The sequence below is a fragment of the Rousettus aegyptiacus genome, unplaced genomic scaffold (genome assembly GCF_014176215.1).
Source record: "Rousettus aegyptiacus isolate mRouAeg1 unplaced genomic scaffold, mRouAeg1.p scaffold_m13_p_14, whole genome shotgun sequence".
In the NCBI taxonomy this organism is placed as follows: Eukaryota; Metazoa; Chordata; class Mammalia; order Chiroptera; family Pteropodidae; genus Rousettus; species Rousettus aegyptiacus.
In genome coordinates this window covers 41,451,152-41,573,047 of record NW_023416289.1, presented here as the reverse complement: position 1 = coordinate 41,573,047, position 121,896 = coordinate 41,451,152, and the positions used below count along the sequence as shown (strand labels likewise).

The 121,896-nt window shown below is 53.9% G+C and overlaps 4 protein-coding genes and 2 pseudogenes across 22 annotated transcripts in view; 4 read left to right on the top strand and 2 right to left on the bottom strand.

Annotated features, from left to right (window-relative positions):
* Positions 1-6,593: 6,593 nt before the first annotated feature.
* On the top strand, positions 6,594-39,614 carry POU2F2 (POU class 2 homeobox 2). 8 transcript variants are annotated; one of them, XM_036232367.1, is made up of 15 exons: positions 6,594-6,824; positions 14,740-14,805; positions 14,910-14,944; positions 15,066-15,122; positions 18,176-18,358; positions 28,624-28,729; positions 28,816-28,907; positions 30,706-30,867; positions 31,032-31,173; positions 31,262-31,410; positions 31,496-31,672; positions 32,862-32,928; positions 34,058-34,259; positions 34,390-34,463; positions 34,721-39,614. In XM_036232367.1, exons 1-15 carry the CDS (start codon positions 6,797-6,799, stop codon positions 35,047-35,049), a joined length of 1,869 nt encoding a protein of 622 aa, XP_036088260.1. In that variant the 5' UTR covers positions 6,594-6,796; the 3' UTR covers positions 35,050-39,614. The 8 variants fall into 8 exon arrangements, with proteins under 8 accessions (XP_036088260.1, XP_015985419.2, XP_036088261.1 ...); XM_016129933.2 differs by having other exon boundaries at positions 6,598-6,824; positions 18,242-18,358; XM_036232368.1 differs by having other exon boundaries at positions 6,600-6,824; positions 30,754-30,867.
* On the top strand, positions 13,864-13,981 carry LOC118611625 (annotated as a pseudogene).
* Positions 39,615-43,233: 3,619 nt separating the features above from the next.
* On the bottom strand, positions 43,234-53,987 carry ZNF574 (zinc finger protein 574). Of its 4 annotated transcripts, none has more exons than XM_036232364.1 (2): positions 53,511-53,987; positions 43,234-46,222 (listed from the first exon to the last, which is right to left on the bottom strand). In XM_036232364.1, exons 1-2 carry the CDS (start codon positions 53,617-53,619, stop codon positions 43,494-43,496), a joined length of 2,838 nt encoding a protein of 945 aa, XP_036088257.1. In that variant the 5' UTR covers positions 53,620-53,987; the 3' UTR covers positions 43,234-43,493. The 4 variants fall into 4 exon arrangements, with proteins under 4 accessions (XP_036088257.1, XP_015985416.2, XP_036088258.1 ...); XM_016129930.2 differs by lacking the exon at positions 53,511-53,987 and adding an exon at positions 48,533-48,675; XM_036232365.1 differs by lacking the exon at positions 53,511-53,987 and adding an exon at positions 48,396-48,413.
* On the top strand, positions 52,264-104,212 carry GRIK5 (glutamate ionotropic receptor kainate type subunit 5). 9 transcript variants are annotated; one of them, XM_036232356.1, is made up of 20 exons: positions 52,264-53,212; positions 56,612-56,740; positions 57,071-57,235; positions 59,375-59,472; positions 59,566-59,731; positions 61,831-62,009; positions 63,429-63,482; positions 63,585-63,746; positions 65,356-65,508; positions 65,889-65,993; positions 66,131-66,238; positions 74,254-74,457; positions 87,160-87,273; positions 87,473-87,582; positions 88,079-88,252; positions 96,189-96,354; positions 97,550-97,775; positions 99,429-99,557; positions 99,649-99,770; positions 103,205-104,212. In XM_036232356.1, exons 2-20 carry the CDS (start codon positions 56,662-56,664, stop codon positions 103,631-103,633), a joined length of 2,943 nt encoding a protein of 980 aa, XP_036088249.1. In that variant the 5' UTR covers positions 52,264-53,212; positions 56,612-56,661; the 3' UTR covers positions 103,634-104,212. The 9 variants fall into 9 exon arrangements, with proteins under 9 accessions (XP_036088249.1, XP_015985413.1, XP_036088255.1 ...); XM_016129927.2 differs by having other exon boundaries at positions 87,157-87,273; XM_036232362.1 differs by lacking the exon at positions 103,205-104,212 and adding an exon at positions 101,188-101,661 and having other exon boundaries at positions 87,157-87,273.
* LOC118611770 lies at positions 70,423-70,541 on the bottom strand (annotated as a pseudogene).
* A 4,098-nt stretch (positions 104,213-108,310) lies between the features above and the next one.
* Positions 108,311-121,896, top strand: part of ATP1A3 (ATPase Na+/K+ transporting subunit alpha 3) — an 18,178-nt gene continuing 4,592 nt past the window's right edge. Inside the window, exons 1-16 of the mRNA XM_016129959.2 lie at positions 108,311-108,432; positions 112,457-112,546; positions 112,647-112,706; positions 112,827-113,030; positions 114,041-114,154; positions 114,255-114,389; positions 114,876-114,993; positions 115,132-115,400; positions 116,524-116,722; positions 116,800-116,909; positions 116,994-117,128; positions 119,128-119,320; positions 119,624-119,799; positions 119,885-120,021; positions 120,315-120,465; positions 120,581-120,749. Coding sequence (XP_015985445.1) covers positions 108,427-108,432; positions 112,457-112,546; positions 112,647-112,706; positions 112,827-113,030; positions 114,041-114,154; positions 114,255-114,389; positions 114,876-114,993; positions 115,132-115,400; positions 116,524-116,722; positions 116,800-116,909; positions 116,994-117,128; positions 119,128-119,320; positions 119,624-119,799; positions 119,885-120,021; positions 120,315-120,465; positions 120,581-120,749 — 2,266 coding nt within the window. The 5' untranslated portion in view covers positions 108,311-108,426. The remainder of the gene's footprint in view (positions 108,433-112,456; positions 112,547-112,646; positions 112,707-112,826; positions 113,031-114,040; positions 114,155-114,254; positions 114,390-114,875; positions 114,994-115,131; positions 115,401-116,523; positions 116,723-116,799; positions 116,910-116,993; positions 117,129-119,127; positions 119,321-119,623; positions 119,800-119,884; positions 120,022-120,314; positions 120,466-120,580; positions 120,750-121,896) is intronic.

Below are 121,896 nucleotides of genomic sequence, written 5' to 3'. Positions count from 1 at the left end.
CGAGGCTCTAGAGGTGAGTGGAATTTGGGCAGCAGACAGAGGAAGTGCGAAGAACAGGCACATAGGGGAACCAACTTGTTGAACAGAGAAAGAAGATGAGCTCTGAGGACAACATGGCAAATGAGGTTGGCAGCGGCTCGTATCTATTCGAGCTTGGAGAGCCAGCCTTGGACTTCACTCTATGGGCCATGGGAGCCTGGAGGGATTCATTCAGTCAACAAATAGGGTTCGAGCCCCTGCTATGTGTCATTTTAGGTGCTTGAAGATACCACAGTGAACAAGATAAAAAAGGACACCTGCTTTCAGAGCACTTACACTTCAGAAGGGGAAACTGGACAGTAAAACACGTCAACGGTGACTGAGTTCCAGAGGGTGGTATGAAGAAAACAAACTGGGTGATGGAGTGGAGGTGACTAAGGGAGGGCATCTCCGAGGAGGTGGCCTTCAAGCTGAGTCTAGAAGGATCAGAGGAATGTGAAGAGATGGGCAACAGCGTTCTAGAGGAGAGATCAGCCAAGGTCGAAGGCCCCAAGGTGGGGCCCAACTTGGCTTCCTCCAGTGTGGCTGGCATGAGGTGCTCTCGTGGGGAGAGGTTAGGTCCTGCAAGGCCCTGGAGGCCATGGTGAGGGGGTTGGGCTTGTCTTGGAGGCAGCAGGGAGTTACTGGACCAAGGTAGAGGCCAGTGAGTTTCAGCCTTTGGACAGCTCCCTGTGCTCCAGTCAGAGCAGTGGCCTTGAGCCTGCTGCAGTCAGTGCTGGGTGAGCGGGAAGTCTGGGCTGGAGCAGTGTGCGGCTTAGGGACAGGTGAGGGCTCCTGGGCTGAGGGCGGAGCCTCCTAGGGGAGAGCCCAGGGATACCAAGGACCCTCTTCTCCAAGGACCTACAGTCTGAGAGACACATATGAGCCAAGATGAGGAGTGGGGAGCTCAGCACAGCACTTAGCCTGCGCCTAATAGGCTTTGGCATCAGAGAGACTCTGGGTCCACCCTAGTGTAGCTCTGTGACCATGGGCCTCAGTTTCTTCATCTTTAAAATGGGGATACTACAAGCTCTCAATAAAAGGTGAGGAATCAGGGGAACCATGAGTATAATCAGCCAGGCCCTCCTTAGACTAAGCCCGCAACACATTCTCTCTCTTTCTGTATTTGTCCTATAGCTAGTTGATCCATCCATTCATCTTACTTGTCCTTGTTTCTTTCAAGTCAGAATGTTAGAGCTGGAATAAATCTTAGAGTGCTCCTCCAGCACCACCTCCCACATATAGTTGGGGAAACTAAGGCCCAGAGAGCTCAGGGAGTCGGCCTTAGATTATCAGATGGCCAGCTTCAAAATGGGGACCTAGCTGGTCTTCTGACCTTCATGTTCTTTGAGCCATATCATAGTGCTTCTCGATTTCTTCTTACTTGAGGCAAACTCCTGGAAATTCTGATGGGTTTGAGAAATTCGTGGTGGTAGGGATCCAATAAGGAGTGTGTGTGTCAATGTGCATTTATGAAGCACCTGCTGGCTTCCTGGTCCATAGATTTTGCTGCTTCCATATGCCTCTTCCTGATCTTCCCGCTGGCACCAACCCAATCACCTTTTCCCAGCCTGTCCCCCTTCCCACTGTCCATTGGTGACAGCCTCCATGTCCACCCAACACCCCCTGCCCTGCCACCTCCTTGCAGACCCACTAGAGTCCAGAAGACACTCACTGTAATTTGTAGCCTCATCTGCGTCCTCATGGTTCCTTCCGCCCCTGATGTTTGGGCCATTGTTCCAGCCTTCTGTCTGGTCATCCTACCTGCAGATTCCCCCCACCAGCCTGTCTTCACGCTAGTTTGCCATTGATGTCCCTTACACAGATTTCCCCGCTCAAAAGCCTTCCACCTCCAACATCAGATCCCACCTCAAGGCATGTGGCACCCTGCTGGGTTCCTTCTTATCCGAGCTTGACCCCTCCTGCCCTGATCTTTCTACAGCAGGAAAAGCATTTCTGCGTTCCTGGGCCTCATTTTTAACTCTCTCCCCCACACCCCACCTTCAGCCAATCACCAATCCTGTTGTATTTATTCTCGAAATTGCTTCTGGAGACACCTGCTCCTTCCCACCCCCACTCCCAACACCCTGGTCCCAGCCATCACTATCCCTCATGTGGACATCACCAATTTTTTTCACAGCTGACCTCCTTGACACTCTGGCCCCTTCAGACCAGACTCCCACAGGAGCCAGAGTTGTCCATGAAAATGTTTACAGAACCATGTCACTCCCTGGCTGAAAATCCTCCTAGTGGCATCCCACCGTACGTGCAGTCAAGTCCAAAATGCTTACCCTGACCCGAGAGGCCCCGTGGTCTGGCCCGCCTTCCTCTCCACCTGCCTCCCACATCCTCCTTGCTCACTCTGCTCCAGCCTAACGTGCCTCTTGTTTGTTGTTTTTGTTTTGTTTTGTTTTGTTTTGTTTTTTACTGGAATTGCCATGTTGCTTGCTGCCTCAGGGCCATCATCTGCTCTGTTCCTGTGGTCTGCATGCTCTTCCTCACATTCTTTGCCTGTGAACCATTGAATTTCTGAGGAAATGCTACCCTTCATCTTACATCAGGTGTCCTATTCTTGAAAGTACTTTTCCCAACTTGGAATTACATGATTTGATGGCTTTTAAAGAGTATTTCTCCCCCAAACACTGTAAGCCTTTTGGGAGGGAGAAAGAACATCTTTGTTTTGCTTTTTTAAAAAAATCCAGCTTTACTGAAGTATAACTGTTTTGGCTTTTAACCGCTGTATTCTCTGAGCTTAGCAATGGCCCGTTTATCGGATACTTACTGACTCAGTGATGGAATATCAGGGTATTTCATCAACTCCAATTTTCCCCTCAGACCATGAGCTTGGGGGCAGATTCAAGCTCATCTTGAGTCCTCAGCCCCCAGCCCAAGGCTTGGCTCTAAGGGACATGTAGGAAATATTTGAACTGAATGGGGAACTGATGGATTTCTTTAATAGAAAGCGTCCAATGCATTTCTGAATATCAAGAATGGACTCTAAGGGCTGTGGGGGTTGGGCTGCGAGCTGTGAGGAGATTCTGTTGTCCCCGAGTGGGCAGGGAGTGGCTTTCTGCTGTCCACTCGAGGACGGGAAGCTTTTCAAAGCTCTTAAGGAGGTCCATGGAGGAGCAGAGAAAGAGCAAGCTATGAAGACTGGTCTGAGTTTGAATCCTGACTCTACCACTCATGTATGCTGTGTTTCACGGGGCAAGTGCCTTCGGCTCTCTTAGCTCCAATTCATCGGTAAAAAGGGCATGATAACAGACTGTACCTCCTGAGATTATCATGAAGATTAGAAATAATGTATTGGCTCAATTAGTGCAGAATAGACAGTGCTGTTGCTGCTGCTGCTTCTGCTAACAATGAAGAAGGAGAAATATTTTAAATTGGATGCTGAGTTCTCCTAAGTAGAACATGGGGTAGATACAGCTTAACCTTGACTTGGGGCTACTGAAGAAGGAATTCTGATGGCAGGGCCAAGGGTGAAGCAGGTGCATAAACGGGAAAAGAAGCTCAACCCCAAGAGCTGGCAAGGTGGGGAGGAGGTGGGCAAGCAGAGCCCAGGCTGGGCCAGGCTGGGTTTGATTCGAGAGTATTGGAGGCCCGTTGGAGGGTTGCATGGTTCTGCCGCAGGACCACCCGGACGTCCATTTGTTTGTGTCTGTCTACCCTCCTCATCCTGTTTGCCCATGTGTTTGGGTCCCTAAGCCAGCTTTCCCTGAACCCCTAGAGGCTGCCCTGGCCTGGAGGCTGATGTGCTGAAACGCGGAAGGAGGTCAGTGTCAATGAACCTTAGGTCGAAGTTCATCTTCTGGCCCAGCTGTCGACTCACAGTGTAGCCTGCAACCCATTTTCCCTACCTCTTGCCAAGCTGGAGGCCTGAGGGGCCTCTGAGATCCTATACGCTACAGCCCTACCCATGAGGCAGCATTCATGATGGGGTAAAGACCCATTGGGTCCCCACACAGCAGGGGGTTCAGTAGAGGTATCGCCAGACACAGCAGGATCCAGAAAGAGGCTGGGGAACCAAGGAGCAGAGAGGGTCCCCAGGGGCGGCCAAGAGGAAGAGGCCATGGCTGGGGGCCCTGAGGGGTGAAGAATCCTGCTCTGCTGTCCCGGTGGGCTGGCTGCTCCCCCCACCACTCTCCGCCAGGCCCCCAGGGGACCTCGCTCTAATAATGTATTTGATCGACTCGCCGGCCGCGTACAAGCGATTATTGTCTTGTCGGGAGTCAAACGTATCGATCCGGTGAGAAATATGAGCGGAGCAATGGGGCCCGCGTGTCAGTTACCAGCCCCGCTGGCCCTGGGGAGCCCCCTGCGTCTCCTTTAATTACCGCTCAGCCCTGAGCCCAGCCTGGCCTCCCCTCGCTGCCTCCCGCTCAGGCTTTCTGCACCCCCAGGGCCCCCGCTGCTCCCCAGCTCCCGCATCCTACCTGTCTTGCTCAACATGGCTCGAGGCCTCTTCTCCAGCTGAGAGGCCACCATCTCCCCTGCCCGGGCCTCCCCATTCCTGGCTGCCAGGCCCTACCCACTCAGCGTGTCCCCTAACTCTGCCCCTCTGTCTTCTGTCGACAGGGGGACATCTCAGGCCCACTCTCCTTAAAGAATCCCTGACTCTGGCTAAGGGACTCTGTTCTGGTCTGCCTGAGGCCATAATATTGGAGCCAATGTGGGAGGCAAGAAGGGTAGGGTGACCTCATCCCATGGTGGGCATGGAAGACTTTCTCCTGCTTTCCCACATAGCTGTAGGCCAGGGAGGGCAGTGTGGAAGTGGGTGGTGCTTCAAGCTCACCGTGAGGGGCTGACACCCAGGAATGTCCAAAAGCACGCTCCACACATGGGTGACATTGACTATGTCTGGGCTGCAGCGTGGGGCTGGCTTGTGACCCTCATCCCCAAATCCCCCAAAACATAAATCCTAAAATCATAAAACACCGTACTGCGTAAATGCAGCTTTAAGACAAGGCTACGGCACCCCACTGCCACCAGACTGCTATCTGGAAGACTCATATATAGAAATGCAGCATCAGGGAGAGACAGAGATATGGACCAGGAAACAGGAGGGCTGAGTTGGAGCCCCGTTATTACTGTGTGGTCTCTGGAATTCCTCGGTGAAATGGCCTTTACAACGTGGGACGCTGTGAGTGTAGGTAGCTGGGAACTGTTCCCTCTGTGCAGATGTGCAGATGTCAGGACTACTAGTCATTCCAAAGGAGCGGGCCTGCCTGCCTGGGCCTGTCCGCGCAGATGGAAAGGCTGCCTGTGTGTCATTATACCCTGTGTGAGTGTGCATGGGTGTGAGTGTGGGCACACATGGCCAGGAGGCCTGCCTGGGCACACATGTGCCTATGTGCTCTTGGGCCTGTGCGTCCACTTGAGGGAACAGAGAGGGTGTCTAAACACAGAGTGAGGGCAGGCGGTCGGAGAGGGTAGGTGTTGGGGCCTGTGCACGCAAAAGAGGGTTGCTGTGTGTCTGCGTGTGCACACATGTGTGCGAAGTGCTGCGGACCATGCGTAGAAATACTTGAATGTATATATATGTGTGTGGGGGGGAGGTGAGTACAGGCGTTGGTATGCGCGCGTGTAGTTTGGTGCGGGGTGGGGGACGTTCTCCCAGTGTGGGGAGCAGCGAGTCCTGTCGGGCCCAGGGCGGGCAAAGTGGGCTGTTTGGAGGCGCTCAGAAGCCCTGCAGCCTCGGACCGGGCACCAGGAGGAGGTAGAGGGCAGCGTCTGGGCCGCGCCTTTGTCTGCGCGGCCGAGCGCCGGGCGTCCTGCGCCTTTGTGTGACCCTCGCAGGTGTGCGCGCGGGGGCGGGGGAGGCGGGGAGGACCGGGAAGGGAGCGGAGGGAGGGGCTCCTTCCTCCGCAGCCAGCCCCGCCCTCCGGCCCATTGGCTGGGCGCTGCCGCCCTCTGGCGGGTGCGGAGTAAAGCGCTGGACCGGGAGCGCCGCGACGCGGAGGTCCTTTCGATTGCTAGGGGACTCGGTGCTCCCCTCCGCCAGAGCTGCCTCTCGGGTGCCCATATTTGCTCTCTGGTAGACTTGTTGCCACTCCAGGGCAAGACCCCGACCTGCTGGCCACACTGCCACTGTCCGCGGGCGCCGCTTCCTCTCAGTGGTGGCCCAGGACGCCTCACCTGAGGACAGGTGCACAGCAGGGTGTCCCCCTCCCCACGGCCCTGCCGGAAATCCACCGCCAACGCCGCCTTCTGCTGTCCTTCTTGGCTCTAGGCTCTTGGAAAGACCACCTCAGTCTTTTCGTCTTCGGTCCTCAGTCTTTTCGTCTGTTCAATGGGGAAAATAGTAATCACCTCAAGAGATGACGCTTAAGTGCGCGGTGCAAGGCCTCGCATTGGGAAAGCCCCCCACACACACCCCAAGAGAAAACGAACTTCTAGCCAGTGTTTTAGTGTTGTTGTTATGGGTCTACCTTCTCTCCCAGGCTCACACGCCCTGTTTCAGATATGTTTGCCCCGGTGCGGGCGACAGGGGGTGTGGAGCAACGTCGCAGGCAGTCGCCTCCGGGAGGCACCACTGTGGGAGTCAGCTCTTCTTGCCTGCTTGTCCTCTGCCCAACACCCCCACTTTTCCAACACACACACGCATGATCTGGGGTCCTGCCTGCTGGGGTGGGCCTTCTGGCAAGGGTATTTTCCTTTCCGAAGGGGGCGGACCCTGTGGTTTCCTCCCAGGGTGACTTCCGGCAGAGAGGGCTTGGCCCCCATAGAGGGCGCGGAGGTGACACAGTTGTTCCCCTAGCCCTGCGGGGCAGGCAGCATGGTTCACTCCAGCATGGGGGCTCCAGGTAAGGGACCCGCGCCACTGCCGGGGAACACGGGGAGCCCCTTGGGGTTCATCCGCTGTGCCCATTGCTCGCCTGCCCTGCCCTTCCTCCTGAGCTGTCTCCTCTGCCCTTTCACTCTGTACCTTAGCAGTTCCCCCCTTCCCACCCTGGGTCCCCACCCCAAGCTTCTCTTTCCCCTCCCATTCCGCATTAGACACCTGGGGTCTTCCAACGTCTCCTTCCCATCTCTGCCATCAGGTTCTGAAGGCTCTGTGGTGGGGACGTGACCCGGGCTTGGAGCAGGCTCATATAGAGGACCAGGGGAGGGCAACATGAGTGCTCCTTGGGTGAGGGCTACAGACAGGTTGGAAGGCTGAGTTGCTGGACATTTAAGTGCGTGTGTCTGTGTATGCATATGTGAGCGGTAGTCCTGAATCTTCTGAGTGTGACTGTCACATGTCTGTGTAAGAGGGAGAGTGGGGGGCTGTTGTATGTGACATTGTGGGGGTAGCCTTGGCAATGATCTCTTGGCTTACTTCCTCCCTTCATTCGCTTCAGTTGTCACCTCCTCGGGGAGGCCTTCCCTGACTTCCCCATCTAGACCGGCAACTATTCCCACCATTCTTGGTCTTCTCACCCTGCTTTGTCTTTTATTCATGACACTTATCACGGCCTGAATTTTATTATATGTTTTTGTGCTTATTAACTGCCCCCTCCTCCCCCCAAAAATGTCAGTTGACTGAGTGACCATTGTGTACCAGGCACCATACAGAGTGATTTGAGTTTGTTGGCTCTTTTGGTGTAATGTGTCTATTTCTGAACAACAGAGATGATACTTATCTCTCAGCAGTGCTGATGGGAGAGTTAAATGAGGTAATATGTGTAAATGCTTAACACGGTGCCTGGAACACAGCAAATGTCAATACTTTACAATTGTTTTATTTGTAGCCACATAGGTCTGACTGTCACATTTGTAGGTGTCTGTGGGGATGAGTCTTGGTTTGGTGCATGCCATCCTGTGTGCATCAGAGTATGCACATCCCTGTGATCCCTCATCAACACGTATTTATTCGGCAGTTCTGCATTGGGTATTGGAAATACAACTGAAAAGGCAGTTTTAGTTCCGTACCCCTGGAGTCCCTGGTCCAGTGGGGAGACAGATGTGTTATCAGACAGTGGGAAGCATAGGCAGAGGGCTCAGGGCTAGGGTACAGAGTCATTGGGACTGTGGGAGCCCAGAAGACTTGTCCACTTCAGCCTGGGGGGTGCCAGGGAGGGCTTCCTGGAGGAGGGGATGTTTGGGCTGAGATGTGAAGAATGAGTGGGTGTGAGCAAGGCAAAATGTTGAGGAGAGGGTTGAGATGGAAGGAAGATACCTTGCAGGTTGGCATGTGATTGTTTACTGAGGTGACTGTATGTGCGACCGTATGTGTGTGTGTGTGCACGTAGTGTGAACACAGAGATCTAGAGTGTCTGCACACACATGCTGTCTGCTCCACCCCTGACTTGTCCCTTTCTGGGATTGAATGAGGGTCTCGTACATGCCAGGCGCTGGGTTAGACCCTTTACTTGGGATTTCTCACAGAACTGCCTGCTTGGGAAGCCTGCTCTGGACAGGAATTAATAGGCTGCGCGGCCTCAGGCAGGTCACTCTTGCTGCCTGGTCTTGGGCTCCAAATCTGTGAACTGGATTCAGGGGTCCACCCTGGTCATACCCCAGGACGAGGTGGCTCTGGGTGTGTTAGTGTGTGTGCTTCTGTGCATGTGTCCATCTGAGTGACCTACATGTATGTGTGGATGCACATCTGTGTCTCTCTGCATATCTGTCTGTGAGTGACTCTAGATATGTGTGAGCACGTCTGTGTCTGTCTGCCTTTGGACGTGTGAGTATGTAAATGTGTTTCTGTCTGAGTGACTCTGGGGTGTGAGTGTGTACATGTCTGTGTGTGCGTCTGAGTGACCTGAGTGTGTATTTGCACATATATATCTATCTGTATGTGCACCTGTGAGGGACTGTGAATGTGTGGCTGTGTGTGTGTCTGAGTGATTCTGGATGATGAGTGTGTGAATTATGTGTGTATCAGAGTGACTCTGGATGTGTGAGTGTGTGTCTGGGTGTGAATATGTGAATGTGTGTAAGCACAGGTATGCACACTCATGTCTGGGCCTGTGTCTTCATCTGCACACATTCTTGCCTGGGATCTGTACACACCCGACCTTGTGTGTGTTTGTAGATCCCCGTGTCATCCATGTTTTGGACCCTCCTTGCTGTGACTGTGGTGTGTGTGCTGTGTGGCGGCTCTTGCCTGTCGCCAGCGTAGCTACAGGCCCACATCTCTTGTTGTGTCTGCTGGTATCGCCATCCCTCCCTCCTGACAGCTCAGAAGTGTTCACTCCCTTGAGGCCGCCCAGGGACAGCTGTGGGGTTGTGGGGGTGTGAGGTGCGGCTCCCGGGGAGGCCGGGACTAGGCCAGCTGGGCCCATAGCGGTTCCCGGCAGCGAAGACCCTGCCCACAGGGGCTCCCAGGCCAAGCCTTGATTGAAGCGGGCTGTGGAGGCAGGGGACCCAGGGGACAGGCCAAGCGGGGCCAGGAGGGGTGAGGGGCAGCCCTTGGGCCCTCTATATTTAGCCCCATTTTCGGTAAGTGCTAACGAGAAGCTGACCCAAGTCTGCTAAAACCGGCTGGGGGAACTGCAGAGGAGAAGTGAAAGTCGGCGAGGGAGGGGTGATGAGAGGAAGGCAGCCAGAGTCCCTGGCCTGGGGCGAGAGTGTGAGGCCAGGGGTGTGGGCAGCCCGGGTGGGTTCCATTCAGTGGGTTCCATTTGAAGATGGTGGGAATCAAGGGGCCCGTAGGGTTCTGCATCGCTTTCCCCCGCCCATTCCGCTAATAGGTTACACGCTGCCTGTGATGGGCAAAGGGCGGGGATGGCCATAGATGACCAACCAATCTTTCTGCGAGAGGGGCTTCTGAAGTTTCCAAGGGGTAGGGGCACATTAGACTCACCTGGGGGGCTTTTAAAAACCTGATACCCCGGTCAAACCCTGTCCCAGTGAAATCAGAGTTTCTGGGTGGGAATGGCATCGATATTTCTGTAGGCAGGAGAGAGAGGCGTGAGGCAGCCCTGCCTGGGCCCCAGTGGAGACAGCCTGCAGGATGGGTGGCTCAGTGGCTTCTTGATGGGGTGCCCAGTGCCCTCGAGTCTCCATTAAGGAAGGCATCTTTTGGCTTTGGGTTCACAGTGGAGATGGGGTCCTGTATTTATCCTTGGTGGGTATGATTTGATGAGACCCTTTTCTCAAGGCACTCTGATGGAGAAGAGCAAGGGAGGCCTGGGCAAAGGGCAGCACTAGCCATTTTGCCATCTGCCCAGTCAAGGGCTGAAGGGGTGCGCAGCTGCGTGTGTGTGTGTATGTGTATGTGTGTGTGTGGGGGGGGTTAGATTGAATAAGGGAAACAGAATGGTGGAAGTAGCCCCCAAACCACTTTGGCCTCTCTAGCCACTATCCCTGCAGAAGGGATATTACCTTAAAGGTGTAGCTTGGAGTTGCTTGGGGATTGGGCCTGAGGGTTGAGGTGTCAGGTTGCAGCAGGGAGAAGGGCTTGTTTGAGATAGATTTGGGTCCTGATCCCTCAGAGATTGTTTCATGCATTTATTAATTCCAAAGACATGGTCCCAGGCTGTTCAGTGAAGACTCCAGCCTAGGTCCTAAGGAGCCCATAGTCTAGGGTTGAGGGTCACTGCCCCAGGTGGTCAGGGTGTGTTAGGGAGCCCAGATGTGAGAGACTCTCATCACCTGGGGCATCAGGGAGGACCTCCCAGAGGAGGTGATGTGATAGCTTGGGCCTGAGAGAGGAGTGAGCATGTGCTGGGAGAGAAGGTGAGGTCACCTAAGGCCTATGAAGAGTAGGGACAAAGGCCTGGAGGAGGGACATCAGGGCTTGGGGCCACCCTTGTTTATTTAACCCACATGTCCTATGCCGGGCAGTGCTGGGACCCCAAGACAAGTCACATCTACCCTTGAGGGGGTCTTAGTCTGTTGAAAACATACTGGGGCCCAGATAACCATGGCCTCTAGGACAGTGACAAGAGTTGATGCTAGGTCAGGGTAGAGGGAGCGGGAGAGAGACATATGGAGGCATCAGGGGTGGTGACTTCATAGAGGATGGAGCCTGTGTTGGGGGTCCTAAAGGAGGAGGAGGAGGTCGCCAGGTGGACAGAGAGGAGAACAGCATTCCAGGCAGAGGGACCAGCCCATGATGAGGTCTCAGGAAACATTTGTTAAAAGCAGAGAAAAAGCAAGACAGAGGCAGGAACAAGTAAGAGAGAGAACTGCAGAGAGGGACAGCCAGAAACATTTATAACCTATTCTTCTGAGCCGGGTGATGCCAGGGACCCAGCGATGAGTCAAACCCAACCCTGCTCCTTGGTCTGGCGGGAAAGGACTGGGACACAGACCACAGTCACAGTCCTGTAGGCTCGGGGCTGGGACAGCGGGAGGGTACAACTGTGGGAGGTTCTATTAGTCTGCTAGGGCTGCTGTAACAAATAGCACGGACTGGGTGCCTTAAACAACAGAGATTAATTTTCTCGCAATTCTAGAAGCTAGAAGTTCAAGGTCAACGTGTCATCAAGGCTGGTTTCTTTTGACTTGGGGTGGTGCCGTCTTCTCCCTGTGTCTTCACTCTGTGTGTCTGTGTCCCAATCTCTCTTATAAGGACACCAGTCATGTTGAATTAAAGCCCACCCTGATGGTCTTGTCTTAGCTGAATTACCTCTTTCAAGACCCTGCCTTCAAATACAGTCACATTCTGAAGTACTGGGGATTAGGGCTTCAACATACAAATGTTGGGGGACACAATGCAGTCCACGACAGAGGCCAAAGATGAGCACGGAGTCTCGGGTGGAGTTGAGGTCAGAGGCTGCCCTCATCTGTGGGCAGGGGAGGCAGCCACCAGCGAGGCGGGGGATAGAGAACCTGCAAGAGCTGGACTCCCTGTCAAGCGGAACCTCCGAGCAGGAGATGCCTGGTGTGGTTGAAGGGCATGATGCATGAGTGGTTAGAGATGGCAGCAGAGGGTGGCGGGGCCACACCCCAAAAGCCAGTCCGAGGAGCCTGGGCTTTTCTTGGGGAAATGGGGAGCCAGGGAAGGGCTCAGGGCCAGGGAGCGCTGGGCGTGGGAAGGATCTCCCTGGTGCACCGTGGACACTAGCTGGAGGGAGGGGGCAGGGGTCTCAGGGCTGCATTAGGGTCAGCAGGTGCGTGGAGCAGGGCCAAGGCCAGTGCAATTTAGACCCAGGATCAGCCAGGATTCCCGCCTCTGATGCCCAGTGTCAGGAACAAGGCCTCATCGCTGCTCTCTTTGCGACCTCCCATGTTTCTCAGGATCCATGGCCCCTCTGTGCCCCACCCCCCCTGTGCCCAGAAACAGGGCCCGAGCTCCTTCTGTACCATCCTGAGCACCTGCTTCCCACCGCACCCTCACCAGCTACACCTTAGCAGGGCTACATGCTGCCTTAGTCTTTTTTTTAATTTAATTTTATTTTTTTAGCTTTTAATTTTTTTTTTTGCGAAAACATTAACGTACATATAATAAAGTGCTCAAATTTTAAGTGTACAGCATGATGAATTTTCGCACATGTACAAACCCACATGACTAGCAAACAGATCAAGATACAGAACATCTACAACCCCTACAGCTTTCCTCACAGCCTTTCCTGTCAGCACCCCTCAAAAGTACCCACTCGTCAGACCTCGATCACCTGGCATTATCTTGCCTGTTTCTGAGACTTGCATGACTGGAGTCCTCCTGTCTGTCTGCTTTGCTGTGTGATATCTTGCCCTCGGTGCCACACCTGTGAAATTCAGTGGTGTGTGATGCAGTTCGTCCATTTGCCCTGCTGTGGAGTGTTTCGTTGCATGGACATACCACATTTTGTCTCTCTGTTCCCCGTTGATGGGCCCTTGAGTTATTTCCAGTGCCAGGCACAGTGCTAAGTATGGCTCTGAAAGTTTGCAGTTGGTGCTAATATTACCCCCACTTCACAGAGGAGCCACTACGAAAGGCCTGCTGGCCACATCGGGGCCTGTGGGCATTGGCGGGCAGGGTACCGGAGTGGATGTGCTGGGCATTGCTCAGCTTCCCTGACTTGTGCTCGTATCAGTTTACACTCCCACCAGCAGTGTGTGACCTGGCTTCCTAATCGGGAATTTTAAACCCAGACAGTGTTTCATATCAGGTAATCCTCAACTGCAAAATTCCTGGCCTTTTTTTTAGTTGCTGAGGACATCCCAGCTCCCTTTAGCCTGCTTTCTTGAAATATTTTGGGTGCAGAGTCCACTAGAGTTGGACAGCTCCTTTGACAGGGTGCGGTCATGGTTTAGGTGGGGATTTGGAGGGATTTGGGGGTCATGAGTAAGGTCTGAGGCCAAGTTGGGAGTGGAGCCCAAATGAAGGACTTGGACTGTTTGGATGGGAGTTGGTATCTGTGGTGAAGGAACAGAGAACAGATTGGGCAGGAGCCCAGATTTGTGGGAGGGTCTAGAACCAGGAAAGGCTGGGCTCGGGTCGGCATCTGGGTGAAGTTGGGCTGGGGTGGCTGTTGGAGGTGAGGCGGGTGGAGTTCATGACTGAGGTTCATTAGCCTGTAGCATTCTTGATTGGAAGTGGGAACCCCGGAGTTGCAGAGACCAGGATCCAATCAGGGCACCTCTGCTGCCTCACTGTGCGCTTGGGGAGGCGACACCCCCGCACAGCCTCAGTTTCCTCCTCTGTGAAGTGGGGGTAATTTTGGCACCACCTACAAACGTTTAGAGCCATACTTAGCACTGTGCCTGGCACTGGCAAGCACGAACCTTTCCACTGTCAGCGACAGAGCGCTGAGAGGACAGGGCACTGGTGTCCATTGCTTTGTGTCCCCCAGTGCCAGCTTGCAGCTTGCCACATCCCCTTGGCCACATCTTTTCACTTCTGGGGTCTACGGAATTATAGAAAGAGATTGCGTTTCAGGGACTGGGTATCTCAGTGGGACTCGGGCCTGCAGTTAGAATTCAAGGCTGGTCTACGGCCATGCCGCCATGAACAAGCCCGATCCCTCTGATCTCGGAAGTTAAGCAGGGTCGGGCCTGGTCGGTACTTGGATGGGAGACCACCTAGGAAGACCAGGTGCTGTAAGCTTAAAAACCTAAAAAATAAGGGATTGTAAGCTGACAAGGTCCTTGCAATCTGTGAGGTCACCCAAGGGTTGCCTCACTTAAAAAAAAAAAAAATCAAGGCTGAAGTCTCAGGTACGGTCTAGGATTAGCATTGAGGACAAGGTCAGGGGCAGAGCCAGATGGCGTTGGAGCTGAGTTGCTGAGATCAGAGCGAGGCCAGTGGGAGTGAGTGAGGTGTGGACAGGAAAGTGGTGGGCCGGGGAAGGGGGCCGGCGGGAGGCTGAATCACACCTAGAGATATGAAAACTCGCTCCTTTGGGGATGCTACACTCCCATCACACCCCTCAGGCCCCACTCAGAGTGGAAAACATGCCTCAGCCGAAACCCGCTGAGGCAGGTCGGGACCCTGGGCGGCACGCCTGGGGCCCGAGGCTGATTCTCTCCTTTGGAACATCACCGACATCCTCCCAGGCCACTGGGCAGCCAAGACCTTCTCAGGACCATGTCTGCCTCGCACCCACCCCAGGGCCTCCTGGGGAATGACCCTCCCTGTGCACCTCTGCTGTCTTACTGTGCTCTTAGGGGGTGAATGGGTTCAGGGAGGATGCCTAAGACCCTTCTCTTATCCCCTCAGAGAAGGGCAGAGTTCCAGAACAGGGGGCATGTCTCCCGGAAAGAGACACTTGCAAGGTGGCAGGGGGTGAGGGACATTTGGGGAGAGGTTGGGTGGTACTGGAGGAGCCCTCCCTTACTCCACTTCCATCCCTTCTCTGTCCCCAGAAATAAGAATGTCTAAGCCCCTGGAGGCCGAGAAGCAAGGTCTGGATTCCCCGTCAGAGCACACAGGTGTGTGGGAAGAGAGCAGGGAGGCAGAGGGTGGGCAGGGGGCAGGTGTGGTGGGGAGCTGCGAGGGTGGCTGGTGACAACTCGCCTTTTCCCTCTCATTACAGACACCGAAAGAAATGGGCCAGACACTAACCACCAGGTCAGGAGGGAGTGGATGAGCGGGAGAGGTGGGAGGGAGAGAATGGAGCAGAACGGAGGGACGGTGTTGGAGGCTGCTTCGTCTCACTGTTCCCATCCTCGCCCCAACTTTCTCTTTACAGAACCCCCAGAATAAGACCTCCCCGTTCTCCGTGTCCCCAACTGGCCCCAGCACCAAGGTAAGTACCTGTCAGAACAGCCAGGGCAGGGGAGTGGGGAAATCCTGTGATGGAAGGCAGCTGCGTTTGGGACAGGGTTAAGCAGCCCTGCCTAGAGGCTGCTTGAGCCCAGGGTCTGAGGGGGCACTGAGCCCTGGTACCTTGGTGACAAGGCTCCTCCCGCCCCTTCTCACCCTAGGCTCCCGCCCCAGGCCTGTGACTCACCCAGGCTTCTTCCCCTTCCCTGGGGGGTGGGGGTGGCCAGGGAAATCCCCCCCAGAGCCCCAGGGCATGAACAACAGGAAGCCAAGGGCCCCACCCCCATCCCGACTTCCCTGACCCACCCCACCCCCAGGGAAGGGGCCTGCCCCACCCCACCCCTGCCCCCCAACACACAGGCTCAGGGGTGGAGGATTAGGGGGTACTGGGGTCAGGGGGAGGCAGACCCAATGAGGATGGCTGCAGGGCTGGGAGATGATGTAGGAGAGGACAGTGGGGAGGCCGAAAGTGACCAGACAGCATATCCCAAATCCAGACGGGGCCCTGCTGCCGGCCGCCTCGGGGCTTCCTGGGGTATCTGGAGCGCAGGACTCCAGCCCCCAGCTTGGTGGGGGCAGCTGGCAGGTCCAGAGGCCTGAAGGCAGCACAGGGGGCAGGGGCGGAGGGAGCACTGGCAGGACTCCTGACCCTGACTAGAGGTGGCAGAGGGCTGGGAGCTGTTCTTTGACCATGGGAAAATCGCTTTTCCCCTCTGGGCTTCTCAGTTTCCTCTTCTCTAACGTGGGGGGAGTGGGGCATTCAGATTAGATGATCTCTGAGGTCCCTTCCACAGCTGGTGCGCCCTGATGCCGCTTGACGGGCAGGTGTCTTGTCCTGAGTGTGTGGTCAGGGACCAGGAGAGAAGGTCTCCGGCTCCAACCTCCTTCCTCTGATCTGAGGTTCGGCTCTGGCCTCAGCCCTCGGAGCATCCATCTCCCCCACCCCCTCCCTGCTCAACTGAATCTTTGCAGCCTCTCCCGCCACCCCCCCACCCCCCGCAGCAGCCCTGCTTCTCCGGGTGGGGAGTGGGGAACCGGGGGGTTCCAGGGAACGAAGGGTTCTTGCTCCCCTTCCCTGGCCTGGGCCCTGGTTCCCAGGGAAAGCCCGGGGCAGAAAGGGCGGCTGCCTCTGACTCCCAGTCTCCATCCATGCCAGTCCTTTCTTCTGCTCTCAGACCTCACTTTTCCATTCCCTCTGTCACTTCTCTGTCAATCTTTCCATAACTGCAAGCATTCACGTGCTCCCATCACACTTTCAGACAAATCAACACACCACCGTGTACAATTATTTACATCTTAACTTTGTTAACTGGCTCAATTTTTAAAAAACATTTTATTATAAGAAATGTGAAGCAGATACAAAAGTACAAAAAAGAGTATAAGAAAAATAACCCCCCAGGTACCCATCAATCAGCTTTGACAATTACCAACTCAGGAACTGGCTAGCTCTCTCGACAGCTGAAATAAATGTTTTTTTAAATGGAAATTTCACGAATGGAAAACCAGAATCACTTGCCATGGAAATAAATACAATGATTATTAAAATGTACCCAGAGACTGTTGGCTGCTGAAGGGTCTAAACTGGAGGCCTGTTCTTCCTCCGTCAAAGAGGGAGATTAGCCAGGTCAGGAGGTGTTAGAGACATGTCAGCACCTAACTGAGACTTTCTTCAGAGAACCAGGAAGAATGAGAGCTCTGAAGGAGGAATAGTGTTCTCACCACGGCTCTCAGTGTTGTTGTTTTTTAACTTTTAATTAAAATACGATCCTCAGTGGATTTTCGCAAACCGAATAGCCATGTCATCAGCACCAGATCAAGAAGCAGAACACGACCAGAATTCCCAGAAAGCCCTTGTTTCCCCGCCAGGGACGGCCACTGCCCCGGCTTCTAATAGTCGCTGTTGTTTCATGCTGTACCCCACACCCCTTAAACTTTCTGACATTTGTACCCCGTACTCGGGGGCATGCCACTCGCCCTCTATTTTGTGGCCCTTCCCTGTCTGTCCGTCTCAGTCCGTACTACAAACGCCACACCCCTGCCCAGCTACTGTGTCACCTTGTACAAGTCGCTGTCCCTCTCTGGATCTCCTTTTGCAAAATGGCGCAGGGACATTGGGCGGAAGGATGATCCCAGGCGTCCCCTCCCAGCCTTAGAGTGTGTGATTCGTCAAGCAATGCTCCTGCCACTCGCATGTGTCCTTTACCAACAGACCCCACAGGCGAGGCGAGCCAAGCCCACCGTTGTCTGGCTTCTTATCCAGGAGAGGGAGGAGGGCAGGGTTGCTCTGTGCGGATCTGCCCTGTGTGTCTGTGTGAGATGCATCCACATCTTACAGAGACGGGGAGGGGTTCAGCGGGCTCAGGGGGTGCAGGCTGATAGCTGGCAGCACCTGGGCCACATCAGGCTTGCAGATGTATTTTGCTCGTCCTGCCAGCAGTTTTGCTTCAGATTTTGAAATGAGTGGCAGGAGCAGTGTAGGAACTGCGCAGACCTGTCCCTCAGGTGGGTGGGCGGATACGCTCCCTCAAGCCCACTCGTCCACCTCTGCCCTGTCACCCATTTGTGCTGTCTGCCTGCTTCCATCTGCATTTGAACTCATGACCCATGTTCTAAAGCAGTGGGTTTAAAAAAACAAAACAAAACAAAGAAAAAAACGTTCTAAGATCCTTTCTTCCAATAAAATCTTACTCCGTTTGGACAAATAAAAGACGTGCCTCTGGCTGAAGCGGGTGAAGGCTATTACACCTGGCCCCCTGTTTGAGGCCCCAGGGCGCCATGCAGCATTTCCCGTTTTACAGATGGAGAAACTGACTCCCAAGAGGGGGAAGTGTCCCCCAAAGGCGGCCTTCTCCTGTCGGGAGTTTGGGTGCAGGGCATATGGTGGCCCATCTGACTGATGAGGAAGCTGAGACCCATGGGGTGGCCTGAGGCCTGAGGCCGGTCACTGCAGGGTCTGGCCTCTGTATCCCCATCTACTCCCCCTGTGCCAGCCCAAGGCTGCTGTTGCCACACTCATGCCCTCTCTTTGGTTCGCAGGTGGGCATTCTCTCTGGCCTCCACTTAACATTCTGGGGTCCCGGACCCTGCCTCTCTCCCCCTCAGATCAAGGCTGAAGACCCCAGTGGCGACTCAGCCCCAGCAGCACCCCCGCCCCCCCAGCCGGCTCAGCCACATCTGCCCCAGGCCCAGCTCATGCTGACGGGCAGCCAGCTCGCCGGGGTAAGTACTTGGGTTGGACAGGGACGCGGGCGCAGTCCAGCTGCTTCCACCCAACACAGGACGGGTGGCCCGAGTGTCTGTCCAGGGCCACGGCCACTCTCTCTTGCCTGCCTCCAACCCTCCACTACCTCCTGGAAGACTTGCTCCCAATCTATATGGCTCAGGCACTAACCCCTCTCTGCCTTCTCCGCTCCTCTCCACGCCCCCTGCATCCCCGCTGCCCCCGCCCACCCCCGCCCGCCCCGCAGCTCACAGCGCTGATGCCGGCTCAGCAGCAGCTCCTTCTGCAGCAAGCGCAGGCCCAGCTCCTGGCCGCCGCCGCCGCCGCCGCCACCGCCGCCTCCTCCTCCTCCTCCACCTCCTCTTCTTCCTCCTCTGCCTCCTCCTCCACCTCGCAGCCCCCATCCTCCTCTGGGGGAGGTGACCTGCCACCGCCACAGCCTGCCAGCCAGCCCCCTGGGACCCCACAGCTCACCCTGTCCCAGCCCATCCAGCTTACAGCACAGGTAAGGGCAGCTCGGAGCACAGACATCCTGCCAAGGGCCCACAGGAGTGAGCAGGGGCTGACTGGTCTGTGCTGACCGTTCCCACCACCTGCCGTGTGCCAGGTGGTTCCCAGTGACCCTAGGAAGCCTTAGGAGATGCTGTCTCCATCTCACAGAGGACCGAAGCAAGGCTCAGAGGGAAGACATCTTCTATAGGACGGAGTGCCTGGCTAAGCGCTTTCTATGCATCTGGCTAAGGGTTCACAGCCACCTGGGAGGTTGGCACATTATCCTCAGTTTACAGCTGAGGAAACCAGGAGTCACCCCGTGAATGGTATTTGCATGGGTGCAAACCGAAAGGTGGAGAATCAGAGTTAGTGCCCCACATCATGTCCCCTGGCTCAGCCAGCGAGTCGCTCTTCTAGAAGCGGGGATTGCGATCTCTGACTTGGAAACACTGCATTCTCTCTGCCCATTCTGGAGACTTCTGGTCTACATCAAATCCTGAATTAGTGGCTGTATGAGTTTCCTAGGGCCGCCATGACACAATCTCACAAACTAGGTGGCTTAAAACAACAGACATTTATTGTCTCAGACCAGAAATCCAAAATCGATGCACCGGCAGGGCTGTACTCTCTCCCAAGGCCCTAGGGGAGAATCCCTCTGCCTCTTCTAGCTTCTAGGGGTGCCAGAAATCCTCTATGTTTTGTAGAAGAATGGCTCCAGTCTCTGCCTCCATCATCACATGACCATCCCCTCTCTCTGCGTGTCTCTTCCCGTGTCCAGATTTCCCCTTCTTATAGGGACATTAGTCTTTGCATTAGGGCCCACCCTGATGACCTCATTTTAACTTGATTACATCTGCAAAAACCCTATTTCTAAATAAGGTCATATTTACAGGCATCAGGGGTTATGACTTCCAACATACCTTTCGGCAGGACACAGTTCAATCTATGACAGTGACCAATGGGTTGTCTGTAAGGGTAGTCAGTGGGAGCAGGGCGGGAGCTGGGCAGGCTTTCCTTTCCAATGGGCCTGCTCTCTCCAGCCCACCCTGTCCACACCCGCTCACATCACCCATTTGTGCCCTCCGCCTGGTTTCTGTAAATATTTGAGTCAGTGGCCTGCGTTCCAAAGCGGTGAAGGTCCTGAGAAGTCCTACAGCAAGGAGCAATGTTCGTTTTCCCTTAGCTGCACGTTTCCCACAAGGACTGCTCAGCAAATCGCTTTCTCTCTCTCCACTGCTTCCACAGAACGAACCCCTGGGCCAATGCTGCGACACCAGGGAGCTGTCCAGCGCCCGCAGGACTCTTCTTCCCTTGACAGAGTTCTGCTTCCGATGGGCCTTTCCATTACTGACCAGAGCTCCCGTTTGGGACTGTCCTTCACACTGAGCTAGTATCTGTCTCCTTAGAGCTTCCTGCGTCTGGGTCTGGTTCTGCAGAAACCCACAGAGCCATCTGTGCCTGCGGCTCTGTGATGACTTCTCGCAATGTTGGGCTCACCATGGCAACCACAGCTAGAGTCTGTTGGGTGCTGCCTTGGGACCAGGCACTGTGACTGCCTTAAACCCACAAATCATAGCCAAGGTTCTGAGGGACTTGCTACCTTCAGGTCACATTGTGAACACAAGTGGCAGAGCCAACGTGGGTGTCCAGGGCTCTGACTACACAACTGGGGCTGCTGCCTTTAGCAGAGGGACGTGTGTCCCACCCTCCCATCCCAGCTACTAAAGACTCCAGCGGCGGGTGTTCCTCATAGCACACACAGCTCTTCATGGAGCAGTGCCAAGACTCGGGGCCTCTTAATAGGTCCTGAATCTCAGTGTTTCTGCTCGTGTCCTTTCTACCTGGAAGTCAGCGCCCTCCCTTTCCCTGGACAGCTCCTCTTCACCCTTCTAGCCCCAGCTTGGGAGCCCACACCTGCGTGGAGTCTTCAATGACATCCCTCCCTCCAGCTGATTTGATTTCCCGCCTCCTCTCTCCTCTGGCAGCCCGCAGCCCGTGCCTTGCCTTCTGCCATGGCCCTGATCACCCAGGGCTGTGTCCGAATGTGCCTGAGGATATATCTGCTGGGGAAGGCAGGGCAGCCTAGCTGTCATCCCCTATGAGCAGCAGGTGCTCCTTGTGTTCATACACCCCTAGAACCACAACCCCCAGGCTCCCCAGGGACCCTGGTGGCAGCAGGCTCACCCTCTGTCACCTGCCATCTTGCCAGGCTGATTCTCAAAGTCTCCTGAAACCCTCACTGCCAAGCCTTTTCCTCTTGCTCCTCCCACCCCAGCTTCCTTCCGCTCTCATTTTCCCCATCTGTCCTCTGCAAGTGTTGAAGCTGGGCCAAGTTTGTATTCTGGGAGTTCTGTCCCCTGTGACCTCTTTCCCTGACAGACAAATGTATATCCCAAGCTGCCCATGTGCTGGGCACCATGCAGTGTGCAGGCTGCATCGGGGACCACACGCCTTCTGGGTTTGACCCCTCTCCCCAGCCTGTGTCTTGTGCCCACCCATCCCGCTCTCTGTGCCTGCTCAGCTCTGTCCTGCAGTCACTTCACAGGCATCTCCCAGCCTCCTGTGTGTCAGGCCCTAGAGTGACTCAGACCCATCCTTGCCCCTGAGAGCTCCCAGTCTTATAGGGAAAAAGTCACCAACGAACCACTAGGAAACATTTTGCTTGCAAAACACTAAGAAAATCAAAAGTGCCTATAACCTTATCACTTTAAAATTATAGACAGTATAAAGGGAAAGTCCCCCTTCTGTCCCTGTCATGCCAGCTTCCAAAGTTATGTCAGTGAAACAGAAGTCTTCCCTGCATTGTCCTAGTTACTGCAGATAAAGGGACGATTATCATACAGTTTTATAATTTGTGCATCCAGCACTCAGCGCAATTCTTCCCACCAAGGGGACTGCACGGCTGTTTACTGAATCAATGAGGGATGTATTGCGGCACCTTTTCAATCAAGGGTAGGGAAGACATCTCTCCGGGAGGGTCATTCAGAAAGTCTGGGGTAGGGGTGGGCATTGATTTAAATTTTATACATCATTTTGTATTTAGAGAGTGAAAAGAGTCCCTATTTTCATAGTATGACCACAGCAAATAGGGCTTGACAAAATTTCTTGGCTGGTAGGACCTAGCACATAAAGGTTTCTCAGAGGAACCTACTGAATGTGGGGGGAAAAGAAAAGGTGACCTATGTCCGAGGGGGTCAGGGAAGGCTTCGGGGAGGAGGCGGTATCAGAATCAAGGTGGGATAAATATGAGTTTCCCAGGTGGACAAGCTGGAGACAGGGATTCAGACAGTGGGCATGGGGAATTGGAGATGAGAGAGCAGGGTGGGCTCAGGGAGCTGGGGGGTGGGAGCCAGTGTTGGAAGGCAGTGAAAGATGAGCTAGGAGAGGATGTCAGCCGGGCCACAGCTCCTCTTCAGGAGGCTAAAAAGAAAAGAGAATCTTCGGCTCAGATTGCTGAAAAGGCCCAGGCCAGAACATCAGGCACAGCCCCAGGGATCTGTCTCCCCTCTTATTCTGGGGTCGGCAAAAACGATGCCAGAACTTCTAGATGTGCAGCCACCCTGCCCAGGGAGATAAAACACACCCACTGGCCATGTTTGAGTTGGATGCCTAAGAAGGTGGAGTTAGCCCCACCTGGACCATGAGACCTGAGAGTGGGCGAGGGCAAGTCCCCTACAGGAAGAGATGGGTCCTATTGCTTGAAGAAGGGGCAGTGGGTGCCAGGCCAGCAAACCACCCACCTGGAGGTGTGTTGTCAGTAAATCCACAGACCCAGGAGTCCAGGAGCCAGGCCAAGGCATGCTGGTCACCCCACAGTGCCTGGGTTGGCATCTGCTGTAGCTCGTCTCTCCTAGAGTTTTAGCACAAGGTAGCATGGGTATCACACGCAGTGCGCATGTAGGTTGCCTTTCTCCCTGTTGAATAGTTCTCTGTTCTGTGATATTCTGTCCCAATCTCAAGGACTTCCTGGGCTCCATGTGGCAGGGTTAACCTCTGGGGGACAAGGGTACATAGAAGAGCCCAAACTAGAGACAGGCCACCTCATCCACGCTGCCCCCCCCCCCACCTTTAGAGCTTCCCCTAATGGAATGACTGGAAAACCCATAGTCATTTTTTCATTCAGCTAGCACTTACTGAGCACCGTGCATATGCCAGGCACCCACTCACGGGCCCGAGGGGACAGCTGCGGACAAGGCAGTGGTGGCTGCCCTTGAGGACCCTATGTTCTCATGGGAAAGCAAACAGTAAACAGTAATCGAACCAGCAAAACAGGACAGTTTTAGAATAAGTGTAATGAAGAAAATGAAACTGGGTGGTGCTGTCGAGGGAGGAAGCCGCCTTTAATAGGGTGGCCAGGAAAAGTTTCGCTGAGAAGGTGGCCTTTGAGAACTGACGTCTGAGTGAGTCAGTCATGAAGAAGCCAGGGGGAGAGCAGAGGAGAAGGTAACAGCAAGTGCCAAGGCCTTGAGGTAGCAACCAGCTTGACTTGTTCAGGGTCTAGAGGAAGGTGGTGTGGCTGGGGCAGGGCGAGTGAGTGGGAAACAAGACGAGGTGAGGGGCGGTGGGCAGGACCACGTTTCGCGGGGCCCTGTGGGCCCAGTCAAGGAGTTTGGAATGTGTAAGTGTGATGGGATGCTCTTGAGGGCTTTAAACAGGCGGGTGGCATGACCCGAATGACCCCCGACAAAGCTCCCTCTAGCTGCTATGGGGACAACAGACTGTGGGGGATGGGAGTAGATGCGAGGAGTCCGGTGGGAAATCCTCGCAGGCGTCTGGGGGCAGATGGGGGTGACGATGGGGGTCTGCGATGCTATTTTGTATGGATTGGATAGGTATAGGGTGATGCCTAGGACTGTTTTTAGCATCTGGGGGATGGCGAGGTGGTTTCCTGGGATAGAGAAGACAGAGAAGAACGGGGTGTGTTGAAGGGCTGGGCCAGGGGACCAGGAGTCTCGCTTTGGACAATGGCGGGAAGAGTCTATTAATCATCCAGGGGAAAACATCAGATAGACGGATACGTGAGGCTGGAGCTCAGCAGAATCAGGGCAGGAGCTGGAAGTGGTGAATTGTCAAGAGGAGGCTAGAATCGATAGTCAGATGGAGCTCCCGCCCTCAAGAGCTCATGGTTAAGTGGGGTGATGTGAAGGGGGGTGACGTGAGGGTGCAGTGACAAATGCTCGTGTAGGGGGAGTATGTTGTGTTTTCCAAAATGCTTTGTGGATAATATTACTCAGGCCTCTCCACCCACTGGAGAGTTAGACGTTATTGCCCCCATTCTGTAGATGAGAAAACCGAGGCCCTGAGAAAGAAATGACTCAGTAATAATGGCTACTATTTAAGGAGGACCACTTAAGTGGACAGGGCTCAGGCTAAACATTCTGTCCACCTTGTCTCATTTAATTCCTTTAACAGTCCCTTGAGGTCAGAATGATTGAGGTGTCACCTGAGGAAATTGAGGTGTTCAGAGAGTCAGGTCCTGTGGTGCCAATGTCTGAGGAACGGAGTCAGGTTTCTGCCGTCTCCAGAGCCCGGGTCCTTCCAGGACACCATCACTCTATACGGTTAAGGAGGCCAAGGCCCAGACAGAGTTGACTTTTCCCCAAGTCACACAGCAAGAAGCAGGCAGAAAAGCTGAGAGCAAGCCCCCGAGGGTCTCAGCTGGAAGGGACCCCTGCACCCCATCTTGTCTACACTCCCACCCAGCATAGGAACTCCCTCTGCACCATTCTGGGTAGGTGGGGGTGCAGTTTCACCTGGTGACCCCCCGGATAGGTACTCAGTACCTTCCCAGGCAGACCATTCTACCGCTGGGCAGACTGACATGAGCCTGTCTTCGTTTTGAACACAATCAATCACAATAGAATTTACGTGGTCTCAGGTCCCATCCCTTTCTGTCCTCCCTTAACTTAACTCTAGGCTGTCCATGTCTTAGAACAGGTGTCCAGAACTGGTCATAATTTGCCAGATCAGGGTTGGCCAGTGGGTGTCAATGCATATGACTGACACCATCTCCATCACAGTGGGTGCCAGAGCCAGTGTGGAGACCAGTGATTGGGGAGTGGGAGGTGCACCCCGTGTCTGGGTGAGGCACTGCACCTGGGCTGCACACAGTGGCCTCTCGGGGTCTAGGCGTCCTCTAGCTGCTTCTCACAGCTTTCATCCCTACCAGGAGGAACCAAGCCAGATGGGAGAGCAGACAGTTATACTCCAGGTCACCTGGATGTCATGTAAACCATGTGTCTCAGGCTTTCTGCCCCAATCTGTGGCCAAGATCCCAACTGCAGCAAAGCGCAGTGGGCCCTGAAACACCACCAGCAATTTATCTCATTCATTCATTGAAAATTCATTGATCGCCAGTTAGATGCCTGTACCGGGGCGTGGGAGTGGGAGGTGAGCGCAACGCAGCAGTGAGCTGGATGGGTCTGTTCCTTCTCGGCTTCTACTGTGTGTGCTAGCCCTCTGTGCTAGTCTTTCTCATGGGTTAGGGATCGGACAGGTGACGCACTAAATATCCTGGCAGGGGTCCTTCTCCCTTCTGGCATCTCTTCGCTTTCACTAACTTCTCTACCATCTGACTCGGTGGTAATGCGCCCCCAAGTGGCTTTAGATTGCACGCTGCCTCTAGATTGTGGAGAAATGGGGCCTCCTACTGGCTAACCCCGGTCCCGAGCCAGCTTGTTGTTCACCCAGAATCTTCTTTCTCATTCTTCAATTTCTTTAGTCAGCAAACATTTAGTACACACCCCCATGCCCAGGCACCTTTCTACGTAGGGGATACAGTGAGGAATAAGGCATACGAGTCTGTGCCCTCATGGAGCTGGCACCCACTCTTGTTGGAAGACAGATGGGAAGCCAATAATTGCTATAAAGGAAGGAAAAGAACATAATGGAACAGTAGCACATCATCCCTAGCATTCTGCCTCTTGAGCTTTCCATTCAACAGGCCATCTTGGAGGTTGTTCCGTATCGGGACATGAAGAGCATCCTTGTTTTTCATGACTGCATAATATCCCATCATGAAGATCTGCCCGAATGCGCTCTCCTGCTTTCTCCTGCCTTCTCCTGCCACACACTCAGCTTGTTTTCACTCTTCCGCTAAAACACTGCTTGCTGCTGGGAGTATCCTTCTAGGGAAGTTATGTCATGCAAGTGCAGGTACATCCCTAAGATAAATTTCTAGGAGCGGAATGGCTGAGTCAGAAGGTGTGTGCATTTGTAATTTTGATAGACGTCACCAAATTAGCCTGTCACCGGCAATGTGCAAGGGTGTTTCCCCACACACTCTAACATGGTGTGTTATCTTTGTCGATCTGATAGGTAAAAATATTATCTCAGTGCGGTTATAGCTGTGTTCTTCCTATTGTGAGTGAATCTGAACATTTTTTCATTCAGAGCTGTTTGTATTTCCTTTGCTGGACGGTTGCCAGACCTATCTGTTGGCCAGTTTACTCTTGGGTGATTAGTTTTTTTCCTTATTGATTTTGAATTGCTCTTCATATATTAGAGAACTGAGCTCTTTGTGTCAAGTTGCTTATATTCCTCCCAGTGGTACATTTCCTGGGACATTAAATCGGTTTCTGAAATAATAATAGCATTGACAGGGATTGAGAGGCATGTGTCATCTCTTGCACCAATTCCCCAGAAGAAAGCAAATATTATAACTGTAATTAACATAACTTGCAACTCTACATAAAAGTTGGTAAGTAAATTATGATGCATCAGTCTTAGTTCATTCGGTAAATATATATGGAACACCTGTTGGGGGCCAGATGCTGTTCTAGGTGCTGAGATTACAGCGGTGACCAAACAGTCGAGATCACATTCTCGCGGAGCTGACGTACCATGAGGGAGACACACCACCCAAGAGTAAACAGAGAGAACTACCTTTTGGTAGTGATAAGTCTTACGAAGGAGGTGAAATAGAGGTGGCAGAGGGAGATATCGTGGCAGGTTGGTTTGGATTAGGTAGGTGGTCAAGGAGGGCATCTCTGAAAAGATGACTTTGTGCTAGGACCTGAGTGACAAGGAGGGCTCAGGCAGGAGAGTAAGAATTAGAACTGCCTGGCAGAGTGAACGACACGTGTAAAGGCCCCAAGGTGGGAGTCGTGGTCATGGAAGACTAACAAAGGCCTCAGTACAAGGGACCTTAGAAGCCAGGTGAGGAGTTAAATTGTATTGGTTTGGGCTACAAGAGGCCATGGTGTGGGGAGGGGGTGGGCAGGGGAGAAAGAATGAGAGAGAGAGAGAGAGAGAGAGAGAGAGAGAGAGAGAGAGTTTTGCTTTTTCTTTTGGGAATGTTCAGAGCTAGAAATAAAGAGAACCATATAAGGAACTATATGTATCTTCACCCAGCTCAATAGATAGCAACATTTTGCCAATCTTCTTTCTTCTATACTCCTACTTTTTTGGTGGAGGGGCTGGATTTTTTTCTTTCCCTGCCTCATTTCCCCTTTTAAAAAATCTTTTCATTGAAGCATGACAAATACCAAAAAGTGCACAAATCCTAAGTATGTGATACTCATAAACCGAGCACGCCCATTTAACTGGCCTCCAGATCTAGCCCCCCTGGAATCCCTTCTAGTCTCTACCTCCCAACTTCTAACCTGCAAATGGAACATAAAAGGTAGCAAACAGGATGTTCTCTATCGTGGCCAACTTCGTTCACTTATCATTACGTTAAGGAAGTTTATACTGCTCTGCGTCATTGTAGATTGTAGAGCATTCCATGAATGACAATTTATTATTTATTTATTTACCCATTATTTATTTACCCATTCACTTGTTTATAGGTGCTCGGGCTCTCTTCAGGTTTTAGCTATTGTAAATGGTTCTGCCGTGAACACTCTAGCCCATGGCAGCTTACCCAAGTGTGGGATCGGCTTTAGTAAACAGTGCCTTTATTCATTTGCTAGAGCTGCCGTAACGAAGAACCACAGACTGGGTGTCTTAAATGACAGAAATTTATTATCTTATAGTTCTGAAGGCTACGAGTCCAAAATCAAGGCATCGGCAGGGCTGGTCCTCCTGAGGGCTGAGTGAGAGGGAAGGATCTGTTCCAGATCTCTCTTTGGCTTGTGACGGCCTGCTCCTCCTGTGTCTCTTTATTTCGTCTTCCCTCTGTGCGTGTCTGTGTCCAAATTTCCTCTGTTTATACGAATACCAGTCATGGTGGATTAGCCTCTCCCGACCCCACCCCATGACCTCATTTTAACTTGATCATCTGCAAAGATCCTATCTTAAATTAAGGTCACAATGTGGGGCCCCGGGGTGGGGATTCCAACATATCCTTTCTCGGGGGAACACAGTTCAACCCATTACATTGCCAAGAGTTTTCCAAAGTGCTTGCACAGTCAGTCCCCTTGCTCACTCGCTGTGGACCGGAACACCTCAGAGCTCATTCGGGACATGATAGCGTTTGCCTTGGGAGTGTTTTACAAAGAGGGAAGACTTGGTCGGATTTACATTTTTAAACAATTCTATTTGTTCCATGGGAATGTAAGACAAGGCAAATACTTCATCAAGAAAGAAGAGGTAAATAAAGAGTGAGCCCTCTTGGACGGCTCAGGTAGGACGGTCCGGAAGCCTGGGATTGCGAGAAGCCTCCGGGTGCCCTTAGCTCAGGGATCAGGCGCCCTTAGCTCAAGGATGCTGTTCAGAAATAGGTGCTCTGTCCCTCACTACTCACTGCCAGGCCACCTGTGGAGCAACCCCCAGGGCTTACATGAGGCAGAGGGACTCAGGCTGTCTTTCTGTCCATCCTCCTCCCTGGCAGGACATACAGCAGCTCCTCCAGCTCCAGCAGCTGGTGCTTGTGCCGGGTCACCACCTCCAGCCACCTGCTCAGTTCCTGCTGCCACAGGCCCAGCAGAGTCAGCCAGGTAAGGCCTCACCCTGATGGCCTCCCGGCTGCCACCACAGAACTCCCCCTCCCCCTCACCCCTTGTGTTCCCCATTGTCTCCCCAGGCCTGCTACCGACGCCAAATCTATTCCAGCTACCTCAGCAAACCCAGGGAGCTCTTCTGACCTCCCAGCCCCGGGCCGGGCTGCCCACACAGGTGAGTGTCCACTGAGTGTGCCATGCTGGGTCCACAGCAGGGCCTGCGGAAGGCTGGCTGGAGGAGGGCGGAGTTGGGGTTGGGGCATCTCCTTTTCATTTGGCCCACCCCACAGCCGCAGGGGGCAGCTCTGCCCTGTCACTAGTTTGCTGTGGAACCTCAGGCAGGCCACTCTGTCTGGATGGGCTCCTTCCTCTATAGAACCAGGGGACTCAGCCGGACCAGAGGTTCTTAACCCTTTCAGGCATGTGGATGCCTCTGAGAATGTGAAGATTTGGGTCTGACCCCACTACCCCACAATGCACCTGTGCACAAGCAGAGGATATTTTGGGGGGTTGAAAGTTGTTAGGTTTGAGTGCCTCAGATCTCCTCCAGGACTCCAAATGGAAGGCTCTCCAAGAAGGGGTCTGCTGGGTCCTGATTCACGCCCCCTTCCCAGGCCAGGCACTGCAAGTGGGGTGGGGGTGGGGGGACAGATGTGTTTTATTCAGCCCAAAACATATTTGAAAAATTAAATCTGTTGACAATAAATTTCCCAGAAAACACCAAATTCCAAGTTTCTCTTGACAAACCAGAAGCTCTGGCCAAGCCGGATCTGCATCCACGTGGCTTGGTGGCAGTGGGCAGCTGGCTGCTGGCTGGAGCAGGGGTCCCTCTGGCAAGGCGTGAGCTCTCCAGGGCGCCTCAGCCTGGCCCCCATGGCCCCTCTTGGTTTGCTGCCTGGGTTCTAGACTTTCAGAATAATCTTTCACGATCCTCTACAGATTTCAAAGATCCCTCCTACCCATGTTTTTTAACAGACCTTTCAAAAAGTATATGAACTATTTAGAAAACCTCAGAAGTTCAGAGACTAATGGAGGGCTTAGCTGCCATTCTAAAATCCAAAAATGCCCAGAAACTCAAGTCGTTCTTTTACTGTGGGCACCAGAAGTCACCTGGCTGCCAAAGCTGCCTTAGTCTGATAGGAGGCAGTGTGTGACTTTTCTTTATCCCCCTTGTGTGATTTGGACTTTGCTGAGAGCTTTTAATATGTTTGTTCATTTACGGAGTAATGTCTTGACCCTGGTGGTGGTGGGGAGTGTCAAATAATCCATGATATATACCCCCTGTAGGCTTTCCAAAATCTACAAAATTTCTGCATTCCAAAAGCTTCTGACCCCATAGTTTTGGATGATGAATCAGGGGCCTGTGTGGTTAGCATCCCTTCATCCTCCACCTATTTCAGGTCTTTTATTTTTAGGGAAATGAAGCATTCCAGAGAGAGAGAGAGAGAGAGCTGTTTCTTCTTTGTAAATCCCCCCAGTCGCCCTTCTTATCTATTATTTTTAAATACTTTTACTTTATTTGCAACCTACCATTTTTAACCAAGTTCTCTGACAACGCCACTGGGTGGGCAGAGCGGGTGTGATTGTTCCTATCCTGCAGAGGGGTAAACTGAGGCCCAGGGAGGTTGAGAGGCTTGCCCACCCAGCAAGGCTCTGGAGAGGAGCTTTCAGCCGCGGCCCCCGCCCACGGCGCCTACCCACCCCTCCCGCCCCCTCCCCGCTCTAGGGAAAGAGGCCTTGGTGCAGGAGGCCGGGGCTCTTTTTGGGAGTGCGTATGCTGGAGGGGAATGTGCAGAATCCCAGCAGTGAGAGGCCCCATGTGGGGCGGCAGAGTAACCTTGATGGAGACTGACTGGGGCCTCCTGAGGGCAGGCGGAGTCTGCAGGAAGGGAGGGAGGGCGGCCTGCTCAGTCATTGCTGAGCCCTATCCTGGTCCTCCGTCCTGCGTCCCGCCCACCTGCCCGCCCCACCAGGCCGTGACCCGCCCCACGCTGCCCGACCCGCACCTCTCGCACCCGCAGCCCCCCAAATGCTTGGAGCCACCATCCCACCCCGAGGAGCCCAGCGACCTGGAAGAGCTGGAGCAGTTCGCTCGCACCTTCAAGCAACGCCGTATCAAGCTGGGCTTCACGCAGGTCTGGGGCCGGCAGCGGAAAGGGTGGAGGGTGGAGGGGTGTGGAGGGGACGTAGGGGTGTGGGAAGACCGAGCGCTGGGGAGGACAGAGCCGGCTAGTAGGCGGGGCGAGCCAGAACCCGAAGGCCCCACCCTGACTGCCACTCTCCCCGCCCGCTGGCCCAGGGTGATGTGGGCCTGGCCATGGGCAAGCTCTACGGCAACGACTTCAGCCAGACCACCATCTCCCGCTTCGAGGCCCTCAATCTGAGCTTCAAGAATATGTGCAAACTCAAGCCCCTCCTGGAGAAGTGGCTCAACGACGCAGGTGGGGCTGGGCTGGGGCTCCCGGGCGGGCCGCGGGCGGCGGGCAATGGGAGGCGCCCTCTCATGCCCCCGTCTCCTCCTGGGCACAGAGACTATGTCTGTGGACTCCAGCCTGCCCAGCCCCAACCAGCTGAGCAGCCCCAACCTGGGTTTCGACGGGCTCCCCGGCCGGAGACGCAAGAAGAGGACCAGCATCGAGACAAACGTCCGCTTCGCCTTAGAGAAGAGTTTTCTAGCGGTGAGCCCTCCTTTCGCCGCCCCACCCCCGGGCTCCGAGGACGGACGGGGAAAGGGGGCCGGGCTAACCAGCCTTGTGCCCGCAGAACCAGAAGCCTACCTCAGAGGAGATCCTGCTGATCGCAGAGCAGCTGCACATGGAGAAGGAAGTGATCCGCGTCTGGTTCTGCAACCGGCGCCAGAAGGAGAAACGCATCAACCCCTGCAGCGCCGCCCCCATGCTGCCCAGCCCCGGGAAGCCCGCCAGCTACAGCCCCCATCTGGTACCAGAGCCCTTCCGGGGGTGGGGGCAGAGTTCCGTCATCTCTCTCGCCCCTCAACAGGCACCTTGTGTGGGGCACGATCTACCTGTTTGTCCACAGTGCCTAGAATAGAGGCAGAGTCACCCTTGGAGACAGGTTGTCACATAGGTGGAGTATTGTCACACAGGGACACATAGTTAAGAGGGAACCATGGCCTTATGTCAGGGATACAAGCACCCACAGACATACACCGACATAGCCAAACAGAGTTGTCACAGGACACAGTCATACAGGGATGGATACCAGGTAGGAATATAAGCCCCCTCCACACACAGGTTCACAGCCACAGACACAGGCGGGAACATCATGACACCCTTGGGTGTACACTCAGGACCACGGCCACACAGACCCGCTCAGGCTCAGACAACACCAGGGCATCCCTTTGTTCTGTCTAGTGTGGAAAGGGCTGTGACACTATAGAGTGGAGCCAGGGGCCCAGAGGAGCCTCCCCACCCCACCCCACCCCTGCCAAGATGTGGGGGAAGGAGGCACCGTCTGAGCTGAGTCATAAAGGACAAAAATTAGCCAGCTACATGAAGACAGGCAAAGGGACCGGGGTGCACCAGGCCTAGAAGCAGAGCATGTCAAGCCCTATTTGAGTAACTCCATACAGGTTAGTGCAGCTGGAGCCAGAATGTATATGAATGAGTGTGGGGGTGGAATGGGGTGGGCTGAAGACAGATACTCAAGTTACATGCTGAGGAATTTGAACTTGAACTTGGGCAGTGAGGAGCTAAGGGGGAATTTTGAGCCAGGGAGAGACAGGGTCACATTAGAGTGAGGCTTGCTGGGGCTGATGGAGGGATAAAACTGGAGGCAGGGAAGCCAAAGAGGAGCTGGTGGATGTTCCCAGAGAATAAAACCATTCGACAGCCCAACACTCTCACAGACACACAACTTTTCCTCATTCTCTCCCCCACACACTTTGGACCTGCAACTAGATAGTGTCAGAGAGGGGAGCCCCTCGACTGGGAAGTACACCCTCCTGCTGGTGGCTGAGGATCACCTAGGGCGCATGTGAAGTAGGAAGTAGTGGAAAGCACCTGGCACAATATAAAAGTCTTGTACCCAGAACCCCCCTCACCTGTCCTAAGGGTCATATTCACAGGGAGCAGCACGGGGGCCTAACCATGCCTTTTCTCCTCTCCAGGTCACACCCCAAGGGGGTGCCGGGACCTTGCCGCTGTCCCAAGCCTCCAGCAGTCTGAGCACAACAGGTCAGGGAGAGCAGAAGATGGCGGGGGGTCGGGGTGGAGAACACAGTGCAGGCCTCAACCCGAACGTCTCAAGTGGCTCAAGTTACCCGTGGGCCTTAAGGCTGAGCCTTGGGGTGCAGGACGGGGGTGGGGGGAGAGGCACAGGGGAAAGGGCCGCCTCACCCTTCCTGGCCAGAGCCACTCGCTTTCATCTTTTCCACCGTTTCCCATGAGAAGAGTGTGGAGGTGCCAAAAGGCGATGATGGATTTAGGTTGTGTTCCTGGTATTTGTAAACTGCAAACTCCAGAAGTAATTACTTTTTTCTAGTCCTCAGTTTTTACAAGATTATTGAGAACATAATACATTCAGAGGCGATATACATGCATATGTACATACAAGTGTGACACACACATTCTTTGTACAAAGCCCTCTTTCCCCCCTTCCTGGGACAGAGCGTGTTTAACACCATACGTAAGAATAATGTAAAACACCATATTGCCCCTCTCCAGGTTAAGAAGTAAGTGGAGGTTTATAAAGCAGTAATGGTGTGCCTGGCACTGTTCTAAACACTTTATAAAGAATATTGACTCATTTAATCCTCATGCCTATTTCATGAGGCAGGTTCTGTTATGATCCCCATTTTCCAGATGAGGAAACTGAAGGCCAGAGAGGTGAAAGCGCTTCTCCAAGGGCGCAGCTGGGACGTGACAGAGCCAGGAATTGCTGCTCTGGCTGTCAGGCCTGAGTCCGCTCTGAGACCTCTCACCCTGCCAGTTCCTGAGCCCACCGCTGTGCATGCGCAGCCGCACTCTCCCGCCTGGCCCCTAGAGGGAGCCATAGGGCTTTGTCCCCAGTTCTTGTCCTGTAAAAGAAGTAGGGTATGTGTGTGGGGGTGAAGTCCAGGACAGAGTGCATGGGGTGCTAGCACACACTGGGCACAGGGCACAGGCTCAGTGGGTGACAGCTGCTCTAACTGCAATGGCAGTGATGGCTGTCAGTGTGACAGAGACACAGAGAAATGGCGCTGGGAAGAGAGCAGGAGGCCTGGGTCGGCTCAGACTGGGTAGGAAGAAGGCAGGAGCCAACCTCAGATTCCTGGGAGGGGGACGTGCAGAAGCTGAAATCTCCCTCTCTGTGTCTCTCTGGCAGTTACTACCTTATCCTCAGCTGTGGGGACGCTCCATCCCAGCCGGACAGTCGGAGGGGGTGGGGGCGGGGGCGGGGCTGCGCCCCCCCTCAATTCCATCCCCTCTGTCACTCCCCCACCCCCGGCTACCACCAACAGCACAAATCCCAGCCCTCAAGGCAGCCACTCGGCTATCGGCTTGTCGGGCCTGAACCCTAGCGCGGGGTAAGTGGGCAGCTGCAGGAGGGGAGGCTGTGGGAGAAGCCAGTAGCTGCTGCTTCCAGGGTGAGGAGCTGAGCCCTAGGTCCACCAGCGGGTCTCCGCCCTGCTAATGCCTCTGCTTTGCCTCTTGCAGAAGCACAATGGTGGGGTTGAGCTCCGGGCTGAGTCCAGCCCTCATGAGCAACAACCCTTTGGCCACTATCCAAGGTGCGTGCTGCCTCATGTCACTGCCATCGTCACTAGCCCTGTCCCCCAGGGGCCATGAGCCCCCACCCACCCATTGCTGCTCCAGCCATGCCATCCTGCCCCTGCTCACTGCATTGCTTGCCTCTTCTTACCCATCTCACTTTTGGGGAAGGTGTGAGGGCTGCTGATGGGGGTCAGTGGGGCGAATGGGGAGACAGAGCACTGTGTGCAGGACGCTGGAAGGCACCTGCAGCCCAGCCTCTCTCTCTCCCTGCCAGCCCTGGCCTCTGGTGGAACTCTGCCCCTTACCAGCCTTGACAGCAGTGGGAACCTGGTGCTGGGGGCAGCTGGCGCCGCCCCAGGGAGCCCCGGCCTGGTGACCTCGCCACTCTTCTTGAACCATGCTGGGCTGCCCCTGCTCAGTGCCCCACCTGGCGTGGGCCTGGTCTCAGCAGCCGCTGCAGCCGTGGCAGCCTCCATCTCCAGCAAGTCTCCTGGCCTCTCCTCGTCCTCCTCCTCCTCGTCCTCCTCCTCCACTTCCAGCGAGGCCGCAGCACAGACCCCTGGAGGCCCAGGGGGGCCGGAGGCGGGGTCCAAGCCCGAGTGAGGGCCCGCCACACCTCCCCTCCTACCCCTCTGTCCCCACCTCGGTCCCTCGCCTGGAAGAGGGCGAGGAGGCCAGCAGTGGGGGTGCAGAGGGTCCTCGGAGAAGGAGTGACAAGGGAGAAAGACCAAAAAAACTAACCAACCAAAAAAAAAAAAAAAAAAGAAAGGAAACCAACAAAAAAGAAAACCAAAAATAATCACAACAGAAACCAGCTGCCCCAAAGAAACCAGAGGTGAAAAACAAACAAAAAACCAAAAACAGACAAAAAATCCCCCGCAAAACCAAAAACCAGTTGCAAACCAGACCTCAGTGTGCTCACCCTCACGGCTAAGACACCAAATAAGAACTCCCTGCCAGGGGCTGAGAAGCCTCACAGAGCGGACCTCACCGAGCCCCTGGCTGTGGGGCTAACCCCCAACCTTGCCTCCCCCAACGGAGGCCAGAGAAAGAAAAAGAGAATGTGCCAGCCTCCTAACCCCAGCCCCCAGCCCTGGGCCAGCGAAGATGAGGCACAGCCTGGGGCAGAGGGGTGGGCTTAGAACCACCCACCAAATGTTCTTTTCCAGAAGGTGAAAGAGAAAGGGCCTGAACAACCTTACACCAAATATTCAGTAGCTTCATCCAAAGGATGTACAGAATTTTTAGTGTTGAGCTCAACGGAATGTGTCCCTACCATGTGTCCCCCTCTCCCCTGGCCTCCAGCTCACCCCCCAGGGCGGGGGTCTCGCTTTAACCTCCTCCCTCTCCCAGCCAGGGGAGAGTGCAGGGGAAGACCTAGAATGACTTTTCAACCCTGTACCTCCTTTTTTCCTTTAAAGGGTGGGCTAGGCCATTTTGCCAAGTTCTATCTCTCATACATCCCTCTCGGCCCATCATCCTCTGCTCTGGGATCTTCCCCTCCCCAGCCCATGGGAAGGCGGAAGTTCCAGGTAAGAGGGGATGAGGTGAGGGCTTTCAAGTTCTTTTTTTTCCACCCTTGTCTGTCAGTTTCCCAGAAAAAAAATTTCATATTCCAGTGCCTATCCGTGGGAATCCTTCACGTTCTTTGACATTGACCAGAAACCAAAAAGAGAACTCACCTCGCTCCCCCCACCCCCATACCCCTCTGATACTGGCAGATGCCTCTTCCTCTCCCCCACACACATGCATACACGCACGCACCCCAGAGTGGTGGGGTTCCTCGAGATGGCGTCCCCATCAGGGTCCATGTGGCGGGGACAGTGCCATGACCTGTGGTCCCCATCTGAGCAGGCACTGTGGTGGCCACTGCTCCCATGAGACCTCCCTCAAGTCTTGGCTGGACCCTGCGTTAGCTCAGCCCTGGACAAATCTCAAGGACGAACAGAGGAGAGAAGGCGCTGGGAGCCACTTTGCCCTCCTGCTACTGTGGAGGCCAACAAAGTTTTGAACCAAAAACAAAAACAAAAAACCAAACAAACAATAAATTAAAACTAGAAAAAAAGAATTTATATATATATATATATATTAAAGGGAAAGAAGATGAGGACTCTTCGAGAATAAGGAGGAGCCGCGAGGTGGAACCAAGCCCGGCCCCAGTGGTCCAGGCCCTTGGTCCCCGAGGCGGATGGAAGGACTGATGCTTCTTTCTCTTCACAAATACCTCATGGACGTCGTCTTCGGGAAAGCCGGAGGGGGGCGGCTGGGGCAGGGCCTGTCCCTCAGCCAGGGCCGATGGAAGCCGGTGGGCAGGGCTGAGAGAGGGTGTCAGGGACTGGGGCGAAGAGCCCTACATTCCCTGCCCTCCCAATCAACTGAAAAAGCTTTAAAAAAAAAAACAAAAAAACAGGAAAGAAGGTAAAAAGAATGGACGAAGGAAAACTAACAAACTTTCGGGTGGTTTGATTCCTCCTTTGATTTCCTTTTCTGTTCTCTTCCGTCTGTCTGCTCTCCTCTCTGTCTCCTTTCTTTGCTCACCTCTGTCTCTCCCTCTTCCTTCATTCTTCTCTTACCTCTATCTCATTTTTCTGTCTCTCCTCAAACCAAAGTGTTGCTGTGAAGGACGTGAGCCATGGAAGTCAGAGTGGCCCCCGCCCCTCGCTGGGCAGAGCAGAGGGAGGGGAGAGCCCTGGAGGGCAGTGCTGCTGGACACTCCCAGGAGAGGCAGACAAAGCCTCGGACGCCATCCTGGGCCTCAGCGTTCTTTTTCTTTTGTCTCCCTTCTTCCACCCGGGAAATGAAACTTTTGGGCTGGGCCACAGAAGCAGCAGAGACTCAGCTGTTGCGGAGATCTGGGGTGCCTTGTCTGGGCTGCCCCTCCCACCCTGACACCCACAATGGGTCCTGGGGTGCCATCAACCAGTCTTCACCGGAATGTAAGCATCTCCGCTGAACCGACTCCCTGCCCTCACCCTACCTCTGAGTTTGTCCATTTTTATTTCCTGAAGAGAAGAGACTGTCAAGAGGGCCTGGGCCCCAGCCCAAGGGTGGAGAGGGGGCTAAGGGCTCCTGAACAGACAGGAAGGACATTCGAGCAGAGCAAAGTGAAAGGAATTACAACCAAAAACCCCTCCGAGAAGACAGGCAGCATGGAAGGCATGGTGGAGATGACTCGAACAAAAACTATGATTCTAGACCAAAAAAAAAAAAAAAAAGAAAAAAAAGAAAAAAAAAGGAAAAAAAAATCCAGGACTCACCACCACCCACTTCATCCTGCTTCCTCCCCATCAAGTCCTGCCACCTGGGACCTCTCCCCCACCCCAGTGTGGGGGGCATGGGGCAGAGAGCAGAGGAGGAAGCAGGGGGCAGAGATGGGGCCTGATACTGGTGGAGGGACCCCCGTGCAGCTGGGGGGTGGTGGGGACCCTCCCCATCCAACCCCCATAACTGGGAAAAGAAAAACAAGAATAAAAGAAAATTCCTGGAGGGGGGAAAAAAATAACCAAATCCCAAGCTTTAACTACAGCTGTGAAACCAAATATTGGGAAGGGGGTGGGAGGGAGGGAGGGGCAAGTGTGCCCCAGGTCTCTCCCCTGGGCCCCCTCCCCTGAGGACTCGAGATAAGGCACCAAATACCTCATAGAACTTTAATGTTAAAAAAGGAAACCAAATATCGTTGGCTGGGGGCCAGCCAGGGCAAGGGGCTGGGGGGCAGGAGGGAGCCAGGGTTGGGAAGGTGATGGGGGAATTCATGCCCCCCACTCCCTCTTGCCCCTTCCACTCCAGTCCCCCGTCTCGACTCCAGGAAACAAAACTATCTCATCGTTTTTATTTTGTGGTCTGTATAGAGCCTGTGTCCGTGTGTCTGTGTGTGAGCGAGAGAGTTGTGGGGGTTAGGGAACGTTATGTGGGGGCTGGGGAGAGAACCCCATGCCAGGCTCTAGACAAGATTTGAGGTGGGGGGCCAGGGGCCTGGGCTAAAGAGAGGAAGATGATTGAGTTGGAGAAATGGGGAGCCCTCTGAATTTCTCTTCTCCACAACCTTGACCTTCTGTTTGAAAGAGGGACAGAGACTGGGCCTACCCTAATGGTAGGCCTTTTAATTGTGCCAAAAAAAAAAAAAAAAAAAAATGCCAGTAACTTCAGTATCTCTCTCTGTTATCTTCTGGGATGGAGGGCTCTGGGGTTTAAGTGGGGGTGGGTGGAGATGGGGAACCCAGGCCCCTGTGAGTTGGGGCTAAGGACAGGAGGAAGGGGAAGGATGGATGAAGTTTCTTACGTATCTCTTCCCTGGGGAGCGTCAAGAGGGGGTCTCTGAGCCCCTCACATTGAGAAGATGGGGTAAGGGACCAGCCACATGGGGGGTGACCTTCTGACCTGACTCGATTTCCTCACCCACCCAAATCCCAGGGTACCTCTCTCCCCTTAGCCCAGGGTAGAGGGAACTGAGTGAGAGAGAGAGAGTGAGACAGACTGAGCAAGATTGAGACACGCGGGCCCCCACTGGCCTCTGAGTGGGAAAGGCAAGTGCGAGAGATAAAGGCCTCCAAGAGAAAAAAGAAACAAACCAAAGATTTAACCATTAAAATAAAAACCCACAGACAACTCCGCTACCTTTTTATACGTTGGAAAAAAAAGTGAAAAAAATTTAAAAATAAAAATTAAAAAAAAAAATACACAAAAACTCCAAGCCGCAGTTCCTTCGTGCGGTTTGAACTTTGACCTCAGCAGTCTCCAAAGCAAGATGACGATGACAAAGGTGAAACAAAAAAAAGAAAAAATAATGTATATTTTTAAATATTTGTCCTTGAAATGTTAGCTCCTTGTTAAACACAAAAGGAGAGAAAAATCCAGAGAGAAGTGTTGCTGGGACGGAGACAACTATTTACTATGTCTGTGACCCCTCCCCTCTTCCTCCCCTTCCTCACCCCTCTCCTCCATACCTGCTGCCCCACCCCCAGCCCGTCCTTCAAGCCTAGGGGCTCAGTATTTATTTATTTATATAATTGCAGGGTGACTGGGGGCCTCTCAACAACTTGTTGAGAGGGCCTTTGGATTATAGGGTGGGGAAGGAATGAGGAGTCTGGGGGAAAGCTGGGGCCTGATCTTTGATCAGCTCCTCTCTGCTGACTTCTTCCTGGCTTCTCATCCCACTGCTGCCACCATCACCTCCCAAATTCAAGGCTGAGCTAGGGCAAGGTGACCACCAGCCAGGTAAAGATCTGATCGGCTCAGCCTTTACGGTGTTTCCCAACTACTCATTTGAATGATCAGGTTGGAATGGGGATGGGAGGAGGTGACAATTAGTGGGCAAGGGAGACCAAGAAATAACCTTCAGTAATTTTAATTCAGTAGGCCCTGGAGACCTGCCTTTCCTCCATTCCCACCAAGTTAGCCCCCTTTCAGTTCTGTCTGACCTCTGTGTTGGTAGCCCCTCCTTTCCCACCCTGTACCCCTTTCCTGTCTCTTCTCGTGGTAGCGGGTTAGCGTTTCAGTGTTCTTAACTCCAATCTGCTTGTTCATTGTACAATGTGCTTCTTTTAAGGCCCCATTTTTGTAACTTGAGTGTGTCATTCATCTGAACAACATCACAAAATAAAAAATTAAAAACTGTACAGAGAAATGCTGCCTGCTCTCCCTTGGTTTCCTCTCTGTCCTGGGAAGCGTGATGGGGAAATCATGGTATACGGTGGGTGTGTGTGTGCTGGGGAAGGGAGGGCTTTATTTCTGTTCAGTGAATGTTCATTCAAAAGTAAGGCCTGAGCATTTTTTGTTTTTGTTTTTGCCAACCAGAATTCAAATTCCTGAATTCAAACCTCAAGTCTGCCATTTATAGATATGTGACCTTTGATATGTTGAGCATTAGTATCCTCATCTGTAACACAGAGATGACGCTGGCCCTGGGGATGTAAGAATTAAATGATGACCCAAGTGCTTAGAGCAGATCTCCAGCACACTGTCTTCAATGAGAATCACAAGAAAGCCAGGAAAGCAGTGCGTACTGCCTCACTTCCATCCCCAAAGCACTAACAAGACCCTTTAAAAACCAAGTTGACTACAAAGTTGTCTGGTGGTACAAGGTACATACCCCCTCTTTTTTAGAGCGATGTTAATTCTCATTCAAATTGTTGTGTCCATACTATTTGGCAGGACCAATTTTCACAGGGCTGATGCCCAACACCTCACCACTGAAAATCAGAAATGCTGTCACAACTGGGTTTTCACTACCACCAGGTCTCCTTGTCATTACCTCATCCTCTGACAGATGCCTGGCACTCAGCTGTTGGGATTCTGTAAATTACAGAGGGGTAGAGAAAGAAAAAGGAAGGGTAGGAGGGTTTTGATCATTTAGAAAGACAAAGTATTAGCACTGCATTGCTTGGGCAAGATTAAAAGACAAGTCATTAGGGCTGGGGAAACAGGATGTTGGGATAGATGTTCAGAATATTCTAGGGAAGGTCATTTGGCCTAGCCCCTGCCTGTAGGGTGGTGCAGTCAGAATTACTCCCAAGTTCGTTGTCACTCAGGCTATCCTGTGACAAGCACAGACAGCATACCCGCAAGCATGTGGGAGCTTAACTAGGCATCATCCGTAGCCCTGTGAATGTGCCCAGCTGCTCCCTTATCCGTCATGCCACCTCATCAAGAACACGTTGGGCATTAGAGGACCACTGTCCTGTCCCCTTGACGGTTCTGCTTATGCAGCTTCCATATCCAACTATAAACTGGCAATGCAGAGCTATTTTAACAGGGGTCTGCATGTCGCCCCCATCAGTGCTGGTGTATTCCAAATGCAGATTCCTGGGTCTCACACAGACATGCCTGCTGGATCCAAACCTCTGGGGGAATTGCTTAACATACATAAAGTTCACGAACCTCCACCTGTCCAACTCGAATCCCAGCATCCAACAAAGGTTTGATTACGGCCACCGTTTTTAAGGCAGTGGCTCAACTGAGGGCCAAGGATATCTCAGCAGGCTGATGGTGAACAATGAGTCTTATTCATAAACATGTTTGTACATGGAAACTTTTCTCGGTGTGGGAGCCTAAAGTTTTCTTTAAAGGCTCCAAAAAGGAACCAATTCAATAAAGGATGGTCACACCACTGTCACAGAGCTGTTCTTTCCTGCTAAAAGCATCTTTATCTTGGGGTCAGCCAACACCCTTCAGATTTTCTCTATTCCTATCCACTTTCTTAATTCAGCCTCACTTTTACTTGGTCTTGCAAGTGTAAATCCTCCAATTGTTCTAAGCACTGACTTGACAGGACTTTGAGGATGTTATAGCTCTCCTTGAGAGGAGGCACAGTCTGACGAGTCTTTACCTGGTGATTAAGGGGGACTGGCATGCTGGGTTCACTTGGCTCGAGTCCTTTCTGCAGGGTATGAGGTTACTCAAAGATGGTGCCCAGGAGCAACACACTCTGGTCACAAACTGCTTAACAGGTAACTGAGCTTTGTTAGGAGCTGTCAGCATGCCAAATGGGTGAATGCTGCTTCCATTTAAAAATGACTAAATCAAGCATGATGTAGCAAAATCTCAATGGAGTTAGGAGACTGGTTTCTGGCCTGGCTCCACCACCTGTGTGGCCTTGGTTAGTTAAGTCTCTTCCGTCCCTGAGCCCTCACTTTTTCCCCCGAGTCACAGACTAACCTAGTCCATCTTTGAGCCCCAGTGGTAAGGGCGACAGGACTACTGAAGGGAGTCCAGAGTACTGTGGAGGCTGAACGCCATCCTCTGGCCTCCCTTTCCCCTGGTTCCAGGACAATCAGCTTCCCTTTTACCTCGCATTTGCTAGTGTTCCAAATAAAAATTCTCTCCAACCAAAAGACTGGGGTATTCCTGGGGGAGGGAGGGGCTCACTTTCTTGGGGCGTGGCTCTTAGAAACAAGACCACCATAGCAATTGAACACTGCCAAGGGTCACACGCTCACCATCTCCTCCCTCAAGTACGTTGAAGGCAGTAGAGTGTAAAGCATGTGGGTGATTAAAACACATGAAATTAAGCTTAAATTCAACCTCTGCCCTAACTGGGTTGAATGACCTTGGGCAAGTCAATTTATTGGTTTTGATTTTAGATTTCTTCCCTGCAAGATCCTCTCCTCACAGGATCAGTCTGAAGATGATTCCAGAAAATCTAAGAAAATACTTGAGACAAACTAGGCATTCAAACGTCAGTCAGCCACCCCAACTACCCCTCTCCCAATATACTTAGCTGAGCCACAGTTCAACTCTGGATGGGTATCAGAGTACCTCCCCTTATGAGGCTTCCTCCCCTGACAGCCCGAACTCAGAATCTTCTCCAATGCCACAGCTGGGTCTGGTTCCAGGAGCTACTCTCCTCTATTGCCCAAGAGGTCATGCTTTCTCAACATGCGAGCACTCTCAGGGATCCACAGTGAGAAAACTGGGTGACCCTGGGGGAAACAGCTCACATTGGGCCAGAAGTAGGGGACAGCGGTGTGAGAAGAATCTAATGGTTTTCCCAAATATTCCTGCCACCACTAGAACCGGCTTCAGGCTTTTCTACGAAGCCGTGGGGACCTCTAGTGGCCAGAGAGCCATGCTGCTTCCATCTAGCACCAGAGTGAAGTCCCTGCTCCCTGGGAGCCATGCCCTTGGATTTCAGGTCCATGTCTTCAATTAAGCAAATATTTACTGAGCTCCCACTACTTGCCAGGCTGTTCTAGACGCTGGGAATGCAGCCATTAGAAGTTAGACCACATCCCTGGGCTCATGGCTCCCAAATTCCACCCCACACAGCCAGGCCAGCCAAAAGCACATCAATCAATGTCCAACTCAGTCTTTATTGACTGTTTCATTTTGGGGCCACCAGTGCTAACAGGTGGAAGGGTCGGGGGTACCTTTATGCATATCAAGGACCCCAGAGCACTCCCTCAGAAGAGAATAAATCCAGTTACAGAACTTACATAGCAGTTGGGAGAAGTAGAGGAAGGGGCACTGTATGTACAGAGATCTCAGGGGATCTTGGAGGAGGGTCTTCAGCCGACAGGGAATGGTGCTGCTGAAGGGGGAAATGGGCATGGTCAGCCACTGATCTGGACCCCCTCAGCCTCAGCCAGAGGGTAGATCTCAATGGTCTCCACCAGGGGCAGTGCCTCCACTGCAGTCTCCATGACCGCCAGGCCGACAGCAGCTTCCGCCTCTGCCAGCTGCTGCCGCACAGCTGCCTGATGCTGCTGCTGGTGGGTCTTGCGGTGCTTCCACAGGTTGGAGAAGGAGCGGTAGCTCTTGCCACAGTCGGGGCAGGAGTAGGGCCGTTCGCCCGTGTGAATGCGGCGGTGTTCTGCCAGGCGCATGGAGATGGCAAAGGCCTTGCCACACACTTCACAGGCAAAGGGCCGCTCACCTGTGTGCAGGCGCCGGTGGTCCTTCAGGTGGGTACTCTGCCGGAAAGCCTTGCCACAGTCCGGACAGGGGTACGGCCGCTCGCCTGTGTGGATGCGCCGGTGCACCTGCAGTGATGTCTCTGTGCTGAACAGCTTCTTGCACTCGCTGCACTCCAGGCCCCGGCGTCGGGCAGGGGTGCCAGGGGTGGCAGGGGCGGCAGGGGTTGCAGGGGCAGTGCCTGCCAGGGTTGCCGGGGGGGCAACTGGTGTGCGAGGGGCACGTGGGGCCCGAGGGGCTGGGGGCTCCTTGGCCAGGACCTCTCCAGGCCCAGCAGCTGCGTGGGCCGCCTCATGCGCCTGCAGCCGAGCAGCAGAGCCCACTTTCTTGCCACAGGTACCACATTCGAAGCGCCGTGGGCCCTGGGCAGCAGCAGCGGCACAGCGGTGCTCGTGGAGCCGCAGTGAGGAGGGGAAGGCAGCCCCGCAGGATGGGCAGCGGTGGGGCTGGCGCCCAGCATGGGCCACAAGTTGGTGTACCTCTAGCAGCCGGCGCAGCAAGAAGGAGCGGGGGCACTCGCGACACTTGTAGGGATACTCGCCCGTGTGGTGGTAGCGGTGCATGAGCAGGCGGTAGGGGCGGTGAAAACGCACACCGCACTCCTGGCAGCGATAGGGGAAGTGCTGGGCGTGTACCAGGCGATGCTGCCTCAGTGTGGAGCTTTGTGTGAAAGCCTTGCCACAGTCCCCACACCGGTAGGGCCGCTCCCCGGTGTGTGTGAGCCGGTGGCGGGCCAAGTTGGCAGGCGAGTTGAAGGGCTTAGAGCAGTCTGGGCAGGGGAAGGGCCGTTCACCTGTGTGTGTGCGCAGATGGTTTCGCACGTGAGACTTCTTTTTGAACATCTTGCCACAGATGCCACACTTATGGCGCCGTTCCAGCCGATGCACAAAACGCTGGTGCCGGGTCAGCTGTAATGCCTTGCCAAATTCACGGCTGCACAGGAGGCAGCGGTAGGTGCCTGGGGCAGCGGGCTCTGCTGAGCTCTCCTCAGACACGGGGGGCTCTGGGGCCTCCGGCTCTCCAGTCTCTGCTGGATCTGGCTCAGGGAAACCGATGACAGGCTCCTCTGGTGGCACTGGTGTTGTGGGCAGAGGGACACCCCCGACCCCGTGGGTACGCCGGTGATAAAGGAACTTGGTGAGGTTGACAAAGTTCTTTCCACATGGACACGAATGCAGAGGATTCGGGGTGTGCGCTCGCCGGTGGGCCAGGAGGAGGGCCTCTGTGCTGAAGGCCAGGCCACAGTCCACGCACAGGAAGTGAGACTCACTGCTGTGGTCTCCAAGGTGCTGGTCCAGACTAGAAGGGCTGGGGAAGACACGACTGCACAGGGGGCACTTAAAGACACCCTCCCGGTGACTTCGCAGGTGCTGCTGTAGCTGATGAGGTGAGAGAAAGAGCTGATCGCAGGCTGAACAAAAGAGCTCCTGGGTGGCTGCCCCGCCGGCCTCTCCACTGTTGGTCCTCCGGGCCTTGCGCCCCCGGCGATCGCGCCCAACAGCTTCACCGTTACGCAGCTCGTAACTGTGGTCAGAGGACGGCAGGGGATCAGGCTGCGTCACAGGCACCTCGGCAGGTGACGGAGTCAGGGTCTCCTGCTGCACGGCAGGCTCCTCAGACTCCGGGGCAGGAGCGGGGAAGTGGGTGGCCTGGTGCTCCAAGAAGTCAGCTGGCAGCTGGAAGAGCTGAGAGCACTCAGAGCACTTGTAGAGGAGCAGCTCCACCTCAGTCACCACCTCAGTGGTAGTGGCAGCCGCGGAGGGGACAGCAGCCCCTTCTCCGCCCTCTTCTGCCTTGCGGTATGAGTGCTCCACAGCCACACGGGCCTGGCCCATGGGGGGCCCTAGGACAACTGGGGACCCCAAGACAACTGGAGCCGGAGGCTTAGTGGGAGTGGCCCGGAGGTGCGTCTGTCGGTGGTTCAGCCAGAGCTCCTGGCTGGCGAAGAGAGCCTTGCAATCCACACACTCATAGTGGATGGTGCTGGAGCTCAGGGGAGGCGCCTTTGGTGGAGGCTCAGCTGGCACTGCCTCCTGGGGCGCCATCATTTTCAGGTGCAGTTCCTGGTGCTCCAGTAGCTGGCTGGGGGAAAGCAGCAGCTGCCCACACTCCAGGCACTGGTACTGGCTCTCCTGCACTAGGGTCTGATAGAGGCCCGTGCCAGAAGCTGCCTCTGTGGCCACAGTGACTCCAGGGTCGGCCACACCCACCACCTCAAAGTGCTGCTGCGGCACATGGGAGTTCTGATGCATGAGCACCTCCTCCAGGGATCCATAGAGCTGGTTGCACTCGGAGCAGACAAATCGGTGCTCAATGTACAAGACGGTCTCCTCTGACTCTTCTGTCATGGCAGCGGCAAGGCCCTGGGCTGGAAAAGGGGAGAGGTGGGGACAAATCACGAGTAAGCCACTGCTTCCTCAGTCCTTGTCAGGGACAATTCTTTCCCTTTACCCCCCGCCTCCCGGCCCACCTAGATCTATATCCCCAACTTCTTGCTTATATTTTTCCACTTCCATCCCCCCTCCCTAACGACCCTTCCTCTCCCAAACACACAAGAACACTAAGCACAGAACCTCCAGGCAGTTCCTTCCCATGAACCTAACCAAGTCTCACCTCTGAATCAATCTGCATCAAACTCCACCCACCAGATCCTTGCAACCTGTCCAGTCCCTCCCCTCCGTGCCTCACACGTGGCCCAAGGCCCTGTCCATTACAGGGAACTTGGATCCTCTCCACTCAGACCTCACTCCACTGATTCCTCTCCTCACCAACCCACTACCCCATTCCTGCTCCCAGGTGCCCAGGGGAGTCCACACAGGCCCTAACCACCCACTTCTCCCAGCCTCACTCCTCCTCCAGGCTCTCGACCTCTTTTTACACCCAGACCACTCAAACTGCCTCAATGCCCTGCTACTGTCAGCACCCTCACATGGTGTAATCCCTCTCCTTTACACGCAACCCCAGCTAACTGCTGCTACTCTCACCCGCTGGTGTCCACGTACCTCACATCAGACTATCCCTTCCCCCAGTCAACTTTTCTCACATTGGCCTAACCCATCTCCACACAGACTTTTCCCACCTTAACCACTTTCCCATGATTCCCAGGTCCCTCTTTAAATTAAGGCCCTCTCCCACAATTCTAATCCCATGCCCAGAATACCTAGACCTATCCCCACAAAAACCTAACCCTTTCTTCATACCTAGACCCTTCCCACCCTGAGACACCCTAACTCGGGTCTCCAGGGTACCCAGATACGCTTCACATCAGTCACCTCTTCTTTGCACTGAGACCTCATCTACAAATCTAATTCTCTCTGGGCCTCCCAGATCCCCTCTTCACATTGATTTAAACCCCTCATCTTCAAATACAACCACGCTAACCCGTTCAGGGATTCTCAGACCCTCCCTTAGCATTTATTTTCTTCTTTGCAAAAAAGGCCCCTACCACCCTCATCCATTCCAGAGACATCCCTTCACATTAATAACCTAAAATTTTCTTCTTTCCACCCTAACCCATTCCAGGGATGCTCAGACCCCCTCTTCATATCAACTTAATTCCTCTTCTTTGCAAAAAGATCCCACAAACAAGCTAACTCAATCCAGAGGTATACAGACTACCCTTCATAATGGCCCAAACATCTTTCACACATAGACCCTCCCACTGCCCGAGTCCCCTTTAGGATACCCAGATCCTCTCTTCATATGCAGAACCCCACCCCCCTCCACACACACACATACACAAACTCTAACCCAGACAAAGCCAGAACCTCTTCCTCACATCTGGACCTTCTCACCAACTTCCCGACCCAGACCCCCAACTTCTCATCAATTTAATAGCTCATTCTCACTTCAGTGATATCCAGACACCCTTTCCCCCTCCGCAGATCTCTCTCACCACCCTAACTCCCTCCAGGAAAACCCAATTCCCACTTTTCACTTTGCCTTAATGTCCTGTACTTTTTAGTATTACCTCCACCCAACCTATTCTAGGTACACTCAGACATCCTCTTCACATAAGGTTTCTTTGCGCAGAGACCCCCTCAACTCATTCCAAGGGTATCCAACACCCATTCACTTTAACTCCTCTTCACATTAACGTAACCCCATTCTTCACACCTGGACCTCTCCCCGAGCTCTAAATCTGCCCTCTGGGGTTGTCCGTTTCCTAATCTTTTCAAATCAAGACCCATCTCTCTGGCCTAATTCTTTCCAGGAATAACTCGTTCTTCTCTTTATCAATTACCTCTTTTCTCACGCCCTAAACCCCTCCCCGGGAACCCAAGTGCCTTCTAACCGTCCACCCCATTTGGGGCCTGGGCTGTCCCACCGCCAAGTCCTGCGCTCCGATACCCCCTGGAGCCTTGGAGACCCTCCTGGGAGAAGCTCTAACGCCTTCGTTTCCACCCAGGTCCCTTCCAGCCCCCAGCCCGGGCCCCGCCCCTCCTCACTCAGCCCTTCACACGACTCTAGACCCCTTCCCCACCCGCCACCCCGGCCTGGCCCCCGCCCGGCGGTCCGCGCGCCCTGCCGGCCGTTGGTACCGCTCGGCTCTCGCCGCCGGCGTGCGCCCCCCTCCGGCCCTCAGTGCGCGGGCGGGGTGGCGAGAGCAGGCCGCAGGGGAGGGTGGGGAGCTGGGCCGGCCCTCCGCGCGCGCGCGCGCGCGCCCGCCCGCACTAACCCGCCTCGGCCGTCTCGCTCGCCCCGGGCCCGGGCCCGGGCAGCCGCTCCCCTCGCGCGGCCACCCTAACGCTGCGCCCTCTCTAGCTGCCGCCGTCGCCTCTCGCCTGCTCCGCAGCCTCGCTCTGGCCCCCAATCGTCCTCAGCAACACCCCTCCCACCTTCCTTCTCAGCGGCCGCGCGGACGGCCGAACGCGCCCAATCATCGCCCGCCTGGCCCCTGCCGTTCGACCAATCGACGCTCACGTCTCCGAGCCTTGAACCAATAATGTGGTTCCTCGGGATCCGGGTTGATAGTTCCCGCCCCCTTAAGTCCCCTAGAGGATGCTCCTCCTCTATCTCCTTGTCGACTCCGCTTGACGGCTCGGGAGGGGAGGGCGGCGCCGTTACGTCAGACGGCGGAGCGAGGCTGCGGGCGCCATCTTGGGGGCGCCGAGCGGGAGTCGCGTGGGGGTCAGGGGGGAAGTTAGGGAAATTGAGGCACACGACACAGTGAGGACGGGGGTATAGAGGCGCGGGAATCGCGGAGGAGCCAAGGGAGAGAATGAAGCATGAGTCAGCGCGAAGAGGAGAGGGGATACTGCAGCACCAAGCATAGGGACGGAGGAAAAGGGGAAATCAAGGTTCCAGACTGAGTCAGAGGAATAAAGGCAGCGTGCCGGAAGAGGAGGAAAACTGAGGGACCCTTGAGGGAGGGGAGAGGAGAGGAGAAATGTCTGAGGAAAAGCAAGGAGAGAGGGAATCTGAGGAAACGAGGAAAATCTGAAGGAGAAAGGAGGAAATGGGAAGTGGAGAAAAAGGAAAAGCAGAGACAGGCAGTTTCATTTGAAGAAACAGAGAGGACAATCAGAGTGAGAACCTGAAGGATGTGACCCTGTAGCGTCGGTTACACTCTGCTTCTTTCCAGAGCGCCTTCCAGGCTGACCACCTGCATGCAGCTCGAAAGATAGCGTCCGCATGTGTCCAAGGGCTCTGGCCATCCCTATTCACCATCCTTTTCTGACCCTCGGGACCTTGGGAGCGGGTTGCCTTAGCCAGCGCTGTTATTCGTGTTCCCAGAGCTACCCGCTAAACCCGAGGCCCCGGGAGCTGCAAGAGATTCGCTTGGCCAAACTGCCCCCATCTCTTAAATGAGTGAGTCTTGGAATATTTGGTCATCCACATTTGTGAGGCCAAAAAGTTGCTAGGAGTCCCCAAACACAATAAAACTTAGGTCTGACGCTTCAGCCATCTTTTTGCTTTCAATTCGTTTCTACCCCGGTGTGCTAACTTTCTGCTAGATTAAACTCCCTAACACCAGGCCCATGTAATTAAACTAGGCTGCCTGGATTGGGTCAGATTGGATTGGAATCAGCCCTGCCACTTTCTAGCTGTCACCTTGGGCAAGCTGATTTCCCCATATCTCAATTTCCTCATTGTGAAATAGGGATAAATGCTCCTGTGTCGTGGTTGTGAAGCACAGAGTAAAAGCTATGTACGAGTTATTTTATTAGGAACTCAAGTAAATAACAGCCAACATGTCCCAAGTGTGTTATGTGCTAAGTATTGTGCTCAGCGCTTTCCGTGCATTATTCAGTTTAATCCTCACAATAATCCTAGAAGGGAGGAACTATTGTTCTCTCTTTACAAAACAAACCACCACCACCAACAAAATGAAGCCCAGAGAAGCTGAGTAACTTGTCCATAATTAGGAAAAGACAACCAGGATTCCAACCTAGGAGTTGATGCCGAGGTCTACACTCATGGTCCCCAGGCTCTAATGCCTGGCAGGCTGGACCCAGTGGCATGTTGAATGGATAAATAAAAGTAGAGGAAAGAAATTGGTGAGAATCAGTGAGCTCTAAAGCTGGTAATCTGTTTGCCCTGGCTGTGAAATCACCTGGAGTGGGAGCCAGAAAACCTATAAGGAAGGCTGACCTTTCACAGGTTCTGTGCCTTTGGACAGGTTCTCACTCCTGCTGATGCCTCCTTTCCCCACTTGAAAATACCAAGGTGGGTGGGAGTAAGAAAAGTAAAGCAAATTCAAGGGTCCAGCTTGGCTTGTCATGCTGCTCTCTTCTTGGACCTTCTGCTCAGAACCACTCCCCATCCCCGCCCCCACCTATCTGGGTTTGCAATGTCCCTTCTTGTCAGATAATCCAGGAGTAAAGTAAGTAAGCTAAGGCTTGGATCAGTCTTTCTGAAGGTGGTGGCATGGGCTAGGACTTATGGGACAGGTATTTTATGAGGATAGGTATTTTATGCTAGAGTCTCTTCAAAAGCAAAGCCCCTGAGGCTAGAGTGAGTCTGGGCTTTTAGGCCTAGCTGAAGCTGAGGATGGATGTCGAGAGACCATAAATGCACAAGTAGGGTGAGGTGTGTGCAGAGGTCGTGGACCTTCAGGGTCAAATGTATGTCAGGGATGCCCCACATGCCAGCTGCAGAGGGCTTCACATGCCAGGCCGGTGCAAGAGTTGCCACATGCCATATGTGCATGCACGCAAGGCACGCAGTCACGTGTGCTGGGGGGCTGCACGTGAGTGTCAGTGTCTCCTCCCCATCACGAGCATTGGGGGTGGTGGTGAGTCATAGGCTCAGCTTCAGTGCCAACTGTCATGTTCCTTCCCCCCAAATTTCACCCCCCACCCAGCCGTGCACCACCCACCCCCACTCCAAGATCTGTGTCGCTGCTTCTCTCTCCCATCCCCCTACCATGCTCAGCTCCTTTCCGAGGGGGAAGAGTCTCCCACTTCAGTTGGCTCTACCCTCCAGCTCCCTGCCCTTTCCCACCCTTTGCCTTTCCTCAGGTGACTAGAAGACCTAGCACCTCTTCTCCCACTCAGTTGTCTCTGTGAGTCTCAAGGATTTCTCTATGCGTTATCAAGACTTCCCATACTCACTGCCCATCCCTTCACTTCTGTGTGAGATATTTCTATTTCTGGGGGCTTCTCCTTTGCCTCCATAGGCTGGCCACCCCTGCCTCAATGGGCCTCCCATGTCCACATCCTTGTCTTTGTGGGTTCCCTGGTGTCTGCAGGCCTCCCCCACTCCCATTTCTGTGACCTTCTCCCACTCTCCTTGGCCCTCCCTTCACCCTTGTCTCTCTATGTACATCCTTGTTCCTATTTCTGTGGGCTTCTCCAGTCCATGGCCTTCTGTCACCATGGACCAGTCCCCATGACAGAGGAACAGGGCTTTCTGTTCCCATGGGCCTCTCTCCACTTTCACGGTGGCTCTCTGGGTCCACAGCTGCCCTGTCTCCGAGGTTCTTTGCTTGTCGCTATGGTCTGCTCCCTTGTCTCAATGGCCTTTCTCTTGTCTCTGGGCTTTTCCCTGTCTTTGACCTTTTGGGGTTTGTGGACCTTGGCCCACCTCTCTGGGTCTTGATGGCTCCCTGTAGCCCTCTGCCCCTAGCAGCATGGCCTTCTCCTCAGGTCTCCCTGCCTCTCTTCTCTCTGTCTCCTGTGCCCACGGGCTGCCTGGGCAGGGCGGTGGCATGGTGTGGTAGAGGGGGTGGCCTGGGGGTGGGTCCTCCATCCAATGCAGCGCCTTCTCCTCATCAGCATTCTCCTCGCGGTGCCCCCAGCCCCGACCAATACGGGTTCCCCCTCCTCCGACTCCCCTCCCTCTTCTCTTTCTGCCTGCCTCCCTTCCTCCTGCCCGCCCGCCCTCCTCCCAGCCTCCCTCCCTCTCTCTCTTCTCTCTTCCCCCACCTCGATCCAGGACCCAGCGCGGGCGGCGGGCGGGCAGGCGGGCGGGCGGGCAGGCAGGCAGGCAGGCGGCGGCGGCCTCCGAAGGGAGAGGTGGCGGCAGCGGGCAGTGGTGGCGGCCAGCAGCAGGGAGGCAGGCCCAGCTGGGGAATAGAAGCCGGCGGCTGAACCTCGCAAGGGATCAGGAGTCGGTGGCCAGGCCCTCCCACCAAGGCCCTGCACCGGGCACCCCCAGGACACCCCACCCTCCTCTGTCTTCCTCTTCCACCTGCTTCTCTCTATCCTCTCCCTCGTTCTCTCCCTTCTCCCTGTCTCTCTACCTTGCCTGCCCCATTCTCAGCTCTCCGAGTCTCTGAGCACCCCAGTCCCTCCACTCTTCGCCCTCTCCCCACCCCCAGCATGCTTTTTCCACAGGGGCTGAGAGCTTGAGGACTCCAGGCCCTTGCCTCATCCAGGGCAGGGCCAAAGCTGGGGGGAGGGGGGAAGGGGTGGCCCCCTCCCCCCTATCAAGCCCTCCCCTCCCCCACTTCTCCTGATGGCCGGCTTCCTTGTCTCCACCCAGTCCTCGCCCCCTGTGGCTCCCCCAGGCCGGCCTGGCTAGGGGAGGGGGCGGGGGCCCTTTCCTGGGCCGGCTTCCCCCTCCCCCGGCTTTGCCTGTGCCCCCTCTCTCCTGTTTTCACCTTCTTTCCTCCCTCCTTTCCCTCCATTTGCTTCTTTCCCCTCTCCTTTCTCCCCTTCTCTCCTCCATTTTCTCCTTTCCCCTTCCTCCCCTCTCCAACCCGCCCTCGCCTCTTCCACCTGTCCTTGTCCCCGCTCCTGGGGAGCCCCTGTTGTGGATTAGTTGGGGGCCCCCCGCCGGAGGCGGGGGAGGGGGCCCTGTGGACTGCCCTCTCCCCCCCACCTCAGCCACACCACCACCCAGCGCCAGAGCGTCTCCCTGCTGTCGTTCCTCGGGCCTCGAGGGAGCCCAGCCCTACGTCCCACCAGGATCCGTGAGTGTCTGCAAGGGCTGGGGTTGGGCTGGGCCCGGCCTAGGTCCTGGAAGGCTGGACTCATTGTCCCCTGGTGAGGCCCTTACATTCCCCTGCTCCCGGGACCGGCAAATACCCTCCCCCACCAGGGGCCTGCCCTGCACCCTCCGTCCCCCCAACCTCCATTCCCCTTGGCCTTTTCTCACCCCTCTGGGTACACAGATCACCCTCACCCCCCCACTCCAAGATCCTGGGGTCCTGAGGGGCTGACTGACTCTCGCTCGTGGTCTCACTCCTTCTCGGGACTCCTGGCACATACCGCCTTGCGTTCTCCAGCCTGGGTCCTGGTGGCTGGCTCTGCTCCTGGCGGTCGGTCTCTCTCCTCTGAGCCTCTTCCTCTCTCTCTGCCTGCCACGGGCCATCCCCATCCCATCCAGTCTCTGTCTCCTGGAAACATCCTTCTGGTTTTGAATCTCTATTTCATGTGGCCCTTGGGCCTCTCTCTGACTCTGTCCAACTTCTCTTCTCCAACCCTTCCTCGGTGTGTCTGTTGATAGCTCTTTCTCTCAGAACTCCTTTGTCTCTCCTCTCTCTCTCTTTTGGAGGCTCCCATGCTAGATCTGGCCCTTTCACCACCCTCTGTCCACCCTGTGCTCTGCCTGGGCCTGTGTTCACCTGGCCTGCTCCCTCTGTAACCCTGGCAGAGAGGCATAGGCAAATCCCTCTTCTTTCTCTCACTTTTCTGCTTTCCTCTTCAGATCCACCTTGGGCCCATCTCCATCTCCTCTATCCCTTACTCCTTAGCAGCTGCCCCATGGTCCACTTTGTCACTTTGTCAGTTTGTCATTTCCTTGGTGGTCTCTCCACTCCCCTATCTTCTTCTTACTTCTGTTTCCCCCAACGTGCCCCCAGGCACCCTGAGTGGATGCACCTCTGTGTGGACTTGCTCCCCTCTTGTGGGCACTCGCCCTGTCCCTGCCTTTTCGTCTCCAGGTCACTCAGTCTTCTTTCCCTCCTTGGTTTCCCTCCCTGACTCTCACTCCCCCTCTCCTAGATTGTGAGTCTGTCTCTGTCCTTTCCCAGTCTTATGTCTTCCCGCTTGTCCCTTCCTCTTCTGTAGGTCTGCTGTGACTTACTTTTTCTGTCTCTCTGTTTCTGACTAGCTCTCCTTCTTTTCAGAGTTTTGTTGATTTCTCTCCTCCTCACACCTGTACCTGTTGTCTTTTTTTTTTTTTTTTTTTTTTTTTTTTTTTTTTGCCCTCTCCCTCACCCCATTTGCCTTCTCTGACCTGATTTGCCTTCTTGCCTTTGATATTGATATCTCCCTTGCCCTATTGTCTACCTCCCTCCCCTGGCAGGGCTCCTCACTCAGCCCCTTCTGCTCACTTGGCTGCTGTGTTTCACCCTAAGTCCCTGTACCTTTGGGGCTCAGGCCTGCCTGATTCCCTGTCCCTCCTCTCCTGTCTCTGTCCCCTCTGGTGTCTTATTTCTAGACGATGTCTGTGTGTTGTCTCTCATTTAGCCCCAGTTTCTTCCTTTTGGTCTGTCTGTCTTTCTGCTTGTGCTTTCCTGTACCCCTATCCATCTGCTGCTCTTACCTCTGGCCCTGCACTCTGTTTCTGTCTTTCTGATCTCACTCAGATCTGATGCCTGTGGTGCCTGCCCTTCTGGCCCCCTCTCTTCCTGGGTCTTTCATCCTCTAGTCTCTGCTTCCTGATTTGCCCCCAGAAACCCCTGGTGTCTGCCTCTCTCCTAGCCCCGCCCTCTCTATCCCTTCCCTGTGTTTTCTCCTTTTGGGTCTCCCAGCTTTCCTTGCTCCTCCACCCTTGACAAGCCTTCACCTTAGATCCAAATTATAGTCTGTAGCCCCCAGCCTCTCCAGCATGCCCTGTCACCCTCAGCCTGTCTTCCCCAAAACCCCCCAGGGGAGAGAGATAGGGAGACAGAGACAGACAGACTTGCTCAAGGTCACATAGGAGTCAGGGGTAGAGTGGGGATGGATGGGCTCTCCTGCTGCCCATGCCTAGGTTTTCCAGGTCATAAAGGATAGTCTGAAACGTTGCATTGTATCTCTGCCCTCTCCTAGCAGGTTTCATTCTGCCATCTTGCCAGCTCAAGCCTTCCTTCCATGGGAGTTAGATGGGGTGTGGGGAGATCCCAAAGGTCATCTCCCAGTACTCTGGGCCTCAAAGTACCCTCTCCCATGGAGACCCCATGTTCCTTCTCTCGGGGCACAACCTTTGACCAGGGGAGCCGTGCATCTGGCTTAGCTCATCCCTTCCCGGTGGTTTCCCTGCAGAAGGCTGGGGTACCTGCAGGATTCTCTTAACTTGGCTGGAGTAGGGGGAGCAATTGTGGGGAGCAAAGATGCACTGTCTCCCCCTAATCATTAGCTCCCCAAAGCAGATGGGGGCTGTAGTGTACTCCTTGCCTTAGTTTTCCCTTCTGGCTCTCTTCGGTAGCATCTCAAGTGGGTTTGTGTCGTCTCTCCATTCTCTGTCTTCTGTTCTATTCTGTGTCTCGATTTCCCTCTTTCCTGCCTGTCTTACTATCTCTCTCCATTTCTGTCCCCCTACGTTCCTGTCTCTTCTGTCTTTCTTTCTCCTAATTGTCTCTTTCCATGTAACTCTCCATCTTTGTTTCTCTCCATCTCTAGCCCCATTTCCCTGTCTTCTTTTCATCTTTCTATATTTCTGCCTATTTTTCTCTTTTTCCTTTCCTGAGTCTGTCTGTATTTCTGCCACTTGGGTTTTCTCTTTCCATCTGTCTGTCCTCCCCTTTTTCTCTTTATTCTCTTTCTTTTTAGCCCCTTGCTGCCTTGGTTCCATCCTTCTGACTCCATCTGTGTGCCTCAATGTATGTCTCTCTCTTCAAGTTTCCTAACTCCTGGATACTCTACCCTCCATACCCCGGATGTCCAGGCCTCTTCTCCTGTGGGATTATGGGAACCAGGAAAGTCAGGAAGGTGGCAAGTGAGGCCTAGGAAAGGTTGCTTAGCAACCACTGCATCCTCTCCAGCCAGTTTCTGTTGCCTAGTAACACCTGCCTGCCCAGAGACAGGGGCGGGCCTGGGTGGGGGGTTGTACTTCTTGGTTTCCTATTGGGGTGGGGATGGTCCTTGGGATTTGCTCTTACCTGAGAGCCGTTTCATGCCTCCCTTCCGTTTTCGGTCGCTATGAATATTCTTTAGCAATAGCTCTCCCACTCAGTGCCTGAGTGCAGTGAGCTCCTCCCTGGTAGTGCTGCTCGAGCCTAATGATGCTCTCACTACTGTCTTGTCAGTTTCTAACGAGGGCAGGGTCCTTCAAAGCTCACCCACAATGTCCTGGGGCCTGCAGCCACCACCCCATCCAGCAACCCTCCAAAGGGACTCTGAGGTCCCCCCACCATCAGCAATCTCCCCACGGTCGATTCCCGCAGGTGGCGAGAGGGGGCCGCGGCAGCTGCGTCCCCATGTGGAGGGGAGGAAGATGCCGGCTGAGCTGCTGCTGCTGCTGATTGTCGCCTTTGCCAGCCCCAGCTGCCAGGTGCTCTCATCACTGCGCATGGGTGAGGCCCTGCAGCCCTGCCCCTGCCTCCTCAGAGACCCTCCCGTCAGGCCTGTGGCTCCTCTTTGGGAACCCAGGCAGGCTAGTTCCTGAGGACCCAGGGACCTGGGCATCAGGTTTCAGCTATCCTCAGCAACAAGGAGCAGCAGCCCCCAGCGCCTTCTTCCCTGAACCCAGGGGTCCAGACCCCCAGCTCTCTCCAGACTCAGATCCAGGAGTTGAGGACCCCCACCTCTTCCCTATCCCCATCTCAGAGCCCAGGAGTCCAGGACCCCAGTACCTCCTTCCTCAGGACCCCAGAGTCTGGTCCCCAACCCCCGTGTCCCCTCAGCTGCAATCCTGGATGACCAGACCGTGTGTGGCCGTGGCGAGCGTCTGGCCCTGGCCCTGGCCCGGGAGCAGATCAACGGGATCATTGAGGTCCCAGCCAAGGCCCGAGTGGAAGTAGACATCTTTGAGCTGCAGCGGGACAGCCAGTACGAGACCACGGACACCAGTGAGCGGGGCCACAAGGGGTGTGGGGTGAGGCTGCGCAGGCTGGGAGCTCTCAGTGCATCCCTTGGCCCCCACCTCCTCCTCAGCTCACCTTGTCTTCTGCCTTCATCTGCCCCTTCATGTCTGCTCTGCCTTCTCCCCAGAGACAGTGCTGCTGGGCAAGGGGAGGTGGGGAAAGTATCAGGCCCAGTCCCACCTCAGGCGCTTAGGGCCTCATTTGAAAGCTGACTGGGATGCTTAGTCTCCAGAGCTGAGTGATGAGGGGCCCAGGCATTGAGGTGGGGGCCTCAAAGGCAATGTTAGCAAAGGGAATCTGGAGAAGGTTAAGCTGAAGTGATCTCTGAGGGGCAAATAGGATGTAGAAAGCGTGATGGTGCCCAAAGTATGCCACGTAGTAGGGGTGCATAAGTATTTGTTGAATACTGACAAACTGAGTGGATGTTAGTAGATGTCCCTTGAACAGACATGCTGGGGTCGTGGGCCTTTGGGAGATGTTGCCTTCAAATGTGTTTTAGACAGATTTCTTTCCTGCTGTCTTTATCAGACCCTTTATTATGTTCATATGTATTTCAGATTACTGAGAGGGAGAATGAGATATAATGTTTTCACACTTTTTGATTGGTGCAGCACAGACTACAAATTGGGAGAAGCTGGGATGGAGGGTGAGGAGGCAGATGGTGTTCTAGGCACGTGCCCATAGTTTGGAGCTGGAGTGGAGGGGAAAGTGGAGTATTTGGAGCCAAGGAGCAGGGTGTGGGGTTGCCCCCCATCCTGACTGCCTGGACTCAGGACATTTTAGGAGGGATTGTGAGAGATGTCTGGGCTGGCATGTGACTGGGCAATGAGGGGTGTGGTTGGGCAGGTTGGCAGGCCAGCTCCAGGAGGCCTGCAATGGCAGGCTGAAAGATGCTCCTTTCACCTGTAGGTAGTAGGGAATCATTGATGGGTTTAGACCAGGTAACTGGGAAAAGTGAATCTAGAGGCTAGATTTGGGTTATTGGTGAGGAGACTGGTCCATGCCTAAGCTGAGAGCCCTGGAACAGGGCAGAGGAGAAAGGGCTGAAGAGGAGACATGTGAGAAAATTTGATGACAAAAAAGGGACAGGACTTGGTGACTAATTGTGTAAAGATTGAAGGCAAAGATCATTTCTGGGTATTTGGTCTTGGCAAATGTAGGGCCCTCGCCAATGTGGAAGGAGCAAGTTTAGAAGATGAGGCATTTCGTTTGGTACTTTTAGTTGAATGCGGCAGAAACTTGACTCAGGCTATCTTAAGGAAGAAAGAAACCTAACAGCTCATGTCACACCCTAAAAGGCTTAAGGATAAATTTCAGACTTGGTTAGATTGAAGTATTCAACTCTTGTTCCAGGAATCTCTGTCTTCACCTCTGGGTCCTTCTGTTTTCTAAGTTGGCTTCATTGTCAACTCGTGGCAACATGGCCCCACCAGCTGAGAACTTAATCTCCCCAGTTTCGCAAACCTGGTCATAATTGTAACAGAAGACCTGAGAAAGGCTCTCTGTGGCCCGGTTTTAAGCCTGTCCCTCAACCAATCACTGTGGCCAGGACTGTGTGGTTCTGGGTCAGGCGACAGTCAGTTCTGGGAACCATGAGATTCCCTGAGGAAACGTTGGGATTCTGACATGAGAATGGGCACTGGGTAGGCAAAGCAACTGCTATCACGTCCCAGCCTTGAGACATGCACATGTTTAAGGGGGAAAGACAGTGGAAGAAAGAAGAGCAAGTAAATGCAACAGAAGAATGGCATTTGGGTTATAGAACACAGAGGGACTTTGCCACAGGTTCAGGAAAAAGGGAGTGTTGGAGGTCCCCTGGGTTATAATGTGGTTAGAAAGGCTGAGGAAGATGAAGGCCGAGGACCAGGCACTGGATTTGCAGCCAGAGGGAGGTTCTTGGTGTTTCTTCTTCATCCCTTCCTCTGTTTCTTGGTCTGGTTTGTCCCTCTGTTGCCATTCCTCCCTGTCTCTCTATTGTTCCCCTCCTTTTGTTCATGGTGGGGTTGGGCAGGGTCAGGGATTGGGCCTCTGGGTCCAGGTGGTGGGTGGCGGAAGAATGTCCAGGGTGGGATGGAGAAGGGGAAGAGGGTCCCTGACTCTGTGGTCCCCTCCCACCCCTCGCAGTGTGTCAGATCCTGCCCAAAGGAGTCGTGTCTGTTTTGGGTCCCTCCTCCAGCCCTGCATCTGCCTCCACTGTGAGCCATATCTGTGGGGAGAAGGAGGTGAGGCGGGAGCATGGAGTAGGGTGGGGGTCCTGGAAGGTGAGGGTGGGGAGGAGGGAGCAGGATAGAAGCAAAGGCTCCTTCTCTGTCCAGATCCCGCACATCAAGGTAGGGCCCGAGGAGACACCCCGCCTTCAGTACCTTCGCTTCGCATCTGTCAGCCTGTACCCCAGTAACGAGGACGTTAGCCTGGCAGTCTCGCGAATCCTCAAGTCCTTCAACTACCCCTCGGCCAGCCTCATCTGCGCCAAGGCTGAGTGTGAGGGAGGAGAACTGGGTGTTTTGTTTTCTGTTCCCCCAAACTCCCTTTCCCAAGTAATCTGGTCTCCCACACAGCCATCAGTGCCCCCTGGTTGGAACACCTGGGGAACCAGGGTACAGCCATTCTAGTCCGCACTGTCCCTTCTCCTTCAGGAACCCAGAGCTCTGGTTCCACAGACCCCTTCCCGTCGCTTTGCAGAGGGACCGTTTAGTCCACAGATAGTCCTAAGCACCTGGCAGGTGCGAGGCCTCCTTCAGGCCTAGGCATGGTCCCTGACTTCGTGGGGCTCCGGGGCCAGTGGAAGACACAGTAGTTGAGCTGTTGTGATGCAGAGTGACATGTGCTCTGTCAGGAGTTGGAGGGGGTGCTGTCGGAGCACACAGGTCTGAGAGGTTCAGAGCCCAATTCCCTGAGAAAGGGACGTCTTAGTTGGCCCTGATGTGTGGAGAGGAGACGAGGTAGGGAGGGGTGTGTAGGAGTGTGTTCTGAGCAGAGGGCATGGCAGGACAGGCAGCGGTCCAGGGAGCGTGGCTCCTTTGAAAGGCTCAACGATGGCCCTGGCAGCAGGGCTGTGGGAACATGAAGCAGGACGCAGGGGCAGGGCACGGTCACACAGGGCCTTGCGTTTTATCCTGAAGATAGTGGAGGTTTTCACGTGGGGTGGAGCGAGGGGGTGTGGCCTGAGGTGTATTGCAGGAAGTGCTCTGTGACTATAGTGCAGTGAGCACATGGAGAGTGACAGGAGATGTGGCAGGGAGACCAGCGAGAGGCAGGGAGAGATGGTGCTGGTAAGGGCTCAGGTGGGGTGAATTCGAGGAGAGATGGCAGGGTCACAAGTGGTGACCAGGTTCTGCCTGAGGAGGGAGAGACAGTTTAGGGGCACGTGTTGAGTTGGAGGTGTCTTTGAAATGTTCAGGTAGAGCTATTTGAGAAGCAGGTGCATCTGGCTGTGCAGCTAGGGAGGGTATGCTCAGTGTTTAACCTCCAGAAGGGATTCTCTTTTGACAGGTGTTTACTGAACACCTGTTAGGTGCCAGGTGTTATTCCTGGTATGAGGGATATAGGAATGTGCAAACCAAGTCAGGATCCCTGCCCTTGCTTGTCACACCTACATCCTGATGGGAGGAGCTAGGCAATGGACATAAATAGATCATTATTTAGTCGGAAGGAATAAGTCCTGTGGACCAGTAGATGAAGGTAACAAGGACTGAGAGTGCTGGAAGGGGGCCAATCTGAAATGAAATGGTGGGTGTAGGTGTCATCAGGAGAGTGACATTTGAGTAAAGATCTGAAGGTGGTGAGGGAGAGAGCTGTGTGGGGATCTGGGAAAAGAGTGTTCCAGACAGAGAACAGTCAGCACAAAATCCACAGGACTGTGAGAAAGCCACGAGGCCTCTGTGGCTGGAAAGAGTGACAGGAGATGAGATCAGGAGATGATGAGGCAGGTGGGAAGATGAACTGGGGCCTTGAAAGCCTCGGCCTTCACTCTGAATGAATGAGAGCCTGTTAGGGGGGTGAGAGCAGTAAAGGGACACATCTGCTTTACATGGTCTGGCTCCAGTGTCTGACTCTCTGGGGGCAAATGTGGCTGTTGTAACAGGTGAGAGATGGCAGTGGCCGGGGCAGTGATGGTAGTGTGGCATGGGACAATGGAGTATGAGGTGTCTTGCAGGCAGAGAGCCTAGATAGATCAGGCGTGGGTATGAGAGAAGGTAAGGCTGCCCTCCGGAGTTTTGGCTTGGAGATCATTCACTGACCGGAGAGACATGGTTTGGGCAAGAAGAGTAGTGTGAGGCTTTGCACCTGTGAAGTGTGAGATGCCTGTCTCACATCCCAGCAGGGGCAGAAAGGTGGCAGGAGACAGGTGTCTAGAGGTTGAGGGGAGGTCCAGGTTGGGATTTTAATTTAGGAGGACCAGGACATTGATCCCTGGCCCCAATACCCTAAGAGAGCCAGCTGCTCTCCAGAGAGCTGCCCCAACTCCCAAGCGTGCCCTCATCCTGTTCCCAGTTACCCCAACGTGGGGAGGGGGAGGGGGTGTCTGCCCCACATAGGGCACACCGAAGGGCTCCAGCCTGAGGCCAAACCCTCCCCAGGCCTGCTGCGATTAGAGGAGCTGGTGCGAGGCTTCCTCATCTCCAAGGAGACGCTGTCAGTGAGGATGCTAGACGACAGCCGGGACCCCACCCCGCTGCTCAAGGAGATCCGTGACGACAAGGTGTCCACCATCATCATTGACGCCAATGCCTCCATCTCTCACCTCATCCTCCGTAAGGTGGGTACTTCATCTCTAACTCCCTATAGGGTCAGGGGCAGAAGTGTGAGGGACAGAACACGTCACTCCATACCCATGGGTGTTGGTGGTTCCATTGGGGTATAGAGACCCACTTTCTACTTGTAGGTGATAGTCACGAAGTTTGACTCATAGCTCAGCTGCTTTCTGGTTGCACCCTTGGTTGGACCCTGGACAGTCACCTCCCCTAGCTGCTGCTGTGGTGGGTTGCTGTGAGTGGACCGTGGAGGAAACACCTGGGGCAGCGCCTGGCCCACACACAGGCAGCTGCCTGGTGTGTTTATCGAGTGCCTGTTCTGCTCTGTGCTGAGGCACTTCGTGTTGATTCTTTCATTTGGCTCACCATGGGGGCAGGTGTGATGATGGATGAAGGTTCAGAGGGGCTCGGCCTGGCTCAAGGGTACCCAGGAGGGGCAAACGCCAGGACCTCTACCATGGGCCTGCTACATGCCATCCATCAGTGACACATTTATTCATTATTCATTGCTTCTTTGCTCTTAATTTTTCTTCATAACCTAATCTGTATTATTTATTTTTCTCCAGTTAAAAAAAAATTAAAACCATATGTCACTGCTGAGGATAGCTTAGAGGAAGAAGCATGAACAGACCCTTAGGGCAGTGGAGGCAGGATGGCTTGGACAAAAGCTTTGGGGCTCAGGGCTGCGGTCCTGGCCCTCCCACGTGCGCCAAGGGACCAGTGGTCGGTCACTTTTCTCTTGAGCCTGCACATCCCTGTCATGGAATAGGCTGTAACCCACATGTCAGAAACTCCTGCCACTCAGGCAACGCAAGCTGGTGCCGTTTAATGTTCCAGTGACCACCATGGGGATGAGCTGGGGCACTTCTGGCCTCCGAGGGTCTTCTAGCTGTGTTCTCCTCGGGGACTGTGAGAAAGGGGGCCGAAACATGAATCTTGAGAGTCAAATTGGCTGCCTTTCACTGCAAAGTGCTTTTAAAGATGGTAGGGTTAGTTTGCCTGAGCTGCTACCAGGCTGAGCCCTGTGCATTAGCATCCTAACTTGGCTTTGGAGCAGCCCAAGGGTTCAGGTTAAGGTCGCCCTCTGCCACTGCCCCGTCTCTGAGGGGTTCTTTTGCCTAACAGTCTCCAGAAAGCAGTCTTCTGAGTGACCTAAAGAGGGATGCGGGCATTTGAGGGCGCCATTCTCTCCAACCAAACCTTCATGCCACCTGGGGCACCAGTCAGCATGGTGGGGTCAAGGTCTCCCTCTGCTTGCATGCTGCGTCTTCTCCCTGTCTCTCTCTGTCTCTTACTGTATTTCTCATGGGGCGTCTTCTGGCCAGGCTGGTCTCTAAATCTCTCTTCCTCTCTCGCCTTCTCCCCGCTTCTGCCTGTGGGTCTCCGCGTCTCCGGCCACCCCGTTGCCTGCCCGTTCTCCCCAGGCCTCAGAGCTGGGGATGACTTCAGCGTTTTACAAGTACATCCTCACCACCATGGTGCGTACCCCCAGCAACCCCCACCCCCACCCCCAACCCCTCCTGTGGAGTCTGCCCCAGTGAGGCCCGGCCCTAGGCCTCACCTCCTCTTCTTGGTCCCAGGACTTCCCCATCCTACACCTGGATGGGATCGTGGAGGACTCCTCCAACATCCTGGGCTTCTCCATGTTCAACACCTCACACCCCTTCTATCCCGAGTTCGTGCGCAGCCTCAACATGTCCTGGAGGGAGAACTGTGAAGCCAGCACCTACCCAGGTCCTGCGGTGAGCACGCACCCTTGGTCCCTCCACGGGCACCCTGCATGCAGGCACCTCCAGGGCCCTTCACAGCTTGGCCAGGTGGTGCCCAGGACCTCTAGTGCTCCCACTAGCCTTCTGAGTACATGCCACATGGCCCGACCCTAAGATAGGTCTGACACTGTCCTCTCCCCCACCTCCCACACTGCTCTGGCTACGCTAGCCTCCAGGTGCCTCTGCTGCCCCAGCGCACGTGCACCTCAGAGCCTTGGTGCACACGTTCGCCCTACTTCACATGCACTTCCCCAGAGAGGGCGCGACTGCCCCCTTCCACTAAGTCACAGCTGAAATGTTCCCGCAGTTGTAAGACCTTCCTTGGCCCACTATCTAAAAAACACTAAACTACTCATGATACAGCCCCCTTCCCTGCTGTATTTTCCTCTATAGCACCTGTCTTTGCTTATCTAGTCACTGTCCATGTGGCTTGCTCTGTATTTTGCTTATATCTAGTTAGAGATATATAGGTTGTAAATTTTCTGAGGGCAGAGGTTTCCGTCTGCTTGTTCACCGTGTCCCCAGCGCCTAAAACAGCCTAGCACAGAGTAGGTATCTGATAACATGTTGAATAAATGCAAACATACAAAAGACGCATATTTATGTGTGTTTGTTCACAGACATCTAGTCGTATACCAAGATACCAAGACACTTCTGTGTGCACAGTAATGTGCACAGACACCAAGCCATGCAGTCGGACATGCACACTCAGGGATATCACACATGTACAGGGATAGAGACACATTTATACCCACCCCTGCACTTACCTACACAGCACAGAGATTCAGACCTGCACACTGACCCAGCTAAGATACAGTCTCACAAACACATGCACACAGATGCCCCGCGCTGTCAGTTACAGCTCGGTGGCTGGCTTGTATTGAGACCTAACTATGTGAGAGGCACTGTTTTAATTTCTTTATATGCATTATCTCACTTGACCCCCACACTAGCCCTCGGAGGCACAGATGATGATTATCCCCACTTTATAGCAGAGGAAACTGAGGTTAAGAGAGGCGTGGGGACTTGGCCACTGCAGGAAATAGTAGAGCTCGGCCTCCGGCTGAGAGCTGTCTGCCTCCCAGGCCTGGGCTCACAACCATTGTACTCTCCTGCCTCCTAGACACCACACCTACCCTGCGTATAGATAAACAGGCACACAAACGTTCCCTCAGCCATACTCAGACAGGCATGTGGTCATTTTCCCCGGTCTGCACCAGCCACGTGGACATCCAGAGTCCCAAGCTCATCCTCAGACACCTGATTAGGGTGACGCAGCTGGCCATCCAGGCAAACCTCAGATGTGCCCTTCCCCAAACAGAGACATGTGGCTACACAGTCAGAAAGAGTTGCTCCCAGAAAGGCCTGGGCAGCACGTATACCTTTCCCTGTCACGCACATTCCACTTTCACACATTCCTCAGGAAAGACACCCAGAGACTGGTCCTCACTCTTGACTCACATGGTTTCACATTCCTAAAGAGAGAGTTGTCTAAGGGCTTGGGGTAGCACCACAAGGCTTTGGGGCTCCCGCAGCTAAGCTGCCTCTTCCTTGTCCTGCCCCACCTCTGCTCCCCACCCAGCTGTCGGCTGCCCTGATGTTTGACGCCGTGCACGTGGTGGTAAGCGCTGTCCGGGAGCTGAACCGCAGCCAGGAGATCGGCGTGAAGCCGCTGGCCTGTACATCAGCCAACATTTGGCCCCATGGGACCAGCCTCATGAACTACCTGCGCATGGTGAGCCAAGAGTGGGAGGGCCGAGGGGCAGGGCAGCCTGCCTCAGATGGGGGACTCACTGTGTCCACCCCGTGGCCCCTCTGTCCTCTCCCACCTCCGACCCCACCCACTGCCTCCTGCTTTCTCTCGGCCTCTTCCTGCATCTTCCATCTGTCCCTCCTCTCCTGGCTTCCCTCTGCCTATCTGCACTGTTACTTCCCTGTGTCTTTGTTCCATCGCCCCTCGTTTGCTGGTGTGTTGTCTTCCTCATTTAACTATGGTCCTTCCTGATCCCTCTCCCTCTCATTCCCTCCACCTCTGTCTCTTTCCCTCTGGTCCTCTCTTGCCCATCTCCCTGGGCCCCTGCCACCCCTCCCTCTGGCCACCTCCCGCCCTGCTAGGTAGAGTATGATGGGCTGACCGGGCGCGTCGAGTTCAACAGCAAAGGGCAGAGGACCAACTATACCTTGCGCATTCTAGAGAAGTCCCGGCAGGGCCACCGTGAGGTGAGTGGGCCCAGGGCTGTGCCAGAGCCCTGACAGGGTAGGGGTGGGGCAGAGGTGGGCGTAGGGGTGAGGGCAGGGCAGGGTCCAAAGTGTCCTGAGCTGAACTTGTTAGAGTATCACCCCCCTCTCCTCCTCAGATCGGGGTGTGGTACTCTAACCGGACCCTGGCCATGAACTCTACCACCCTGGACATCAACTTGTCACAGACACTGGCCAACAAGACACTGGTGGTCACGACCATCCTGGTGAGTGGCCCTTGTGGGGAGGCAGTAGGTGAAGGGACTTTGCTGCTCCTGGCCCCAGCCTGGTCCTCATGTGGAAGGCGAGTGCCTCGGCTGGCACAGCGCACTGACCAGTGGGGACATGACTAATGTACCTAACAACCCTCAATTGTGACCAAGGTGTCACCATCCTAATCCCTGCCAGAGCAAGGGAGGGCACAGACTCTGCCATCAGAGCCGGTCCAGCCCCAGGCTCTGTCAGCCTGCTGTCACTCGGCAGAGATGGGAATGCTGGGTTCACAGGAGCACACCGAGTGTTCCATGCAGCTGCACAGGCAGGGCGCCCAGCACAGTGTCCGGCCCACAGAAGGCACCCATAAATCACGATCGCTAGAGCAGTCATTTCATCACATATGCCAACTGAGTGTGTTGACATATGCCAACTTATTTAATGACCATCTCGAAAATGCGGGAACGATGGCTCAGAAAGGCGACGCGACTTACCCAGGGTCACAGGGCAAGTAGATGGTGTAGCCAGGATGGAAGCCAAGCCTGAGGCCCCAAGGCCTGAGTCTTCACCACTGTGCTCTGAATCGCCAGTGCTTTCATCCTCTCATCCTGGGGGTGCTGCTCCTGCATCTTAACAGACCAGAGTCGGGCCTTTGTGGGTCAGTGAGTATTCATTGAGCCCCGTTCTGCACAGGCACTGTGCTAGGCTCTTTCCAGGAGTCACTCTAAACCTCTCAGTTACTCCATGAGGTTTGAATTGTTTTCCTCCTTTCGAAGGCAAGGAAACAGGTCACATAGTGAGTCCTTGCTGGAATTGAATGTCAGGCTCAGAGGCCACACCCTTTCTGCTGCACCCTCTGTTCCATGCCAGGCACAGTGGCCTCTGGGAGTTCAGGGAGGGGTGAGGCACAGGACCCAGTGAGCAGGAGGCTGTCCAGAGCAGGTGGACCTGGAGGCTGGACATGCCAGACTGCCATGCTCTTTGTGGCAGCCAAGTCCTTGGCCTGCTGGCATCTCTTGTCTGTGGGGACCCCTCGGTACCTCCATGAGCGTGGCTAGCTAAGCTAGCTGTGAGAAGATGACCACAGATTGCTCAGGGTGTCAGAGGCCCCCTAAAGACTGCATCGTAGAGCCATTCCCTCAGTCCCTAGGGAACTCCTGATCTAAAAGTGGACCTCACGTCCCTCTGGAGAAGGGCCAGTGAGCCTGCTGGGGAGGGACAGATGGCCTGCAGATGGGAAACCAGACACTTCATAACAGCCTAAGGGCCCTGAGGGCCAGGCCAGGCTGGCTGCGAGAAGTCGCACTCTGTGTTTGGGAGTGCAGTCAGTCCCAGGGGCTTCCTAGGGCCAGAAGAGATGGGTTCTTGGTGGGGAGCAGGGGCAGAGGTCAGGGAGGTGATGTTAGGAGGACAGAACCTTGACCCTGGGAACTTTGCATCACTTCTCACACTTGTCTGCTCATCTCCCTAAGCCATGAACAATATTGTTGTCTTCCTGACGTTTATTCTTCTCTTGACTGATTGATTCATTTATTCCACAAATATTTCCTGAAATCACTGTGTACCAGGCCTTACACAAGTTCTGGAGGCACAGGAATGAGTCACAGGTGGTTTGTGCTTTTCTCACTCTTGAAGGGAGGAATCTCAGTTCGATAGAGGAGACAGGCTTGGACATAGTGTCACTCCTACACAGAGCAAAAAGGGGTCCCCACAGAAAGGAGGGACTGACTCAGCTTTGTAAGGCCTGAGGAAGCCTTCGCAGAGGAGGTGCCATTCGACTGGGCTTTAGAAGCTGTGTAGGAGTTGGGTGCACAGAGGAGGTGGGGCCAGGCATCCTGGGCAGCAGGAGTCACAGGAGCAGGGGCCTCAGGAAGTGTTTGTCGGATTGAATGTGGCAGCAGCGGGCTTGGTATACACAGCTGGACATCCCCGTTGATTCACCAACATTTTCCGGCTTGTGTTTCCAGGCAGGGCCTGTGTCAGGTACTTGGGGATTCAGACCTGAGTCAGCCTGGGCAGCTGGGGTGAGATGCAGTCAGGTCTTGTCTTATTCCCTGTTCTGTCCCCAGGGCTTAGACTGGTGCCTGACACCTAGCAGGCATGGAGGGGTGGTGAGTGCTGTGATAGAGGTGGGAGAGGGTCTCTGAGGGACGTAGTTAAGCTGACCCTGTACCTCGGAGCTGTTGAGTTGGGGAAGGGGCAGAGCCAGATGAGGATGTCAGAAAAGCCTGGCCTGTGAGGGAGGCTGCAGGACAGGCAGGTGCTCCAGGGGGAGGACAAGGCCTAGGCTGGGCTGGACTCTGGGCAGGGAGCGGGATGTGATGTGGGTTGTTGAGAAGCAGCACAGGTAGGGCGCGGTGGCTGAAGGACTGGGCCAAGTGAGGGAGCAGGAGGAGCTCCTTAATGTGGGGTGGGGTGCGGGGTGGCATATCCCTGAGGTAGGACTTACAGGTCTGGAGCTGAGGGAGGGCAGGCTGGTGCCAAGACAGAGAAGCACCACGGGGAAGGAGCGGTATAAGAGGAGGCCCAAGGAAATGAGGCTGTGTACCGGCCTTCCCTCAGGCCCAGGCCCGACTCCTCCGGGGGCTCTCAGGGCACTCGGTCAGCCCCCATAATTCTCCTCTTCAAGCTGTGACATCTCATCCTACTCTTCAGTGACTTGGGGTCAGACAGACCTTACTCCCATTCCTGGCTTCACCCCTTCCCACTTAGGCCATCCAGCTCTCCAGTTTTTATGCCTCCTTCTGTAAAATGGGTCTATTAATCCCGCCTTTGAGAGGGTTGCATGAGATCAAAGAGCCCCCTTCTCCCTCCTGACCTGGCATCCTTGATAAAAATAGCGATCATCATGGCCAGCATCTTGGAGCACTGTGCCAAGCTCTTTGTTTGTTCTACTCATTTAAGTCTTCATGGCAGCCCTGAAGTAGGTAACGTTATGACCCCTGAATTTTAGGTGAAGGTTAAATGACTTGCCCAAGTCATCCAACTAAAGGTAACAGAGCTGAGTTAATTTGGCAGAGCTCATGTACCTGTTCTTTGTACCTCCCTGTCTCGATTTGCCTCCATTTCTGGTTCTTTCTGAGCCCTCTGGGCTGTGTTCTAGGCCTGGCTCTGCTGTCCACACGCTGGGTGATCTGGGTGGCTCTCTCTTGTCCTCAGTTTCCTTTAAAGTGGGGGAATTAAAATGTTCATAGTGAAGTGAAGAGGTTGGGTTAGAAGTCCTGTGTGTGGATTTTGGTCCCTGGTTCACAAAAGGCTCCAGGCAAGCAGCTCGTGGAGAATGTTCTAGAACCCACCCTTCTTTAACTTTTGTTGTTTTTAGTTTTAAGAGATTTTTATGGAAGTGTAACATGCACACAGAAACTTGCACAAATTCTAAGTGTACTGCTCACTGAATTTCCAAAAACTGAATGTACCTATGGAATCGGCCCTCTGACTGGAGCCCTTTTAGTTCCCCTTCTAGTCTCTAAAACCCAAAGTAACCACCATCTCAACTTCTATCATCATAGATTAGCTTTGCCTGCCTTTGAACTTCATGTAAATGGCATCGTACTCTATGTTCTCTCTTTTTGCCTGGCTTCTTTTGCTCACATGTGTTTGTGAGATTCATCCACATTGTATAAGCAGTTTAGTCTCTTATGTTCTGTTATATGACTATACCTCAGTTTACTCACCCACCAATGTAGATGCACTCTGCAGTTGTTTATAGAGTTTGGCTATTATGAGGAGTCCTGCTATGAACATCCTACTACCTGGCTCCTGGTGAACACATACAGCATTCCTGTCGAGTGCACACCCAGGAGTGGAATTGCTGTATCTTTTCAGCTTTTAGCAGATACTGCCAAAGTGTCGTCCAAAGTGGGAGTCCCATTTTTCACTCCCACTGGCCCGTATGGATGAGAATTCCAGTGGCTCCTCATTTTTTCAAGTGGTGAATGACTATATAAAGGAACTAATCACAGAGTGGTTTTGACCTGTTTCCTTAATGATCAGGGACGTTGACCACCTTTTTGTGTTTTTTGAGTGTTTGGAAATCTTCTGGGAAGTCTCTGCTCAAGTCTTTTTTCATCTTTTTTTTTCTTTTTTTTTTTTAGGTGAGGCAACTCTTGGTTGACCTCACAGATTGCAAGGACAATCCCTTATTTGTTAAATAAATAAACAAACAAACAATCCCTCATTCATTCATTCATTCATTTTACGTCTACAGCACCTGGTCTTCCTAGGTGGTCTCCCATCCCAGTACTAACCAGGCGCAACCCTGCTTAGCTTCCGAGATTAGACAGGATTGGGCTTGTTCAGGGTAGCATAGCTGTAGGCTAAGTCTTTTTTTTATCTTTAAAAAACTGGGGTAGATGACCTTTTTACTGATTTGTGAGTTATTTACACATTCTGGACACAAGCCCTTTGTTGGAATATGCGTAGCAGATGTCTCCTCTCACTTCGTGGCTTGCCTTTTCACTTTCACTAGTATCTTTTTTTCCCCCAATGGTATCTTTTGATGAAAAGATTTTTAATTTTACTAAAGTGTACTTTACTGTTTTTTTCCCCTTTGTGGTTAATTCTTGTAGAATTTAATAATTTTTTTGCTTACCCCAAGGTGATGAAGATGGTCTCCTATTTATTTTCTAAAGACTTAATAATCTTACCTTTTATAATTAAAGCTACAATGCACTTAGAATTGACTTTTATGTGTCATGTGAGGTAGGGGGGTCAGAATATATTTTTTTCTATATGGATGTTTAGTTGAACAGCACCATTTATTAAAAGGGTCATTCTTTCCCCTTTCACCACAGTCTTACCTTTGTCATAAATGTAGTACCCACTTATGCGTGGGCCTCTGACCCTCTGTTCTATTGTCCGTGTGTCCTTCTTTGCTTTCATACCACACTGTTTTATTCTTTGCTTTCATACCACACTGTTTTACATATCATGGCTTTAAATTCAGTGTTAATATCCAGTAAGGTAAATCCCCCAGTTTTCATGTTTTTCTTTAGGATTGTTTTGGTTCTTCTTAACCCTTTGCATTTCTATATGCATTTAAATATTATACTTCAAAAAATTTTTGATATTTAATAGTAAAAATTTTAAACTGAGGGAAGGACAGAAGTTAATACAAACCTTTATTGCATAGAATTCAAAGAGGAGGTAAGGAATGAAAAATCAGATTCCTTTTCTCTCCAGTTCCTCATTTTCCCCCCAGAGGCCACATTTCTAGAAATGTCTGTGCATATACAAGCATGTCTCCATCTTTCCTTCACAAAGAGTAGCATATTGTACACATTGTTCTGTAACTTGCCTTTTTCCTCTTAATAGATCTGAGAGAACTTGTTATTTTAGTGGTTGCCTGGGATGCCTTAATGACATCAGTAATCTTTTTAACCTGTCCCAGAATAGGTTGTCAGTCTTTGTTCCCTCTACAAGCAATGCTGCCATGATTCTCTGGAACTTACATTTTTGTGTATAGGTGCACAGCCGTTTGTAGGATGACTTCTTAGGATCAGACTTAGCAACGGCTCATTGTCTGTCTGCAGAGCTTCTGCAGAAAATTCCCTTTGAAGAAGCCTGAAAACTTTGGACCGAAGGCTCCTTAAGACCCTTGGTTCTGATGGTCTAGGGCTCTAGGCTGAGCCCTACATCACCCTTTTCTGATCTTGAATTCTCTTCACAGGCCCTAGTCCCTGTTTCTGGCCCTATAAGCTCAGACCCTGGTCCTGAGGCCTTGACCCCAGATCCACAACCCAAGTGCTTCAATCTCGAATTTGGAGATCAGCTTGGCCTGGTGGACAGAACAGGGTTTTGGGGCTCACAACAGTTGGGTTTTGAATCCCAGCTCTGCCCTGTCTCCCCTTCCCACTGATTTGCTTCAGCTGTGGGGTCTGGGGCAAGACACTTGACCTCCTTGAGGTCCAGCTTCCTCCTGTGTGTGTCAAGAGGGCTGTATGAGAGGCTTCCCACTCTAATGCTTGGTGCTTGTCTAGAGAATTCTTGGTTCTGGTTTTCCAGCTTCGATATCCAACCTGGGTCCCCATCTCTGTCTGGCTCCTCTCACGTCACTCTGTCGTGTCCACTTGAGTTCAGCCTAACAGAGGACTGAAGAGCAGATAGAGCTTTGGAGTCAGACCGACAGGTCCATCTCGGCCACTTACCACTTTACATCTCAGGACCTCAGTGTCCTCGTCTCTAAAGCAGAGGTAATAATACCTACCTCCCACGCTGACAGAATAGCTGTCACACAGCAAGCCCACAGAAATGCGAGCTGCTGCTGCTATTATTAGTAGTATCTCACATTCCTACCCCCAGTTCCACAATTTTGGATTTGGAAAGGCAGCTTGGTTGAGAGAAAAAAAAACAAAAAACAAAAAACATTGATTCTCTTCCATCCCGTCACCCCTCAGCTGAGGGGCTTTGTGAGGTCCTGAAACCTAGAGCCCATAATAGGACCTGGCCTCATAGTATCTACTGCTGTGTAACAAGCCACCTCAAAACCCGGAAGCTTAAAACCCCATTCTGTGGGTCAATTGAGCAGTTCTGCTGGTCTTGCCTGAGCTTACTGTGGCTGTCGTATTCAGTCGGTGGCTAGGCCAGGCTAGAAGGTCTGCAGTGGCTATAGGTGCTGGCTGTTGGCTGGCTCACCTTGGCTCACTCATCCTTCAACAGGCTGGCCCGGGCTTCCTTCCACGGTGGTTCCAAAAGACTGTTCTGATGGCCCAGGCTCTGGAATTCACACAGCATCACTTCTACCGCATTCTGTTGGCCAAGTCTGAAGCCAGCTCAGATCCAAGGGGTCGGGGAACTGGTGGGAAGACCTGCAAAATATTGTGGCTGCATCTCCCTCAGAGCTTAGTAATGGTGTGTCGAATGACGGAGAGATGACAGGTCACTTGACTTCTGTAAGTCTCAGTTTCCACGTGTGTAAAATGAGTGTAATAACACCTTGTGTAAGGTCACTGTGAAGAATCAAAGTGAGACTTCAGAGAACATGTGCAGTACAGGGTCTGTACACAGCAGGCACTTAATATATGCTCTCAATTGTGGCTATTTTTGCCAGAACTCTCCTGGCCATTTCCCAAGTCCTTTTGTTCCTTAGTCTCAAGTACTGAATAACCAACCACTTAGACAATAACTGTTGGGATTAGTTTCCCTTTTGTTACCAGCATTTTCATATGCCTCGTCTTACCAGCACTTAGAATGTACTCTCCCCTTGTATACTTATGTGGCACAATGGGGGTCAGTGAAATTTGCTCGAAACCCTCAAAAATAAGCGTCATTGTAGCGAACCAGCTGCCGACTGGAGATTTCAAACTGGCCGGTGTTTGTTTAACTTACAGAGCACTAAAAATAATTGGTATTGGAGTTTAAATTGGTATTAGAGATTTTACAGAATCACCTGGGTTCCCAAATTCCCTCAGAACTGGGCCTTGATATACCTGGTCTTCCTAGGTGGTCTCCCATCTCAGGCCCACTTCTCTCTTGGTGGCATTGGGCCAAAGCTAAATACTGGGGCAGACCCTCTGGTCCCTTGCTGGCTCATGAAGTCATTTCAATGGGTCGCTACTGGTCGTGTGGAAAAATGTAGAGCAGAACAGAAAATATCAGGGTGTAGTGCCATAGCCGTAAGGCATAAGGATTGTTTTGTGGATCTAAGTCTAATTATGGCCCATGGGTGCACACATAAATGTGTGTGACTTGGGTTGTAAAGGAAAATGAATGCCTACTGTGTGTCAGTCAAAAATTTGGGAGCCTCTGTTCCTGTTTGAGACAACCTACATCCAGCCTGATTCACTCTTAGGTTATGTGCCTCTCCTGTAGACATTTAAGATTGGGACAGATGGGCGCCATGTTGGCCGATGGAGACGAAAACAGCTCCCTGTGATCTGCTAGGGACTCTTAGGCCCCATGTGCTTTGCCCCTAGCTTTCAGGCCTGTTCCACTCTGAGCAAATCCTGGATCTAGCCATGTCTGGGCCCCAGGATCCTGACCCAGCCCTGAGATGACCCATCTCTGACCCACCTTCTCCCCGCCTCTCCAGGAGAACCCGTACGTCATGCGCCGGCCCAACTTCCAGGCCTTGTCAGGCAACGAGCGCTTTGAGGGCTTCTGCGTGGACATGCTGCGGGAGCTGGCCCAGCTGCTGCGCTTCCGCTACCGCCTGCGGCTGGTGGAGGATGGGCTGTACGGGGCACCCGAGCCCAATGGCTCCTGGACGGGCATGGTCGGCGAGCTCATCAACCGGGTACGCCAGGCTGGGCCATGGCTGGGAAAGGGGTCACGGCCTGTGCAGGGGAGGGTGGGTGGACAGGGGGCCACTAGGGGAGCCTCAGAACCAGCCTGGCACATAATGGAAGAGGAATGAGTCACTGGGGCTCCCATGCTGATGGGGTGCCGTGTATCTGTGCCTGGTGAGCACTGTGGGGTGGACACAGGGGAAAGAGGGGCAGTGCGTCACCTCCTATAACAAATGTTTGCCACATGCTTCCCTCATGCCACCATGGCTTAGATAGTGCTCAAAGATTTGTTGAGTGAGTGAGATGTGGCGTGGGGAGCAGGCGGGGGCTGAGGCGATTGAGAAGGCTTTCTGCAGGAGGTGGGGCTTGGGCCCAGAGCACAGGACTGTGCCTCATTCGTGCGCCATGCCTAGCACCTGCCAGAGGGGCCTGGCACATGGCAGATGTTGAGGTTGTCTGCTGATCTCACAGGTTTGCTCACTCAGCAGGTGTTTGTTGAGCACCATACTGGCAGCACAGGACATAGTGGTGAGCATGATGGACCTGGACCCTGCCCCCAGGAGTTTAGCATCTCCTCAGGGTGCCGAAGAGCAAATGACCACAAGACAGCGTTTGGGCTGAGACTGGGGAATTCAGTCCTAGAGAAGATTTTTTGCCTAGCTAGGCGTCCAGGGAGGGCTTCCCGGAAGAGGTGGCACACAAGCGAATACTCAAAGGGTCTGGAGTCAGAAAGGTGAAGGGGATATGGGAGGACGGCAGTGTGTCCGGAGCTGAGGCAGTGCACTGGAAGCACCAGCGTGCCCCGAGTGGACTTGCACGAAGGTGGGGAGGGAAAGAAGTGGGGGCATGGGAGGTCGTGGGTCAGGGTCCAGCAGAGAGAATTCTTTGGAATCAGACCAACCTGAGTTTGAGTGCTCAGGTGAGTCATTTCTCTTCTCTGAACCTCAGTTCCCCTTCTTGAGATGAGGCTAATGATACCTGACAGGTGTGTAGTGAGAGTTACAGAAAATAGACAGCACCACACATGTTGCTTGTCAGAGAGGGGCTCACATGTAGTTCCCCCTTTTATTCTTGGCATGAGAAGCCACGTGGGCAGATGCCCAGAGACAAGTCAGGACTTGTCCATAGGAGACAAACTGACCCCCCGACTTCGAGCACACCCAGGGCAGGTGTGTGGAGCAGGGACCTATGGCCGCTAATGGTCTGGGCAGATTTGACATTGGACTTGGCTAAGGGCATCAGATATCCTCACCCTCTTGCCTTCTTCATCCCAGAATTCATTTCATCTAAGCCCCTGAATGTCACCGGTATAGACTAGAAAAGGCCACTTCTCTTGACAAGGACTTATCCCTAAGGTCACTGATTTTCAAAAGTTGTTTGACTGCAAAACCTTCTTTCAGTTGAAAGCACCCTCTGAACCCAGGACTGCTCTAGCAGAGGCCGGGGTGGGGGTGTCCCCAGGGTCCTGGGTACTGAGTCTCCCCCACCCAACCCCACAGACAGGCCTGAGGCACTGCCCCACAGGCTGCCAGCCTGTTTAAAGGGCCTGAAGCTGGAACTTGAGGAGACAGGAGGCAAAAAGCGAGAGAGCTGGTGGGCTTCCCTGTGACCTCCATTTCCACAGCCCAGTCCTCAGTTATGCAGTCCTAGAACTTTCGTTTATCGGGGACTCCTGAAATAAGCAGACTCCAGGGGAGTAGACCCCAAACAGAATCACTAAACTGGACTACAGTTTATTCATCAACAAAGAAATAGTGGGAATAGCCTATTGACAGTTGCCGGAACTCAGGCAAGAGTCTTAACTCCACACCCTCAGGTTCAATGCAAAGGCGCAGGGGTGAGCATAGCACAGCGGCCTGGAGCTTTTCTAATCAGTAGCAACAGTTGTGGTTCTGAGTCCTGTTTGCATCTTAGCTCAGCTGCTTACTAGCTGTGTGACCCTGGGCAAGTTACTTAACCTCCCTGTAACGTCATTTCTTCAACTGTAAAACTGGGGAAACAACAGCCTCCAGCTAGTGTGTGAATGTTATTTCTGTCAGCACAGCCAGTACATAAATACATCCATGCGTTCACCTGTTCTCCGGCTAGCATTTGTTGAGTATCTGCTGTAAACCAGGCCCTGTGATACACCTGGGGGTACAGTGGCCAGGCCTGGCCTTGCTCTTGCTGAGTGGGTTAAGAAGTTTGGCTCCCTGCAGGAGGTCTGTGGGACACTCCCAAGGGTTTTGAATTGGCTCAAGTGAGGAAAGAGAATCAGCGGGGTGGAGGGATGGGTCACAGGGGCTGCAGGATCACCTGCGGGGATGTAAGAGGATGGCAGAGATGGAGACCTAGGGGAGCCTGGAGAACTCCAGGGTGGGGGATGCAGGAGAGGGGACGCAGGCATTCCTCCTGTTTCTGGCTCCGGCAGCTGGGCGATGGCGATGACATTTAGGGAAAGAACACTGGAGGAGGAGCAGGCAGGGAGCGCAAAAGATGGGCGGGGCTTGGCCTTGCAGAGTGAGGCTCAGCTGCCTGCTGTGGGTTGGCCAAGTGCGCTGAGCTTTGCACAGACACACCCGACCAGTCTCACAGCAGTAGCAACTGCATTTGTTGACCTCATGCCACGTGCCAGAAACTTTTCAAGTGTGATTTGCTTTTCCTAACAATCCCTCTTAGCCCAGAGGGTCACTGCCCTCCTACCAATGTGAGATCTGGGCTCGGCAGTGAAGGTCTTGGTCCTTCCCTGCCACAGGGCTCCAGCCAGGTGTGTCTGACCTGAGGCCCATGCCCTTTCCAGACACCCAGCAGGCACTTGGGAAGCCTGCAGTGAGCAGGGTAATGCTTACTCATGCCATGGCGGGCCCTTGTCCAAGCTTTCTGAACTCGAGTTAACTCCTTGACTGCTCACAGCCGCCCCCCAAGGAGGGCCTGGTATTAGCCCAGTTTTCTCTAATGAATAGAGTGAGGTACCAAGGTACTCTGTCCTGGCTACACGGCTAGTGACAGGCAGAGCCAGAGCTGGCATCCCGACAGGCTGGCGCAGAGTTGATGAGTAACTTCCAGATGGAGGAATGCCCAGGGCATCGTCCCCTGAGTCACCCCAGGGCCAGGGCCCGCCAGCCAGTCTAGAATTACGGTCCATTTATTCCACCCAGTGGCCACTGCTGGAATCGGCCTCTCTGCCATCACTACCGTGGTGTGAATTTAGGCCTTGGTGCCTCTCACCAGCCTCCTCACTGGCCTCCCATTTCTCTCCATTGCAGTTTGCCCTCCAGTAGAATATTTCTACAATACAGATCTTACCTATCGCTCACCTGCTTTAGCTTTAGCCATCCAGGGGCCTCAAGATAAAGTCTGCACCCTCCAGCCTGGCCCTGAAAGTCAGAGCAAATGTCTTAGGCCAGGGTCCCAGGAAGCAGACTCTGAGGTGGAGACCAGTAGGCAGGACGTGTGTTGGGGTGCCCCTGGAAACTAGCCTTGTGAGGGAGTGAAGGAGCAGGCTTGGGCCATGGGGGCAGTTGAACTGACATGCAGTCATGACTGGCCTCAGCCATCCCACAGGCAGCTCTGGAGCTGGGATGGCCACAAGAGACACCCATCCTCCTAGGTGGGGGGACAGGCCTTTATATCCCCACCTCCACATTGGTGCAGGGGCTCTCCTCCTCAGGGAGGGCCAGGATCTTGGCTGAGGGGACTCTTCCACGTACAGAACTAAGAGTAATCAGCCACCAGTGCTCTATAGCTGGGCAATGGATGCCTGATCCCAGAGGAGGGTCTGGGTGGCCATGACAGTCATAGCTGGTTAGGAGCCAGGCAGAGCCAGCTTCAGGCTGCCTGCATTCTCACGTGATCCCCGACCAGCCACTTCATCTCTCTGAACTCGGTTTCCCCCATAAAACAGGGGCGCTATTATCTCCTTCCCAGAGTTTCGTGGGGGCTGGGCAAGGGACAGTGCAAAGTCCCGGAGCAGAGCCTGGATCACTGGGACCTTAAGAGTAAGGAGTTTGGATATCATTTATAATATGGTGGGAAGCCACTGAAAGGTTTTAAGCAGGGAATGTGCCATGACCTAATTTGTTTTCTCTTTTTCTTTTTATTGAGGTAGAATTCATATAACGTAAAATTAACCATTTTAAAGTGTAAGTTCAGTAGTGTTTGGTATATTCGTGATGTTGCACAACCATCACCTCTCTCTAGTTCCAAAACATTTTCATGACGCCCCAAAGAAAACACCATCCCATTAAGCAGTTATTTCCCATCCCCCCTTTCCTGAGCACCTGGTGACCACTAGTCTGCTCTCTGTCTCCATGGAGTTACCTATTCTAGATATTTCATATAAATGGAATCATCCAATTTGTGGTCTTTTGTGCTTCTTTCACTCAGCATAATGTGTTCGAGGTTCATCCACATCGTAGCATGGATCAGTACTTCCTTTCTTCTTAGGACTGAATCATCTTCCATAGTATGGATGTGTGACCTCGGTTTAATTTTTAAATCATTTAAAATTTATTACACTGGCTTCTCTCTTGAAAAATAACCGTAGCGGGGCAAGAGTAGAAATAGGCCAGTCCATTTAGAAGGCCGTTGGAGAGTTTGGAAGAGAGGAGAAGCTGGCTTGCTTTGGAGAAGTAGCTGTGTCAGGCACGCCAACAGACGGGATATGCATAAGAGGGAGAGAGGTCTCAGGAGCGAGTGCAGTGTTTGGCCTAAAGCTGGGAGAATGGCGAGGCTGGTTTCCACTCTGGGGAGGAAGTGGGTGGAGCAGGTTGGTGGGGTCTGGGAAATTAGAGTTATTTCTGGGTATAGGTTGTTTAAGATGCCTATTTGAAATTCAGGTGGAGAAATACGGAGTTCATTGTGCAGTTGAGCGTGAATTATTTAACTCATCCCCTATTGATGGGTATTTGGGTGGTTTCCAGGTTCTGCTAGTATAGACAGTGCCTCCATCAGCTGGGCCTGTGGATTTGTGGTTGTGTTTGTGCTGCTCCTGAGGGACGAGTTCCAAGCAGGGTCAAAGGGCGTGAATGTTTTTTAAGTTTATACTGCCAAGTGGCTGTTCAAAAAGGTTCCACCAATTTGTATTCCCACCAGAAGTGCACAAGAATGTCAAATTTTCTACACTCTTGCCAACAAAGGGCATTATCAATCTTTTTAAAAAGTCTTTGCCAATCCGAAAGGCTAAAAATAATATCTCATTGTTTTCACCCAAACAGAATGTTACATGGCTGCATATTAATCCTCACGTGGATGTACTGTAATTTAATGAAGCACTTTTTATATACTTAGTTGTTTCCAGGTATTTTTGTTTGTGCTGTTGTAAACAAACATCTTTAAGCGAACATCTTTATGTACAGAAGCTCTGCCTGCATTGCAGCTGATTGATTGATTCTCTGAATAGAATGACTGCATGAAAGAGGAAACTCTTTGTATAGCTTTGGTTGCGTATTGTTGAACTGCTTCCTAGAAAGACTGCACAGTTTCTAGATAGCCTCCTTCTCAGCACTGAGGGTTTTGATTGGCTTTTAGGTATTTAGACAACCCTTCTGTCATTTTTATAGATGGAAAATCACTCTGATTTTTCCTGCTTGGACTAGTGGACCACAGTGGGGCCTATGTGATCAGGGAATAGATAGGGTCTGAGCCCAAGTTCAACTCAGAATGGGCCCTAGGTCTGTGGACTTATCCTGTGTTTTCCCAAGTCCTGGTGGTGTAATTGGAGTAGATACACGTGGCAGCTGGCAGAGCTGACCCATGGAGTCAGGGCTGGAGCCAAGCAGAAGCCCCTAGAATGCCCCATCTTTCCCAGGGTAGTAACCTGAAAGCAATTCTGTACCCTTCGGGAGAATTGCAGAGATTAGTGCTGTCATTAATGGCTTGAAAGAAGCAGGGGTAGTGATCTCGTCCCCGTTCAACTGGGCTGTTTGGTCCATGCAGAAAGCAGATGGGCTTGGGAAATGACTGTGGATTACTGTAAATGTAATCAGATGGTAACTCCAATGGCAATTGCTGGCCCAAATGAAGTATCTTTACTGGAGCAGGTCAACACAGCCCTTGGCAGCTGGTGTGAGCTCCCGACCTGGCAAATGCTTTTTCCCCAGAAATGCGCAGGCCTTCAGTCTTGCCTCAGGCGACATCAACTCTCTCGATTCCTGCCTTCACATAGGCCACAGAGAACTTTATCTGAACAGTCCACACAGTGTCATGAGCAGGAAGTAGCATTTGGGAAGGAAGTGGCAATGAACCAGCTGCTGATATCCATCAGTCAGGCTTCAATCTGGAGTTGAAAACAGTACCAGCTACTCAGAGAGAATTTGACATGACTGTTGTTAACTAGATGGAAAGTCGTTAACCAGCTGACTAAAAGGGAACAAAGAAAATGAAGGGATCGTGAAGGTAGTGGCTTCAGGAAACAGCTACCACTCCCAGAGCAGAAAGGACAGGGGCGGAAGTTGGAAAGATTAAAACTTTCCAGGAACTCAGACGAAGGGCCCGATGGAGCTGAAACACAGACCTGGGGAGGGTGGTGCGCTGCTTGGCTGGCATTGGCAACACTTGGTGGGTTTTTCAGGTTGGGCAGCAACTTCTACCTGCGTCTGAGTCGAGTGTGCTGCTTCACCCCACTTACCAATCAGCCTGCTGGCTTTCCACCCAGAGCACACACAGGCTTTGCAGCAGGTCCTGGCCACGGGCAAGCTGACCTTCCACCTGGGCTGCTGACCCAGCAAATCCAGGGACATGCAGAGTGTTGGTGGCAAGTAAGGATGCAGCCACCAAGAGGTGACTCAGCGCAGACCTGTAGAGTTTGGGAACAAATCCTGCTCTCTTCTGCAGATAACTATTCTCCTTTTGAGAAACTACTCGTTACTGGGCCCTCCTAGTATAATAGCTGCCCATGGAGAGTGAATGAACATTTGGTCTAAGTGCTCATGTGACCTAGGTCCCGTCATTTCTGCCTCAGTCAGGGTCCTGCCAGGAGACAAGCCACACCAGATATTTGAACGAAGGGAATGACTTACTGGGAATAAAATCATTTACTAGGTAACCGAGTAAAAGTAGAAATCTAAAGCAGGGATTGGCAAACTTTTTCTGTAAAGAGCCAGATAGTAAAGATTTTTGGCTTTCAGGCTATATTTTCACAACTACTTAATTCTTCAGTTATAGGGGAAGCAGTCGTAGACAATAGTTAACTACTGGGCGCGACTGTGTTCCAATAAAAGTTTATTTATAAAATCAGGCAGGTGGATGGACCTGGCCTGAGGGTGTAGTTTGCACACTCTCCTCTCAGGTGTCCTGGAGGAAGCATGGCATGGAGTGGCATGGTGGGGGGCACTCGCCTCCTGGCGCTGGTGTCCCTGGTGTCCCGAGCTCTGTGAGGCCTGTTCTGCAAATGCTGCCCCAGGGAAGGCCTCCACCGTGGGTGTGGACAGGGGCTTGAGAGTAGACAGAAAGCAGCAGATCTCTTCTCCCTCAGCTCTTTGCAGCCTCCCTCTAGCACCCCCTCTTGGCAGAGGCTGACAGGGAGCTGATGACAAAGCAGAGGCGTGGTTTGCACAGAGCTGCTGGGGAGGGTGGGTTAGGGCTGGGGGACAATCACAAGTGCTTTGGTTGGCTTTTAGGCATTTAGACAACCATTGTCATTCAACAGGTGATTTATCATTTGAATTCTTCTCGATCTTATTCTAGGGATTAAATGACTACTCGGGTCCCTTTGGGGAGGAAAGTCTTTTCTAAGAAATAGGTGTCTGCTGGGAAATGAAGGGGTAGGAAGAGGAGGAGGGAAAGGGGTTCTAAAGGTGGAAGGAGCCTGGAAGAAACCTGCAGCGTTTAAGGATCTGTTGGGCCCATTTAAGGATCTATTGGGCCCGGCTTCAAAGTGAAACCTACAGCTGACCTCCTCCCTCTACCCCCACTTAGCCCCACCCCCAGCACTTCCAAGGATGTCTTCATTCTCCCCCTGATCCCCTCCCACTTCCACTCTTGCCCCTGTGCTCTATTCTTGTGGCAGCCACATCACCCCCCGCCCACACCCTCTGACGTGATTGATGTCCTGTTGCCTGGCTCTGGTCCCCACTCTGCTGCGCTTCCCATGCTTCCCAATCAGCCCCAGCCTCCCTGGACACCGCAAGTCACTTCCCACCTCGGAGCCTGTACTCGCTGTCCCTCTGCCTAGACCTTCTCCCCGGGTCTTCTCATGCCTGGCTCCTGTACTTCCTTCCTGTTTGTTCCTAAGGCCTCCTGGCAGTGCAGGTGGGTGGCAGTTGGGATCCTGCCCCCCCTGCTTCCTTTATCTCCGTGGTGCTTGTCACTGCCTGACACCACGTGTTTATATTCACTGCTGTGTTCCCAAAGCTGGACCGTGCGTGGCCAGTGGTGAGTGTTCCGTGAATAATTGTTGGGCAGGTGAATGAATGAATGAATGAATGAATGGATGGACAGAAAAGACAGTGGCTGCAGCATGGAGCTCTGGGGCGAGATGGCGGGTATCTTAGTCTTTTGGGGCCACTGTAATGAAACACCATGGACTGAGTAGCTTATAAACAACAAAAATTTATTTCTTGCAGTTCTGGAGGCTGGAAGTCCAACATCAAGGTGCTGGCCAATTGAGTGTCTGGTGAGGCCCTCTTCCTGCCTCACAGACAGACATGTCCTCACATGGTAGAAAGGCTTCTTTTATAAGGACACTCATCCCATTCACCAGGGCTCCACCCTCATGACCTCATCACCTCCTAATCACCATCACATTGGGATTAAGATTTCAACATATGAATGCTAGGGGGACCCAAACATCCCCTCTAAGGCAGTGGGGAATGAGGCTGGTGAGGTAGGGGCAGAAGGGCAGGGCCTCATGGGGCCAGCTGAGGAGCAGTTTGGCTGAGAGTATAAGAATGAGAGTTGTTGTGGGGTGTAAGCAAGGCATGGTGTGACTGGGTTAGAGTTTCTGGGGTCCCTCAGGCTGCTCGTGGGTGGCTGGGGAAGCAGAGACAAGCTTTCCAGTCCAGAAAGATGCTATCTGGGTAGGGGTTATCTGGGCAGTGGAGGTGGAGAGAAGCGACTAAATCCCAGAGGTGTCTGGGGGAGGAATCAGGAAGGCTTGAGGATGGATGCAGTTAGGGCTGACGGGGATGTGGAGGATGCCCCAGGGCTTCTACCTGAGATGTCCTGGAGCCTTCATTTCCTACATAGAGAATAGGGAGGAGTCAAACTAGTTCCTGATCTCAGATGCCCAGGGCGCCAGGGCTCAGCAGACAGGTGATTTCTGGGATTGGCTCTGAATCCTCAGGACAACTAGAGCCAGGTCCTTACCTTCATCATGCCTTGGTTTCTTCATGTGTAAAATGGTGTCAACACTGGCCCGTCCCCATAGGGGACTAAATGAACTACTCCAGGGGGTGGGAGGGTAGCCATGGAACTCTGGCCACAGGGGGAGTGCGAGCATCTGGACTTGTGTAAGATCAGGGAAGGAGAGGCAACATTCCTGGGCATTTCGCAGAGAAGACCCAGAAGCATCCAGCTGGCCCTGCCTTTGAAAGTTTAGTAGCAAAGGCAGAGAAGCTAACAGATGTTTTGCAAAATGAGCCAAATGCAGAGATGAAGGGGAATCCACCATGTGGGGCAGGGCATGGAAGGTGTGGCAGAGGAAGGAGGGCTCAAGGGGGCCCTAGAGGGCCGGGTGGAGTCCAGTTGTGCAGGGCCGAGTGGGGCACCTTTGGCAAAAGGAGTGACATGCTGAAAGCTGCAGAGCCCAGAAAACAGCTGGCACGAGAAGGGTAACAAGGGGCCCGGGAATGCAGTGGGGAGCCAGAGCAGCCTTGGGTGCTGTTCAGAGAGACCACACCTGGTCAGAACCCAGCCCTATTTGTTGGGAACCTACTCCTTTGGCTTTGGGGTGCACCTCTAACCAGATAGGCAAGGAGCTTGTAAGTTAGTCAGGAAGACAGTACATTAATGAGCAGATAGGCATGGGCATCTCCAGTAGTGCTGAGAAGGATGCAAACAGGGTAATGAGAAGGGGGACCTGGAGGAGGGCAAGTGGGGTCTGGAGGCCGTCAGGGGTGGACCGCAAGGGTGAGGTGTGAGCTACGCCTTGAATGGTGAGGAAGAACTTGGGGAAGAGCACATGCAAAGGCCCTAAAGTGGGACACGAGCCTGCTGTGTTGAAGAGTACAAAGAGACCCTTGTGGCTGGCGCTGAGGAGGTGAAGGGAAGGGCCGTGAGATGAGGCCAGCGGGCAGGTGGGTCTCAGATCATATAAAGCCTCTTGGTCATAAAAGGTTTTGGTCTTAGTGGCAGTGAGAAGCCACCAGTGGGTTTTAAACAGGGGCCTCTCCCTTTGGATCAGGGGTTATGAGTGGCGACGGGGAAAGGAGGGAAGCTAATGCTGTCGCCAGGGGAGAGATCCCGGTAGTCTGGGCCTCAGAGTGGAGGCAGAGAGAAGTGGACAGGTCGGAGGAATGATTCGGAAGCAGAGCTGCTGCCCTTGACCATCGGAGGAGACGGAGAATGCAGGAAAGAGAAGAACCAGGCCTGGCCAGGTGTTTGACCTGAGGCCAGGCATCAGGAATGGGTGACAGGGCTAGTGAGTGAGCTGGGAATGGAACAGAGAGGAGGCGGGAGCCCTGCAGACCTTAGGGAGGAAGTGGTCTTCTAAGCGCCTGGCCTGAGGACCCGGGGGGGCCTCTCGACCCCATCTCCGAAAGGCCACTGCCTCTTGCTTTCTGCAGTGGGGACTCGGGCCCCTGTGGAGGGCCTTGCCAGAACACACCTCTGTGGATGCCTAAAAATGAATGGATTCCTGTATTAGCTATGATTATTCCTGACAATTCACGTATTAGTCATAAAAAGATCTGTGCACAAGAAAGGGAGAAAATACTCCCTACTCTTGATACCCAGGGATTCCCAAGGCCATGCTCCGAATCCAGCCACGTTCTGGGACCCTGCCACACATCGCCGCCTCTGGAGTGTGCTCTGGGGCTGTGCCATCTTTCCCTTGCCCTGTGTTCGTTGTTTGACCTGTGCCATCTCTCTCTCCTCTTGGTTATCTTTTCGGTCTGTCCTCTCTCCCTGACATGGAATCATCTTTGAGACTTGTCTCTCCTCTCCCTAACCCTGGATTTCATTTTGGTGCCACGTGCTCACTCCTTGACCTTGGTTTTGTTTTCAGCCTGTACCGTTGCTCAGTCTTGTGGTTATCTTTTGGGCCTGTGCCCTCTCTTCCCACCTGGGTTCTGCCTGGGCCTCCATTAACTCATCTGCTCTCAGTTTCAGCCCCTTTGTGGCAAGTGTGTATCTGTTCCCAGGCCAGAGATCCAGGACCTGACTCTTACTTTGGCCCCAGAGGGCAGTCTCTGCTTGAATTTGGAGTTGGTACTGGGGCCGGGTTGAGGCCTGGGGGGTGGAATCATCATGCCTGCAAGGGACATCCTGGGAGGTGGGTCCTAACCCCCGCCCCCATTTTACAGATGAGCAAACTGAGGCCCAAAGAGGTGGAAGGCCCTGCCCGAGATCACCCAGAGAGCTCGAAGCAGAGCTGGGGCTCCCTACTCCCTCGCTTCCCCCAGCGCCTTGCCCTGCCTGCTCTACCATGTAGGTACCCATGAGTGCGTACACTGCCTCTAGGGAATGCCCGACCCCGCGTGTCTCCACTCCTCCCTACACTTGTATACAGGGCACGCATCTGTCTGCCTGCGTCTGTGTGGGCAGTGTGTCCCTGGTCAGCCTGTGTCTGGACACACACACGCATGGGGGTGGGATGGTGTAGACGTGACCGTGCACAGTGATCACGTGTGCAGTGTGTATGTCTGGGGATGTTGAGGGGACGGTATGAGAATTGCCAGGTGTTTTCCCAGCCTGTGTCCTACCCACATTCAAAGTCCAGCTAATGTCCGCTTGGGCCAGAGCGAAATAGCACTTTTGGATCAGGGATTCCAGGAGTGCCAGCCAGACCCCTTCCCAAACCCTTTCCTTTGTCTCACCCCACCCACTCCCACCCTTCACCACTTCAGATCTGGACCCAGGCACTCCTTCCTTGCTTTAGACCACGTGCAGCTTCCCCCAAGGCCATGATCTCAGTTGAGCTGGGCACTGGGCCTATGTCGAGGAGGACTTTGTGCACACACCTGGGCCACTAGTGCCAGCTGAGTAGAAGTCACGGTTCCTGCCGTTACTCACTAGTGCCTTCACCTCAGAGATTTGGTTTCTGCACCCGTAAAATGGGGCTAGTAGTGGCTCTTAGGGAGCTGTTGGGAGAAGTACTCAGGGTAACTCTATACAGTGCTGTTTGGCATGGAACCTGGCACAGAATAAGCATGTGACTGATGGACCTGTTGTCAACTAAGACAGAAGAAACCAGGGCTCCGAAGGGTCCTGAGGAGTCGGCATGCAGGCATTTCAGCTCCCATCTCAGGTTCTTTCCAGGACCCCGGGGTGGTGGTGAGGGGTGAGGGTCAGTGGTAGGTTTTATAAAGCAGCACCTTAATGATGAACTTCATGGGGTTGGGAAGGATTGGATGGGGCGGGCGGGGCAGCCTGGTAGGACTTACAGCAGAGGGGAGATGACTAGGGTCTGAGTTGGGGCACCCCTGGAGCCAGTCCTGGCTCCTGATACCTCCTGTGCGCCTCTCTTTGCGGCCTCCGAGCTTTCCCAGTTGCTCTCTCGCTGTGTTTCTCCCTAACTGCCCATCTGTCTCCCTGGCCACTCCTCTGCCCCTGCCCTGCTTCCCCTCCAGCAGAAGGCAGACCTGGCTGTGGCCGCATTCACCATCACAGCTGAGCGGGAAAAGGTCATCGACTTCTCCAAACCCTTCATGACCCTGGGGATCAGCATCCTCTATCGAGTGCACATGGTACGGTCCTGCTGGGGACATAGAGGCTGGAGGCAGGAGGCAGGGGCTGGCAGTGGGAGCTTACATCCCTGAGGGAAGCTGAGGCTGTGGGATGGGCCTGGGAAGGGCCAGTTGGGTTTATGGGCCTCTGGGGGTGGGGCAGGGTCTCGGGCTGCAGCTCAGGTCAGACTGGCTCCAGGTTCACACTTTCTCCCTACAGGGCCGCAAGCCTGGCTACTTCTCCTTCCTGGACCCCTTTTCCCCTGCTGTGTGGCTCTTCATGCTTCTTGCCTACCTGGCTGTCAGCTGCGTCCTATTCCTGGCTGCCAGGTGAGTCCACTTCCTATTTCCTAGGAAGAGGGGGCTGGGAGGAGGCCTGAGTTAGGGACCCTTGACTGATCTGCACATTCTGTCATCCGTCTGGACCATCCTCGGCCTTCACTTGGGGCCTTGGATTCCCTGGGCCATTCCTCCCCCGACCCTGATCCAGCCTCTGCATTTCGCCTTATGTCTCTGACTGCTCTGTGGTTCTCTCTCCGGGCCTCTCCCTTCCCATTCTTCTGTTTCTCTCTTCGTCTTTATTTCTCCGTGTGTCTCTTTTTTTGCCTCTTCTCTGTGTCTCTCCATCTCTGTGTGTGTCTCTCTACCTCTTGGTCTTTTTACCTCTTCTGTGTGTGTGTGTGCGTGCGCACGTGTGTGTTCATCTCTCTCTGTCTCCATTTCCTGTCTCTCCCCTATCTCTCCTGACCACGGTGACTGTTTTTTTTCTGTTTCTCTCCTTTCTCTCCTGCCTTGGCCTCATTCCCCTGCCCCTGTCTCTCTGCAGGCTGAGCCCCTACGAGTGGTATAACCCACACCCGTGCCTGCGGGCACGCCCCCACATTCTGGAGAACCAGTACACACTGGGCAACAGCCTCTGGTTCCCCGTCGGGGGATTCATGCAGCAGGGCTCGGAGATCATGCCCCGGGCACTGTCCACGCGCTGCGTCAGCGGAGTCTGGTGAGAGGCTTTCTGTCCACCTACCCGAGGCTGGGCGGGTTTCCAGTCCCCACCAGCTGTGTGGCAGGGAGTCGGGTAGGGAAAGCTGACCCCTAGCCCTGCCACTCACTGGGTGTGTGGCCTTGGATAGGTCACATCCCCTCTGCATGCCTTAGTCTCCTCATCCAAAAAATGGGGATAAAAATGCCCATGTGTCAGGTTGTAAAGGTTCAGTGAAGTTTTTATGGAAAAGTGCTTCTGCCGCTGTGAGGGATCATAATCAGACAGGACAGCACCGGAGCTATTGCTCTGGGACACTGTCACAGAAGCTTAGTCCTTGAGCTCCGACAGCCTTCACTGTCCTGAGGCCGAGGCCTAGACAGGAACACCTGCTCCCTCAAAGTCCCATGGGGACCCAGTAGCTTGGACAGAACTTGTTTTGCCCCTGTGGCAAGCTCCGAGAAGCTAGGTCAGAGAGCAGATACCAACAATTCATGATGTCTATTTGGCCTACAGTTAAATTTTTTTTTAATTAGTTGGCAACATTTAAACATTGGGTTAATTCACTCACAAATCCAGATTTCTCTTCTAGAAAATTTGGGCGATCTGGTGGCGCTAGGCTGGCATTCCCACCTGGGGTCGATGTCTGTTCCACCGGCCTCAGTCCCCTTTTTCCCCTTCAGTCACTTTCTGGCATGGCCTCCATAAGCACTTAGGTTTGCTACACTGTCTTTCAAATGGCAGCTGGGCTCGGTTCTTCTTCATGTAGCAGTCTTAGCCCCTTACACTCAGAACCACAGAGAACTGAGGAGAATGCATAAGACAGGGAATATTTTCCTGGTTTTCTGGATGAGAGGAGACAGACTGACACCCAGAGAGAGGGAGTGATTGACTAAAGAGTATGCTTTCAGCTAGAGGCAGAACCGGGCCGCACTGGGCTCCCTCGATCCGGTGCCGCTCACACCAGCTGGCCCTTGGGGCTGCTGGAGCCCGGCCCTGCTCCCAGCACCTCTCCAGGGCAATCCCAGGCATCAGATCTTCTAGAAGAGCACCTTTCCCTCACTGCCTCCTGTCAGACAGAATTCCAGCATCAGATGCATGTGGCTTGGGCCCCTCCATATGCCAGGCAGGCACTCAGTGAAGAATCAGCCCTCGAGACAGAGAAGCCAAGAATAAATAAGTAAACAGATACATAAGCTTAGGGACATCATATTTTATGGCAAGAACACGTCCCAAAGATACTGTCTAATTTGGAACTTGTTCAATTCTAGACTAACCGTAATGACCCACAGGTTTTTCTCTCTCCCAACTAAGAACTAATTATCATATGCTGTCATTTGCAATTCACGTGGTCCACTGGCTTCAAAACTTTTGAGTCTTGATGTCTTTCTTAGCCTTTTGGGATTTGTATCATTTTGAGTATTATATTTTATATTCATTTCCTATTGCTGCTGCAACAAATTACACAAGCTTAAGTGGCTTAAAACAATATAAGTTATTCTCTTTGTTTTGGAGGTCAGCAGTCCTAAATAAATTTCATCAGGTTAAAGTCAAGGTGTTGGCAGGGCTGGTTCTTCTAGAGACTCTAGGGGAGAACACATTTTCTTGCCTTTACTAGCTTTTAAGAGCTGACTGCGTTCCTTAGCTCGTGACCCCTTCCTCCATCTTCCAAGCTCACAGCACATCTTCGAATCTCTGACTCTGACCTTCTTCCACTTGGAAGGGACCCTTGTGATTTCCCGGCCAATCCAGGATAATCTCACCTTGAGTTCCATGATCACATCTGCAAATTCTCCTTTCCCTGTGAAGGAACATACAAATTCTAGGGATTAGGACGTGGACATCTTGGCGAGGGCTATCATCTGTCACCGCACACCCCAGGTGAAGGTTATTAACGTTCTCAGTGTAACAGTGTCTCAAGATGCGTGTAAATGGTGGTGTTGATGAACAACAGGGTGTAGTAAAAGAAAACAAGATGAGGTGCTAAAGGAGGACCCCTCTGAGGAGGTAACTGTAGGCTGAGTCCTTGCCAAGAGGAGGAAGAAACATTCCAGACAGGCCAGAGAGGACAGATGTCTGAGGAGGTGGCTGAGAGGGCCTGAGGATACCTGCCATGACAGATATGACTGAGTCCCCAGGTCGGGTGGGGGATCAGTGACCTCCTCTCTGCAGGCTTTCTCTTCTCTCAGTTGCGGGTGTCTTCTCCAGCTGGGCATTTTCTACCCCTTCCATCTCTGTCACCAGGAGACCACCCATCATGTCCCCTCCATCACTGGCGCCTTCGCCCCGCCTCACTCTCGCCTCACTCTCGTTTCCGCCCCTGGCCCTCCCACACATTTGCTTGTTTTACAGCTGCCTCAGCAGGTGTTCATTTATCTCCCAGAATGACCCTGGCCGGGACCAGTGCAGGGGCTGTGGGCATGGGTGCCATGACCCCACCAGACTTGGCCACCACCTAAACAGCAGCAACCAGGCCAGGACCCACCTCCTAGGCCCCTCATCTCTAGTGCCAGTCCAGCCACTGTCCCCTGCAGCCACACCCAAGGGCTTGTCATCGTTCAGGACAGCTCTGCCTTGGAAGTCAGCGTTTCTGAGTTTATGCTCTGACTGCAGCCCCGTCACTGCAGGCCCTCCCCACGTCACTCAGCGTTTCTGAGTTTATGCTCTGACTGCAGCCCCGTCACTGCAGGCCCTCCCCACGTCACTCCCGTGACGGGAGGCCTTTCACCTTCCTCTTTCCAGTTCAGAGCCCCACCGGCTTTTACATCCGTCCCCCTGTGTAGATTCCTGGGCCATGTCTTCAGCTACTGCTTTGCCATTGTCCTCAACTCCTCAGATCCCATTTTCCTTTCCTCACGCCCTCCTGGCAAGAAAGCCCCCAAAGCTCAGATCTAGCCAGCAGCAGCACCGCAGTCCCCTGGGACCCATTCGTTGATATGTCCAGCACTCCCTGTTAGCCACTCTCCTAGAGACTCCGCCTCCTAAACCCCTCACTGTGTCCTTCCAGCTTCCACTTGCCTTTCTAGATCCTGTTTCAAGTTGCCAGGGGTCCCTTTCGCCCCTGCCATGTCTTGTGGAGCCCCTCCCTCCACACCAGTGACGTTTCAGTGCTCACAGATCTAACACCCTCTTTTTACAACGAATGTTTTTAACGTCTTTTCTACCCTGATGAAATTTAAGGGAGATATATCTACCTACACACATGATTTAAAACATCAATAAAACCTCCTAATTGCAATACAAAGGAGAAAAAGGGAAATAATTTATGATAAAATAGTAGGATAGCCATACGTAAATGCTTGGGTGGAATCGTGCTAAAGACAGCCTGCAGTAGTCAGGTGTCTGCACCTACTTATAATGGATACATTTGGAATGACAAGAAGGGAGGCCATTTAATAGAATTGTGTCAACACCTGAGGCTTGACAGTCTGAAGTCGTTGGTAAATGAGTACATTTATATAAATAGAAATCATTGTGAGTACGACGATTTAATAATGCAGCTGGTCCAAGCATCTTGACTTGATGACTCAAATACCATGAGCAGAGTTTTGCTATCAGAGACATGATTTCCCAAAATGGTAAACAGTTCTGGGCAAAGCTTCAAACAAAACAACATCCGTTTCTTTCGGAATCTAAATAATAGGTGCATTTCTAGAAATTTCAGTTTGTATTATAACCATGCAAAAAACACTTCAGTTTTTATGTACCAGGGAGTTAGGCTGAAATCGTCATGTACCGGGCTTTCCCCGTTGTTCAGACTGGGCTGCATCATCGGGACCTGCCCTGCCTGCTGACACAGGGACCCCCTCAATCACTCTGGCCACCAGCATGCCCCATACACTGCCAAGCACCTTCCCTAAATGCCTTCTTGGGGGCCTCCCTGCCTGGGGACCACCTGCCCTGTGTGCTCCGGAGCCATCTCACCCACCCCGGCTTCCCTTGCTATTCATAACTGACACTTTCTGAGTCCTCACCTTAAACCTCTCCATGGGTGCCCGATGGCGTCCCTAAACTCAACTTGTCTAGAATGGAGCTCATGTCCTTACACCCAGATTGAACACCCCTTCTCTGGCTTGGTGACTGGCCCCTTCTCCCTCCACCCCCCACCAACACCACCAGGCAGCCACACTGTATTTTCAGTCTGGGTGGTGCTTGGTGTCTACCGGCCACTGAATAATTTTGTCTTGAGCCACTGACAATGACCCACGGGAGAGTTTGGAGAGAGTTAGTTGCTAGAGGGGCATTGTCAGACTCTGGGTCTCTGTGTCAGGGTTTGGTTTTCTTTGGCACAGGACCGTACTGACTGTGTATCTCTATCCTCCACTCCGCCCCCACCCCAGTGCCTAGCACAGCGTTGTGCACGTGTGCTCCCCAAAGGACAGCTGCTGTTTTCATTATTATCTGCTGGAGGAGGGGGTGGTCTGAGAGGCCCTCTCAGCATCTCCCCTGTCTTCAGTCCTTATCTGCTGGGAGCCTGGCCACTCTTACTTGACAAGTCAGGAGGATAGAGAGGGCCAGGGTGTCATAGCCAGGCCAGTGGGTGCCTCTTCTCCTGAGTCCTGAGTCACCAGGACAATGAGAGCACACACTTATAACAGCCCCGTGAGGAGGGGCCTATGATTGTACTTACAGGTGAGTCCAAGGTCACACAGCTAGGCAGTGATGGGGCCAGGGCTTGGAGATTTTCCAGAGATCGTTCTATTATTGATTTCTAGTTTAGTTCCAATGTGGTCAGAGAACATTCTCTGTAGGATTTTAATCCTTTGAAATTTGTGGAGACTTGTTTTGTGGCTCGGCGTATGGTCTGTCCTGGTACATGTGCACTTGCACAGAAGGTTCTGTGGGTGGGCGCAGTGTTCTATAAATGGCAATTAGGGCCAGTAGGTTGATAGTGTTATTTCAAGCTTTCTATATCCTTACTGATTTTCTGTCCATTTGTTCTATCAATTATTGAGAGAGGACTGTTGAAATCTCCATCAGTAATTGTGGAATAATTGTATCTATTTTTCTTTTCAGTTCTATCGGTTTTTGCTTCATGAATTTCAAAGCTCTGTAATTAAGTACATAAATGTTTGGGATTGTTATGTCCTCTCAATGAATCGATCCCTTTGTCATTATATAATGTCCCTCTTTATTCCTGGTAGCAGACCTTGTTCTGAAGTTACCTTTATTTGATATTAATATAGCTACACTTTCTTATGGGTAGTGTTTGCATAGATCTTTTCCCCATCCATTCACTTTCAATCTATCTATATCATATTTAAAGTGGGTTTCTTATAGACAGCCTTGGAGCAGGATTTGGCAAACTTTTTCTGTTTGGGCCAGATAGTAAATATTTTAGACTTTGCCGGCCATGTGGTCTCTGTTGCAGCTGCTCAGCTCTGATTGTAGTGTGAAGGCAGCCATAGACAACACACAAATGACCGAGGGTGACTGTATTCCAATAAATCTTTATTTATGGACACTGACACTGCAATTTGAATTTTAGGTGTCCTATGCCACAAAATATTACTCCCCTTTTGATTTCTTTTTAATTATTTAAAAATGCAAAAACTATTTTTCACTTGTGGGCTGTACCAGAGCAGATGGCAAACCAGATCTGGCCTGTGGGCCATAGCTTGCCAACCCCCGACTGGAACCTTTAATGCAGTGATTGATATGGTGGGGTTTAAATCTGCCAACCTGATATTTGTCTTTTACTTGTCCCATCTGTTCTTTGTTCTCCTTTCCCTCTTTTCCTCCCTTCTTTTGGACTTATTGAGAGCTTTTTGTTCTGCTTTATGCCCACTCTTAACTTGTTGACCATACTTAATTATTTTATTTTTCTCAGTAGTTGCTCTGGGTTTACAATATGCATCTTTAATGATTATAAAATACTTTCAAGTAATATTATGCCACTTCGCCGAAGGTATGAGACCCTTACAACAGTATATGTTCATCTTTCCCTCCCATCCTTTGAACTACCGTTGTCATATATATTATTTCTACTTATCTTATGAATCCCACAATACTTTAGGTTCGTGTATGTGTGTTTGCTTCAACAGCAAATGCCTTTTAAAGAAATATTTAAAATGAGGAACATGTCTTTTATATTTACTCATACGTCTACCACTTCTGGTATTCTTCATTCCTTCATGTACATCTAAATTTCCATCTAGTATTTTCCTTTTACCTAAAGAACTATTTTTAGCATTCTTGAAGTGCAGGTCTGTTAGCAATTAGCCCTCCTAGCTTTTGTCTGTATAAAAAAATTGTTAGCATGTTTTCTTCTTTGAAAGATCTTTGTTGCTGGATATAGAAGTCTAGGTTAACAGATTTTTTTTCTTTCAGGATGTTGTTTCATTGTCTTCTGGCTCGTGTACTTCCTGAGAAGTCTATTGTCACTCTTATCTTTGATTTTCTGTGTGTAATATTCTCCTCCTGCACTTTCTGGCTGCTTTTAAGATTTTATCACTCGTTTTCAGCAATTGATTATAATGTGCCTTGATGTGTTCTATGTGTGTGTATGTTTATCCTACTTGGATTTATTGAGCTTCTTGAATCTGCAAGTTTATAGTTTTCATCAATTTGAAAAAATGTTGGCCATTACTTCTTCAAATATATTTTTTCTGTTAGTCTTTCTCTCTTCTCTTTCTGGGGTCCAAGTCACATATGTAACACCAGCTGATATTATTCCTCAGGCCACTCAGTCTCTGTGCTCATTGTTAGTCATTTTTTTTATCTATCCGTGCTTCATTTTGGATAGATTCTTTTGCTTTCTTCCAATTCCCTGTGCTTTTTTTGCTGTAGCATCTAATCTGTATAATCCCTTCCAGTAAAAATTTCTTCTCAGGTGTTGTATATTTCATCTCTTCCATTTATTTCTGTATTCTATCTTCTATTTATCTTTGCATTATGTTCATGTTTTTATATCCTTGAACATTCTGAATATATTTATAATAGTTGTTTATTTTCCTTCTCTGATAATGTCATCATTTCTGTCAGTTCTGGGTTTTGATTGAGTAATTTTACTATTGATTATGGGTCAGTTTCCTGTGGTTTTGTATATCTGGTAAATTTTCATTGGATGACATTTTACATTGAATGTTATATTGTTTACATTGTTGAATGTATTACTTCAAAGAGTCTTCAACTTTTTTCTGGAAGACAGTTCAGTTACTTTTAGATTATTTCCAACCTTTCCAGGCCTGTTTTTAAGTTTGTTTAGGGCAGGTCTAGCCTGGCCTTTCTCCTAGGTTTAACTTAACTCTGTTTCTAATGCATTGTCCTTTTGGGTTCCTACCAAATGTCTCATGTATCCAGTGAGATCTCTCTCCTCTTGCCAGAGGGAGCTCAGAAGATTCCCAGCCCTGGGGATTGTTCTTTCTTTGAAAGTTATTCTTGCCTGGTCGTTGGAGTTTCACTGTGTGTGTACACAGATTGATATTCAGCCAAAGACTCAGGGGACCCCGCGAAGATTTCTGGAACTCTCTCCATGCAGCTCTCTCCCTCAGGTCCTCTTCCCACAAATACCAGCCATCTGGCCTTCCTCATCTCTCGTCTCCATCCAGTCAGCAAGGTTGCCTGACTGGGTTTTCCTTCTTTGCTGGCACTACAGCCTACAAATTAAATCCAGCCAGCATCCTGGGCAATGACAAGGCTCACTTCGTGTTGTTTGTCTTAGGGATCACACATTGTCCTATGTATTTAAATCGTTTTTTTGTACTCTGACTAGTTTTCTAGTTTTTCTTTGTGGGAAAGTATTTCCAGACTATCTTATACTCTTGTATCTGGAAGCAATGTTTAAATCTAGAGTCTGGCTTCAGAATCCATGCCCCCAGCCTCTCCACTACTCAGCAGTCACTGAAACTTCTAGATGCCAGGTCACCAAGGGGGGGCACCACCAGTGGGGCATGTGGCCACAGGGACAGGGTGGCAGGGTGGCTCCAGCCTGTAGCTCACCCCTCCCACCCCTCAGGTGGGCCTTCACCTTGATCATCATCTCCTCCTACACGGCCAACCTGGCCGCCTTCCTCACCGTGCAGCGTATGGAGGTGCCTGTAGAGTCGGCTGATGACCTGGCAGACCAGACCAACATTGAGTACGGCACCATCCACGCCGGCTCCACCATGACCTTCTTCCAGGTGGGGCCCTCAGAGCCACCCAGGCTTGGTGTTGGGATCCCTGCCATGCATAGCAGGTCAGGGTGGGGCTAGACAGGGCCTCCTGGGTCCTGATTGTCATGACAGTCAAGAAAGTGAGGGAGCAGAAGACATACACTCTTGCAAGGAGTGCTGCTGTCTGGCTGGGGAAACTGGACTTTTGCCCAGGGAATGGGGGAAAGGAGGCATGTGTGGGATCTAATGTTGAAACAGTCCCAGACAGGCCACATAGGGTCTGCTAGAGGGTCAGGTCTGGGGAAATGGGGCAGTAGAGAGGAGGGGAAGGCCCGTTGAGGTGAAGGGAACTCATCCCTCTATATTTTGGAGTGGTGAGAAGGAATCAGAAGGAAAGGAAGCCTGGAGAGGTTGTTTGGGTGAGAAAGTGCAGAGGCTCCAGATATCAGACTAGGGCTGAGATTGGACCATTAGTGGGGGAGGTGGGAACAGTTGAGGGGTGACCCATTTAGAGCTGGACATTTCCTCTGGGGCAGTTGGGAGGAGATGAGTGGTTTGGAGGACTCTGGAGCTGGACAGAGGCCACTGGCTGAAGAGGGAGCAAGCAGGCGAGGGGAAGGGGGTGAGCGCTCAGGTATCAGGTGGGTGGCAGGACCATTTCCCAGCTAGAGACCAGAGGAGCAGGGTCGGACACCTGAGAAGAGCTGAGTCTGGGCCTCAGGTCCAAGAGGGACAGGCAGGTGAAGGAGAGTGTGTGGTGGGCAGGAGGGGTAGGGTGGTCATCCCCAGAAGGACCCAGCAGGGCCTATAGGAAGTAAACCACCCTATTTGGCATGGATGCAGGGCTCTCTAAACCTGGCTGGGCCGTGGGTAGATTTGGGCATTGAGCATCTTCTTCTGGGTTCCCTGAATAAGGCCTAGGAGCACTGGGGATACAAGGCTGGTGTCAGGCTGAGCCAGGCCCAGGGATAGAAGGGAAAAAACAGATTGAAAATTAAGACTGGTCCCTCCCTCCCAAGCCTTTGGTCTTCAGGATCCTGGGCTGAGAACTGAGGGACATCTTGGATGAGGCCTTGAGCAGTCTGTCTGTCTTGTCTCTCATCTGTCTGTGACTGTTGATGTCTTCCTCTGGCCTCCTTCTTCTCGAGCTGAGGGAGACTTCCTGGAAGGCAGAGGAAAGCCAGGGGGTAGGAAGCCCCTCACCTCTTTTCTGTGTGCCCAGAATTCACGGTACCAGACGTACCAGCGGATGTGGAACTACATGCAGTCGAAGCAGCCTAGCGTGTTCGTCAAGAGCACGGAGGAGGGCATTGCCCGTGTCCTCAACTCCCGTTACGCCTTCCTGCTCGAGTCCACCATGAACGAGTATCACCGGCGTCTCAACTGCAACCTCACCCAGATCGGGGGCCTCCTCGACACCAAGGGCTATGGCATCGGCATGCCGCTGGGTATGGCAGCAGTGGGATCCTGGAGCCAGGGACCGGCTGGATGGGTTGTGGGTGTCCTGGCTGTGTGGCCTTGGGCAGGTGACATCATTTTCCTGAGCTTCTGCACCATCAACCTGCAAAAACAGGCCTAGGACCGATAAGCTCCAGCCCCACAGGGCTGTGGGGGGAGCCCAGTGAGCCTGTGCCAGTCAGTACCCGTGGCCCTGAGGCATGCCACCTCCCCACATCAGCCCCGGGCCCTCAAGGCTGAGTACCTGGTTTTATTTACTTCATATTCTCTGGACAAAACCCACAGCCTGGCTCAGAGCGGGCACTCAGAAAATAGGTGGTGGATGTTGCTGGACAGATGCCGAGGGAGGGAGGGAGGGAGGGAGGATAGAAGAATGGATGGTTCTGCCAGGGAAACTTGGACGTCCTTTTCCAGGGCTCAGTGCTAGAAACTCACCACTGATTTAGTTGCCAGATTTTGGCATTTTGGCTTTTAAACCCATCCATATGCTGATGACTACTGCAGTAGCTGTCTGTTACTGCATAACAAATTACCCCGATTCTTAGCCGTTTTGTAGCAGAGTCAGTGCTATGTCGGGGAAACAGTGTAGCCTGGTGTTTTGCCGGGGGGGGGGGGACAAGTTCTGGAGTCACACTGACCTGAATTCAAATCTCCGCTCCCTCCCTGAGTCAGCATAACCTCAGGCTGGAGTGTCACCTGCCTACTCCAGAAAATGGGGGTGGTAATACAGCCTCACAGGATGACTAAGACTTGATTAGGTTTCTGTAAACCAAGGGTTTACATTAGGTGCCCGATAAACACTGATCACCCCACTTGCCCACACCTTGAGTCCCTGGCACCTGGTAGATGCTCACGTAGTATCGCAGTGAATGAAGACATAAGTACAGGAGAGCATATGCATGCTGTGTTTGAGGCCCAAGAATGGTTTAAGGGGAGGATCTGAAGGAGGGGAAGAGAGAGGCGGTCCATGGTGGGGCACGCAGAGGAGAGGTGTGGCTGGGGAGTCACTCAACGCTCAGGTATGTCTGATGCCCAGCTTTGGGGAACTGCCACACCCCACCCTCCTGCCTTCTGCTAGGGGCATGGAACAGCAGACAGACAGTGAACACAGCTTTGTAATGTGATGTCAGGTGCTGACAACTGCTCCGAAGTAAATTAAAGGGAAGAGACTGACAGGGAATAGAGCACTTGGTGTCATTTTAAATGAAGTTAGTCAGAGAGGACCCCCTGAGGACACCCAGGGAGCAGAGACAGAGGCCCCAGGGTGGGATTGTGCCTGGAGGATTCAAGAATCAGCCAGGAGGCCGGTGCAGCTGGAGCTGAGAGCTGTGGGGGACGGGGGTCCCAGGCTACCAGGCCAGTGGCTGCAGGAGCTTGTAGGCCAGGGAAGGGCCACTGGAGAGTGTTAAGCACAGGAGAGGCAAGCTCTCTGATTCTGTTTCTGAAATAGCCCCGCTGGCTGCTGTGTGGAGAACCTGGACAGATGTGACAGGCTTAGTGGGGCTTGGCCCAGCATGGTTGCAGGGAAGGTGGCAAGCAGTTGTCAAACTCAAAGTTGGAGATGCAGCAAACAGGAGGAGGGGCTGGGCCGGCAGGGCCCTGGGGCTCCAGCGGCCAGTCCACCCATTGTGTGCCCGGTCCAGGCTCCCCGTTCCGGGACGAGATCACACTGGCCATCCTGCAGCTCCAGGAGAACAACCGGCTGGAGATCCTGAAGCGCAAGTGGTGGGAGGGGGGCCGGTGCCCCAAGGAGGAGGACCACCGAGCCAAAGGTCAGCCCCAATGCCTGCCGTGCCCCCTCAAGGACCCCTCACGGCCCCCAATGCCCACACAGCCCTCGCCTGGCTCTCCACTCACCCCCAGGTCTGGGCATGGAAAACATAGGCGGCATTTTTGTCGTGCTCATCTGTGGCCTCATCATCGCTGTCTTCGTGGCGGTCATGGAGTTCATATGGTCCACGCGGAGGTCGGCAGAGTCCGAAGAGGTGAGGAGGTTGGCGGAGGGTGTCAGGAGGGCAGCGGGACCCCGGGGGCAGACGAGCCTGAAGACTGTGGCACTGGGAGCCTTACTGGAGGAGAGGAGGTGGCGAGGAGGGTCTGGGCAGCCAGGGAGGTGAGGGGGCCTCTGAGTCCAGGGGCAGAGAAGGTTGAGAAGAGGAGAGAGCAGACAGACAGGGGAGACAACTCACGGGCATGAAGAGGACAGCAGGGTAAGATGGTGCTGGGAGACACGAGGTCCAGGGAACGGAGTGAGAAGGGGCACAGAGACAAGGATGTGGGGGTCAAAGGTGGTAAAGCAAGAAGGAGAGACAGGCGGCGAGAGTGCAGCCAAGTGAGACGGAAGAAACAAATGACTCAGCCATGGCTCCCACCTCCCATGCTTTGTCTGCCTCCCTCCCCCAGCGATTATCCTCCAGGCTGCCCTGTACCACGCCCCTTTCTAACCTTCCCCTCTGTCCACCAGTCCCCAGCCCCTCAGCCCCCTCCTCACCTTTGGCTGATGACCTGATTCTACTCCCCTGAGTAAGGCAGAAGATTCAGGAGAATGAGCAGAGCCCCACCCCCATCCCCGCTCCCAGCTAAGGCGCCTTGGCCTGGCCTGGCCTGGCCTGGCCTGGCCTGATGTCGCCTCGTGCCTTCCCCAGGACGTCCCTCAGCAGTTCTTCCCCTCCCTCCCGCGTCTTCGGTTCACTGGATCTTTACTGGATCAAGGCTGGCAGGGTACAAACGGTGCTGTTCTTTCTCCCATCTTCATAAAGCCCTCAACCCCACTTACCTCTCAGCCACCACTCCATCCCCCCTTCCCTGTGTCTCCCTGCTGTTTCCAGTTCCTCTTCTCTCTTTTACTCTGGGACACACTCCAATTCAGCTGTTGTTCCCACCTCTTCGCTGAAGCCAGTCTGTCTGGTCACCAGTCTGGTCACCAGTGACCTCCAGGTCTGAAATCCAGTGCCTGAGCCTCAGGCTTCATTACACATGAGGAAGCAACAGGCTTCAGCAGCCCATCACTCTCTCCTCCAAACCTGCCCTTCCCCCCCTTGGCCACTCCTTTGTGGGGACTCCGGATGGGCCCTGGAGCTGCTCTCTCTCCACTCCCTCGATGATCCTATCCAGCCACATGGTTCGTAAGACTATCTGGATGCTCAGGACTCCTATATTAGTTATCTATTGCCACGTGACAGATTATCCCCAAATTTAGCAGCTTGAAACTGCCAATTTATATGAGTTCATAGTTTCCGCTGGTCAGGAATCTGGGAGCAGCTTAGCTGGTTGCCTCTGGCTGCCCGGGGTCCCTGGTGAGGTCACTGTCATGATGTTGGCTGAAGCTCAGCTGGGGCTGGAACGTACATTTCCAGGATAGCTCACTATCTCATGTACCCATGGGGTTTTTAATTTACGGAGGTGACCAAGTGATGACAGAGAGGCCAATGCCGTTGAAAGAAGAATTTATTGCTTACATTTCCTGAGAGGAGGAGGCCCGCCACGCCATACAGAGCCACATAGGGAAGCACCAGGTTTGGGCAGGAGCAGAAAGAGTGTCTAGGGGGCTGGTCTCTAGATTTCTGGTACCTGCCCTGGGTGATTGAGGGCAACTTGGTGTGAGGGAGGTAGATGAAGGGAGTGGCTGAGGGTATAGACTGAGTTGTGGTCGGTTTGCATTTGAAAGGTGGGCCTTAGCCCTTTCTGTCCCTAAGAATCAGGTTCCCTCTGGGGTGGTGGGGGAGGCAATCCCTCCCTGGCCAGCAAGGTTTTTAAGATGTCAAGACCATCCTAAGATACAGAAAAAAAAAGAACATGATTAAATACTCACATGGCAGCTGGGAGGAGGCCTCAGTTCCTCGCACAGGGACCTCTCCACAGGGCTGCTTGAGTGTCCTCCTGCTGTGGCAGCTGCCTTCCTTGAGTGATCCAAGAGAGCCAGGCAGAAGCCAGCATGGCAGCTGACCCGGCATGTTCTGTTGATCACACAGTAGCCCTCATACAACCACAGAGGGGCTTACGGAAGGGAGGGACCATCAGAAGAGCAGGATCTTGGGGACTGTCTACCAGAGCTCCCAAATACATCTCACAGGGACCTCTCCCCGACCCAGGGTTTGTAAACACAGTTCCATCCTCGACATCTGCACACGGATGTCTGACAGGCACCCTGCGTGGGCGTGTCTAGCACAGAGCTCCCACCCACCCACCAGGCAACATCATTCAAGGTGCTCAAGCCAAAGTATGCAGAGTTGCCCTTCACTGCTCTTTCATGCTCTCCATCTGATCTCTTAGCAAATTCTGTTAGCTCCACCTTGAAAATATCCTACCCAGAATCCAGCGCCTTCTTACCTCCCTGGTACCACCACTCTGGTCCAGCCACTGTGTCCTGCCTTCCTGCTATTGCCCTTGGCCTTCCCCACAGTCTTCTCAACACAGCTCCACAGCCACCCTGTGAGAGCACAGCGATCCCCTACTTCAAACTCTCCCTTGGCTCCTGTCTGACTCAGAATAAAAGCCAGTGGCCTCTGACCTCACACAGGCTGGCCCCCAATGTTCCTCTGACCTCATCCCTTTCCCCTCTGCCCCTGTGCACCCCATTCGAGCCACCCTGTCCTGCTGGAGGTTCCTTCAACATGCCATGCCCACCTCAGTGCCTTCTTCCTGCTGAGCTGGGCACCCGTTCTCCTGCCAGGCTCCATCCTGCTCACCCAGCACTGCCTTTCAGTCTCACTTGAAGGTCCTCTTCTCAACCAGTCATCCCCAACTGTCCCCTGTGGAAATTCAGCGTCACTCCCCCCCCCACACACACACATGCCCCGCCTCGCCTCCGGATTTTATTTTTCTCAAAAGTATTCATCACCAGCTCACATACTACCTACATTTGTGTATTATTTTTTGTCTGGGCACCCTGGAATGTGACCAGAGGGCAGGGACTGCTGTCTGTTTGGTTCCATCCTGTAACTTCAGGGCCCAAAACAGTGCCTGGCACACAGTAGGCACTCAACAAATATGTCTAACAATGACTGCGTGAATCACAGGCAGGAGAGAGAAAACAAATAGCAGAAGGACCAGAAGCAGAAAATTTCGAGTGAAAAGATGAGAGGAGGGGAAGGGCAGATTCAAGAAACCCAAACAGGGAGACGGGAGGGAGAAGTGGAGACAGGAGTGGAGAGGTGAGAGGGGAAGAGCACGAGGAGCTGACGGAGCCCGGAGCCCGGAGCCCGGAGGGAAGAGGGTGGGAAGTGAGGAGGGGAAAGAGCAAATGGGGACTGGGGGAAACAGATGAAGAAGGGTGGTGGGGAAGAGATAGCAGGGGGGAGGGGGGAGGGGAGGGAGTGTGGAGGTTGGGTGAGGCGGGGAGGGAAGACATGGACGCAGGGCCAGACGAAGGGGCACCGAGGACAGCGCCGGTCGGTGACGCCCCGCGCGCCGCCCGCAGGTGTCCGTGTGCCAGGAGATGCTGCAGGAACTGCGGCACGCGGTGTCCTGCCGCAAGACGTCGCGTTCCCGCCGGCGCCGGCGCCCGGGCGGCCCGAGCCGGGCCCTGCTGTCGCTGCGTGCTGTCCGCGAGATGCGCCTCAGTAACGGCAAGCTGTACTCGGCCGGCGCGGGCGGGGACGCGGGCGGCGCGCACGGGGGCCCCCAGCGTCTCCTGGACGACCCGGGGCCCCCTGGCGGGGCCCGGCCCCTCGCCCCCACCCCCTGCACCCACGTGCGCGTCTGCCAGGAGTGCCGGCGCATCCAGGCGCTGCGGGCCTCGGGGGCTGGCGCGCCTCCGCGTGGCCTGGGCGCCCCAGCCGAGGCCACTAGCCCGCCCCGGCCGCGACCCGGCCCCGCCGGCCCCCGAGAGCTGACCGAGCACGAGTGATCACGGGCCGGGCCGGGCGGGCGCCCGGACTGACCGCAGGGACGGGGCCCGCCCCAGGTCCCGGCCGCCCCTGCCTCCCCAGCGGGCGACGGACAGGACTTGTGTCTCGGCCGGCTGGACGCCGCGATTTTGCCTGGGCTTCCAGGTGAAATCCGAGGCTCGGCTCCGGAGTCTGCCTGCGCCCCCTAGTGGACTTGTCAGAGGGTACCCGGACCCCTCACTCCGCCCCCCACTGCGGACAGGAGGAGCGCAGGAACCGAGGATTCCAGGGACCGGGGACTACGGGGCTGTTTCCAGAAGCGGAAAGTAGTTCACAAGGAAAACCCCATCCTGGGATTGCTCCGGGTCCCCAAGACTTGATGCAGCCCCCCCACTTCTGGAGGAGGGGAGGGCCTCTGGGCAGATGGGTGTCCACTGGCACCCCTCGCCTCTTCTCTTTCTCTCTTTTTTGGGGAGAAACCTCGGAATTTCTATGAGACACCCCCCAGGGAGGGGGTCAGTTGGGCCCCCATCCCTCCCCCTGCCACACCCCAGTCCCTGTTGGAATAAAAAAAAAAGAAAACCCCAAAAGTGGGGATACCCGGGTCTTGTTTCCTGGCGATGTGAGGGCATTACAAATTCGGGTCCCCCAGGGAATCTGCTGAATGGTCGCCTCTGCGCTCTCTAGCCTTGGTCCTACCCACAGCCAGCAGGTCAGCCAAGGTCCTTGCCGCTGGCTCCTCTCCACTGACCTTACCTCAGGACAGAAGGAGGCTGTGACAAAGACCCTGAGACAGATGGAGAGAGATGCCGGGATCTGGAGAGGCAGAGACACCAGGAAACTGACACAGAGAGACAAAAACCAGATGGGGCTGGGGGAGGCAAGGGCGAATGAACCATTCAGTGTGGTAGGCCTGGGTGGCCCCCAGGGTGGCCCGTGTGTGCCTGGGCTGGGGTGATTTGGTGACTTTGTAATTGTTAACATATTCGTGTGTGTTTGTATCCATGAGGCCATCTGCAAATGTGACTGACCCTGTGTTTTTGCTGAAAAGGAACCTCCCCAGACCCCAAGACAGGGAGTGAGAAACCCCCACAGAGAGGGAGAAGGGTGGATCTGCTTTCTGTCCCCGCCCTCCCCCGCCCCCGCGAGAGGTTTCTGTGGAAACTGCAGCTGAGAAAGGACAAGTGAAGGTCACACAGCGAGAGCCAAAATGAGGCCGAGTAGAGGGGGAGAGATGGGGAGAGAACAGAAGGGGCAGAGATGGGGCAGAGAAGGATCAGGGGAGAGACAATGAGAGGGGCAGAGGAGGATGGGGAAAGAGAGAAAAGCGGGGAGAGACAGGGAGACATTTTGATGAGGTAAGAGGATGCAATTGGATGGAGAAGGGCACAGGAGGGATGGGCAGAGGGGGAGACAGATGAAGCAGGGAGTGCAAGAGACCAGGTAGTTGGGACTGAGAGCGGGGATTGAGGTGGAGCAGACTGGTGAGAGACAAGAAACCGTTTGAAACAAGATGGAGATAGAAAGGGGCCAGAGCGGTGAGGAAAGCCAGACAGAGGGACAAAGGAAGAGAAAGAGGCTAAGCCTGCCCCTGGTGGGGCCTGCGGCCCAGAGCAGGGAGCTGTCCGTTCAGCACCGGCCTGGCCGCGGCGTTGCCCTTTCTCCCGTCCAGGTCCTGCCTGGCACACAATGCCTCCAGTGCCCACCTTGCCCCTTCTGTGTCTCAGACGCTTGCCGTGTGTGCACCCCTCAGGAACAGGTGTGGGGGCGAGCTTATGTCTCAGCATCTCTGTGGTCACATCTCTTAAAGACTAATCGATGTCTCTGCCCTTGGGCCATACCGTCAGTCTGTCTAGGGACTAAAATATAATAGCACATTTCTGTTCTCTCCTCTGTCCCAATACCATGCCACTGATCTCTGGAGTCTCTTCCCCGTTTCTGAGTCTCCCTCCCCCTGTTTCTGTTCTGAGTCTCTCCCCGGTCTTTATCTGGGAGTCCTTCCAGTCTGCCAAACATAGCTCTGCCTAGCTGGGTCCCTGTGTCTCTGTCACCTTCATTTAGTTCTTCTGTTGCTCTGTCTGTCTCCCTCTGTCTGTTTTCTCATTTCTGTTTTTGCTGGTCTCTGTCTTTGTGTGTCGATCTGTGTCTGCCTCTCACTGGTTCTGGACAGTGTGTCTGTTTCTCTTATGTCTCTCTATCTCTCATGCCGAGTTCCCCTGTCCCCGTCCATCCCTGTGACCTTCCTAAGTCTTTCCCCCCACCAACTTCCGCAGAGCCTCGCGCTGGGAGCGCGATGCACAGTCATCAGTCTCGCCAGGCTTGTTTCTGAGGAGGGAGTGCACGAGGGGAGGATGGATATGAGCCTGCATCCAGGGTGGGGTGTGGGGAACCAAGGTTTCCCTGAGCCCCACTGGAAAGCAAGAAGAAAGATCCTAGAACCTCCTGGGATCCAGACGCCCCCAAGTTTCTCTGACCCTCCAATCCCCTTCCCCATGGTCCAGGCCCATTCCTGCAGGCCAAGGTGTCAGGAGAGCAAAGAGATGATATATTGACAGGCCCTCCCTCCATCCCTCCCTTCTGGGAGGGGGTCAGAGTTGGGGAGGGTGGCCTGGGGGCCTACTACCTGGGTTAGCAGATGTGGCTCACCCCTTTCCCCGGTGGCCATGGAGACAGGCCAGGTCTGCAGGCCCAGCCTCCTTTGCTGCATATTCAGCCTCCCTGTTACCGTGGCAACAAGGGACAGCAGGGAGGGATGGGGATGGGTCAGAGTACAGGATTGGGCCAAGGCTCTGGGTGCCAGGGGGAAGCCAAAGAGCCAGCTCCCTGCCTCCTCCTAGTCTTTGTCTTGTCTCCCTGTCCATGCCCATCCCTCTGTGGCTCTGAATCTCGGTCTCTGTCACCGTTTCTGTGTCTCTCACTCTGGTTTTCAGCCTTTCCCACGTTTCCCTGACCAAGTCCTTAACCTTCCCCCACCTACCACCCATATACCAGGCTCACTCTCTGCCCCTCGTCTATGACCCCCACACCACTCCCGTAAGTGGAGAAGATACCCACATTCTGAGAAAGCTACAAGGACAGACTCTCTTGCTCTCTGCCCCTTCTGTTTTCTCCAGGGAGAGTCTAGAGGTGTTCTCATAGAACAAAGGGGTAGGAGTGGGAGGCCATGACTCCTCGGGTTCCAGTGGGCGGGTGATAGGGTATTGTATATATGTGGCAGAACTGGGGTGTGGGCGCTGGCTGTGTGTCTGTGTGCATACACATAATGAAATGGGATGTGTGTAGTGCGTGGGTGAAGGCGTTGGGGTGTGTTTGGAGGTGCGACAAAGGTATATATGATAGCACCAGAATATGTGATGTGCGCCATGTGGGAGGTGTGTGGGACGGTGTCATGTGATGTTTCTGTGAATTATGCTGTGTGTGAGTCTGTGCGCATCATTTTGTCATTAACAATTAGCAACCACAAGTTGCCAATTTTACGAAGTGGGCCTTTGCTCACGCCCAGATATACTGGGGAGGAGCGTGTGTGATGGTGTGTTTGTGTGTTGTGTGACCATGCAACGGCATCCACAAAGGTTCCTGCCACCACAGTGTGAGGTCTGCGATGTGTGATAGTGCTGACTGTGGGTGTGTGATGGTTTTGGGGTCTATGGGTTGCATGGTGGTGGGTCCTATGTAAGATAGAACAGGGCCAGGTCTGGTGGAGTGTGTGATGTGTGTGTCTTTGATGTAGTGTTCTGAGGGTGTGTGATAATCTATGCGGCACTTTATGGTTGTGATTGTGATTCCATTGTGGTGTAATAGGTGTGCAATGTGTGTGCTATGCACATTTCATTTCTACGTGTTTGTAGGTGTCAGGTTGCACGATGGAGTCGTGCAGCATGTGTGTGAGGGTACAAGCCGGTGTGGTGAACTGTGACTGTGAAACTGGTGCAGTGTGATGGAGTGGTGTGTGTGTGTGTCCTCAGCATCTGGACAATCTGGGTGATGGTCGTGTGTGTGTGTGTGTGTGTGTATTTGTGTTTGTGTGTGATTCTGGGTGGGATCCTCTGGCTTCAATGTATCTCCTGTGTATTGTGCAGTTGTGTCTTATTGGATGTCTCTGCCATGGTTCTGAGGAGGGGGACGCACAGAGTGAGGGGGCCTCAGGGCTCCTTCCCCCTCCTTCCTCCTCTCACTGCGGGGTCTTCTTTGACTCTTATGCCCTCTCCAGCTACTTCTCCTGATCAGCACCCCACGCAGTTTCCAGCTCACCCCCCCCCCCCCGCCCACTGCGGACGCAGGTGTTCTGGGCCCCTGCCTCATTGCGGTGGTTTATAGGGCTTCCCCCACCCGGTGTCCACCTCCTGCATGCCACCCCTCTCCCTCGTGGCACGCCCCCACGATGAGGGGAATTCCAGGGATTTCCCGCCCTCAGTGCCCCCTCCTCGGAGGCGGCCCCCACATTGCAGGGGTCTCCAGTTCCCTCATTGCAGGGATCTCCGGGATCTCCCCCTCCCGCAGCGTTCCCCCTTGGCGGAGGCTGGGGGCGGGGAGGACAGCTGCAGTACTGGGGGCGGGGCCGCGGGCCATCCATCAGGGCGCCAGCACTCCTGATTGGCCGGCGCCAGCCCCCCCGCGAGCGCGGGCATATGAGGCGGCGGAGGCGGCGGCCGCCGCAGACCCTGTGCGGTAGGGCTGACGGCAGCACAGACGCGCGGACTGAGGCGCGGGCGCTGCAGAGGATCCCAGCCCGAGCCCGCGCCTGAGCCCGCTCTGAGGCCTCTGCCCCGGCCCCCATCCCGCCCGCCCGCCCCCGACCCCCGGAGCCGCCAAGATGGGGGTAGGTGCTCTGGCCGGCCGGGCCGTGCGTGTGTGCGACATCGACATCGTGGGTCCAGTGACACTGAGTGCCTGCGGGGGGCGGGGGCTCCTGGACGCCTGCACTCCCGGGCCAGGTCTGCGGGACCCCGTGAGCCTGCTGACTTGGCCCGCGCGTGTGGTCGTGCCGCTGGCTGAATGTGCACGCGGGCCGTCTGGATCGTGGGGGTCTATGGCGCGGCGCATGTCTGCGCGTCTTTGTGTACTAGGTCCACGGGGCACGGACCGGCCCGGGGCATCTCTGCCTGACCTGATGCGGTGGCATGCTCAATCGTGTGTGTGCGTGTGCATGTGCGCGCGTGTGAGCTCCTGGCTCTATTGGGCCCTGCCAGCACCACCTGCCTGCGATTTTGTGGCCCCGGTTGTGTCTGACTGTCTGAGCGTCTGCAACCTGTCTGGATGTGTCTGCGAGCTGGCGTTTGTATCTGGGAATGCTGAATCCCCTCTGCTTCCCTGGCGGGGTGGGGATGGTCGGGGCTATGGGACCAGATGACCTCTTTCTCCTTCCAGGCCTGCGTGGGGGGGCTCCGCAGTGCGGTGCGGTGGGGTCTGGGGCTGTGATGTGTCCAGCCCCTAATCTGGAGGAGCAGACTTGGAGGGCTGGGAGGAGCAGGAGAACATGGCAGAGAGACTGAGTGCCTGGCTGAGAGCGAACGTGCGCAAATGCGTGTGTGTCGGGGAGCGGGGGTATCGTGCATGCCTGGCTATGCCCTTGCCTCCGTGTCCGTGTGTCCTTGTCTGTCTGCGAGTCTCTCCAGCAGATGCCGCCTCCTTTCCTGGCTGACGACCTGACCCCCCCGTTGCAGCCCTGGATTCCTCCCTGTGTGTCTGGGGCGGGGCCATGGGGGAGGAGTGGGAGAAAGTGGCAGGTGGGCTGGGCTGGGTGGGAGAGGCCAATGCAAACAGAATATGAGGGATGGGGAGAAAGATGGCGGATGAAGGCTGATGGGCCCAGGGATGGAGGTGGGGGATGGGGCTGCAGATCTGAGGATTGCGGTGGGTGAGGGGTGTGGGGTGGGGAGAAGAATTGGGTGCGGATAAGACCGGTAGAGAGAAAGGGTTAGAGGGGAGTCAGTGGTGCTTCAAGGTAAGTGAGATGAACAGAGGGGAAGCTGTGGGCAGGTGGAGGAGAGGACTGAGGCTAAAGGGCTTAGAGACAGAATTGGGGGGAGTCTTAGGAAAAGAAGTGAGGACAGATGGAGAGGTGAGACACTTCAGACATGGCGAGCAGAGACAGAAACACACATGGAAAGAAGGAGAGAAATGCAGAAACAGATGCTCTAAAAGAGGCAGGGAGAGACAGATATAGAGACAAAGTAAGAGACTCATGGGCAGAGACATGGGCGAGACACAGACATGGACAGGCATGGAGAGACAAAGAGAGAAACCGAGGCTGAGATGAGGAGACCCAAGGACAGACCTTTCCTATCTAGACACAACCTGAGTCAGTTTGAATGACAGGAATGGAGGCAAAGGGCAATAAGGGAGGTTGTGGGAGAGATGCTCAGAGATGATGCCCCAGACACCCTGAGGCGGGGAGGGACAGGCTGGCTGAAGAGCAGAGGCTGTGTGAGCTGAGGGTGTCAGGGGAGGCGGACAGCATGGAAAACGGCAAGGAGTTGCTGAGGCGGGCTGCAGCGAGATAGGCGTGTCCCCCACCCTCAGAGGTGCTCCCCTCCCACAGTGCGCCCATCTGGGCCTCCCGCCTTGACTGGGAAAGCCTCAGCTCCCCCTCCAACAGATGGAAGCCCACCCCCAAGGGAGTGTGATCGTGGCAAGGGCACGCAAGAGCCAAGGCTCACTTGCCAGGGACTAGGATGTGGCAGCCCCATCTTCCTCAGACCCAGAAGCCCAAGCCCCCAGCCCCTCCTCCCTCAGACCCAGGAGGCTGGGAGCCCACCCCTAGGCCACACAGAGACCTAAGCATCAGCTCGCCAGCATCCCCTAAGGATTCAGAGGCGAGCGGCTGGTTTTCTCCCTGATTCCTACCAGGCCCCCGACTCCTATTCTCCCTCCCCTTCACATCTCTACCTTGATCCCATGACCTTACATCTCCACATCTCTCCATCCATGAGTCTACCTCTCTGCAGAGTCTGAGAACCCCTTGAGGCAGGGGATGGAGGAGTGTCCTCACTGTTCCCCAAGCCTGTGCTTCCAAGTCAGACGCAGTGCTGCTGCAGGGCTGGCCCAGGGCCAAGCCTCCCTCCTGACCCCCGAAACTCTCTTAGAGGCTCCAGGCCACCAGGCTGCAACCCTTCCCAGCAGCCCCCCAGCTCAGCCTCCAGGTCTCGGAAGCAGACAGCAGGCAGCTCAGCCCTCTACAAGGTCACGAGGAGATTATTGCTGAGCCGTGCTGAGCCTGGGATCCCGGCTTGGCTGTGGGCCCATAGGATCTGTCAGCGGCCCTCTATCAGCACCCAGCCTCATGCCACCCCTCCTGTCAGTGTCCCAGGACACTGCCTTCCCCATTTTCCCAGGCCCCCAGACTGGAACTTCAGTCACCTCCTCCTCCCAGCCCACCCCACCCCCCGCCCCCGTCACACCACATCCAGTTCAAGCCAGGCCTGGGGCTTCTGCTTCTCACTCTTCTGCATCCCAAATCCCACTTTGTCCTCCAGAGACCTGACCATGCCCACTTCCTGTTCAAACCTTTCCATGGCTCCCATCAGCCTTCAGGAGAGAGGACAAGGTCCACAGCTTGTCTGTCAAAGGCCCTCAGGTTTAGCTGCATGTCCAGCCAGGCCACCATCCCTGTGCACAACAGGCTGCCTCCCAGGCCTTTGTCCTAGCCGTGACCAACACCTGGAATGCCCTTTCCTCTCCATTCCTGCCAGGCCTGTGGGGTCTCCCAAGACTTACTGGGTCCTCTGAGAGACAGAGAGTGAGACATCCATGGGGCTGAGGAGAGAGGCCCAGGAAAAGACAAGTGGAAAAGACAGGGAAAGTGACATACATGAGATCTGGAGCTGGAAGGACATAGATGTCAAAATGGACCCAGAGAGAGACAGACACGGGATAGAGAAGAAGATCACAGAGTGAGACAGTGCGAGAGAGACAAGATGGTCGAACAGGAGAGACAGAAAGGGAGAGACATACCGAGCATCACAGAGAAGGAGTTAGCTCGAGAGATCGAGACAGAGATACAAGACAGAGGCAGAGATAAGGATGGAGAAGGACATGGAGACAGAAAACACTGACACTTAGAAACAGTCTGAGATCCCAACACACCAGCTTGGAGAGAGAGAGTGACCCAGAGACACACTTAGCTTGACTCCGAAGAGATAGTTCAAGAGATGGAGACAGAGAGACATAAAGAGCCAGAGAGCAAAGGAAGACAAGATCATAGACACATGCAGAGAGACTCGGAGACGGAGAGAGAGAAAGACAGCAACATGAAGTGATGAGGGAGAGAGCTCAGGGAGGAAAAATAGCCACAGAGGTACAGAGACGGAGAGATAAAGAGGTAGAATAGGATAGAGACAAAACAGAACAGGACAGAGAGACCCAGAGAGACAGACGGAAAAAGATATATAGAGAGAAAGACAGACAGACACAGAAAGAGACACTCAGAAGTTTAGACAGGCCCAGAAAGAGGGTGGAAGAGACAGAAGGAGACACACAGAGAGAAAAAGACACACAGAGGCCGAAGGGAAGAGACCCACAGATATGAGCACAAAAACAGAGAGAGAGAAGCACAGACTGACCCAGATGGCGACCCTCAGGGACAGATACCCAGAGACATGTGGAGCTAGGGACCGTAAAGCCAATCAGCAGCAAAGAGACTCACAGGTTTGAGACACACCCAGAGCCAGAGGGAAACCCACCCAGACACACAGCACAGACACAGACTGAGACTCCAAAGCCAGCCCTCTGCCCAGAGACACAAGAGAGGGTGATAGTGGGCTTGGGAGGGCCGGTGTCCCCCTGTAATCCCTTCTCGCCCGCAGTCTGGTGGCTCTGACAGCTATCGTGTCGCCACCTCGCAGGACAAGAAAGATGACAAGGGCTCGCCCAAGAAGAGCAAGGGCGCCAAGGAGCGCCGGGACCTGGATGACCTCAAGAAGGAGGTGGCTATGGTAAGCCCCACCCCCCGCTCCGCGCTCCTCCCAGAGCAGGCCTCGCCCACCCCTGAGGGCTTTGCCGCTCACCGCCTGCCCGCAAACTCCTGTTCCTCAGACGGAGCACAAGATGTCAGTGGAAGAGGTCTGCAGGAAATACAACACGGACTGCGTGCAGGTGCGGCGGGCCCGGGGGAGGACGGGCTGGGGCTGCGCCCCCGGGTTCTGGGGTGCTCGTGAAGTGTTGGGGTGTCAGGGCTGCTCAGGAAGGGTTCTGTGTGAGTCTTGTGTCTCCCAGGGTCTGACCCACAGCAAAGCCCAGGAGATCCTGGCCCGGGACGGGCCAAACGCGCTCACGCCGCCACCCACCACCCCAGAGTGGGTCAAGTTCTGCCGCCAGCTCTTCGGGGGCTTCTCCATCCTGCTGTGGATTGGGGCCATCCTCTGCTTCCTGGCCTACGGCATCCAGGCGGGCACGGAGGACGATCCCTCTGGGGACAACGTGAGTGCACTCTGCCATGTACTGTGTGCGCCAGGGCGCTTGCCCTGGCCTCTTAGACTTTTTGAAGCCCACTCTTTTTCTCGTTGAACTTTCACAATCATCCCATGAAAGAACCAGAGAAGGTGCAGGGAAAGCTGAGACTCACACAAGCCAAGTAACTTACCCAAGATCCCACAGGAGGCCATGTGAGCTAGGGCTCTGTCCCAAGGCTGTGTGACCTCAGTGGCTTTGGGGACAGACACCACCAGGTGGTCACGGCCTGAACGATGCCCACAGAGAGGGTGCGCTAAGGTAGAGACCCAGACACACCCACCTGCTGATCTGTCAGCACCTATCCACCCTACACAGGAGACCCCCACTGGGACACAGTCTCAACAAACGCCATGCCCCTAAGCACAGACCCACACACTGACTGCATGTAGATTCCTACCTGCACACACGTGCATACACGCACACACATGCAGAGCCAACGTAGTCACACTTGGGTGTCACATGGCCACCTAGTTCAGATATACAAGCACAGACAGATACACAGACCCATAGAAAGAGAGACACAAGATGAGACGCACAGAGTTGCAAGCATAACCTGCTGGCAGGCAGATATAAGGATCAAGCACAAACAGTATTCTCAGAAATTAACACCTAAACAGGTAGACAGACAGACATGCTGACCTAAACATGGACAGACACATGGACAGACAATAACACACCCCCAGATCCTCTAACACAGGCAGAAAGACAGACAGACAGACAGACAGATGCACAAAATGGAGAGATTGACAGACCCAGAGAATGAAACACCCATGCTCAGGGACTCAAACATGGATGGGTGGACAAACACACAGATGAGAGATACTCAGTCACAGACCCAGGAGTCAGACACAACCCAGGGGTCAGACACGTAAACGCAGAACCCAGTCAATGCAAAGCTTCCTTCCCAGATTCCACAAAACTCGGGGGGGCTGACGGGAGCAGCTCCGGGGCGGCCATGACCCTGGGTCTCCCCACAGCTGTACCTGGGCATCGTGCTGGCAGCCGTGGTCATCATCACCGGCTGCTTCTCCTACTACCAGGAAGCCAAGAGCTCCAAGATCATGGAGTCTTTCAAGAACATGGTTCCCCAGGTGAGGGGTGCCCAGGAAGGGGCCGGGTGGGTGGGAGCCATGCCAGGTGACCCCAGGCAGAGGGATTCGGGGAGGTGACTCGTCTCCATCCCTCCCCTAGCAAGCCCTGGTGATCCGGGAAGGTGAGAAAATGCAGGTGAACGCTGAAGAGGTGGTGGTTGGAGACTTGGTGGAGATCAAGGGTGGAGACCGAGTCCCAGCCGACCTGCGCATCATCTCAGCCCACGGCTGTAAGGTGGGCCTGGCGCCTGGGGCTCAGCTCTGCCCTGCCAAGAGTGGCCCAGGGACTCAGCCCCTCCAGCCCTCCTCCCCTATGACCCAGGAATCTGGACCCCCACCTGCTCCTTCCCCAGGACCCAGGAGTCTGAGCTCCCAGCCACTTCCTCACTCAAGTCTGGGAGCTGGACCCCCACTCCTCATCCCTCAGACCCAGGGAACCTGAGCCCCTAAGCCCTGTCCTTCCTCAGACCCAGGAGTCCAGGCCCCTGGTCCCCTAGACCCGTAAGTACCTTAGAGCTTGGCAAAAAGCCCTGTCCCTTCCCCACCTTCAGCAAGCCCAACCTGTGGCCTCCCAGACACCACTCACCCACTCTAGCACCCAGGCTTCCCACTGTGACCTCAAAGGACACAGACTTCAGCCCCAGTCCCCTCTGGACAAATGCCCCCTGATCCCAGAGCTGGGACTAAGCCTGCTCTCCTATGCCCTCCCACCGCCCCCCAGGTAGACAACTCCTCCCTGACTGGTGAGTCAGAGCCGCAGACTCGCTCTCCTGACTGCACACACGACAACCCCTTGGAGACTCGAAATATCACCTTCTTTTCCACCAACTGTGTGGAAGGTGAGATGGGGTGCAGTGTGGGCGCGTGGCTGATCCAGACAGTGGGACATGCATCAGGGGCTTGGGATCCCACTGAGCCCTGACCCCACCTCACTGAACCCCCACCCCGCCTCAGCCTAATCCCCTCTGGCCCCACAGGCACGGCTCGGGGCGTGGTGGTGGCCACAGGGGACCGCACTGTCATGGGCCGGATTGCCACCCTCGCCTCAGGGCTGGAGGTGGGCAAGACGCCCATCGCCATCGAGATCGAGCACTTCATCCAGCTCATCACTGGCGTGGCCGTCTTCCTGGGCGTCTCCTTCTTCATCCTCTCTCTCATTCTTGGATATACCTGGCTCGAGGCTGTCATCTTCCTCATCGGCATCATCGTAGCCAATGTCCCAGAGGGTCTGCTGGCCACTGTCACTGTAAGGCCTGGACGCCTGGGTCTTGGGGAGGCCAGGCTGGGGCCTGGACCCCTGGGTCTGGGGGAGGAGGGGCCGGGGCCTGGATTGCTATGTTCTTGATTAAAGCAAGTTGGGTGTGAGGACTGAGATCTCAGATCTTGAATGAGAAGGGCCCTGGGACTCAGAGGGCCTCATTAGCAAAAAAAACAAACAAAAATCTTGAGAAATACCATAGGGCATAAAGGGCTAACAATCCTATCACCTTTTAAAGTTAACTTACAAAATTAAGAAAAACCCCCTCATCGTAAAAAGTCTAAAGAATATATTAAAATACTTTAAAAATAAAATAATAGTCCACCTTCCATTGGGGCTCTCTGTACTCCTCCCTGGCAGGTGCGAGCCTATTGCAGCATGTGTAGTAAGTTTTTGCAAGTACACAGAAGGAAAGGGACCAGCCTAGGAATACCCATCTGCCCCTTGATTCCTTTATATAATCTGCCCTGCAAAGGGTTCTATTTTAGCACATTCCAAGCTATTCTAGGTCAAAGGCCTTCTACTGACATGTAATATACACACAAAGCGTTAAACATGTGAACGTACAGCTTGAGAGTCTGGGAAAACTGAACACACCTATGTCGGCTGTACCCAGCTTGAGTTTCCCAGAAGCCCCCTCAAGACCACATCCAGCTCTGACTCCCAACCCAAGGATAACTCCTACCCTGGTGACCCCTAAGCATAGCTTTCCTGCTCTATATCAATTGGCATAATTCAATATGAACTCTTGTTTCTGGCCCTTTTTTGCTGAATGTTATGTTTTCAAATTTCATCCATGCATTTCTCTGCAGCGGCAGCTTGCTCTTTTTCATTGCCGAATAGTATTCCATCTTTATTCTACAATTTGTTTATCATCTCTTCTGTCAGTGAACATTTGGGCTGTTTTCATAGCTGCTGCTATGAATGTTCCAGTATATATCTTTTGGGACACATTTTTCTGTTTGTTTGTACCTCGGGGTGGAATTGCTGGGTGATAGGCCACCCAGGGTTCTCTCTAGGCCGGGCCGTTGGGTTATTGGCACTCATATTGCTGGTTCAAACCTGTCACCAGGCTCTGCCTGTAACTTGCCCGCCCCTGTGCGCCCCGCAGGTGTGTCTGACACTGACCGCCAAGCGCATGGCCCGGAAGAATTGCCTCGTGAAAAACCTGGAGGCTGTGGAGACCCTGGGCTCCACGTCCACCATCTGCTCAGACAAGACAGGGACCCTCACCCAGAACCGCATGACGGTTGCCCACATGTGGTTTGACAACCAGATCCACGAGGCCGATACCACTGAGGACCAGTCAGGTGAGGGTGAGGCCCAGCCGGGGACCAAGGGGGCCTGGCCCCAAGGCAACCCCAACTGTGACACGTGCCTCCTGCAGGGACATCGTTCGACAAGAGCTCGCACACCTGGGTGGCCCTGTCCCACATCGCCGGACTCTGCAATCGGGCCGTCTTCAAGGGCGGTCAGGACAACATCCCTGTGCTCAAGGTGGGTCTGCCGCCCGCCCGGCCTTGGCCCTGCCCGCGCCCGACCCCACTGCTCTGTCCTGACCTGACAGCCCTGTCTCCCCAGAGGGATGTGGCCGGTGATGCCTCCGAGTCGGCCCTGCTGAAGTGCATCGAGTTGTCCTCTGGGTCTGTGAAACTGATGCGGGAACGCAACAAGAAAGTGGCCGAGATTCCCTTTAACTCCACCAACAAATACCAGGTACGCGGGCCTGGTATTTGTTGGAGGCAGCCTGGACCTCACTTTGTCTACGATGCGCGGAGCTATCAGCTCGGCCCCATGCCCTCCTGCTTTGGGCAGGTTCCCAATGTTCCCAGAGCCTCGGTTTCCCCATCTGTAAGATGGGACCGATGGTATTTACGCGGCGGGGCGAGGAATAGACGTGGGTGAGAGCAGCATCTCTGGACCAGAGCGGGAGGCAGAGGAGAGACGAGCTTCCGGCCAGAGGTCGCTTTCATTCCTCCGATGGATATCTTTTCTAGCGGCCATCGCATGTCAGACCCATGTCTTAGGTGCTGGGGACACACACAGCAGTGAGTGAAAGAGTGAAGTCGCATCTCTAGTGGAACTTACGCTCTAGTGCTAGCAGACGAGGAATATGTGTCTGCAGGTGTCTGGGGAAATGTCCCAGGCAATTCGCACGGCATATGCAAAGGCCCCAAGGCAGAAGTGTGCTGCCATGCTGGACGAGGGCCAGGCAGCCGGTGTGGCAGAGTGGCAGGGTAGGGAGTATGGTGGGAGGCGAGGGCTGTGGGTGCTGGGCCAGGTCCTGTGAGGCCTCGTGGGCCATAGAGAAGGCTTGAGTATGACTCTGAAGGGGACGTGAGCCAGGGGAAGGCTCTGAGCAGAGGAGAGAGGGTTTTTAAACAGCTTCACTGAGGTAGAATTTACATCCCATAGGTTACCCATTTAAAGTGCATAACTCTGGTCTACAGCCACGCCACTCTGAGCAAGTCTGATGCCGTCTGATCTCGGAAGCTAAGCAGGGTCAGGCCTGGTTAGTACTTGGGTGGGAGACCAGCCAGGAAGACCAGGGGTTGTAGGCATAAAAAAGTAAAAAAATAAGGGATTGTAACCTGTGACAAGGTCCTTGCAATCTGTGAGATCAACCAAGGGTCGCCTCGCCTAAAAACATAAAAATAAAAAATTAAAGTGTGTAACTTCATAGTTTCAGTATATTTGCAGATATGTGCACTCATGGACACAGTCGATTTCAGAACATTTTCATTGCCTCAAAAAGAAACCCCACACTCCTGAGTTTTTGCCCCCCGCCTCCCTCATTCTCCCTCAGCCCTAAGCAGCTGTTAATGTTTTCCGTCTCTGCGGATTTGCCTGCTCTGGACATTTGACGTAAACGGGCTTGCACAGTGTATGGTCTTTTGCGTCTGGCTCCTTTCGCTCAGCACGTTTTCAGGTTTTGTCCATGTCGTAGCATGGATCTGTGCTTCACTCCTCTTTGTGGCCAAATAATATCTTGTCATGTGGGTGGACCACATTTCGTTTGCACCTACTGGCCACTGTGACCATTCACAAATGAGTTGTCACGTGGACATTGTTTGCATGTCTCTTGGGTGTAAACCTGGGAATTGCTGGATCATATGCTTAGCCTACATTTAACCTTTTGGGGTATTTCCAGACTGTTTTCCAAAGTGGCTGCACCATTTTCTGCTGACTCACATTTTTTCAAAGGGTCCTCTTGGCTGCCGTGGGGAGAAAATGCCATGGGGTGGGGAGGGCCGAAATGGTGACTCCCAGTGGAGGCTGCCGCAAAGTTCCGTGTGACAGGTGGTGGCAGCCAAAGGGGGGACGGATGGGGTGAGGTGGGAAAGGTTGGCCTCCATGTGTACTTCAGAGGTGAGCAGGCCAGATTTGGTGAGGGGTCCGATGTGGGATAAGAGGACATTGGGGGAGGTGGAGGGCAGGGGGAGAGGCACAGGTCCTGACAGCCAGGAGAGTCGCAGAGGGGCAGAAATTTAAGACAGAGAGATGGAAATGAGCGGGGTGAGCAGAGATCTCTGTGAAAGAGTCAGAGAAAGGGGACGGTCTTTCAGGGAGAGCGATTTGAGCAGCGCCCCGTGGGGGAGCTGTCCGTCCAGAAGGCCACGGCTCCTGGCGGCTGGGGTCGTCTCCCCTGCCCAGTGCAGGCAGCTTCCAGGTCCCTGTGAGGCTCAGACACGCCCACCCTCTGCTCTGTCCACAGCTGTCCATTCACGAGACTGAGGACCCCAATGACAACCGGTACCTGCTGGTGATGAAGGGTGCCCCCGAGCGCATCCTGGACCGCTGCTCCACCATTCTGCTGCAGGGCAAGGAGCAGCCATTGGACGAGGAGATGAAGGAGGCCTTTCAGAACGCCTACCTGGAACTCGGCGGCCTGGGCGAGCGGGTGCTGGGTGAGCACCATGGGCGGGCCAAGCTGGGGCGGGGGCCGTGCTGGGGCCAGCTCGGGGCAGGGCCCTTGGGGTAAGGAGGGGTGTGATGCTGCCCAGACCCTGCTCAGAATACGGCCTCCCAGAATGCACTGTGAGTGAATGAATGAATGGATGAACGTGGATGGCATCTTTAGGAAATGAATGTTGGCTGCCTGGCCAGCCGAATGAGAGACGGCTGCTAGGCCCTGGGCATCCCGGGCTGTGGGGCAGGAGGCAGGGAGGCCAGAGGCTGCAGCCCTCACGCCCCGCTCCGTTCTGCCTCAGGTTTCTGCCATTACTACCTGCCTGAGGAGCAATTCCCCAAGGGCTTTGCCTTCGACTGTGACGATGTGAACTTCACCACGGACAACCTCTGCTTTGTGGGCCTCATGTCCATGATCGACCCGCCCCGGGCAGCCGTCCCCGACGCCGTGGGCAAGTGCCGCAGCGCGGGCATCAAGGTGTGGCCTGGGGCAGCCGGGGGAGGCAGGCCAGTGCCCCAGGGGCCAGCGGGGATGCTGGACCATCCCCAAACAATGCCCACAGGTCATCATGGTCACGGGCGATCACCCCATCACGGCAAAGGCCATTGCCAAGGGCGTGGGCATCATCTCTGAGGGTAACGAGACCGTGGAGGACATCGCTGCCCGGCTCAACATCCCTGTGGGACAGGTCAACCCTCGGTGAGCACTACCCACTGGCTCCGCGTTCTGCCCCAGGTGATGGCTGGTCCCCCTTCCTTCTGGGCTTCCTCTGTTGACTCAGTGCCTGGGTCCTGCTCCCCCTCCACATGGGAGGACGGGTAGCCTGGCCTAGGTCAGTATCCCAGCTTTGTTCCCGGGCTGTGTGACCTCGAACAAGCCATTCAGCCTCACTCTGCCTCTCTTGTCTGCGGGTCTGGCCTGCCTGGCTCTCTGTCCGTGAAGTGTCACGGTGCCCCTCCCCACACATCGTGACCACTGTCTGCTCCTCACAGGGACGCCAAGGCCTGTGTGATCCACGGCACCGACCTCAAGGACTTCACCTCTGAGCAGATCGACGAGATCCTGCAGAACCACACTGAGATCGTCTTTGCCCGCACGTCCCCCCAGCAGAAGCTCATCATCGTGGAGGGCTGTCAGAGACAGGTGGGCTGGGGCCTGTGTTCCTCGGAGGAGGCAGCTGGGCCTGGACTCCTGGTCCTGGAGGAGGACGGGCGGGGGCCGGGCCTCTGGGCATCCTCTTCACGCTCCTTCCCTGCAGGGAGCTATTGTGGCTGTGACTGGAGACGGCGTGAACGACTCCCCCGCTCTGAAGAAGGCCGACATTGGGGTGGCCATGGGCATCGCCGGCTCTGATGTCTCCAAGCAGGCGGCGGACATGATTCTGCTGGACGACAACTTTGCCTCTATCGTCACGGGTGTGGAGGAGGGTGAGTGGGCAGGTGGCCCTGGGAACTGGGGTACCTGCACGAAGCCAGAGAAGGGCCCAGGAACAGGCCAGGGCTGCAGTGGCATGCACAGCAGGGAGATGCCGGAATCCCACTGGCCCCTGGCAGGGCCCGAACTTGTCCTTTTCAATTTCCCTCCCCGATAGGCTGGGGGCTTCCTGGGGGCAAGACTGAGCAGATGCACTTCTGGGTCTCCTTGTCACCCAGCACAGGGCCAGTGTGGTGGGCAAGGCCAACTCAGGAGCATTTTTAAAAATACTCGTATGCACGGCCATGAGAACAGAGGGGCCCTCAGGCCTGGGGTCGGGGGCCAGGACAGGGCTCCCTGCCGAGTCCCAAAGGCCACGTTGGCATCTTCACCCAGGCAGTGTCAGGGAAGAGGGTCACAGTCAGCGGAAGCTGAGTGTGTGAGGCAGGGACTCTGGGAGCCCAGGCCACAAAGCCCCGCACCACCTCCTGCTGGGCCTGGACGCTGCCACAGATGGGGCTCGCTCACGTTTGATTTTATTCTGACCCTCAAAGTAATTGATGGTCATTATACAAAGCGTAGAAAAGCATGAAGAAGGAAATTGGAATCACCCATAACCTCCCATCCAGAGATCATCACCGTTCACACTGTAGTGCATCTTCTTCCCGTTTCTCTGCCATTTGAAATGTCCCCAGTATAGAAAAATAATGCCCGATAAAAGAGAATTCAAGCTGAGCCTAAAATGAGAAGTTAAATGTCCTCATTTCTTGTCTCCTACCTCCCAGAGGACACCATGGTTAACCCTTTCTTACCCCTGGACATCTTCTACGCGTATGCAAAGCACACACTCACAGATACACGTGTCTACCCCTTCCAGACATTTGTTGGGCTCCTACCTTGTGCATCACGCAGGGGCTCAGCTGGGAGCAGAGCAGACACGTTTCCTGCCCCCCAGATGCTGGGAGAGACAGCCTTAAGTTCACAGACAAGTACATAATGACAAATTGCAACGAGTGAGAAGTTAGCAGGGTGGAATGACAGATAGGAATGGGGGTCCTGCCTACATAGGGTGGACGAGGAGGGCCTCTGTGGCATGACGGAAATGAAGTTTAACTTCCAGGAGGGGAGATTCCAGGTGTACCCAAAAGCAGAGAGAGCGGC

Coding starts and splice junctions, on each gene's coding strand:
- POU2F2 (XM_036232367.1), top strand. CDS start 6,797: ATGGTTCACTCCAGCATGGGGGCTCCAG. Junction 31,174..31,261: donor GAAGTGGCTCAACGACGCAG/GTGGGGCTGGGC, acceptor TCCTGGGCACAG/AGACTATGTCTGTGGACTCC. Junction 34,260..34,389: donor GGCCTGAACCCTAGCGCGGG/GTAAGTGGGCAG, acceptor TGCCTCTTGCAG/AAGCACAATGGTGGGGTTGA.
- ZNF574 (XM_036232364.1), bottom strand. CDS start 53,619: ATGGGGATGGCCCGTGGCAGGCAGAGAGAGAGGAAGAGGCTCAGAGGA. Junction 46,223..53,510: donor AGGCTGGAGAACGCAAGGCG/GTATGTGCCAGG, acceptor CCCCTTTTCCAG/CCCAGGGCCTTGCCGCTGCC.
- GRIK5 (XM_016129927.2), top strand. CDS start 56,662: ATGCCGGCTGAGCTGCTGCTGCTGCTGATTGTCGCCTTTGCCAGCCCC. Junction 65,994..66,130: donor CCCGGCAGGGCCACCGTGAG/GTGAGTGGGCCC, acceptor TCTCCTCCTCAG/ATCGGGGTGTGGTACTCTAA. Junction 87,274..87,472: donor TCCTCTATCGAGTGCACATG/GTACGGTCCTGC, acceptor TTCTCCCTACAG/GGCCGCAAGCCTGGCTACTT.